This window comes from Eucyclogobius newberryi, unplaced genomic scaffold, assembly GCF_026437365.1.
Source record: "Eucyclogobius newberryi isolate DKJ021-1_F unplaced genomic scaffold, fEucNew1.0.hap1 SCAF_2, whole genome shotgun sequence".
In the NCBI taxonomy this organism is placed as follows: Eukaryota; Metazoa; Chordata; class Actinopteri; order Gobiiformes; family Gobiidae; genus Eucyclogobius; species Eucyclogobius newberryi.
Genome location: NW_027315834.1, coordinates 45522798 through 45647370, shown reverse-complemented (window position 1 = coordinate 45647370; position 124573 = coordinate 45522798). Strand labels below are relative to the sequence as shown.

Here is a 124573-nt window from a genome sequence, read left to right as displayed (position 1 = left end):
AACTACAGAGAACTACAGAGAACAACAGAGAACTACAGAGAACTACAGAGAACAACAGAGAACTACAGAGGACTACAGAGAACTACAGAGAACTACAGAGAACTACAGAGAACAACAGAGAACTACAGAGAACTACAGAGAACTACAGAGAACTACAGAGAACTACAGAGAACAACAGAGAACTACAGAGAACTACAGAGAACTACAGAGAACAACAGAGAACTACAGAGAACTACAGAGAACAACAGAGAACTACAGAGAACTACAGAGAACTACAGAGAACTACAGAGAACAACAGAGAACTACAGAGAACTACAGAGAACAACAGAGAACTACAGAGAACTACAGAGAACAACAGAGAACTACAGAGAACTACAGAGAACTACAGAGAACAACAGAGAACTACAGAGAACTACAGAGAACTACAGAGAACAACAGAGAACTACAGAGAACTACAGAGAACAACAGAGAACTACAGAGAACTACAGAGAACTACAGAGAACTACAGAGAACAACAGAGAACTACAGAGAACTACAGAGAACTACAGAGAACAACAGAGAACTACAGAGAACTACAGAGAACTACAGAGAACAACAGAGAACTACAGAGAACTACAGAGAACTACAGAGAACAACAGAGAACTACAGAGAACTACAGAGAACTACAGAGAACAGAGAACTACAGAGGACTACAGAGAACTACAGAGAACTACAGAGAACTACAGAGAACTACAGAGACCTACAGAGAACTACAGAGAACAACAGAGAACTACAGAGAACTACAGAGAACTACAGAGAACAACAGAGAACTACAGAGAACTACAGAGAACTACAGAGAACTACAGAGAACAACAGAGAACTACAGAGAACAACAGAGAACTACAGAGAACAACAGAGAACTACAGAGAACTACAGAGAACTACAGAGAACAACAGAGAACTACAGAGAACTACAGAGAACTACAGAGAACTACAGAGAACAACAGAGAACTACAGAGAACTACAGAGAACTACAGAGAACTACAGAGAACAACAGAGAACTACAGAGAACTACAGAGAACTACAGAGAACTACAGAGAACAACAGAGAACTACAGAGAACAACAGAGAACTACAGAGAACTACAGAGAACAACAGAGAACTACAGAGAACTACAGAGAACAACAGAGAACTACAGAGAACTACAGAGAACAACAGAGAACTACAGAGAACAACAGAGAACTACAGAGAACAACAGAGAACTACAGAGAACTACAGAGAACTACAGAGAACTACAGAGAACAACAGAGAACTACAGAGAACTACAGAGAACAACAGAGAACTACAGAGAACTACAGAGAACAACAGAGAACTACAGAGAACTACAGAGAACTACAGAGAACAACAGAGAACTACAGAGAACAACAGAGAACTACAGAGAACTACAGAGAACTACAGAGAACAACAGAGAACTACAGAGAACTACAGAGAACAACAGAGAACTACAGAGAACTACAGAGAACTACAGAGAACTACAGAGAACAACAGAGAACTACAGAGAACAACAGAGAACTACAGAGAACTACAGAGAACAACAGAGAACTACAGAGAACTACAGAGAACAACAGAGAACTACAGAGAACTACAGAGAACAACAGAGAACTACAGAGAACAACAGAGAACTACAGAGAACTACAGAGAACAACAGAGAACTACAGAGAACTACAGAGAACTACAGAGAACTACAGAGAACAACAGAGAACTACAGAGAACAACAGAGAACTACAGAGAACTACAGAGAACAACAGAGAACTACAGAGAACTACAGAGAACAACAGAGAACTACAGAGAACTACAGAGAACTACAGAGAACAACAGAGAACTACAGAGAACAACAGAGAACTACAGAGAACTACAGAGAACAACAGAGAACTACAGAGAACTACAGAGAACAACAGAGAACTACAGAGAACTACAGAGAACTACAGAGAACTACAGAGAACAACAGAGAACTACAGAGAACTACAGAGAACTACAGAGAACTACAGAGAACAACAGAGAACTACAGAGAACTACAGAGAACTACAGAGAACTACAGAGAACAACAGAGAACTACAGAGAACTACAGAGAACAACAGAGAACTACAGAGAACAACAGAGAACTACAGATAACTACAGAGAACAACAGAGAACTACAGAGAACTACAGAGAACTACAGAGAACTACAGAGAACAACAGAGAACTACAGAGAACTACAGAGAACAACAGAGAACTACAGAGAACAACAGAGAACTACAGAGAACAACAGAGAACTACAGAGAACTACAGAGAACTACAGAGAACAACAGAGAACTACAGAGAACTACAGAGAACTACAGAGAACAACAGAGAACTACAGAGAACTACAGAGAACTACAGAGAACAACAGAGAACAACAGAGAACTACAGAGAACAACAGAGAACTACAGATAACTACAGAGAACAACAGAGAACTACAGAGAACTACAGAGAACTACAGAGAACTACAGAGAACTACAGAGAACAGAGAACTACACAGACGTGGAAATGTTAGTAAGTACATTTAAAAGGTTTTTTAAATCTTGAGAAGTTTATTTTGTTATAAAGTGAAATACAATATTTTTCAGTTCCAAATACCCATAACTACATGTTTATCTCTGTAGATCTGAAGTTGCGATGCCTCACAAACATGGTAGGCTATATGAAGCTATTTATTTCTTACATTTTTAATAGTTTTATGTTTTACGTTATGTTCGGCCCGCGACCCAGCCTGAGCGTCGAAATTCGGCCCGCGGCCCAAAATGAGTTTGACACCCCTGATCTAGAACGATCATGTCCAGCGTCTCCATCGGTTATCGACTCATTTGCATATTCCACATTCATATTTATCTGTTTAATTATTTGGTCAATAAATCTTCATGAACAACATTAGGTAAAGTATTCATTTCCAGACAAGGGGTCAATGTCACAGTCACTCACAAACCTTCAGATTAACGAGCAAAATTATTTTGAAATGAATGAACACATTTAGATTTTTGATTATAGAATTGTTAAATGCCTAATACAGGCTGGTGCCCCCATAACTCTAATAAACTCTCACAAATATAACCACACTCATGCAGCGTGTCATGTTTGAAATCTTAAACAATTCTTTAATCAATATCAACTTTGAACGTCGCCCTCTCCCATAAGTGGAGGACATGAAGAACACTACAGTACTTGTACTAATACTACAGTACTTGTACTAATATTACAGTACTTGTACTAATACTACTACTGTACACCTGCCTGTGCCGTAGAGTCAGAGATGGAAACAAACACCGATGTATAATTCCATTCGAGTATCTTTAAACTTCAAGATACTAGAATGGTTGTCTGCAAGTTAAAATATCAAGTCAGACAACAAAAGACCAAGGAGCTCGTCCTCGTCCTCGTCCTCATCCTCATCCTCGTCCTCGTCAAGGTCGAGTCGGCCCAAACACGTCGGTGCTTTTATTATCAAACAGCCAAGATGGAATAAAGGCGTTTGAACTTTTCTAACACTGACTCAGGGCCTTAGTTTGTTTGGTTTTGCCCTGCAGACGTCCTCGCATCTGCAAACACTGGACCATGTCGAATGTGATCATATTTGTCTCTCTTACTACAACATCACGCTTTGGCCAGGCTGTTTCTGCCACTAATTGTCAACTTAAAGGACAATTAACAGCACAAGACTATATAGTAAGACCAACAGGTTAATTGATTGACATATAACTTTCCTTTCAATCCAGGGTTGAAAGGCTGAAATAAAGAGACAACAAAAATAAATGAGATATGACATGACTATAAGACATAAGACATTTCAGTCCGCGATATAATGTAGATGAATCCACTTCTGTTCCCGTTTCTATTGTGAATACTATGATGAAACTCTGACCAAAAATACAACTTCTTGTTTTAAATTGTGTATATTTTCATCAATAACAGAAGGTTAGACATAATCCCACACACAACACGACATAATGCATGATTTCCCTTCAGGCGTCTGTCCTTTTTCACACAGACACTTGACTCTAATGCCGGCATCAGCATTCAGCGCATACGGCGCTCCACATCGCTCCCCACATGTTTCACCATCTTAACAAGAGCGTCACAGCTTCATGTACATCCCAGTCTTTGTCAACCCTGCATTCTAAAGGCTGGTGCTTCTCCATACATGGTGCTGCTCCATACATGGTGCTGCTCCATACATGGTGCTACTCCATACATGGTACTACTCCATACATGGTACTACTCCATACATGGTACTGCTCCATACATGGTACTACTCCATACATGGTACTACTCCATACATGGTACTACTCCATACATGGTACTACTCCATACATGGTACTACTCCATACATGGTGCTACTCCATACATGGTACTACTCCATACATGGTGCTGCTCCATACATGGTACTACTCCATACATGGTACTACTCCATACATGGTGCTACTCCATACATGGTACTGCTCCATACATGGTACTGCTCCATACATGGTACTACTCCATACGTGGTACTGCTCCATACATGGTACTACTCCATACATGGTGCTACTCCATACATGGTACTACTCCATACATGGTGCTGCTCCATACATGGTACTACTCCATACATGGTACTACTCCATACATGGTACTACTCCATACATGGTGCTACTCCATACATGGTACTACTCCATACATGGTGCTGCTCCATACATGGTACTACTCCATACATGGTGCTACTCCATACATGGTACTACTCCATACATGGTGCTGCTCCATACATGGTACTACTCCATACATGGTACTACTCCATACATGGTACTGCTCCATACATGGTGCTGCTCCATACATGGTACTACTCCATACATGGTACTACTCCATACATGGTACTACTCCATACATGGTACTGCTCCATACATGGTACTGCTCCATACATGGTACTACTCCATACATGGTGCTGCTCCATACATGGTACTACTCCATACATGGTACTACTCCATACATGGTACTACTCCATACATGGTACTACTCCATACATGGTACTGCTCCATACATGGTACTACTCCATACATGGTACTACTCCATACATGGTACTACTCCATACATGGTACTACTCCATACATGGTACTGCTCCATACATGGTACTGCTCCATACATGGTACTACTCCATACATGGTGCTGCTCCATACATGGTACTACTCCATACATGGTACTACTCCATACATGGTACTACTCCATACATGGTACTACTCCATACATGGTACTGCTCCATACATGGTACTACTCCATACATGGTACTACTCCATACATGGTGCTACTCCATACATGGTACTGCTCCATACATGGTACTACTCCATACATGGTACTACTCCATACGTGGTACTGCTCCATACATGGTACTACTCCATACATGGTGCTACTCCATACATGGTACTACTCCATACATGGTACTACTCCATACGTGGTACTACTCCATACATGGTGCTGCTCCATACATGGTACTACTCCATACATGGTACTACTCCATACATGGTACTGCTCCATACATGGTACTACTCCATACATGGTACTACTCCATACATGGTACTACTCCATACATGGTGCTACTCCATACATGGTGCTACTCCATACATGGTACTACTCCATACATGGTACTAATCCATACATGGTACTACTCCATACATGGTACTACTCCATACATGGTACTGCTCCATACATGGTACTGCTCCATATATGGTGCTACTCCATACATGGTACTACTCCATACATGGTACTACTCCATACATGGTACTACTCCATACATGGTACTGCTCCATACATGGTACTACTCCATACATGGTGCTACTCCATACATGGTACTACTCCATACATGGTACTACTCCATACATGGTACTACTCCATACATGGTACTACTCCATACATGGTACTGCTCCATACATGGTGCTGCTCCATACATGGTACTGCTCCATACATGGTACTACTCCATACATGGTACTACTCCATACATGGTGCTACTCCATACATGGTGCTACTCCATACATGGTACTACTCCATACATGGTACTACTCCATACATGGTACTGCTCCATACATGGTACTAATCCATACATGGTACTAATCCATACATGGTACTACTCCATACATGGTACTGCTCCATACATGGTACTACTCCATACATGGTACTGCTCCATACATGGTACTACTCCATACATGGTACTACTCCATACATGGTACACATGGTACTGCTCCATACATGGTACTACTCCATACATGGTACTACTCCATACATGGTACTGCTCCATACATGGTACTACTCCATACATGGTACTGCTTCATACATGGTACTGCTCCATATATGGTGCTGCTCCATACATGGTACTGCTCCATACATGGTGCTACTGCATACATGGTACTACTCCATACATGGTACTGCTCCATACATGGTACTGCTCCATACATGGTGCTGCTCCATACATGGTACTGCCCCATACATGGTACTACTCCATACATGGTACTACTCCATACATGGTACTGCTCCATACATGGTACTACTCCATACATGGTACTGCTCCATACATGGTACTACTCCATACATGGTACTACTCCATACATGGTACTGCTCCATACATGGTACTACTCCATACATGGTACTACTCCATACATGGTGCTACTGCATACATGGTACTACTCCATACATGGTACTGCTCCATACATGGTACTGCTCCATACATGGTGCTACTCCATACATGGTACTGCTCCATACATGGTACTACACCATACATGGTGCTACTCCATACATGGTACTACACCATACATGGTACTGCTCCATACATGGTACTACTCCATACATGGTACCACTCCATACATGGTACTGCTCCATACATGGTACTACACCATACATGGTGCTACTCCATACATGGTACTACACCATACATGGTGCTACTCCATACATGGTACTGCTCCATACATGGTACTACTCCATACATGGTACTACTCCATACATGGTACTGCTCCATACATGGTACTACTCCATACATGGTACTACTCCATACATGGTGCTACTGCATACATGGTACTACTCCATACATGGTACTGCTCCATACATGGTACTACACCATACATGGTGCTACTCCATACATGGTGCTACTCCATACATGGTACTACACCATACATGGTGCTGCTCCAATGCATTTTCAAGTAGCATTAGCCACAACACTGAGAATGTGAAAATCGGTTTTATCGATGGAAAACCACTCGACCACGTGACATCAGAGCCTTGTTTGAAAACATGTCCACGTGTAGCACCGTTTTACATCGTTTATGTTTATGATAAGGCCTGTCACAATATTTACTACGTTGACTTACGGTTTAATAAATGAGATGGCACAATACTTTTTGGAGGGCAAAAATTATCACATCCTCTGTCTTTGTTTTGTGGAACTTTATGTTGCTCTACAAATGTTATTGGGGTTCTGTGTTGGATAAGTCAGGTACATAATATATATAAATATATATTATTTATCTATATAGATATACGTGGTTTGAACTTGCCATTAAAAAAATGCACCATGTTTTTTCCCTCCAGTTCGATTGCTTAGAAAAAATAATAATACTTTCTTAAATCCTGGTGCTGTTGGTGCAGAACGCTCAGCTGTTACCTCTGTGTATTTATTGACTCATTGAAAAGATTAATTTAAAGCCAAGAAAAAACTCCCGTCTGCTCGAGACGCCGAACGCTGTGTGTGAAACTTCATTAAAATATAAAATATGGTTACCATGGTCGCTTGAGCCCTTTTTTTTTAGTGATCATAGTATTGCAATATTGCAGTTACTGCAACGGCCCTAGAGTCTCTCGTTAAAAATCTTGGGCTACTTGAATTATTTCCCCAACAATTTTTTGTTTTTATCATTTGATCTGAAGAAGGGAATTACAAGGCCACACAACTTATTTGCTCAAATAACATACACAATGTTTATTTATTTGAGTGTTGTGTGGTGATAACAGTACAGTACTGATTCAGCACCATAGACAGCTCCCTGTATACAGCACTATTAAATCAAGAATAGTTTATGTTTTAAAATACGCAAATGCTTCAGTTTATAGAAAATCATGGAGACATATCTTAGACTTTAAACCCAACGTTATTTTACAAATTCATTTATTTAGTTTCCTGAAGCTAAATGTAAGTGTATTGTTGACATGCATGTGAGCTCATCATCATCAGGTGTGTTTTGAGTGTTCCTGTATTGTCCTGCTAATGTCCTGTTTTCACCTACCCCTTATCCCCGCCCACAGCCCTGCTCTTGGTTGTGGTTGTTGGGGAATGAAGAGGAAGTCACAGGACCTGTTTCTATTACTAAGACAATTTAGATCAATAACATCTAAAACGATCTGCTTATGTAATAGTTCAATACCAAGTACTTTAAAAAAGGCTTTGGAGAGCAAGGAACAACCGGCTGTAAGATTTAAATAAGTACTTCCTCCTTTCAGGGTTTGAACATGGTGTAATGTAGCTTTAGGTTTGAGTGCTGTTGAAATATTACAAGTACAAGTACAAAGTGCAGCTCTCCTTTTACCAATTCTGAACAACAATCTCTCTTTTCTCCTGAAAATAAGCATCTGACCTCGACCTGCAGAACTCTGCAGCGAGGATCTTGACCCGCACAAACAGAAGAGCCACATTTCATTCTCAAAGCCCTTCACTGGCCCCGCTCTCCTCACTGGCCCCGCTCTCCTCACTGGCCCCGCTCTCCTCACTGGCCCCGCTCTCCTCACTGGCCCCGCTCTCCTCACTGGCCCCGCTCTCCTCACTGGCCCCGCTCTCCTACGGATGCAATTTAACATTTCAGAAAAACTGTCAGTGAGGTCCCTTTGTACATCAGGACCTCACACCGTACACTCGCCCTCGCTCACTGAGGTCTTTGGATCAGGACCTCACGCCGTACACTCGCCCTCGCTCACTGAGGTCTTTGGATCAGGACCTCACGCCGTACACTCGCCCTCGCTCACTGAGGTCTTTGGATCAGGACCTCACGTCGTACACTCGCCCTCGCTCACTGAGGTCTTTGGATCAGGACCTCACGCCGTACACTCGCCCTCGCTCACTGAGGTCTTTGGATCAGGACCTCACGCCGTACACTCGCCCTCGCTCACTGAGGTCTTTGGATCAGGACCTCACGCCGTACACTCGCCCTCGCTCACTGAGGTCTTTGGATCAGGACCTCACGCCGTACACTCGCCCTCGCTCACTGAGGTCTTTGGATCAGGACCTCACACCGTACACTCGCCCTCGCTCGCTGAGGTCTTTGGATCGGTGTTTTAAATACAATTGCATTTGAAACTGATTTGACTGTTTATTGTTGTCTGTTTATTGCTCGCTGTAAGTTTTGTGTTTTATTATTTCATTCTGTGTTTTTTTGTAAAGCACTTTGTGACTTCTGTCTGTGAAAAAGGTGCTTTACAAATAACTTTTACTTACTTTTGACTTATTCTAGGGTTATTGTGAACTCCCCTCTTTAAAGACGACGTTACGCAGCACTGTTATGAGCCGACTCGATCCTTGAAGACGCAAAATCGAGCAACAAGTGTTCTCCAGATGCAGCTCAGTGGGTTCATATTTGACTTTCCCTTGTGGTTTTTAACAATTAAGTGCAGGAAAATAATAGCCTGAACTCGTAACCTTGTCCACACATGATTTACCTACAATGACAACGACTCGACATTAAGTTTAGCTTTGAACAGACTTAATTATAATGAGCCAGCCCATTAATCAGCACGCAGACTGACAATAAGTAAACGTGTTGCTTTTGTAATCAGCAACACTATTTGTATCAGTTGATTTAACATGACGACGGCTTCTAAAACAGAGCGTTTCTACATGTGCAAACACTGCGTCTTTAGACAGTATTAATCACAATAAATGGCAGAGAAAAAACACCAGACGGACGTGGCTGATCCAACTCATTTGACATTTTACATGCGAGATGGATTTTTTATTCAACTCTAACTATAATAATATTTTGAATAAGAGAAAATGGGTACTATATAGTGATTTAAACATTCTTGTTGTGAAGTCCTGTCACTGCTGTTGAACTATGACAGAGAAACATGTATATTATGTGTCTTTAATGGATTAGTCTAGGTTTAAGAAAGAATAGAGACGAATAAAGAATATAAGTAGATCATAATTATACATTTTGTTCATTGTAAACCGGAGTATTGATCTCAAACAGCTCAGAAATAAAACAGGTCCATTGACTTCCTGTTTAAAACTGCAAAACTGATAAGCCCCGCCTCTTCCGGGTGTTACTGGGGGTAGACATTTAGTGACACTTATTGTAAAAACAGCAAAAACAGCAGAAATATATAACATTTCAAATAATCACAGAAGTACAGGGATGTTGGCGGGGATAGGGGGTAGGTCCTGAGGACCTGTGGACCCAGATGCCCCTCCCCTGGTGAAGTGGTCCCTGCCCTGTGTGGACGGTCCCTCATCTGCCTGAAGAGTGGCTCCAGTTCGCCTCAGTCGGTCCCTCTTCTGCCTGAAGAGTGGGTCCAGCTCGCCTCCGACGGTCCCTCATCTGCCTGAAGAGTGGGTCCAGCTCGCCTCCGACGGTCCCTCTTCTGCCTGAAGAGTGGGTCCAGCTCGACTCAGACGGTCCCTCTTCTGCCTGAAGAGTGGGTCCAGCTCGACTCAGACGGTCCCTCATCTGCCTGAAGAGTGGGTCCAGCTCGACTCAGACGGTCCCTCTTCTGCCTGAAGAGTGGGTCCAGCTCGACTCAGACGGTCCCTCTTCTGCCTGAAGAGTGGGTCCAGCTCGACTCAGACGGTCCCTCTTCTGCCTGAAGAGTGGGTCCAGCTCCAGTCTCCCTCGTGTCCGTCTGTCCGTCTGTGAGAGTCGGATCTCTCCTTCACTGGAACTCCTCCAGGTTTCTACGCTTTTTTCCCAAAGAGGTTTTTTTTGTAGTTTTTCCTGGCCGAGAAGGAGAGTCTAAGGACAGAGGACCCTGGGACATCGTCCCTCGCCACCACAGACATTGTCTGACTCCATCGCCACCACAGACATTGTTGATTCATTTCTCCCTGTGGCCCTCAGAGGCAACTGTTGTTGTGATTTTGGGCCTTACAAAAATAAATTGATTTGATTTGATTTGAGGTGAAAACACAAATTCCCTTCGCACTTGAGCCTCCAGAACAAAACAGGATTAGTCAAACATGTCACTCAAACATGTCACTCAAAATAAGACTTTCGGTTAAAAGCTGAATAAAGCTGATTTGGTCCAACATGTGTTCCTATCGAGATTCTTAAACGTCACGATACGCATCGTACAAGTGACGCGCAATCCATCCGCGCATCACATGACCACCTCCCCTCACGCACGTGAAACGCTCAACACGGCTTTGTCCTCACGTCAGAAAAACAAGAGCCAGAAACTCACACACACGCCTTCAACTCGGCTACGAATTATTATTAACAAGAACAGTAATTAAAAGGCTAAATTATTATTAAATCGCAGTTTATTTCTGTCACCAAAGACAAAATAATCCGAGCAAAGACAGAATAATGACACGAACATTTTTATTATTTTACGAATCGTGACAGAGGGTCCTGAATGGTGAGACTTCTGAATCGCAATATGTGTCCTTTAAACAAACGTGAAATATCACTTTATTCCCTTATTTTTTCCAATACAACGGGGACTTTCTCCAAACTAGAAGCCTGAAGTCGCGGGGCCTCTTCACGTCTTTTATCCTCGAGTTTGAAATCGCAGTACGACAGACGACACGAGCCGGAGCGACGTAAACACGCGGCATCTCAAAAAGAGCGCGTACAAAGTGTCCGGTTTGGCCTTTCCCGGTCTTGACAAACAGCCCCGACGACCTTTAGCCGAGGTCAGCGCCGGACCGGGCGACGAGCGACTTTCCACCAAAAGAAGCAGAAACGTTAATGTGCAGGTGACAGCGGCGCGCGGAGTAATTGCGCGCGGACAGAAAATGTATTTGGCTTTAATTGCGTTGCCCTTTTATAATCAGGGCGTCTGAGTAATGAAGATGGCCGTGTGCGGGGGGGGGGGACGCACCGGCAAACGGGGGATAAATACATCATAAAAACGCTGTAAAAGCAAATCACCTGACGCGAGATGAAGGAAGCAGCTTCCTCCTGCATCGTAGTGTAAAAAAAAACGTAAAATCATGTCAAATCTGCCTTTTTACATATTGATGTTATGTCAGTCCAACAAAAAATGTAGTAAAACGTGTCTTTAAACGTGTCACTTTGTGTTTAATTGTCAGACAAATGTGGAATGTCTGTAAAAATGCATCGGAAAAGTGCAGAAATATCACCTTATACATTTCATTTTAAGCTTACAACAAGGTTTCATTTAGAATCAGATCTTTTTGTAGCATTTTTACTCCAAACAATACACTTAATAGTCAAATTTGATATATTTTCAAAGCTAAACAGTCACAATAATATATGCATTTCGATATATTGCCCATATCGTTGTAATTGTTATAATTTCTTGCAATTTATCATCATTTTTTTATTTAATACAGGCCTAAACTTTTAATTGAAAGAAATGGCTTTCAATGTTAATTCCATGAACAAAAACAAATAGTGAAATGTGGACTTGACAAAAGACTTTTAAAAAAAACACAGTTTTATCACTGAGACAATTCAATCGCCCTTTGATAAGAACGTTATTAATATTTGGAATTACGCCTCGTGTCTGCACAAACATCGTCACGGCAACGAGAACAGCACGGATTTACCTCCAAATGACAACGTCACCCAAACCCGAACCGATGAACGTATCTGAGAAACAAAAACATCAGCGTTTCATCAAAGAAAGAAGAGATATCACGTGCATCACCTGTTGCTTGTTCTGCTCATTAAATGCTTATTAATGAATCAGAATTTTCTCAATGAATTTCAATAGAGGCTAAACACAACAGACTGGGCACAAAAGCTGCACAATGTTCCTCCGGTCGTTACAAACACGGAAATATTAAAAGGTAAAAATATAAAATAAGCCAATAATTAAATGTGATTTTTGGTGTGTGTTTAAATCTGTTGCTTTTGGAATACAACGTTCAAATAATAATAATAATTCCTCTTTCATTTGCGTCTTTGCCACGTCGCATCGTTTCCCCGTGTCCAAAGCTGCGCCGCTGAGAACAGATGAATCACGTCAGATGCAATCGTTTACGTGACATTTCTGAAATCTGATCACTCCAGAATGTCGGTGCGCACGTGACACTGAGAAACTGGAACGCCGCCCAGACACAGGGAGAATGTGCAAACCCGTCCCCGGACACAGGGAGAACGTGCAAACCCGTCCCCGGACACAGGGAGAACGTGCAAACCCGTCCCCGGACACAGGGAGAACGTGCAAACTCGTCCCCGGACACAGGGAGAACGTGCAAACCCGTCCCCGGACACAGGGAGAACGTGCAAACCCGTCCCCGGACACAGGGAGAACGTGCAAACCCGTCCCCGGACACAGGGAGAACGTGCAAACTCGTCCCCGGACACAGGGAGAACGTGCAAACCCGTCCCCGGACACAGGGAGAACGTGCAAACTCGTCCCCGGACACAGGGAGAACGTGCAAACTCGTCCCCGGACACAGGGAGAACGTGCAAACCCGTCCCCGGACACAGGGAGAACGTGCAAACTCGTCCCCGGACACAGGGAGAACGTGCAAACTCGTCCCCGGACACAGGGAGAACATGCAAACTCGTGAGTTACTTGTGTTTACTGAATAAACCTGTCCTTTGTGATGATATGATGAGCTTGTATTTAAAGTGATGACAAGATAAATTACTCTTTTTCTCTCAAACACACAGTTAACACCTTTACGCACCGACCAAAACAAAAGAGCCACTCGGATTCAGCTCGGCAAACACAGTAAGTCCTGTCCTCCTGCTGGAGAACTGCTGCAGGTGACGATCTTTCAGCTGCGATGTGGTATTTAAACCCGACTGATGCAGCGAGCGGCGTTCTGAAACAACCATGTGGAAAGACGAATCCCGTGGTCATGGAGACATCTAATCTACTGCAGATCTGAACCTGAGCGTTGGGGACGAGCTGGAGACCGGAAGCTCCTGGAAGTCTGCGTTTTCTGAAATGCGTTGTACCTTTGGTGAGTCTATTAAAGAGCATGTTTCCGCGGCGATGAAGTCCCGGTAAGACTGAAGCGCGTTGGCGTTTCTTAAGATTTTGGCCACGCATGAATAAAGGCTTTTAATATTTTTTTTCTATATCCCTCGAGTGCCTCAGCGTTTACTTCTTCTGCTTTAATGAGCTGAAGACGGCTTTGTTCAGCGGTCACACTTTCCCATTATCAATACAAGATCTTATTTCAAAAAGAATGCGACACTGGATCAAATAAACCTTTTAATATCGCATAAGCTTATTGAAACTATACCACAGCGAATGTGCTGTACTCAAACCTAAAGGTGCTTCAATGAAACGTTAGAGCGTGTTTTCTTTGGTCAGGCAAAGAGTATCTAAGATGTAACTCTCTTTCTAAGGTTTATTTTGTGTTAAAGTTTATACAGTTGCTTCCTGTCGACACGAGGCGCAGATGTGACAAACCGAGGAGGAGACATTCATCACATTTATTAATGCCTCCAGAGCATTGAACACATTTAGAAACGGCATCAATTTGTTGTACTTTCATCTGAAGCGAGCGTTCTACTGAGAAAGTGACTCACCGAGAGCCTCTTTTGGTTTTCGTTTAATCGTACACTCAGTACATAAAGTACATAAAGTCCATATAGTACAAATAGTACACACAAGTCTCCCATGGAGCTCTGCCCTGTGCTCCAGCTCCAGTTCAGACTTGTTTCCTGCTGTAACTCTTTTCCCCCATTCAAAAGATAGAACTCTGTGGACATGGACTCAACACAATAACATAACACAACCTATAGATTTGATGCTTTACATTTCATCTCACTGCATCGTATCCAACAGCATCTAATGGCTCCATAACAATGAGAGCCAGATGACGACGGCTGCCACACACTTCCACGGAACAGACGCAGCGCAACAAGCCGGGAAATGATAATGAAGCTAATGAAGCTAATTGCTAATATCCTGCGAAAGGCAAAGAGAGAGAGAGAGAAACACACTGACCACATCCATCAGCGGCTCGTGGGCTTCACAACCGCTCACAGGCGCGACCTTTGACCTTTATGCCAAGCAGAAGAAAATGTTCAGTGAAAATCAATTAGCCATCATCGCCACGTTAGCCTCGTTTACGCGACTGGGACTTGTACGAAAAGAGACAAATGTAACTCAAATCAATGAAAGGCTTTAGAGATCAAACAAATAATGTCTTGATTCAATTATTATTAAAGCATTTAGGCCTTATTGGTGCAAACGTTCGTACGATTAATACCTTAAACAGACTTTTGGTCAGTTTTCTCTGTGTAGTTTCTTGCCCTGACTCTTTTAGCCGTCAGTCTGGTTCACATCACCATTTAAGTTTAAAAAGATCTGTTTCTGACCTCAAAAGAAGCCAAACCACAGATCGTAGTATTTTAAAACCCTAAATAGACTTGACATGTCCATGATCCAGTCATCATTGTCAAATTGGGACCTTGACCTTCTTCACTGGACAATGGATCGCTCCTGGACGAAAGAGCGATTACACCAAGAGATAAAGAAACACGAATGAAGCTGACGGGAGTTTTATCCGTCACCAAACGCAGGACGCAGCCATTTTCCATTTTATAACTTCCAGTTTCCAAGGAAGAACATATTTTTCAGTTTTGGTGAAGTTTTCAATCAAACGACCTGGTTGGACATGAGCTGCAGATATGACAGGTAGAGGTACTTCCACAACTGTTACCTAGCAACCGTGATGTAAACACGGACCAAAATGCATGAAAATTACACAATAGTTATGATTTGACTGATTTAAAAACTGTCAGAAAATGTTATCTGTCGTCTGTAAATTGTCCCAGTGTTTCCAGATGGAACGTCGCTTATTGATGACATCAGTAGAGGGTTTTAGCAGATGTTCTTATGTTTATGTTTATGGGTTTTAGAATTAATTCCAAGAGTGTGACACTGCAACCAAACTGTAAACACGGGCCAAAATCCATATATAACAAAAAGTTATGATTTGACAAATAATTACGATCACTGATTACACGTATCTTTGTTTTGTTACATTATTTTTACATTAAACTGTCAGAAGAAGTGTGTCCGTCACTATCAAATTGTCCCTTATTGATGACATCACAGAGGCATCTCAGCTGGACTTCCTGGACTTTTTTGACGGTATAGCATAAAATACATACTTTGAAGACGTACACCTACAGAAGACGTACAACTACAGAAGACGTACAACTACAGAAGACGTACAGCTACAGAAGACGTACGACTACAGAAGACGTACGACTACAGAAGACGTACTACTACAGAAGACGTACGACTACAGAAGACGTACAACTACAGAAGACGTACAACTACAGAAGACGTACAGCTACAGAAGACGTACGACTACAGAAGACGTACGACTACAGAAGACGTACGACTACAGAAGACGTACGACTACAGAAGACGTACAACTACAGAAGACGTACAACTACAGAAGACGTACGACTACAGAAGACGTACAACTACAGAAGACGTACGACTACAGAAGACGTACAACTACAGAAGACGTACGACTACAGAAGACGTACAACTGCAGTAGGTGGCGGTAAATGCACCTTTTCAGTTGGCTGCCACCCGCCATTAAAAGTAACACAACCATCCCATCATCATCATCATCATCATCAACAACAACAACAACAACAACTTTTATTTGTCAGTTTTTCTTCACAAACTGCCACTTGACTGATGTAAAATTATGATAGATATTCACCACAGGCACTATCCTCCACAATGAAGTTAAAAAGCAGTAATTTGCCTCTTTAAAGCACTTCACATTAAACTACATTTTGTGTCAGATTCCGCCTAAACTACCAAGAGAACCATGTTTGAACTTGGCTTTTTCTCCACAAGAATAACACTCGCGTCTCACCTAACCCGACTCCGACCACGAGCCTGCCCGCCAGTAGCACCTCCTTCCCGGGCGCGGTGCTGAGGACGACCCCGCCGACCGCGAAGCAGGCGCTGGCCACCAGGATGCACACGCGGCGCCCGAAGAGCCCGTTGAGGAAGCCGCCCAGCAGCGCGGAGAGGGCGGCGGCGGCGACCGTGCTGGAGATCAGCACCTCCTGCCACAGCGCGCTCAGGGCCAGCTCCCGCTTGAGCAGCAGCATGGCCCCGGAGATCACCCCGGTGTCGTACCCGAACAGGAACCCCCCCAGCGCGGAGAAGGCGGCCAGCACGTACACGAAGCCCGGCGTCACGTCCTGGGTGAACTGTTTGCGCGCGGCTCGCTCCAGGTCCCCGGTGCTGGAGGCGGCGGTGGAGGATGCTGATGCTGAGGATGCTCCCGGGGCTGCGCTGCCTCCTCCTCCGCCGCCGCCGCCGCCGCCGGTGATGCTCGCGGCGGACGGAGCCTTGATGAGACTCCGCTCGCCGCCGTCGCTCGCTTTCCTCCAGCGCTCGCCCATCACGCCGCTCATGCTCCGCAGGTTGTAGTCATGGTCGCTCTGCTTGCGCGACATGTGGATGAGGCGGAGGATGAGAGAGTGCGGGAGTTTGACGGCTCAAACTAAAACAGTCCAAATAATCCCCCCCTCGCTTTGGGTGGTCTCCGCTGTCAGAATGTGGACAACTGTTTGTGTTTGTTGTTGTTGTTGTTGTTGTTGTTGTTGTTGTTGTTTTGGAGCCTGAGACGTCCGCCGTCTGGGGATAAAGTTGTTTTGCAGTTGCTTGTTTTGCTTCTCCGAGTCGCATCCACGAGGTCTGGATGCGGAGTGTGCGGGGAATGTGCGGGAGAGGCGGGGTGTAGTGGAGAGCGTCACCGGCCGCGACGTCACCGTGACGCGAGGAGAGGGTCAGGAGCACGGAGAGGGTCAGAAGAAGCAAGGAGAGGGTCAGAAAGGAGAGAGTCAGAAGTAGTGGTGCAGACATGCAGGGTCTGTGGTGGCTGTGGTGATGGTGGTGACCAGTGCCACACGTGACGCAGTGGTAGGGCATCAGGGGCACCAGGGGCATCAGGGGCACCACCAGCCTGACCAGGCAGTTTGGACCGACAAACTAGGCTTTTTGTGCAGCAGCTGCTGCTTTTACAGTTAAACGTGGAGCATAAAGAGCAGACCGACTTTGTCTTTAGATGTTTATCATTTAAACTGCAGTGACGTCACGTCTCGCTCCACAGTTTGAGACGCTCACAGACAGATCCACTGCACAAGCCAAATTTTCAACTGACTCAGACAGGTCAGGGCCACAGCTGGAGCGGTTTAGACTCCACATTCATATTCACAAGGAGCAAAATGGACTTTAGATGATGAAAAATGCAATATTCAATTAGAATCAGTGAAAAAGAAGAATGAAACAGGTGATCGCGTGTTCAACTTCTTACACTCGTCGAAATCATGTTTTCTTAAATGCATCAGAAAGCCTTTGCAGCCTGTAGTGTTTATTGAGCCTTGATCTGTTGAAGAAGAGCAGGAGAAGGGCTCCGGGTGATGTCAGAAAAGGGGCGGAGCAAGGACATTTAGGGATTTTATTACCTCTAAAATCCACCATAAAGTGTCCCATGTCTAATAATAAGGAGGGTGCAGTTGTTGCACATCATCAGCACAGGACAGAAGCAGGAGTGTCATTGTGTTCCCTCTGAGGGGCTCTGGGGATGCATCCTTCTCCTCTGGCCCCATTAAAAGGCCCCCAGTCTGTGCAGATTCCCCCTCCCCAAACCCTTCCTCCTTATTTGAACTATAGCAGTTCATAGATTTTTTCATTTGTGATGCTATTTTATCATAGAAATCGACTTGTACAACAAAAGGCAAAGCCTGACCTCATAATGCAGAGGTAAAAGATCTGGGACCCCCATGGAGGTCCCGACGCCCAGGCTGTGAACCACTTGACTCAATAGTATCTCACGACTGAAATAATCTGTCAGTAATATTCCTCTGAGTTCAGACACTTGTAGTTGTCACACCCTCCTCATTATTAGACATATTATGAACACGCTAAAGTGGCACTTTGTGTATCTGTAAATTATACATAACAGACACAGAGGAAGTAATAACATCTCCATGGACACAACAGGTGGTGGACCCCCCCTCCAGGTGGAGGTGGTGGACTCCCCCTCCAGGTGGTGGTGGTGGACTCCCCTCCAGGTGGTGGTGGACCCCCCTCTAGGTGGTGGTGGACCCCCCCTCCAGGTGGTGGTGGACTCCCCCTCCAGGTGGTGGTGGTGGACTCCCCCTCCAGGTGGTGGTGGTGGTGGACCCCCCTCCAGGTGGTGGTGGTGGTGGACCCCCCTCTAAGTGGTGGTGGACCCCCCCTCCAGGTGGTGGTGGACTCCCCCTCCAGGTGGTGGTGGTGGACCCCCCTCCAGATGGTGGCGGTGGACCCCCCTCCAGGTGGTGGTGGACTCCCCCTCCAGGTGGTGGTGGTGGACCCCCCTCCAGATGGTGGCGGTGGACCCCCCTCCAGGTGGTGGTGGACCCCCCCTCCCTCCACCTGACATCTCTCTTCTCCTTCACTGACCTGGTTCTCTCAGTATTGATTTAACTATGATCTGTTCTGCTGCGGCTGCTCTTGTGCTGCATTCTACATGAATAATGCGCTTATAAAGGTTTATTGTGGGAAAAGAATCAATATTTGGACAATAGAGCCTCCAAAACAATGTTATGATGGCCCCTGATTGTATCAATGACACCGCAGCATGTGCGGGGGGCGGGGGGCCTCCAGGGTCACACTCAGGATGCTCTGGGGTCCACTGGGGGGTATTTGGGTGCACTGGGGTGCACTGGGGTCCACTGGGGTCCACGAGGGTCCACGGGGTGCACTGGGGTCCACGGGGGTGCACTGGGGTCCACGGGGGTCCACAGGGATCCACTGGGGTCCACGGGGATCCACTGGGGTCCACGGGGATCCACTGGGGTCCACTGGGGTCCAAGGGGGTCCACGGGGATCCACTGGGGTCCACTGGGGTCCACGAGGGTCCACGGGGGTCCACTGGGGTCCACTGGGGTCCTCAGCCTGAACATGGAGGATGGAGAGTCAACTAAAAACTACAAATGTTTGTGTCACATACAGATACAGGACTTTACTTTTATATTGTGACGTGAATAATCACAATCACCAAATCACCTCAAAACAGATCATATTAGAGCTGTTTCTAATATTGTCTTTTTAAATAAGGAAACAACCCGACTGTTTCAGGTTGTATTTTGTAGAAAAAACGAGAGCTGTGTTTTCCCAAATATGACAGATTCGCATTTATCTTTATTATGATTTTATTCATTATTATGTCTGTATTTTGTATTAGACTTTCTCACATTTTCAACACTTAACGCTTTTATGATATGAAATTTCCCCATGTGGGACAATAAAGGATTATCTTATCTTCTCTTTATCAGGACTAAATAAATAATCAATGCCAAAGGTAAAACCAGCCGGACACACACTCTTTGAGCGCCACCTACTGTCAGGATGTAGGTGACACTGGTGGATTTTAATCCAGTCTTATTCGTGGTTTTAAGACTTTGGACAAATTAGAAGCGTTGCTATGGCAATCGACAAAACAAGATGAAAGGAGAGGGAAAAGACTTAAAGAGAAGGAAAAGAAGAGGAAATGAATGATGTATCTTTCCATTTTGAATATGAATTTTGCTGAAATGTAAAAGTGAATCAATGGAAAACTGAATAAAAACTGTTATTAATTCAGTTTCAAATATTCTTTCTTTTGTCATTCATTCGATCAATCGACATCATTCAGATTCATCAAGTATAATATTCCGTTTGAGTTTCTAATGACACAGATCAGCCCATAAAAAGAAACAGATTAAGAATGTTGTTTATATAAAATGCTTATTCTTAATTCGCTTTTTTGATGCTTTTTTAATGCGTTTTAGAGTATTTATTGTTCAGGTGACAATTAACAATGATCAGATTAGTCTTGATTATTCCAATTAATCATTGCAGAAGTATCACATATTTCTAATGTCACTGACCACTGACCACTGACCACACTGACCACACTGACCACTGACCACAGACCACACTGACCATACTGACCACACTGACCACACTGACCATACTGACCACACTGACCACACTGACCATACTGACCACACTGACCACACTGACCACACTGACCACACTGACCATACTGACCATACTGACCATACTGACCACACTGACCATACTGACCACTCCAAACATGATGAGGAATCCCTTTCTGCATGATCTAAATGAATATATGCAGAAATTCATCAGAAGTGTCTTGAAACGAGCCTGTCATTAGTGAAACGAGCCTGTCATAGTGAAACGAACCTGTCACTAGTGAAACGAGCCTGTCATTAGTGAAACGAGCTGAAACGAACCTGTCATTAGTGAAACGAGCCTGTCATAGTGAAACGAACCTGTCACTAGTGAAACGAGCCTGTCATTAGTGAAACGAGCTAAAACGAGCCTGTCATTAGTGAAACGAGCCTGTCAATAGTGAAACGAGCCTGTCATTAGTGAAACGAGCCTGTCAATAGTGAAACGAGCCTGTCAATAGTGAAACGAGCCTGTCACTAGTGAAACGAGCCTGTCAATAGTGAAACGAGCCTGTCATAGTGAAACGAGCCTGTCACTAGTGAAACGAGCCTGTCAATAGTGAAATGAGCCTGTCAATAGTGAAACGAGCCTGTCATTAGTGAAACGAGCCTGTCATAGTGAAACGAGCCTGTCATAGTGAAACGAGCCTGTCATTAGTGAAACGAACCTGTCATAGTGAAACGAGCCTGTCATTAGTGAAACGAGCCTGTCATAGTGAAACGAGCCTGTCATAGTGAAACGAGCCTGTCATTAGTGAAACGAACCTGTCACTAGTGAAACGAGCCTGTCATAGTGAAACGAGCCTGTCATTAGTGAAACGAGCCTGTCATAGTGAAACGAGCCTGTCATTAGTGAAACGAGCCTGTCATTAGTGAAACGAGCCTGTCATAGTGAAACGAACCTGTCACTAGTGAAACGAGCCTGTCATTAGTGAAACGAGCCTGTCAATAGTGAAACGAGCCTGTCATTAGTGAAACGAGCCTGTCAATAGTGAAACGAGCCTGTCACTAGTGAAACGAGCCTGTCATTAGTGAAACGAGCCTGTCAATAGTGAAACGAGCCTGTCATTAGTGAAACGAGCCTGTCAATAGTGAAACGAGCCTGTCATTAGTGAAACGAGCCTGTCAATAGTGAAACGAGCCTGTCAATAGTGAAACGAGCCTGTCACTAGTGAAACGAGCCTGTCAATAGTGAAACGAGCCTGTCATAGTGAAACGAGCCTGTCACTAGTGAAACGAGCCTGTCAATAGTGAAATGAGGCTGTCAATAGTGAAACGAGCCTGTCATTAGTGAAACGAGCCTGTCATAGTGAAACGAGCCTGTCATTAGTGAAACGAGCCTGTCACTATTTAAACGAGCCTGTCAATAGTGAAATGAGGCTGTCAATAGTGAAACGAGCCTGTCATAGTGAAACGAGCCTGTCATAGTGAAACGAGCCTGTCATTAGTGAAACGAGCCTGTCATAGTGAAACGAGCCTGTCAATAGTGAAACGAGCCTGTCACTAGTGAAACGAACCTGTCACTAGTGAAACGAGCCTGTCATTAGTGAAACGAGCCTGTCAATAGTGAAACGAGCCTGTCATTAGTGAAACGAGCCTGTCAATAGTGAAACGAGCCTGTCACTAGTGAAACGAGCCTGTCATTAGTGAAACGAGCCTGTCAATAGTGAAACGAGCCTGTCATTAGTGAAACGAGCCTGTCATAGTGAAACGAGCCTGTCATTAGTGAAACGAGCCTGTCAATAGTGAAACGAGCCTGTCACTAGTGAAACGAGCCTGTCATAGTGAAACGAGCCTGTCATTAGTGAAACGAACCTGTCATAGTGAAACGAGCCTGTCATTAGTGAAACGAGCCTGTCATAGTGAAACGAGCCTGTCAATAGTGAAACGAGCCTGTCACTAGTGAAACGAACCTGTCACTAGTGAAACGAACCTGTCACTAGTGAAACGAGCCTGTCATTAGTGAAACGAGCCTGTCAATAGTGAAACGAGCCTGTCACTAGTGAAACGAGCCTGTCATTAGTGAAACGAGCCTGTCAATAGTGAAACGAGCCTGTCATTAGTGAAACGAGCCTGTCAATAGTGAAACGAGCCTGTCATTAGTGAAACGAGCCTGTCAATAGTGAAACGAGCCTGTCAATAGTGAAACGAGCCTGTCACTAGTGAAACGAGCCTGTCAATAGTGAAACGAGCCTGTCATAGTGAAACGAGCCTGTCACTAGTGAAACGAGCCTGTCAATAGTGAAACGAGCCTGTCAATAGTGAAACGAACCTGTCATAGTGAAACGAGCCTGTCATTAGTGAAACGAGCCTGTCATAGTGAAACGAGCCTGTCATAGTGAAACGAGCCTGTCATAGTGAAACGAGCCTGTCATTAGTGAAACGAACCTGTCATAGTGAAACGAGCCTGTCATTAGTGAAACGAGCCTGTCATAGTGAAACGAGCCTGTCATAGTGAAACGAGCCTGTCATAGTGAAACGAGCCTGTCATTAGTGAAACGAACCTGTCATAGTGAAACGAGCCTGTCATTAGTGAAACGAGCCTGTCATAGTGAAACGAGCCTGTCAATAGTGAAACGAGCCTGTCACTAGTGAAACGAACCTGTCACTAGTGAAACGAGCCTGTCATTAGTGAAACGAGCCTGTCAATAGTGAAACGAGCCTGTCATTAGTGAAACGAGCCTGTCAATAGTGAAACGAGCCTGTCATTAGTGAAACGAGCCTGTCAATAGTGAAACGAGCCTGTCATTAGTGAAACGAGCCTGTCAATAGTGAAACGAGCCTGTCAATAGTGAAACGAGCCTGTCACTAGTGAAACGAGCCTGTCAATAGTGAAACGAGCCTGTCATAGTGAAACGAGCCTGTCACTAGTGAAACGAGCCTGTCAATAGTGAAATGAGCCTGTCAATAGTGAAACGAGCCTGTCATTAGTGAAACGAGCCTGTCATAGTGAAACGAGCCTGTCATAGTGAAACGAGCCTGTCATAGTGAAACGAGCCTGTCATTAGTGAAACGAACCTGTCATAGTGAAACGAGCCTGTCATTAGTGAAACGAGCCTGTCATAGTGAAACGAGCCTGTCAATAGTGAAACGAGCCTGTCACTAGTGAAACGAGCCTGTCATTAGTGAAACGAGCCTGTCATTAGTGAAACGAGCCTGTCAATAGTGAAACGAGCCTGTCATTAGTGAAACGAGCCTGTCAATAGTGAAACGAGCCGGTCACTAGTGAAACGAGCCTGTCAATAGTGAAACGAGCCTGTCATTAGTGAAACGAACCTGTCACTAGTGAAACGAGCCTGTCATAGTGAAACGAGCCTGTCATTAGTGAAACGAGCCTGTCATAGTGAAACGAGCCTGTCATTAGTGAAACGAGCCTGTCATTAGTGAAACGAGCCTGTCATAGTGAAACGAACCTGTCACTAGTGAAACGAGCCTGTCATTAGTGAAACGAGCCTGTCAATAGTGAAACGAGCCTGTCATTAGTGAAACGAGCCTGTCAATAGTGAAACGAGCCTGTCACTAGTGAAACGAGCCTGTCATTAGTGAAACGAGCCTGTCAATAGTGAAACGAGCCTGTCATTAGTGAAACGAGCCTGTCAATAGTGAAACGAGCCTGTCATTAGTGAAACGAGCCTGTCAATAGTGAAACGAGCCTGTCAATAGTGAAACGAGCCTGTCACTAGTGAAACGAGCCTGTCAATAGTGAAACGAGCCTGTCATAGTGAAACGAGCCTGTCACTAGTGAAACGAGCCTGTCAATAGTGAAATGAGGCTGTCAATAGTGAAACGAGCCTGTCATTAGTGAAACGAGCCTGTCACTATTTAAACGAGCCTGTCAATAGTGAAATGAGGCTGTCAATAGTGAAACGAGCCTGTCATAGTGAAACGAGCCTGTCATAGTGAAACGAGCCTGTCATTAGTGAAACGAGCCTGTCATAGTGAAACGAGCCTGTCAATAGTGAAACGAGCCTGTCACTAGTGAAACGAACCTGTCACTAGTGAAACGAGCCTGTCATTAGTGAAACGAGCCTGTCAATAGTGAAACGAGCCTGTCATTAGTGAAACGAGCCTGTCAATAGTGAAACGAGCCTGTCACTAGTGAAACGAGCCTGTCATTAGTGAAACGAGCCTGTCAATAGTGAAACGAGCCTGTCATTAGTGAAACGAGCCTGTCATAGTGAAACGAGCCTGTCATTAGTGAAACGAGCCTGTCAATAGTGAAACGAGCCTGTCACTAGTGAAACGAGCCTGTCATAGTGAAACGAGCCTGTCATTAGTGAAACGAACCTGTCATAGTGAAACGAGCCTGTCATTAGTGAAACGAGCCTGTCATAGTGAAACGAGCCTGTCAATAGTGAAACGAGCCTGTCACTAGTGAAACGAACCTGTCACTAGTGAAACGAGCCTGTCATTAGTGAAACGAGCCTGTCAATAGTGAAACGAGCCTGTCATTAGTGAAACGAGCCTGTCAATAGTGAAACGAGCCTGTCATTAGTGAAACGAGCCTGTCAATAGTGAAACGAGCCTGTCATTAGTGAAACGAGCCTGTCAATAGTGAAACGAGCCTGTCAATAGTGAAACGAGCCTGTCAATAGTGAAACGAGCCTGTCACTAGTGAAACGAGCCTGTCAATAGTGAAACGAGCCTGTCATAGTGAAACGAGCCTGTCACTAGTGAAACGAGCCTGTCAATAGTGAAATGAGCCTGTCAATAGTGAAACGAGCCTGTCATTAGTGAAACGAGCCTGTCATAGTGAAACGAGCCTGTCATAGTGAAACGAGCCTGTCATAGTGAAACGAGCCTGTCATTAGTGAAACGAGCCTGTCATTAGTGAAACGAGCCTGTCAATAGTGAAACGAGCCTGTCATTAGTGAAACGAGCCTGTCAATAGTGAAACGAGCCTGTCAATAGTGAAACGAGCCTGTCACTAGTGAAACGAGCCTGTCAATAGTGAAACGAGCCTGTCATAGTGAAACGAGCCTGTCACTAGTGAAACGAGCCTGTCAATAGTGAAATGAGCCTGTCAATAGTGAAACGAGCCTGTCATTAGTGAAACGAGCCTGTCATAGTGAAACGAGCCTGTCATAGTGAAACGAGCCTGTCATAGTGAAACGAGCCTGTCATTAGTGAAACGAACCTGTCATAGTGAAACGAGCCTGTCATTAGTGAAACGAGCCTGTCATAGTGAAACGAGCCTGTCAATAGTGAAACGAGCCTGTCACTAGTGAAACGAGCCTGTCATTAGTGAAACGAGCCTGTCATTAGTGAAACGAGCCTGTCAATAGTGAAACGAGCCTGTCATTAGTGAAACGAGCCTGTCAATAGTGAAACGAGCCGGTCACTAGTGAAACGAGCCTGTCAATAGTGAAACGAGCCTGTCATTAGTGAAACGAACCTGTCACTAGTGAAACGAGCCTGTCATAGTGAAACGAGCCTGTCATTAGTGAAACGAGCCTGTCATAGTGAAACGAGCCTGTCATTAGTGAAACGAGCCTGTCATTAGTGAAACGAGCCTGTCATAGTGAAACGAACCTGTCACTAGTGAAACGAGCCTGTCATTAGTGAAACGAGCCTGTCAATAGTGAAACGAGCCTGTCATTAGTGAAACGAGCCTGTCAATAGTGAAACGAGCCTGTCACTAGTGAAACGAGCCTGTCATTAGTGAAACGAGCCTGTCAATAGTGAAACGAGCCTGTCATTAGTGAAACGAGCCTGTCAATAGTGAAACGAGCCTGTCATTAGTGAAACGAGCCTGTCAATAGTGAAACGAGCCTGTCAATAGTGAAACGAGCCTGTCACTAGTGAAACGAGCCTGTCAATAGTGAAACGAGCCTGTCATAGTGAAACGAGCCTGTCACTAGTGAAACGAGCCTGTCAATAGTGAAACGAGCCTGTCAATAGTGAAACGAACCTGTCATAGTGAAACGAGCCTGTCATTAGTGAAACGAGCCTGTCATAGTGAAACGAGCCTGTCATAGTGAAACGAGCCTGTCATTAGTGAAACGAACCTGTCATAGTGAAACGAGCCTGTCATTAGTGAAACGAGCCTGTCATAGTGAAACGAGCCTGTCAATAGTGAAACGAGCCTGTCACTAGTGAAACGAACCTGTCACTAGTGAAACGAGCCTGTCATTAGTGAAACGAGCCTGTCAATAGTGAAACGAGCCTGTCATTAGTGAAACGAGCCTGTCAATAGTGAAACGAGCCTGTCATTAGTGAAACGAGCCTGTCAATAGTGAAACGAGCCTGTCATTAGTGAAACGAGCCTGTCAATAGTGAAACGAGCCTGTCAATAGTGAAACGAGCCTGTCACTAGTGAAACGAGCCTGTCAATAGTGAAACGAGCCTGTCATAGTGAAACGAGCCTGTCACTAGTGAAACGAGCCTGTCAATAGTGAAATGAGCCTGTCAATAGTGAAACGAGCCTGTCATTAGTGAAACGAGCCTGTCATAGTGAAACGAGCCTGTCATAGTGAAACGAGCCTGTCATAGTGAAACGAGCCTGTCATTAGTGAAACGAACCTGTCATAGTGAAACGAGCCTGTCATTAGTGAAACGAGCCTGTCATAGTGAAACGAGCCTGTCAATAGTGAAACGAGCCTGTCATTAGTGAAACGAGCCTGTCATAGTGAAACGAGCCTGTCATTAGTGAAACGAGCCTGTCATAGTGAAACGAACCTGTCACTAGTGAAACGAGCCTGTCATTAGTGAAACGAGCCTGTCAATAGTGAAACGAGCCTGTCATTAGTGAAACGAGCCTGTCAATAGTGAAACGAGCCTGTCACTAGTGAAACGAGCCTGTCATTAGTGAAACGAGCCTGTCAATAGTGAAACGAGCCTGTCATTAGTGAAACGAGCCTGTCAATAGTGAAACGAGCCTGTCATTAGTGAAACGAGCCTGTCAATAGTGAAACGTGCCTGTCAATAGTGAAACGAGCCTGTCACTAGTGAAACGAGCCTGTCAATAGTGAAACGAGCCTGTCATAGTGAAACGAGCCTGTCACTAGTGAAACGAGCCTGTCAATAGTGAAATGAGGCTGTCAATAGTGAAACGAGCCTGTCATTAGTGAAACGAGCCTGTCATAGTGAAACGAGCCTGTCATTAGTGAAACGAGCCTGTCACTATTTAAACGAGCCTGTCAATAGTGAAATGAGGCTGTCAATAGTGAAACGAGCCTGTCATAGTGAAACGAGCCTGTCATAGTGAAACGAGCCTGTCATTAGTGAAACGAGCCTGTCATAGTGAAACGAGCCTGTCAATAGTGAAACGAGCCTGTCACTAGTGAAACGAACCTGTCACTAGTGAAACGAGCCTGTCATTAGTGAAACGAGCCTGTCAATAGTGAAACGAGCCTGTCATTAGTGAGACGAGCCTGTCAATAGTGAAACGAGCCTGTCACTAGTGAAACGAGCCTTTCATTAGTGAAACGAGCCTGTCAATAGTGAAACGAGCCTGTCATTAGTGAAACGAGCCTGTCATAGTGAAACGAGCCTGTCATTAGTGAAACGAGCCTGTCAATAGTGAAACGAGCCTGTCACTAGTGAAACGAGCCTGTCATTAGTGAAACGAGCCTGTCATTAGTGAAACGAGCCTGTCATTAGTGAAACGAGCCTGTCAATAGTGAAACGAGCCTGTCACTAGTGAAACGAGCTTGTCAATAGTGAAACGAGCCTGTCATAGTGAAACGAACCTGTCACTAGTGAAACGAGCCTGTCATTAGTGAAACGAGCCTGTCATAGTGAAACGAGCCTGTCATTAGTGAAACGAGCCTGTCACTAGTGAAACGAGCCTGTCATTAGTGAAACGAACCTGTCACTAGTGAAACGAGCCTGTCATAGTGAAACGAGCCTGTCATTAGTGAAACGAGCCTGTCATAGTGAAACGAGCCTGTCATTAGTGAAACGAGCCTATCATTAGTGAAACGAGCCTGTCATTAGTTGGTTAAACGAGCCTGTCATTAGGCGCTGGTACAGCTGGCAGCCCGGTGTAAACGCTCTCTCTTCTTTCTCACACTTATTGTGCTTTATCTCCTATATTTTGTAAATATAGTTAGTATATTTTTTCTATTTTACTGTACGATAGGGACACGCGCTGGAATAGTTTTTTAATTCAACTGTTTTTGACTTTTTTCGGCTGGATTTGAGCGTTTTTCGTTGCGTTCGTCGTGTTGTTGTGACGTGAGCTAGCTCCGAGCTAGCCCACCAGCCCCCCCCCGCGCCCTCCGGCCGCGCTAAAGTACGGCGTGTCGTCGGTACACGTTTATATACACGTTTATATGAAAGAGGAACTTCACGAACGATCGGGACACGCACTGGAATCGCTTTAAATTAACGTGTTTTGACTTTATTCGGCTGGATTGAGTGTTTTCGTCGTGTCGTTGCGATGTGTCTTGGCTCCGCCCCCCGGCTCTGGCCCCGCCCCCCGGCTCCGGCCCCGCCCGGCGCCGTACCGCGTTTCCACAAAGGAGGAACTCATGAAACTGCGGAGAACAGTCGTCTTACCCGGAGATCGTCACGTTATCCCGTCGCAATACTGACCTAACCTAATACTGATGTGCAATTCTGTCATATGTGCAATTACTGTGAAATTCATGTGCAATCTATGTGCTGTCGTGACACATATTCATGTGCAATTACTGTCGGGATCACATGCAATGGTATTTATTTATTTATTTGTCTATGGGAGTTTTTATTTATTTATAGGAGATCTTCTACTGAAAGTGTTTTTCAGACTTCCTATAAGTGATCTGTTCTTCTGTATCTACCTCTGTATCTACCTGCGTTGCACCAATGAAATTTCCCCATGTGGGACAATAAAGGAATATCTTATCTTATCTTATTAGTGAAACGAGCCTGTCACTAGTGAAACGAGCCTGTCATTAGTGAAACGAGCCTGTCACTAGTGAAACGAGCCTGTCATTAGTGAAACGAGCCTGTCACTAGTGAAACGAGCCTGTCAATAGTGAAACGAGCCTGTCATTAGTGAAACGAACCTGTCACTAGTGAAACGAGCCTGTCATAGTGAAACGAGCCTGTCATTAGTGAAACGAGCCTGTCATAGTGAAACGAGCCTGTCATTAGTGAAACGAGCCTGTCATAGTGAAACGAGCCTGTCATTAGTGAAACGAGCCTGTCATAGTGAAACGAGCCTGTCATTAGTGAAACGAGCCTGTCATAGTGAAACGAGCCTGTCAATAGTGAAACGAGCCTGTCATAGTGAAACGAGCCTGTCATTAGTGAAACGAGCCTGTCATAGTGAAACGAGCCTGTCATTAGTGAAACGAGCCTGTCACTAGTGAAACGAGCCTGTCAATAGTGAAACGAACCTGTCATTAGTGAAACGAGCCTGTCATTAGTGAAACGAACCTGTCATTGGTGAAACGAGCCTGTCATTAGTGAAACGAACCTGTCATTAGTGAAACGAACCTGTCACTAGTGAAACGAGCCTGTCATAGTGAAACGAGCCTGTCATTAGTGAAACGAACCTGGCATTGGTGAAACGAGCCTGTCATTAGTGAAACGAGCCTGTCATTAGTGAAACGAACCTGTCATTGGTGCGTTGGAGGCTCAAAAGCTTAAATGGAGTGGAAAATAACCTCAGATTCATCACCTTTTGTATCAGGAGATTTCTTGGAGGTCAAAGTTGAAAAAATAGCCAGCTACATCCTGGTTCTTGAACTCAGAGTGTTTATCTTGCCGCGCTCCTTCCTGGTGCGTTAACCCGGGATCATTGTCTAGTTTACGATTGTTTGCCGTGATCGCTCATTGTTCACGACGGACGGTTTAATGTTTCACCTGGTGTTTTTTATCTGAGCAGCTTTAGAACCATTTGCCCTGGTTTAGATCGGGGTTTATTTTCTATATAGATTTGTCTAAAACACCATCGGCTTCCAAAAACTGCGTTTCTGTGTCACATTTGGGGAGTATTTTAATAGTTATTGTATTTACTTAATAAAATCTCCAATTAAATAATATAAAAAAAAAAAACATTTTTTACTGCATCAGAGCATTTTTATTATTATTATTTTTTAAATAAAAGATGACGGATCAATAGATGTTTAAAAAAATAAGAATATTGCATTAAAGGATACGGATTATGTATTTATTTAATCAAATTTACTACAGAAAAATACAGAAAAATACAAAAAAAAACAATTTCTACTGCGTCTGAGCATTTTTAATCTTTTTTAATTAAAGATGGAGGATTAAAGAAAAGAGTATCGCTTTAAAGGAAACAGATTAATTATGAATAGTTATTGTATTTATTTAATCAAATTTAATATTAAATAATTCTAAAAATGAACCACAATATTGATCTAAAACATAAAAGGGAACATATTTTTTCAAATTAATATTATTTTCAGTGCGTGAGACGGATTAATTCACATACTCCACATAAAGCAAAGCGGTTATTACATTTCGGTTGATAATTACGCTGCGTTCATACGACCCTTAAGAAACGTGCGGTCAGTAAAAGAACTCCGCCCGTCTCCGCCCGACCTCTTTGACCAGGTTCACTGCCAGTCCTCCGTGGTTCAGAGCAAAAGATACAAAATGAGCCAACACTGTTTTTTAATTAATTTCAGAAGTGAATGTTTAATCTTTGCTGTACTTTCCCTTCTCTCAGTTCCTGCTGGATTCCCTGAGCGACCGGTTCGGGGCATCGGTGGAGGCTATATAAGAAAGGTGGTGGTGTTCACTCCTCCATCTCTCTGCTCTGACCACAGATCAACATGAGCTGCAGATGGGGGCTGGGCGTGAGCCTTTTTATCATTTTAGGTATTTAAAAAAACAGCCACGTGTTTGATGTTTCGTTCTAAAATCGAGGTGCATCTGTAACATTTTCTTTTTCTCTCTTAACAGTCGTGAAGACGGATGGACTGACTCCTACAGAGAGCCACACGTGTAAGTTTGAACGTCCTAACTAATTATGTTGTTCTCTTCATGATTATTGAATCCTAATTTTACATCTACTATTTCAAACGGCTGAAGCATTTAATCGTGTTCATCACAGCACATTGATTATTGAACAGATTGTTAACTATAAGTACTTGAGTAACTGTAATCTGGAGTATACGAGTGGTCCAAAACATACCACGTGACTCAGAGCGGGAATGAAATCAAAATGACGCAGGAAATAAGTGTTTAAGATGCATTCAACCTTATTTATCCCTCTATTTGGTCCTAAATTGAGCCCGTTTTAGTTCTTTTCTAGTTAAGATTTAGTCCAAGTGTGAACGCACCTTTAGTATTTGATGGAAAAAACATATTCTGCTCCTCAAACATTATAAACTGGGTCACATTTAGTTAACATTGCATTTTATGATCCAAGATTTATTTGAGTCATCTAAAACTAATCAACTTATTAATCAATTGTCCCATTGTAAATCAATCAATCAATCAATCCAAGCCCCACTATTTTATATTGAATTTCTCTGTATCATGACATCACATTATATATTGTTTGCTAAAATAGCCTTTTGTGTTTACTGAGTCTTTTGTACATTACAAAGCCATTTGTATACTGAAAATATTAGAAAAATGTGGATTATTTGACATTTTCTTCATTTATTAGTTTTTCATGCTCCTGGACATTAAAAAAACACACACAAAAAGACAACTATAACCTACTTATTTCCAAATCCTTTTATAGTCGTTCCACCTGGACCTTTTTACTTAAAGTCCCTACATTTAATTCATGCTTTAGCTTTGATAAAGGACTTAAACCCCGCACACGCTCAGTCTGCTCTCTGTCTAAACCCCGCACACGCTCAGTCTGCTCTCTGTCTAAACCCCGCACACGCTCAGTCTGCTCTCTGTCAGTCCAGTCCTCCAGCAGCAGTTTTACTTCTATATTTAACAAAGAACATCCGGTTTGAATTGTGGTGTTCCTTTCTGACCAGTGCAGACACGTGTTCGTCCTCCTGAGGGTTCAGAAAGGGTTTTGGGGCTCATTTCAGGAGAAGAAACTCATAGAAACCACAGAATCATGTTCTTTTTACAAAACAATCTAATGTGAAGCTTTCCTGAAAGCTCTTCATCTTGAATAAAACCCATCGGAAGCAAATACCATGTGGAAAATGACATTCTAACGTATAAAAACGAGGTGTGTGATTCTGGAGTTTGACAGGTGGGTTTGTGCTCAGACTCCTGCAGGACCTTCGGCAGCGGCGCGGTGCGGCCCTTCAACGGGACGCTCTTCCACGTCCGCTCCGACTGCAGCGTCACCCTCACCCGGTTCACCCACAACAGAGTGGAGTGCGCCGTCACCACGCGGCGGGGGCCCAACGGGCTCCTGGCACGCGTCGAAATCACCATCAACAAGATCCGGACCGTTCTGCACGACGGGAAAGTCCAGGTGGAGGCGACAGAGAGGTGAGGCTCGCGCGAGTCTGCGGTATTGAATGTGAGCTCCACGTTCTGTCGCATCGGGTGAAAAAAGCTGATATCAATGTGGGAGGAGGGATTTTTTAAAATGCAGCGCGGAAAAGTATTCCTCCCCTTTTCCCTGAGCGCAGCTGAGAGATTGAACCTTGACCTCATGATTTAATAGAGTCCTGTGAAGACCGTGTTGAGGAGCAAACAGCATCATGAGCTCCAAGGAACACATCAGAGGGATAAAGTTTAAGGCAGGGTTATTTATTTGTATCTTTATTATTTTCCCCCTCCATCCCTTGTTGGGAAATGGAAGGTTTTGTCTATGGGAGTTTTGTTTATAGGAGATCTTCTATTAAGAGTGTTTTTCAATCTTCCTATAAGTGATCTGTTCTTTTCCTCTGTATCTACCTGCGTTGCAACAATGAAATTTCCCCATGTGTGGACAATACAGGATTATTTTATGTTATCTTAGTAAACGATCTCCCAAGCTTTGAACATCTCACGGAGCAGTGTTCGATCCATCATCCTGAAATGAAAGAGTATGACCCAACTACAAACCTTCAGAGACGTCCACCAAAACCGTGATGAATTCTCAGTAGAAATGGATTCAAAAACTCCCTGAACGATATAGATTGATTATAGACAACAGAAAATAGTTTTCAAATCAAAAGAAAATTACTTCATCCGCGCTCTGGCCGCGATGCGAGAGGCGTGGCCGCGATGCGAGAGGCGTGACCGCGATGCGAGAGGCGTGACCGCGATGAGAGAGGCGTGGCTGCGATGCGAGAGGCGTGGCCATGACGCGAGAGGCGTGGCCGCGACGCGAGAGGCGTGACCGCGACGCGAGAGGCGTGACCGCGACGCGAGAGGCGTGGCCGCGACGCGAGGGGCGTGGCCGCGACGCGAGGGGCGTGGCCGCAACGCGAGAGGCGTGGCCGCAGCGCAGTCTGTGAAGGAGCTTTTCAGTGTCACACATTTCTCCCTCTGAACAGTTTAAGTGGGATTAATTCAGTTTATTTATTTAAAGACGTCACGTTTTTTATTGCTTTAAAATCTGTGTTTATATGTTTTATGTTTTTGAATTAAGTTGGTTTTATATAACGAGATATCACACAACTATTGTCAATGGAGCTTTAAAAATCATCCCCTTTAAAATCTTCCAAAGAACAGGAACTCTGAATTATAGTAGTCCACTCTGCCCAGTCCACTCTGCTCAGTCCACTCTGCTCAGTCCACTCTGCTCAGTCCACTCTGCTCAGTCCACTCTGCTCAGTCCACTCTGCTCAGGCCACTCTGCTCAGTCCACTCTGCCCAGTCCACTCTGCTCAGTCCACTCTGCTCAGTCCACTCTGCTCAGTCCACTCTGCCCAGTCCACTCTGCTCAGTCCACTCTGCTCAGTCCACTCTGCTCAGTCCACTCTGCTCAGTCCACTCTGCCCAGTCCACTCTGCTCAGTCCACTCTGCTCAGTCCACTCTGCCCAGTCCACTCTGCCCAGTCCACTCTGCTCAGTCCACTCTGCTCAGTCCACTCTGCTCAGTCCACTCTGCCCAGTCCACTCTGCTCAGTCCACTCTGCCCTGTCCACTCTGCCCTGTCCACTCTGCCCTGTCCACTCTGCCCTGTCCACTCTGCTCAGTCCACTCTGCCCTGTCCACTCTGCCCAGTCCACTCTGCCCTGTCCACTCTGCCCTGTCCAATCTGCCCTGTCCACTCTGCCCAGTCCAATCTGCCCCGTCCACTCTGCCCCGTCCACTCTGCTCAGTCCACTCTGCCCTGTCCACTCTGCTCAGTCCACTCTGCCCAGTCCACTCTGCTCAGTCCACTCTGCTCAGTCCACTCTGCTCAGTCCACTCTGCCCAGTCCACTCTGCTCAGTCCACTCTGCTCAGTCCACTCTGCTCAGGCCACTCTGCTCAGTCCACTCTGCCCAGTCCACTCTGCTCAGTCCACTCTGCTCAGTCCACTCTGCTCAGTCCACTCTGCCCAGTCCACTCTGCTCAGTCCACTCTGCTCAGTCCACTCTGCTCAGTCCACTCTGCTCAGTCCACTCTGCCCAGTCCACTCTGCTCAGTCCACTCTGCTCAGTCCACTCTGCTCAGTCCACTCTGCCCAGTCCACTCTGCCCTGTCCACTCTGCCCAGTCCACTCTGCCCTGTCCACTCTGCCCTGTCCAATCTGCCCTGTCCACTCTGCCCAGTCCAATCTGCCCCGTCCACTCTGCCCTGTCCACTCTGCTCAGTCCACTCTGCCCTGTCCACTCTGCTCAGTCCACTCTGCCCAGTCCACTCTGCTCAGTCCACTCTGCTCAGTCCACTCTGCTCAGTCCACTCTGCCCAGTCCACTCTGCTCAGTCCACTCTGCTCAGTCCACTCTGCTCAGTCCACTCTGCCCAGTCCACTCTGCTCAGTCCACTCTGCCCTGTCCACTCTGCCCCGTCCACTCTGCCCTGTCCACTCTGCTCAGTCCACTCTGCCCTGTCCACTCTGCTCAGTCCACTCTGCCCAGTCCACTCTGCTCAGTCCACTCTGCTCAGTCCACTCTGCTCAGTCCACTCTGCCCAGTCCACTCTGCTCAGTCCACTCTGCTCAGTCCACTCTGCTCAGTCCACTCTGCCCAGTCCACTCTGCTCAGTCCACTCTGCCCTGTCCACTCTGCCCTGTCCACTCTGCCCTGTCCACTCTGCCCTGTCCACTCTGCTCAGTCCACTCTGCCCTGTCCACTCTGCTCAGTCCACTCTGCCCTGTCCACTCTGCTCAGTCCACTCTGCCCTGTCCACTCTGCCTAAGAATAAACAGCATGTCTCTTTGAATTGCCTTTTACACGTTGCTTTTCTGTTTGTTTGCCAGTGTCCAGTTGCCCTATGACCACACATACCAGCACATCTTCCCCTACGGCGTCTACACCAAACTGAGGAGCTCCGTGCTCCCCCTGTCTGTCGTCTGGCACACTGCACCAGGAGGAATCGACACTTTATGGGTGAGACAAACATCCAGACCATGATTGAGGCTCACGTCGCTTTATACATTGTAATTGTGTTTATCTGGACTCAGTTTTGGAAAAAAACAAGAAGTTTCCACTCTCATCCAAGAGTCATTGTCAATCCGCAAATTTAGACCGGGAACTCAGGTATTTATTCGATTCTGTGGTGAGCCCCGCCCACTGGGTCCTCCTGAAGTAGAAGAAAAAGTTGTTTGTTACAACAGAAACTTACCCTCTTTTTTTTCTATCAATCTAGCCACTTGTCTACCATCAGTCCTTTAATGGGCCATTAGTCTCCCTTTTGTGTCCCTGGCTCATTCTCTTTCTCTTCCTTGAGGACCTGATTAACAATGATTCTTGGATGAGAGTCGAAACGTCGAAACGAGTCCAGATGAAACAACTGAACCTTTTTCTACAATGGAACACTCCTGGACAAATGAGAGATTACTCCCACATTGTATTGTGTTTGTCTGGTTCAGATCGAGATGGAGCTCCAGCTGAGCACGGCGATGGAGGGACTGTGTGGGAATCACCTCCAACGCGTCACATGTGAGACATTTAGGACTTTATTTATTACTGCAACATTGAAATTACATCCTGTGTTTTTGATCCCCGCAGTGGAAAACAGAGAGGAGCTGATATCAGGAAGTGTCCTGCCTGAAGATAACTGTAACATATGGGATCCAATCTTTACTATTAACCCTGTAGGTTATCGTTTTGTTTTTATTTTATTTATTATCCGGTCAAATGTAGTGGTCATGTCGTAGTCCGGATCAAAGATTGACAGATGGTTCATCAACTAAAGCAACTGGATAGATTTCTTACTATTTTCTTTTTTGTTTGATCAAAAAACTGGACTAGAACTCAAACATTTTGGTAACAGTCCATGTTTAGTCCTGACTCTGGCACCAGCAGGAGGCCGGTCCATGTTTAGTCCTGACTCTGGCACCAGCAGGAGGCCGGTCCATGTTTAGTCCTGACTCTGGCACCAGCAGGAGGCCAGTCCATGTTTAGTCCTGACTCTGGCACCAGCAGGAGGCCGGTCCATGTTTAGTCCTGACTCTGGCACCAGCAGGAGGCCGGTCCATGTTTAGTCCTGACTCTGGCACCAGCAGGAGGCCGGCCCATATTTTGTCCTGACTCTGGCACCAGCAGGAGGCCGGTCCATGTTTAGTCCTGACTCTGGGCACCAGCAGGAGGCCGGTCCATGTTTAGTCTTGACTCTTGCACCAGCAGGAGGCCGGTCCATGTTTAGTCCTGACTCTTGCACCAGCAGGAGGCCGGTCCATGTTTAGTCCTGACTCTGGCACCAGCAGGAGGCCAGTCCATGTTTAGTCCTGACTCTGGCACCAGCAGGAGGCCGGTCCATGTTTAGTCCTGACTCTGGCACCAGCAGGAGGCCGGTCCATGTTTAGTCCTGACTCTGGGCACCAGCAGGAGGCCGGTCCATGTTTAGTCTTGACTCTGGCACCAGCAGGAGGCCGGTCCATGTTTAGTCCTGACTCTGGCACCAGCAGGAGGCCGGTCCATGTTTAGTCCTGACTCTGGCACCAGCAGGAGGCCGGTCCATGTTTAGTCCTGACTCTGGCACCAGCAGGAGGCCGGCCCATGTTTTGTCCTGACTCTGGCACCAGCAGGAGGCCGGTCCATGTTTAGTCCTGACTCTGGCACCAGCAGGAGGTCGGTCCATGTTTAGTCCTGACTCTGGCACCAGCAGGAGGCCGGTCCATGTTTAGTCCTGACTCTGGCACCAGCAGGAGGCCGGTCCATGTTTAGTCCTGACTCTGGCACCAGCAGGAGGCCGGTCCATGTTTAGTCCTGACTCTGGGCACCAGCAGGAGGCCGGTCCATGTTTAGTCCTGACTCTGGCACCAGCAGGAGGCCGGTCCATGTTTAGTCCTGACTCTGGCACCAGCAGGAGGCCGGTCCGTGTTTAGTCCTGACTCTGGCACCAGCAGGAGGTCGGTCCATGTTTAGTCCTGACTCTGGCACCAGCAGGAGGCCGGTCCATGTTTAGTCCTGACTCTGGCACCAGCAGGAGGCCGGTCCATGTTTAGTCTTGACTCTGGCACCAGCAGGAGGCCGGTCCATGTTTAGTCCTGACTCTGGCACCAGCAGGAGGTCGGTCCATGTTTAGTCCTGACTCTGGCACCAGCAGGAGGCCGGTCCATGTTTAGTCCTGACTCTGGCACCAGCAGGAGGCCGGTCCATGTTTAGTCCTGACTCTGGCACCAGCAGGAGGCCGGTCCATGTTTAGTCCTGACTCTGGCACCAGCAGGAGGCCAGTCCATGTTTAGTCCTGACTCTGGCACCAGCAGGAGGCCGGTCCATGTTTAGTCCTGACTCTGGCACCAGCAGGAGGCCGGTCCATGTTTAGTCCTGATTCTGGCACCAGCAGGAGGCCGGCCCATATTTTGTCCTGACTCTGGCACCAGCAGGAGGCCGGTCCATGTTTAGTCCTGACTCTGGGCACCAGCAGGAGGCCGGTCCATGTTTAGTCTTGACTCTTGCACCAGCAGGAGGCCGGTCCATGTTTAGTCCTGACTCTTGCACCAGCAGGAGGCCGGTCCATGTTTAGTCCTGACTCTGGCACCAGCAGGAGGCCAGTCCATGTTTAGTCCTGACTCTGGCACCAGCAGGAGGCCGGTCCATGTTTAGTCCTGACTCTGGCACCAGCAGGAGGCCGGTCCATGTTTAGTCCTGACTCTGGGCACCAGCAGGAGGCCGGTCCATGTTTAGTCTTGACTCTGGCACCAGCAGGAGGCCGGTCCATGTTTAGTCCTGACTCTGGCACCAGCAGGAGGCCGGTCCATGTTTAGTCCTGACTCTGGCACCAGCAGGAGGCCGGTCCATGTTTAGTCCTGACTCTGGCACCAGCAGGAGGCCGGCCCATGTTTTGTCCTGACTCTGGCACCAGCAGGAGGCCGGTCCATGTTTAGTCCTGACTCTGGCACCAGCAGGAGGTCGGTCCATGTTTAGTCCTGACTCTGGCACCAGCAGGAGGCCGGTCCATGTTTAGTCCTGACTCTGGCACCAGCAGGAGGCCGGTCCATGTTTAGTCCTGACTCTGGCACCAGCAGGAGGCCGGTCCATGTTTAGTCCTGACTCTGGGCACCAGCAGGAGGCCGGTCCATGTTTAGTCCTGACTCTGGCACCAGCAGGAGGCCGGTCCATGTTTAGTCCTGACTCTGGCACCAGCAGGAGGCCGGTCCGTGTTTAGTCCTGACTCTGGCACCAGCAGGAGGTCGGTCCATGTTTAGTCCTGACTCTGGCACCAGCAGGAGGCCGGTCCATGTTTAGTCCTGACTCTGGCACCAGCAGGAGGCCGGTCCATGTTTAGTCTTGACTCTGGCACCAGCAGGAGGCCGGTCCATGTTTAGTCCTGACTCTGGCACCAGCAGGAGGTCGGTCCATGTTTAGTCCTGACTCTGGCACCAGCAGGAGGCCGGTCCATGTTTAGTCCTGACTCTGGCACCAGCAGGAGGCCGGTCCATGTTTAGTCCTGACTCTGGGCACCAGCAGGAGGCCGGTCCATGTTTAGTCTTGACTCTGGCACCAGCAGGTGGCCGGTCCATGTTTAGTCCTGACTCTGGCACCAGCAGGAGGCCGGTCCATGTTTAGTCCTGACTCTGGCACCAGCAGGAGGCCGGTCCATGTTTAGTCATGACTCTGGCACCAGCAGGAGGCCGGTCCATGTTTAGTCCTGACTCTGGGCACCAGCAGGAGGCCGGTCCATGTTTAGTCCTGACTCTGGCACCAGCAGGAGGCCGGTCCATGTTTAGTCCTGACTCTGGCACCAGCAGGAGGCCGGCCCATGTTTAGTCCTGACTCTGGCACCAGCAGGAGGCCGGTCCATGTTTAGTCCTGACTCTGGCACCAGCAGGAGGCCGGCCCATGTTTAGTCCTGACTCTGGCACCAGCAGGAGGTCGGTCCCTGAGGTCCTCAGAGTCAGAGATGGTTCATATGGGACTAACATGTCCGAGATGTACTTTGGTGCTAGGCCATTGAGAGACTTGTACACAAGCAAATGTGAAACAAAAATACATAAACCCTCAGCTTCTAGTGATTATAATACTTTTACTTGTACTTTTGTGCTTTGTTACTTTGCACCACTGGTAACTTGGTAACTGGTAAAGACACGCCTGGTCTCAAAGCAGAACCGCTCCGCTGGATTTCATGCCTCACTTGTATAACGGCTCCAGGGCTTTGTATAATGTGTAATGTGTAATGAGAGAGATGATTTACAGACATGGTCCGTTTTTTGTTTCAAAAAAACCTAATGGAAAATAAGTGCATCCACTGATAATATCAGTGTGAAACAATGAATGTCTTTAATTCACCCAGAGGTTCAGACAAAGTCCTTGTTTTTACTGTTTTTTTACTCTGATGATGTCACACTTTACAGACCCGTTAATGAACTGATAAAAATGTAAATATACATTTTCTAACAGGGATGCAGACACTTTTTTTCCTACACTCTGGACTGTCTGACGGACTCGACCTTAGATTACATCAGGCTGTGTGAAGAGAACATCCACACCTTTGAGCAGAGTCGGGACGTCGGGTGCTCCTTCTTCAAAGAGGTGGTGCGACAATGTGGCAACCACAGCTACGTCTGGAGTGCCTGGAGGGACATAACCCACTGCGGTCAGTTTTACTCAAGAAACAGTTCTAAATGAAAGGAGACGTATTGTGCAAGGACGTAGTGTTGAGCCTTAACATAAGTAGATCATTATTTTACGTTCAGCTCCTTGTTAAGACACGGTATTGATCAAAAAACTGCTTGATAACAGAAACATGTTTGATTTCCTGTTCAAAACTGCAGAACTGTAAGCCCCGCCCCCTCTTCATAGGGACATTTCACAGATTGTCATTTACGCGTTTTATTTTTGAAAAGTGGTTGCCTGTTTTATAACTCCACATGTGGAGTTTTATCTTTATTTTATTTTTTTATCTAAGTTGTTTTCTTATTTATTTTTATAATTAATACAATTATTTTTAATTTAAGTTTTGTTTTTGTTTTGTTTTTAGATTTTTTTCTTCATTTTTTTAATTAAAGTTTTTTTTTTTTCCCATGGTTTCTTTTCTTTTTTTTCTTTATCAACATACAAACAAACACAATGAAAAACTAGAACAAGACCAGAGAGAGAGAAACGACAGTAGACATCCAGCAAATAATAAAGAAAAAAAAGAAAATAAGAGAAAATTAAGGCACAAAACCCCCAAAAAACGTCCCATTTTGTCCCAACTCTGTCAAATTTGTCAGATAAGCCCCGCCCCCTCTTCATAGGAACATTTCACGGATTGTCATGGACGTGTTTTATTTTGAAAAGTGGCTGCGTGACATTTTATAACTCCACGTGTCACTTGGAGTCTTATTTTTCTTTTTTGTCCTTATTTTATTTTTATTTTTTTAATTTGTATTTATATATTTAACAACACATAAACAAACACAATGAAAAACAAGACTAGAGAGAGCGAAACGACGAGTAAAAAACAGTAGACATCCAGCAAATAATAAAGAAAAATAAAAAAAATAAAATGAAAATCAAAGTCACACAAAACGCCCCAAAAAACGTCAAATACAGGGATGTGGGCGGGGATAGGGGATAGGTGAAAACAAGACCGGATTAACTCAAACACGATGGAATCAATTAAAAATGAAACTAGCGATGAGGAAACACAGTTGTGACAAGGTTAAAGTAGATTTTTCAGAATACGTTTGAACAAATGTGCGTCGATTTTTTTTCTTAGATGCGCCCGAATGTCCCGGGGATCTGTCCTACGTGGAGGAGGGCCACGCCTTTTTGCCCAGCTGTTCGAATCCAAACGCCGACAGCTCTGAGCTCACCAGCGCCTGCGTCTGCCCCAGTGGTGAGGACGCGCCAGCACATTACAAATGCAAATGTGTGAAAAATCTAAATATGTGATGTAATGTTGTCCAGGAATAAAATACATAATATAAAAAAGTTACAATATACATACAAGTCCATAATATAATGAAGAAATTAAGAGAAACAGTTTAATTTTCTATGTTCAGGAAAAGCCTCAACTTAAGATGTCTGAAATTTCTGAAAGAAGATAAACACAACAATTTCTGATCAAATTAAATAATATTAGACAATAATTTTATATATATAAAAAAATTGAATATTAGACAGTAAATGTATATAAAAAAATAAAGTTTTGTTATCCAAGACGTCTGGATATATTTTAAAAACAAATAGAAGAACTAGAATTAAATCAAATCCAAGCAGAAATAGAGAATTGCACAAAAACTATCTTAAAAGTCTGTTTATCTGGAGGGAAATGAGGAGCAAATGTTAAATATTGTTGGTGCATATGTTTAGTCAAAAGGCTTTTTAATTTTCTGAAATCGTAAATAGATTTTTGTGTTTGGGAATAATTAACATACATTTTGCTACTCTTTTTGACCCAAATACTGCCGTTTTCACTGGTAAAAAAGCACAATTTTCTCCAACTGAGCGCTTGTTTTTGATCATCTTTTTAAAAATGGACAAACATGTCCTCACGCAGCACACCCGCGTTTTATTATCGTTTTATTATCGTTATAAAAAGTCAGTTTGTGAGTTTAGAGCTTCCACAGCTTAAATCTGACAGCTCTGAATGAATTTACCGTGTTTTTATCGCATATTTTTTGCATTGACAGTAAAATGAGCGTAGATTCTACATCACATAACTATCTCAAACATAGATAATAACAATAATGAACAGACTTAGAGGCATTAAGTAGAGCAGCAAAACACAACCGTTGCGACATGAGGTCTGAATCCCAAAACAAAATGGCCGCCTACTCCCTGAGCCTGCAGTGGCCTCTTGTGGCCTCTAGTGGCCTCTAGTGGCCTCTAGTGGCCGGCGGTAAACTCTGCAAAACTCAACCCGCATCGAACTCTAGGTCTGGTGCTCGACGACGTCCAGGAGGGAACCCGCTGTGTGGGCGTGTCCAGCTGTCGCTGCGCGTTTGGGGACAGCCTTTACGAGCCCGGACACATGCGCGGCAGCAGAAGAGAAACATGGTAACAAATATACAGTACATACCGTATTTTCCGGACTATAAGTCAATTTCCATAGTTTTGGCCGGAGCGACTTGACGTGATATTATTTGTTATTTTCACACTGGCAACCACAAGAGGGCGCTCTAGGCTCTAAGTGACGCAGAAGAAGAATCTGCACTTCCTCTTCCTCTGGAGTTTGTGGAGTTGTTTAGAAGTGACACAGAGGAAGAAGAATTCAATGGATTTAGTGATTTGGGGTAAAACTGATGCTTTGGTAAACTTGTTAGCATGTTCTTTATGCTATAGTTATCTGAATAACTGTTCATATGTTACGTTAACATACCAGACACTTACCACAGTTCTGTCTGTGCCTCATGTAGCTGAAGGTGTTAGCGTTAGCATACGTACACCTATTCACCATGTTCTCTCATCTGTTATTATTTTAAAATGCATTTCAAGATGAAATGTCTGTTCTTGGTCTTGGATTTTGTCAAATAAATTTCCCCCAAAAATGCGACTTATACTCCAGTGCGACTTATATATGTTTTTTTCTTCTCTGTTATGCATTTTTTGGCTGGTGCGACTTATACTCTGGAAAATACGGTATATACCAAAGATTTCAGAGTTGATTTGAAGTTAAAAAAAGGCTATTATTTCGTACAGTTTGTGCGCGGATGGAGCGTGGAAATGCACGCCGCGTCCGCTGCCGCCTCGCTGTGACATACAAGGACAGTTCGTCACGACGTTTGACGGGAAGCGCTACGCGGTCGGCAACGGCTGTACATTTGTGGCGGCGCAGGTAAACGTTTGTCAAATGTTATACTCTGTGCGCATAAACCTAACTATTGTCCCGTTCAGGATGTTTCATACTGGAAAATACTGATGGAGAACGGAGATGGGAAGTCTGCCATTAAGTCTGTGCATCTCGAGATTCTGAAGGTACGGCAGGTCATCTCTGTGTCGAGACCCTTTCAAATGTGCTAAATTACAGGATGGAGGAAATATGCTACATTTTAAGTCTATATAACAATTAAAAAAGCGGAAGTGGAATTTCCAGGGAATATACGGTATATTTATAGTTTTATAGTTTGGTTTCCCATTACAAAGGATATAAAAAAACACTACTCTTTAACCTGAAAAATGTATTATTATAGTAAAGTTTGTAATATATCTGCAGATAAAAAGGAAAACGTATTATGGAGTCAGAAATTCTGGAAGTACTGTATTTGTCCAGTAAAAAAATGGCTTTTGGCTTCATCTAAAATATTTGTCACAATCTCCTTTTCCATAAATGGGATTGTAAATTTCAACTGTAAATGTCTTTAAATCAGGCTCTGATGTCATTCACATGTATTTAAAAGGTTTTCATGCCGAAACCTCTTTGATTTGTCATATTTGGTGATTATTTTGAGGTTTAAATCACATTATGTTCTACTTTAATTTTGCCTCCGTTCCAGAATTTAGAATGTACTTTTTACGCTTTTAAAGGGCCTATACAGCATGAATTATGGATTAGATGATGCACCTCCACGTTTAAATGAACTGAGTGTTGTTTACAGGACAAATACTCATTCGCAGACAACACGGTCACGTTTGGGGACAAGGCGATCTCTGACTTCCACGAGTCCGGTGAGGGACATGTCCTGTATTTATCTGTCCATCTGTGGGACTATTGTGATGATAACCCAGCGTATTTCATGATCAAATTTCGCCTTAGTTCATCACATTTCTTCTGTTTTGTGGATTCAACACCTGTAACCGCGCCCCTACGAATACCTGTATTTAACGTCATCTTCATTTCAGAGCACGCCTTGGTTTTCTGGCAATCTTCAATGTTCGTCGACATCTACACAACGTTCGGACTCCAACTGCAAATCCAGATGTCTCCAGAAATCCAGCTCTACATCGTCCCTCCCTCAAACTCCACGCTCTCCGGTGAGTCCGCTCTAAAAGGATCAAAACATGTACCGTATTTTCCAGACTAGAAGTGGCACCTTTTTTCATAGTTTTGTCCGGGGTGCGATTTATATGTGATATTATTCATTATTTTCACACTGGCGACCACAAGAGGGCGCTCTAGGCTCTAAGCGACGCAGAAGAAGAATCTGCACTTCCTCTTCCTCTGGAGTTTGTGGAGTTGTTTAGAAGTGACACAGAGGAAGAAGAATTCAATGGATTTAGTGATTTGGGGTAAAACTGATGCTTTGGTAAACTTGTTAGCATGTTCTTTATGCTATAGTTATCTGAATAACTGTTCATATGTTACATTAACATACCAGTCTTTTAGAGTCTTTTGGAGTGACAGGGCCACTCCTGAAGACCTTCTACGACTCTGTGGTGGCATCAGCCCTCCTGTACGGTGTGGTCTGCTGGAGCAGCAGCATCACAGAGAGGGAGAGGAAGAAGCTGGACAGAGTCATCAAGAAGTCCAGCTCCGTCCTGGGCTGCGCTCTGGACTCGGTGCAGGAGGTGGGGGACAGAAGGGTCCTGGCTAGATTCACATCTATGCTGGACCATGAGTGTCGCCCCCTGCAGGACACTCTCTCCGCTCTGGAGAGCAGCTTCAGTGAGAGACTGATCCACCCTCGATGTGTGAAGGAAAGGTTCCGTAGGTCTTTCCTTCCTGCTGCTGTCAGACTTTATAACAAAAACTGTTAGTCCTGAACACTCGCAATACTGACCTAACCTAATACTGATGTGCAATTCTGTCATATGTGCAATTGCTGTTGGAATTCATGTGCAATTCATGTGCAATTACTGTGAAATTCATGTGCAATCCATGTGCCGTCGTGACACATATTCATGTGCAATTACTGTCGTGATCACATGCAATGGTATTTATTTATTTATTTATTTGTCTATGGGAGTTTTTATTTATTTATAGGAGATCTTCTACTGAAAGTGTTTTTCAGACTTCCTATAAGTGATCTGTTCTTCTGTATCTACCTCTGTATCTACCTGCGTTGCACCAATGAAATTTCCCCATGTGGGACAATAAAGGAATATCTTATCTTATCTTATCAGACAACTTACCACAGTTCTGTCTGTGCCTCATGTAGCTGAAGGTGTTAGCATTAGCATACGTCATGTAGCTGAAGGTGTTAGCGTTAGCATACGTCATGTAGCTGAAGGTGTTAGCGTTAGCATACGTCATGTAGCTGAAGGTGTTAGCGTTAGCATACGTACACCTATTCACCAGGTTCTCTCATCTGTTATTATTTTAAACTGCATTTCAAGATGAAATGTCTGTTCTTGGTCTTTGATTTGATCAAATAAATGTCCCCAAATGCAGCTTATACTCCAGTGCAACTTATTCATATTTTTGTCTTCTCTCTTATGCATTTTTTGGCTGGTGCAACTTATAGTTCGGATAATACGGTATTCTGAAATATGCTCAGTCGTCCGGGTTCCATTGCTCAACAACACTGTGTGAATATATATACGTTTGCTTCTCCAAATAGCTTTTCAAATCCGACAAGGTTGTGGCGAGTCGCTGCATTATTACCGTATTTTCTGGACTATAAGTCGCTCCGGAGTATAAGTCGCACCAGCCAAAAAATGCACAATAGAGAAGAAAAAAACATATATAAGTCGCGCTGGAGTATAAGTCGCCCAAACTATAAATAAAGGTGCGACTTATAGTCCGGAAAATACGGTATAAGGCAGTGACAGAAGTGGACAGAATTCACACACATTTTCCCTCCGAAATACACAATCATTTACACGTCCGACGTGTGTTTTTCCAGGTCTGTGTGGGAACAACAACGGAGACACCACGGACGACTTCAGGACGAACAGTGGCATCGTGGAAAGCTCTCCTCGACAGTTCGCTCAGTCCTGGAGCGTCGGACCCTGTCTCCACGTGAAGCCCCCTCCTCCGTGTATAAGAAGTCATTATGGTGCGTTTGGAAAATATCTTAACTGCAGTTTTTCCGACTAGCGCTAATATGTACGTTTAAGCATGAACGCTGAGATATAAAGCGCTAAACTAATACAAGGATCCTTTGCATTTCGGATCGTTTTTAGTGGTCTAAGCTAACGTGTTTTTGTCTCTCACTCAAAGTACTCTCCAACTTGGGTGTGAGCCAAATACAAATTCATACTTTAGTAGTATTTTGTCTTGTTTCAATGACACTGATGTCCAAAATACTCAATTCACCTTAGGAAACGGCAGTCTGAGTAGCAGCGTTTACACATAATCAGACTATCATTGTGTCTGTTACTTAAATGTGACTGTCCGAATAACCGTATGGAATAATCTTACAACCTTAAAATGTAACTCATGTTTTTGGTTCATAAACAGAATCATATGCCGAGGAGAGATGCTCTGTGTTGACTGATCCGACCGGAGTATTTGCTGCATGTCACAGCCACGTCGCAACTGACCATTATCTCTCGGTGAGAAGAGGATTCCTATGAACTCATGAAATCTCGCTTTATACAACTGTTTTTTGTTGGTGGGTTGGTGATGAATGCTGGTCCTGGTCTACGTCCTGGTTCAGCCCTGGTCGAGTCCACCATTTGTTCCAGAGTTTAGTCCCGATTGTGATGCGTGTGATCGCTGAATGGTGAATTAATGGAAAACAAATATGCAAAATTGACTTTTTCAAGCTTTTTCTATGTATGTTTATACTATAACATTGTTCCTTCGTCAAAAACATACCAGGAGTTTATTTTCGCTTCATTCACGACTGTTCGATGAATCCTGTCCTTCTGAGCCTCAAAAAACACTCCAGATGTCCAGATGTGTGATTTCATAGGTCGAGCTCTGAGATCTTCTGCGCTGTTTTTAATTCCACAAATCACCCGCAGACTCGTTCTGAGCATTTCGGCCGTCTACGTCAGCCTGTTAGCACAAGCTAGCATGTAGTTCTCTCTGCAGCTAGTAGATGGAGCTCTAACTAAATTCCTGATCTGGGAAACTGATATGACGTAATCTGTGTTTTCGTCTTTTCAACTTGCAAAACACGAGACGCCAAATCAGAACTCAAGCGCCCGTTTAAAAGGCCGATAAAAATATAAATCATAAGTGTGATTTCATGGATGAATAAAGTGGGTCATGTTTTGTCTCCTGCTCTCAGGCGTGTGTCCAGAGCACGTGCAGCTGCAGCTCTCACCTGCACCAGTGTCTGTGCCTGGCTCTGTCCAATTACGCCAAAGCCTGTGTGGGTTTGGGAGTGCAGGTGGGAGACTGGAGGAAGGCCACGAACTGCAGTGAGTGTGACCTCTTTTTACGCGCAAGACGGTCCATCTCTGAACACAAATGTGAATGTACAACCTGTCGCCCATTTATAACGCCATCATGAGGCCCAAACCAAAACAAAGGAAACAATAGCAGTCATTAGGGGCTCAATATGGCTCAAGATGACAGTTCATATCTCGGGTAGTTCAATAGTCCCAACAGCTTATGCTCCTTACTGTAAACTAGTTTGTGTTTGAGTGCAGTTAGCTCCGCCCCTCAGGCAGATATAAGGCAGTTACTCAGCAGTTCTCTGTTTGAGGAGCTATAGAAGTATCACAAAGTCTACGCTCTTAAAAAAACTATCCAACATCCATTCCAACGCTTTTCATGGCTAAACAGTCATAAGCGTGATTTATTTGATTATAATTCCCATGTAAATATCTGCATATTGGTTCCATACAACATTGTACTTATTTATGAATTGGATCTAGTTTTTGTCACTCTCATAAAGTTTGTCTAGTCTTTATTTGGTCACTAACACGACGTCTAACCGATGACAGTTTAAAGTCGAACCATTTCATATTCTTGCCTCAGAAATGCCTGGACAGTTGTATTAAAAGTGTAGCTAATTTTGTAGAGACATTTGGACATACTGTGGAATATTATATTATATTTCAATTGAACATTCACAGTAACGACACAGGTTTTTGTACACGTATTTCAGTGCAATAAAAACTCTATTCTCATCTGCGTTTTGAAGTGGACTGTTCTCTAATGTCATGTTGTCGTGTTGCAGCCGTGCAGTGCCCGGGGAACCTGGAGTTTTCCTACAACGTGGTGGCCTGTAACAGCACGTGTCGCTCTCTGTCTGGACCGGACCTGTGCTGTCTGCTGCGGGACGTCCCAGTGGAGGGCTGTGGCTGTCCTGAAGGAACACACCTGACCAAGGAGCTCAGCTGCCGCCCCAAAGCTCAGTGCGAGTGTCACTATAACGGCGGCACCACAGCGCCAGGGCCAGCAGTCATCGATGGCCGACAATGGTGAGCTGAACACGGTTTAAAAAGTGACATTAAAAAAAAGAATAAAAGACAATTTAAAAAATAAAAAAATGAATAAATAAATTGAAGATTTCGAAAATTTTAGTCACGTGTCAATGAGAGTAAAAATTTTAATTTAAATTTAATTTAAAAAATGTAATGAATTAAAGTGAATTAAAGATTTCACAATTTTTTGTCATGTGTCAATGATAGCAAAATAAAATAAAAAAGAAATTAAATGAATTCAGGTGAATTCAAGATTTGTGTCATGTGTCAATGATAGCAAATATTTCTTCTTATAATAATTGTAAGAAAAGTCACTGTAGACGAGTCCTTATCAGTTACATTTAGACTTAGGAGGAATTGATGATAATAACACGTGTTGAGACGGGCTTTAGCAGAAAAGGGATGGAATGTTTTTATTTTATAAAGGGAAAGTGTACAAAAAACATTGACCAAACGGGAAAGATGCATTGTACCAGGTTATTTACTTCCATTTCAGGTTCCTGTAGCAATCAATGCAATATTGGATTTGTTACGTTAGACATTCTGCAGCAGTCTATCGTTTTGTAGTCACCAATGTGGTTCGGGGGAAAAAATACAGACAACCGTCGTCTCTTTGGTCTGAGGGAAAAAACAACACTACTGACCATTTATTGCGCATGCTCATTACAACACAACAACACATTCACTGATCACGCAGGTAACACATGGCTTTGCTCCATCTGCAAGTATGCTCAACACTCCCACTCAAAGACATGTGTATAGTTCTCATATAGTAAACAAAAATATATAACCCCAAAATAAAACACTTGGCATACTGGCAAAGTTCTAAACATTTCAAAACAACTTTAAAATAAAACATTTGGTATATTAGCAATGTTCAACATTACTTCCCAAACAAATATCCCTTAAAACTTTCAAACTTAGCTTTTGTCAAAGGCTTGGTAAGGACATCAGCTACCATGTTTGCAGTAGGGCAATATTCTATACATATTTTACCTTCTGCGTGTGCAGACCGTACAAAATGGTACTTTATGTCTATATGTTTGCTTCTCTGTCTGCAAACTGGGTTCTTTGATAAAGCTATCGCCCCCTGGTTGTCCTCAAATATCTTGACTGGTGTATGCTGGTTACAAATATCTATTCCTCCAAGTAGTTGTACAAGATACATACTTTCTTGAGTAGTGGCTGCTAGCGCCATATACTCAGCTTCGCATGTGGATAATGCCACCGTTTGCTGTTTTCTGCTCTTCCATGATATAACTGGACCATTCTCAGTTAAGCTGAAACAGTATCCAGTTGTGCTCCTCCTGTCATCCATATCGGCTGCCCAATCAGCATCACTGTATCCCTCCAGCTGTAATGGGCTTTCCTCACATTTCTGGTAGTGTAGTTCTTGATCCATAGTACCCTTTAAGTAGCTCAGTATGTGTTTCGCTGTAGCCCAATGCTGTTGCTTTGGTTCTGCTAGGTATTGAGATAGTTTACTAACAGCCCAGCTCAGGTCAGGTCTTGTACATGTCATAATGTATATCAAGCTACCTACTATCTCTCTGTATCCTGTTGAATCAATAACTTCACCCTCACTGTCAAAGTTTAACTTTTGCTCACATGGGGTGGATCTCGGTTTGCATTCGGACATTCCAAATTTCGCTAATATCTTCTCTATGTGTCTCTTTTGGGTCATTTTGATTTCTCCATCACTCTGTCTGAAATCTATACCCAGGAAGTATTTAAGTGGACCCATATCCTTCATCTTAAATCTTCTCTTCAACATTTCCTTCACATCACTGAGTAAGGTGTTGTTACTCGCTGCTATGATTAAATCATCCACCCATACTAACAAAATCACTTTCTCATTCTCAGATTTTCTGCTGTAGACACAATGATCAGCATCATTTTGTACAAAACCGTTCTCTGTAAGGTGATCATGTAGTAACATATTCCAGTTACGCCCGGACTGTTTTAAACCATACAATGACTTGTTGAGTTTACACACTAAGTGTTCCCCTTTCTTTGATTTGATTTCAAAACCTTCCGGCTGTTCCATATATACCTCACAGTCCATTGGAGCATGGAGGTAAGCAGTCTTCACATCCATTTGGTGTAAAATAAGATCCTCCTGTACAGCCACCTGCATTAATGCTCGTACAGAGGTCATGTTGGCTGTTGGTGAAAAAGTCTCTTTATAGTCAATTCCTTCCACTTGACCATAGCCCTTTGCAACATATCTGGCTTTACAAGTCTCAGATCCATCTGGGCTCTCTTTCACTGCATATACCCAGCGACCTCCCACTGCTTGCTTGCCTCTTGGCAGTGGGGTCAGAGTGAAAGTTTCATTCTCTGTCAAAGAGTTCATCTCCTCTTTCATCGCATCAGCCCACATTTTTGACTTTTTAGAGTCCATTGCCTCTCTAAGTGTTTTAGGAACATCATAAGCTACTCTGTAGAAATAATCTACATTCTCACTTTCGTCATTGTTACACTCAACTTTACACTGGTACTCCTTAAAGTATTCTGGAGCCTTTCTCTGTCTTGTAGGGTATCTCCTTTCTCCCTCTTCTTTCTGAGTACTATCTGTCTGGGTCGGACCTGTCTCAGCAGCCTCTTCAACAATGGACTCTTTACTCTCTTCAGGCTGTCTCTGTCTCTGACCCTGGTTGACTCTCTTCTGAGGTGTATTTACATAACTCTCAATGTCTTCCCCCATGTCACAATCTGTCTGGGTCTGGTTATCTGTGCCACCTTTGGTGATACATTTTACCAGCCTATGTTTTAGGACTTTTCCTGTCTCAGGATAATACACATTATATGCTGGACTATATTTGTCATAGCCTACAAGGATCCCCTTGTTGCATCTAGAGTCTAGCTTTTTCTTATCCTGCTTGTAAACATAGCATTCAGAGCCAAATATCTGCATGTTGGATAGGTTAGGTGTTTTTCCTGTAAAAACACGGTAAGGTGTCTGCTCTAGCCGCTTACTGTAGCACCTGTTGCGGATTTGGGCTGCTGTTTGTACAGCATATGTCCATAATTGCTTTGGGAGGTTACTCTCCAATAGCATGCATCGTGACATCTCAAATAAGGTTCTCCACCCTCTTTCGGCAGTCCCATTCTGATGAGGTGAGTAGGGTGCACTCTTCTCGTGCCTTATCCCGTTACTCCTAAGTAGACATTGAAACTCTTGTCCGGTAAACTCTGTGCCGTTATCTGACCTTATGCACTTTACCTTTCCATATGGGGCTACATCCGCTATGAATTTTTCTGTAGCTTTTGTCGTGTCACTTTTTGTTTTAATGAAGTATGGAAATATCATCCCACTGCAATCATCAGTAAATGCTATTGCATATCTGTACCCATCTTTATCTGCTGGTTCTATAGGACCGCATAGGTCTGTGTGTACAAGCTCTAACACAGCTGTGGCTTTAGAGTCTGCCTGTCGGTTTCTGCTTTGTGTGAATTTGCCCTGTGTGCATATTTCACATTTTTGGTTGGATTTGTCATGTTTCCCTTTTATAGACATTCCTTCAACCACCTTTTCTAATTTTGCAACATCATCAAAATTGCAATGACCAAGTATCCTATGCCACGTTTGAATGTCATGACACCCATATACTTCATCAACATTTTCATCTTCTACTGTGCTAAGGTAATACAGCCTACCATACACGTCCATTTTGAATTCGGTACCATCCTTGTGGACCAGGCAGTCATTACCGTCCTTAAAGTGGACCTCAGCTCCGTTGGCCGTCGCTGCTTTAACTGAAAAGATGTCCTGTGGAAACGATGGGATGTAGAGTGCCTGTTTGAGAATCGTTTTCACTCTTCGTCCCTCGCTGTCCAACAAGTAGATTTCAGCATCTCCCCTCATTTTCGCCATCCCGCTCACCTTGGATCCGTCGGCAAGCTCGATCATGTGGTCCTCAGGTCTGAAGCTCTTGTCAACTGTTTTGAACTTTGTGGCGTTGTTGATCATTGTGTGTTGTGGCGCCGCAGTCGACCATGAGACCTTTCTTGTTTCCTCTTTGTGTAGAGCAGTCACTCATCTTGAAGAAACAAAAAGATGTAGGCTCTGCCTCCGTCTCTCCATCAACTTTCTTCACATGGTCACGGCCTCGTCCTCGATATTGTCCCCTTCCGCGCTGTGTTGTGTCCCATTTTCGTTCCTCTTTTCTCAACTGGTATCCGTCCGGACATGTCCTGGCCATGTGTCCCTTTTTACCGCACGTGTAACATTCAACATCAGCCAGGACCATTTTCTTTCCTCTTCCTCTTCCTCGTGACCTTGTTGCCCAACTAGTCTTCATCACGTTGTCTTCATCAGCATTCACGTCACTCTTCCCATATTTTTCAGTACTCTCATAACTTCGCAGTTTCGTTTTAAACTCGCTGAACGTTACAGTGTCATTTGTCTGGGTGATGTGCACAACGAATGGCTTGTATGAATCAGGTAGCCCTTTAACTACCATCGCTATCTGAAGCCCATCACTAATGTGCTCTTCTGCTCTTCTCAATGATGTGAATATAGTCTCTGCTCGAATAATATAGTCAGTTACCGTTTCATTGCTGGTCTTATGAAGCGAGGAAAGTTCACAATATAAACTCACAACGCGAGGTTTGTCCTTTCCAGCGTAGTGTTCGCGGAGAATATTCAGCGCTTTTCTTCCGTCTCTTTTCGCGTCTCTCATTACCAATGACAAGCTCTTGTTGTCCAGACATTGCACTAGCTCTGCATATGCCTCGCCGTTCTTCGTCTCATCTTCCGCCCAAGCATCTTCGTCCTCCTCATCTATCTCCGGGTCTTCCGAGATAACTCCTCTGAGGCCGCGTAACTCCATATGCGCGAGGAACCTCGTTTCCCACAGCTCGTAACTTTTCTCTTCGCCGTCGAATAAAAGTCTGAACCACTTTTGGCCTACTTGACTGGGCCCATAACCTGTTACGTTAGACATTCTGCAGCAGTCTATCGTTTTGTAGTCACCAATGTGGTTCGGGGGAAAAAGTACAGACAACCGTCGTCTCTTTGGTCTGAGGGAAAAAACAACACTACTGACCATTTATTGCGCATGCTCATTACAACACAACAACACATTCACTGATCACGCAGGTAACACATGGCTTTGCTCCATCTGCAAGTATGCTCAACAGGATTTAACATGAAAACACAGGAACGTAAAGACAAATCTAATCATACAAAATGTCACCAAAAGACAAGCCAATACATTTGACTGAAAGTTAACATCATACTTTTGTTGCAGCATTTGTGAGGATGGAGAATTGAAGTGTTCAGACGACTGTGGTAAATAAACACTTCCTCATTTCTAATTGTATAAAAACCTTGACTTACAGCTATGCATTTTTATTGAATGAACCGTTGAAAGTATAATGTTATGTTTATTTGCAGTGAAACATCATACAAACTACATTACAAATAACTCATTTCAAAATAACTTTTCTCCAGGATGTACAAATGGGAAGGTTTGCGTCCACTGCTCAGATTATAACGTGGACACTCTTCACAAAACCTGTGGCAGTCTCAGCAAACCCTCAGTAAGTACACGGAGACTCCATTTATACAACTGTAACGTGATTTTAGATTTGTAAGTTTGCTGCATGTCTTAATTGCTCCTTACTTTGTACTAGAGTTGTCAAATATATATAAACATCAGATACTAAAACTAATATTGAAACTAGATACTGCAAGCATCAACACTGACATTTCTTCAACAGTTTTAGAATGTTCTTAATGTCAGAATAAGTTTGAGACCACATGGTAACATTAATCAAACTACTAGTCTGTTTTTAATTCTCTGTCACAGGTTCGTTTTAGCTTCCGTGAAAATTGATGGCTTAATTGAAGAATTGGTGTGGTGACTTTTATTTACAGCCAGTCCCAGAACCTGTGGTAGAATATTCACAGTGACAAACCAACAACTATCAAACAAAGTATATACAGGATCCAAAAACGTACTGCGGTGACAAAACCAGAGACAAAACCAGGGTCTCACAGCAGACATGCTCTCCTAGGCTCTCTTTCCCAACATCTTCTTCTTCGTTTTGTTTTATGGCAAATGGCACTCTACATTTACGCCACCCACTGTATTGGAATATGAACCAGAGGTTTCTCCTTCCCAACCCGGAAAAAAAATAAAATAAATAAAATAAAACACAATAACTAATTCTATTGATTGGGCTCTATTCTATTGACTCCTTCAAGAACCTAATTAAGGTATTTTGCTTAACCGTTGGACCTGTTACTGCGCGGTCAGGGCCAGACTGGACCAGACTGGACCAGACTGGACCAGACTGGACCAGACCGGACCAGCCCACACGCCCTTCTTGAGGACATACTCCACGTTATGCAACACAAATAAAGGTGAATTAAATGAAGAAACAATGCTCTCAGACTGCATCTAAATGTTTTATTTTATTCACTTACTTTATTTTTTTAATTTTGGGAACAAATTGAAAAACGGAAAATCAAACAATGTTATTGGATCAAACACTATCACTATGGACTGGCACCAGCCCACTCCAGCCTCTTTACGCCAGCGTTAACATTGGCATGGTAGCAAAATGGTAGTGGTCTGGCCCCCGCTCCCTGGAAAAGGTTCCCGTTAACGCTACCTCCAAAGGCATAATACGGCCCTAGATTCCCAGATTTAAGCTGAGTTCATTAAATTCGCACCGGACGCCCGAGATGGACGCCCAATGTGACGCAATGTGAACACAGCTCCTGCTCCGCTCATACAGGGACCGGACCCCATACTCCTGGAGCACCCCCCAAAGGACTCTTCCGAGGGGCACGGACAAAAGCCTTCTCCAGATCCACAAAGCACATGTGGATGGGAAAACTCCCATGAACTCTCGAGCACCCAATGGAGAGTAAAGAGCTGGTCCAGTGTTCTACGACCAGGACGAAAACCACTCTGCTCCTCCTGAATCCGAGGTTCGACTATCGGTCGGATTCTCCTCTCCAGTACCTGGAATAGACCTTACCGGGGATATGGGAGCTCTCCTGGAGGTGCGAGTTGAATACCCTTACTCCGCAAGACGTCTAACAGACCCTCACAATGCGCTTGGGTCTGCCAAGTCTGTCCGGCTTCCTCCTCCGCCAGCGGATCCAACTCACCACCAAGTGGTGATCGGTTGACAACTCTGCCCCTCTCTTCACCCGAGTGTCCAAGACACGCGGCCGGAGGTCAGATGGCACGACAACAAAGTCGATCATTGACCTCCGGCCTAGGGTGTCCTGGTGCCATGTGCACTGATGAACACCCTTGTGCTTGAACATGGTGTTCGTTATGGACAAACCGTGGCTAGCACAGAAGTCCAATAACTGAACACCACTCGGGTTCAGATCGGGGAAGCCGTTCTTCCTGATCACCCCTCTCCAGGTGTCACTGTCATTGCCCACGTGGGCATTGAAGTCCCCCAGTAGAACAATGGAGTCCCAGTCGATGCACTGTCCAGTACCCCTCCCAAGGACTCCAAGAAGGCTGGGTACTCTGCACTGCTGTTCGGCCCGTAGGCCGACACAACAGTGAGAGACCTGTCCCCAACCCGTAGGTGGGGACACTGGGGTGAACTCCAACACGTGGCGGTTGAGCTGTGGGGCTATAAGCCCACACCAGCCCCGCCTCTCCCCGTGGGCAACACCAGAGAACTGTCCAGTCCCTCTCGAGGAGATGGGTTCCAGATCTGTGTGTGGTGGTGAGGCCGACTATATCTAGTATTCACGACATTATTGTAGTGAAGTGTGTTCTTTGTTAGTTCTATTAAACACAGTTTTAGACATTATGACACACATTAATATCATAAATAGATTACCAGGTAAGTTTATAAATCATTTATCAGAGGATAGGAAGAATTTTAATTCAAACAAAACACTTTTGTGTTCAGTATTTTGTTCAGACTAGATGAAAACAATATAGAATTACAAGTACAGATTCCGCAAACTGCCTTTTATTGTATTACCAAGAGATGTATTGTTTTTTCTGGTCACCCAATCAACATCTTCAGATTCTCATAGACAATTTTTCAAAAACAACATTTATTCATAGTTTCTTGTTTTCAGCAGGATAAATTCAGTACAAATCACAATTTCTTTTCTGTACTTCAAAAAACAGATCGAAACCAGAAAGGACTAAATCAGGTCTAAACTAGACCTAAACCAGATCTAAAGTACACCCAAACAGCCCTAAACCAAGTCTAAACAAGGTCTAAACATCAGATTCTTCTCTTTCTTCAGTTCTGCTTGGTTCTGCTCATTTCCTTCCTGCCGTTTCTTGCCTTCTTCATAGACATCATATTTAGGGCCTTCCATCTTTTCAAGCTTCAGGTAGTAATCAAAAACTTGTTCCAGTTTCTCCGTGTTCTACTCCTCTCTTAGAACCAGTTCTCCATCAACTTGGTGCTCTGTTTCAGATGTTGCATATTGAAGCAAAGCCTCTCTATGTATGCTTTGGATTCCTGTCTCTTCTTCATCAGCACCACATTTTCTGTCTGTTCTATGAACAGGCGCCGAGGCCCCTGTAAATCTTTCTCTGACTTTTCTTTCTTCTTCTTAAAACCCTCTTCACCCGTCTGCAGTGCAGCGTGAAGTGACGCCACCTGTTTAGTGAGTTGATCGACCAGCTCCGCGTTGTTCTCCTTTCTCGTCAGCTTCTCCATCAACTCTTTATTATTAAGACGCTCTAGTTCCAGATTTGGCAAATCGAACCGAACTTTCTTTGTGACTTCTTTTACATATTCGTCTGTTTTCTGTCTCTCTTCCTTCATCGCCTCAATTTCTTTCTGTTCTTTGAGCAAGAGCTGAGTGTTCTTCTCATAGCTGTCCTTTAACTCCTGGAAATCTCTTTGTATCATTTCTTTCTCCTTCTTAAAACCCTCTTCAGCCGTCTGCAGAGCAGCTTGAAGTGACGCCGCCACCTGTTTAGTCATTTGATCGACCAGCTCCGTGTTCTCCTCCTTTCTCTTCAGCTTCTCCATCAACTCTTTATTATTAAGACGCTCTAGTTCCAGACTTTGCAAATTGAACTCAAGATTCTTTGTGATTGCCTTTACATATTTGTCTGTTTTCTGTCTCTCTTCCTCCAGCGCCTCATTTTCTTTCTGTTCTTCGAGCAAGCGCTGAGTGTTCTTCTCATAGCTGTCCTTTAACTCCTGGAAATGTCTTTGTGTCACTTCTTTCTCCTTCTTTAAACCCTCTTCAGCCGTCTGCAGTGCAGCTTGAAGTGATGCCACCTGTTTAGTGAGTTGATCGACCAGCTCTGTGTCCTCCTCCTTTCTCTTCAGCGCCTCCATCAACTCTTTATTATTAAGACGCTCTAGTTCCAGACTTTGCAAATTGAACTCAAGATTCTTTGTGATTTCCTTTACATATTCGTCTGTTTTCTGTCTCTCTTCCTTCAGCGCCTCATTTTCTCTCTGTTCTTCGAGCAAGCGCTGAGTGTTCTTCTCATAGCTGTCCTTTAACTCCTGGAAATGTCTTTGTGTCACTTCTTTCTCCTTCTTTAAACCCTCTTCAGCCGTCTGCAGAGCAGCTTGAAGTGATGCCACCTGTTTAGTGAGTTGATCAACCAGCTCTGTGTCCTCCTTTCTATTCAGCTTCTCCATCAACTCTTTATTATTAGGGTGCTCTAGTTCCAGATTTGGAAAATTTAAATCAAGATTATTTGTGATTTCCTTTTCATTTTCTTTTGTTTTCTGTCTCTCTTCCTTCAGCGCCTCATTTTTACGCAGTTCTTCGAGCAAGCGCTGAGTGTTATGCTCATACATATGCTTTAACTCCTGGAAATCTCTCTGCATCACTTCATTCTCATTCTTAAAACCCTCTTCAGCTGCCTGCAGAGCAGCTTGAAGTGATGCCACCTGTTTAGTGAGTTGATCAACCCGCGCTGTGTTCTCCTCCTCTCTTACCTCCTTCTCCATCAACTCAAAGTGCTCTGTCTCCAGAAGATCCATGTTCAAGTGAAGATTCTGTATGTATGCGTTTGTTTCCTTTCTTTCGTCCTTCAACACCTCATTTTCTCTCTGTTCTTCGAGCAAGCGCTGAGTGTTATGCTCATGGATGTCCTTTAAAAAGATATCTCCCTGCAGTGCAGCTTGAAATTACATCTATCACTTCCTCTTCTTTGTTTATTTATGGCGGTTTCTTTCTTCTTCTTCTTTTTCTTCTTCTTCTTTGGTGTTTTATGGCAGTTGGTATCCAAGTGTTACATTGTTGTTGTTGTTGTTGTTGTTTTATGGCGGTTGGCATCCGAGTGTTGCATTACCGCCAGACTTTATTCCTCAGACGTTACATTGCCGTGGACTGCAGTTAGACCTTAGACTTGTTGTTGTTGTTGTTGTTTTATGGCGGTTGGCATCCGAGTGTTGCATTACCGCCAGACTTTATTCCTCAGACGTTTCGTAGTCCTCAGACTCTGTCGTAGTCCGTAAAAGTACTCCTCCCATCGCTTTGGCGTTACAAAGCCCATGAGGTCATGATGTGTTTTTGTGACTAGAATAGTTGTTGTGTCAGAGACCAACCGGCTTTATTCCAGGGAGACTCTTCTTCACCTTCCTCGCCCTCTTTGACGTTCGGTGCTTTGGAAGTACAAAGCCCATGAGGTCATGGGACGTCTTTGTCGTTTTATCCTTTAGAAGTCCTTCTTCCATCACTTTGGCGTTTCTAGGCCCATGAAGTCCAAGCGCGTTAGAACATCCTCTTGCTCCTCATCCTCGGCTCAGTCTCCAACACCCCCCACCTCTATAAACGTTTACCCAGCCCTGTGCTACATAAGTAAGCAACCACAGCCTGACACAAACCCTGTGACTGGATCGCCAGAACGTTCCGCAGATTGAACTCCCGCCCATTATTCCGAAACCACAAGGCCAACCCGGCCCTTTCCCTATCATAAGCCTCACAGCAAATCAGCACATGCTCGACAGTCTCTGGCACCCGACAGTGACCACACAGACCGGTCGGATGTTTGCCTATCCTACTCAGTGACCAATTGAGTCCAGTATGGCCAATCCTCATGCGGGCGAAGGCCCTTTCCTCCCACGCGTTCCTGCCCATAGACCCGCAAGGACCCACACTACCCTGTATGTGATAGAGATGCCGTCCAGTAACACAGTGGCTCCAAAATTCCTGCCAAAGGCCGACCACATGACTCTTGATAACAGGCTTGATTTCAGATTTGCTTAACTCAACCGCCACATCAATTGATGGCCGCCGAAGGGAACGTTTAGCCAGTGCATCAGCCATTTCGTTACCATCCACCCCCACATGCGCAGGGACCCAAATGAAGGAAACCCTCACATCCTTCCTGGACAGGGAGAGCATCAGACAGAAGATGCCATTCAACACATCCTGTCTGCAATCCGATTTCCCAGATTTAATGCTTTGCAATGCAGAAAGGCTGTCAGAGGCCACCACAATGCCGCAACACTGCAAAGCAGATTCCGCCCATTCCAACGCCAACCGTATCGCTATAAGTTCCGACGTGAAAACAGAAAGGCGATCTGTCAACCTCTTCTTGACCGCTAGCCCCAGGTCAGGCACAAAATAAGCGGCGCCAGTACGCCCACTCTCAGGATCCCTAGACCCGTCGGTATAAATAAACACATCACCTGAGTGCTTATCGATGAGCGCTTGAACGGCAAACTGCGGTGCCCTCCCAGCGACTCCTCTAAGCTTGCCATGCAAGCTAACATCAACAGGAGCCGGGACAAACTTCCACGGAGCTATAGCAGACAAAGCCACCGACGGGCTCACACGCAGATCACCAACCCCCGCAAGCCGCGCCTTCGCATTTCCTACCTGGCTGAAAATCATACCGCCAGCCTCACTCTGCCCCCCATCAACCCTGAGAAAGTCCCTCACCGGGTGAGAGCTCGTATGACCTTGCACATTCACCCAGTAAGCCAACAGAAGTTCTAGCCTCCGGAGCCGTAACGGCAATTCCCCCAACTCAACCTGCAGCGCCGAGACAGGGGAGGTCCTAAAAGCCCTACAGCAGATGCGCAAGGCCTGGGCTTGCTCCACATCAAGCTTCTTTAAGTTAGTCTCAGCCGCAGACATGTAGGCTATACAGCCATAATCAATAGCCGCCCTCATGACGGCCCGATAAATACCCAGGAGCGACCTTCTGCTGGCCCCCCAGTCCTGGCCGGATAGACAACGAAGCAAGTTATTCACCCTTTTGCATTTACCACTGACCTCATCAATGTGCCGACGCCAACTAAGCCTCTCGTCAAAGGTGACCCCCAAGAACCTCACCTCCCTGACCTGTTCGAGCACCTGCCCATGCAGTCGAAGGGAGACGTCCCTATGTCCATTGAAGAAACAGATCACTTGAGACTTCCGTACGGACAGTTTAAACCCCCACTTCAGGGTCCACTGCTCCACCTGCTGTATTGCCCTTTGCAGTTTCGCCTCGTAAAACCGGAGATTCCTCCCTCTCACCCATAGAGCGCCATCGTCAGCATAAAGGCTCCTCCCAACAGACCCATCCACGTCGTCAAAGATGTCCTTAATCATAACATTGAACAAGATAGGGCTACACACACTCCCCTGCGGGATCCCATTCTCCACCCCATAGACCCCAGAGTAAGCAGCGCCCACTCTGGTTTGGATACGCCGGCCAGACAGAAAGCTCCGGACCCAGTTAAACAGTTTACCCTTCACACCACACTTCCGCAGCTTAATGAGGAGCCCATCCTTCCAAACCATATCGTACGCCTTCTCCACATCAAAGAGCACCGCAATAACCTTTTCTTTCTGAGCCCTGGCCAGCTGGATATCAGATTCCAAACACAACACGGAATCCATGGTGTTCCTGCCCCTACGGAAACCACTCTGGTGCGCGGGAAGCAAACCCTGACTCTCCAAGAAGTAATCCAACCGCTCGGTAACCATGCGCTCCATCGTTTTCCCGAGCTGCGACGTCAAGGCAATCGGCCTATAACTTGAAGGGTCAGACGCTGGCCTACCCGGCTTCAGAACCGGCACCACCGTAGACTGTTTCCACGCAGATGGAACACAACCTGAATCCCAAACACGGTTGAAAAGACCCAGGACTAGCCCAAGCGTGTCATCAGTCAAATGAGAGAGCATGTCATAGCACACCTCATCTTTACCCGGGGCTGTCTGTTTCGCCTTAGAAAGTGCTCTCCTTAGCTCAAACAAACTAAACGGAAGGTCAAGGTCATCTTGAGTCGAAGGCTGGTGCCCAATCAGCTCAGAATTCTGGGCCAAAGTACTCTCCCTGTAGTGCCTTTCCGCAGGTGAGAGATTGTCAGAGCTGTGCACCGACACAAAGGTGCTGGCCAACAGTTCAGCTTTGTCAACGTCGCTGACTGCTTCAACACCATTCAGTATTAGGACCGGGGTCCCACGACGGCGCTCAACCCCATGCATCCGCTTAATCATCCCCCAAACATCCCCGAGACGCGTTTCTCTCCCAATTTTGGAACAATACCGCCTCCAATAGGCACTCTTGGCCGTTCTCACAGTTTTCCGCACAACAGCGCGGGCCCTCTTGTAGTCAATGAGGGCACCCTCAGTGTGGGCAACCCTTAGCCGGCGAAACGCCGCATTTCTCGCCCTAACAGCATGACCACATGCTTCAGTCCACCACGGCACCCGCTTCCTATGTCCACTACCACCACTCTTAGGAATCGTGCCTACCGCTGACTGCGTGATGAGCGAGACAATTGCACTATTGAGATCATCCACCTGAGTCAATCCTCCTTCCTGCAGAACCCTAGAACCATCATCAGCTTTCCTCAGGAAAGCCCCCCAGTTCGCCCTTGCCAACTGCCACCTCTGGATCCTCGTCCCCCTGACCACACAGCTCCCAAAGCCAATCACGGTGCGGACTAGATAGTGATCGCTACCAAAAGAAAGATTACCAAGAACCTCCCAACTACAAACACCAGCTAACTCCTTGGACACAAGTGTAAGATCTATTGCACTTTCCGCACCGGTCCCCATATCATAGCGGGTCCCACCCCCATCATTCAGACAAACCAACTCCCTTTGATTGATAAAACCCTCTACCACCTGCCCATACCTATCGGTACCACTACCGCCCCACAAAGCGCTATGCGCATTAAAATCCCCACACCACACGGCCTTCCCCCGAACATCCTTACCGATACTATGTAAGGACTCTAGCGTTAACTCACCACACGGATTATAAAGGTTAACCACAGTAACAGCTTCACCACCCAGCCAGACCCTCACCGCCAGGGCCTCCGGCGCTTTACTCACACTGACAACAACGTAATTTAGGTCATCTCGGACAAACACAGCCACACCTCCGCCTCTACCCTGCTCCCTATCATTCCTAACACACACATACCCTTGTATCCCAAAACCCCACCTAGGTCGTAACCAAGTCTCCTGCACGCACATAACGTGAGGCTTGTTCAACAAGGTAGAGACAAAATGCTTAAATTCCTGGCCATTAGCACGAAGACTACGCGCATTCCATTGCAAGACAACCACCGCCATTATGAGCCCCCGGAACCTGACGGCGCATCGGGAGCCCCCCCACTCCCACTGCCAGAATGGGGCAGGGCGCCCTCCCGCAGCGCATCCTCTATCTCCGTCCACTCGGGGCCCCCAGCTCCAAAGTACTTCCCTGCAGCCTTAGCGATGATCTTAGTCTTTTCGGATCTCTTCTTGGTTTGCCCAGTACAGTTAATCACTTCCACTATAAAGAGGAAGAAATCTTTCCTCTTCACAACCAGTACATCCTCCGCACCCACAGGGCCTCTGCCCGTGGAAGCCACACTCACGGGCATCCCAGTGGGGACCTCCCCCTGGCTGCGGGCAACGCTGCCCCCTCCCCTGTCGCCTAGGACACCAGCAGCACTGGCAGCCCCCACTGCATCCACCGTCACCTGACTACCAGACACCTTCTTGACCGCATCCGCGTAGGATATGCCTTGAGAGGCTCTAACTTTTTGCACCTCCGCAGCCCTCTTGCTGAACACGCATCCCCCGTAGGCAGAGCTATGCTCTCCCCCACAGTTACAGCACTTGAGTTTTGCTCCGTCGTCACACTTCCCATACTCGTGGTCTCCTGCACATTTACCACACTTCTGCTTCCCTCTACAGACCGCTGCAATATGCCCAAAGCGCTGGCACTTGAAGCAACGCAGGGGCGGCAGAACATATGGGCGTACGCCATAGCGCATGTACCCAACGCACACCACACGAGGCAGGATCCCACCTTCAAATCTAATCATTATCGACAGGCTGTCACACCTTACCCCATCCCGGGTCATCTTCAACCGCCTAGCATCCACCACCTTAGCTCCAGTCAAATTCTCCTTTATGTCATCCACAGATGTCGTCGTAGGGACGCCTACTATAACTCCCCTGACCTTAGACTTCATTCTCATATCTATATATAAAGATACGTCTTCAAAGTATACAGAGAGAAAGAATCGTCTTCTTCCACCAACGTTCAGCCATCGTAAAATGCACCTTTGTAGTCTGAAGAATAAAGTCTGAAGAATAAAGTCGGAAGAATAAAGTCGGAAGAATAAAGTCGGAAGAATAAAGTCAGAAGAACAAAGTCTGAAGAATAAAGTCGGAAGAATAAAGTCGGAAGAATTCGTGGGCTTGGAACTCATGTGCTTCTGAAGAATCAAGTGGAGTCTGAAGTAGAAGGTCTGCAGAAGAGTCAGCTCTGGCATAAAGTCTAAAGAATTAAGTCTGGTGGTAATGTAACACTTGGATACCAGCCGCCATAAAACACCAAAGAAGAAGTTGGTTGCTAGCCGCCATTAAAAGCAACAACAACAATTTCCCGTAGTTCTTTATTATAGAGACTTCTGCCATCGCACAGCCTCTAGTCTATTTATTTCATAACATATAAAATACATTATCAGTGACATACAGTTCTATAAAGAATGCATGAAAAGGAGCAAAAAGAAGTGCAATCAACATTATCGACCCCCAACAACTAATAGTGATATTTTAATCATAATCATCAAATAACAATCCAAACACAGAGAGAGAAGAGTCTTGTAGGATCTATTTCACACCATATGGACCGGACGAGGACAATTATGTAGAGTGTGGATGTAAGAACGTAATACAAACATAAATTGGCATTGTAGGTGTTTGAATCTTTATGCATATGTACAGTGAATTGTAAAATGAGGTTCTGTTTCATAAGTGAGAAGTCATTTGTCATTAACTCTGTGGTGGCACTACTTTTCTGGGCTTCTTGGTTTGCCACAAGTGACCATGGATAGTCACAGCGTCCACACTGGCCGACAGGGTTTTAGCTGGTATCTGACTGAACTGTTTCTTGTATGAGTTGTATTTGAAGAGGCCGTGAATCATCTTGCGCGTGACACTTTTAGGACCTGTTCCTGCCAGCTTGTTCATCTCCTCCGTCTCAGGGCAGTAAGTGTAAAGAGAGCGGAACTGGCATCCAGCATCTCGAAAAAGGACCAAGAAGTTGTTGGATGCCGATTTCTCCATTTCCTTTAAGATCTTCTTCTTCTGGGCCTCATTGGCTTTTCCTGCCAAGCAGCAATGGGCCAAGGCGTTTTGGATGTTTTGCTTGTTAGATTTTGCACTGGGTTCCTTGTACAACCTTGGACCTGTGCACTCTGTGTTGGATGTGACAGAGGAAGTGGTGGATGCGTTTTCCCAGTCCCTCTCTCCATTTCTACTGCTGGAGCGACTTGGAGACAAGAAGCCATCACCAGCATCTGGCCTTGGAACTCTCTTTTCACTGTCACTATCCAACTGATTGAGTGAAGCCAATGCCTCCAGTTGTATCTTTCTCTGCTGTCTTTCTTTTTCTACCTTCATCCTTTTATCCAGTAGAGCTGCTCTCTTCTGGGCCATGTTCTTCTCAGCTTTCCCATCCTCCTTAAAGAAAAAGCCCAGACTTGTCTTCTGATCCGCGTCCACGCTGTCCCCGATTCCAAGCTGAAGATCTAAGGCCTCTTCTAGAGCCAGATCCTCTAGTGATTTAACTATGGAAAGAGGCACCTCAATTAAGTTGCTCTTTCCTTGCGCTGAGGCATCCAGCTCTGGGTCTAATTTTGCAAGTGACATAGTGAAACCTTCGATAACCGGATGGGATAGAACACTGCTCGAAGTGTGTTTAATTGTTTCATGCATTAAATCTAGCTCTCTAATGTTCATTTTGTTGGGGGACGTGGGAAGCGACTTGGCTGCACTTCTACCACTATGCACCTTTCCGCAAGTAAGAAGAGACTCCATTTCTTTAGTTTTCTCCGTTGTCTTTGCATTGGCAGACAATGGCTTCTCTTCCATGTACACAAAGGAACTAGCTGAGGGCAGGCAAGGAGAAATGTGCCGTAGCTTGGGGTTGGTGTCTACAGACTGTGGGGCAGTTAGGACACGGTTGTCCGGGGCCAGCTTGAGTTCGTTGGGCCGAGCCGTGCATGGATTTTTGGAGTAGAATGAGGTAGATTTGCGCTTGATGCTGGTGGGCGATCGGTGAGGTATGACCCAGGCCTGCTGCTGCCCTAGCATGGCCATGATTATCTCCTGCTGTTGAGACAGTCGCTGCACCTCAGACTGGAGGAAAGCCAATGAATGGCTGAGTTTTTCAATAGAGCGAGTGTATTCTGAAACGTCTATTTCCGTGATCTGAGGATGGCTTTGTACTCCTTCCTCTCCAGCGCCGGGCGACTTGGTCCAACACGAGATTTGCTCTACCTCATCAGACGTATCTGTTTTACTTCTACCAAGTTTGAAAGTGGGACTTGCAGTCTTTCTTGATTCCTCTTCAAAGCTAGCAGCACCATCTCCTTTACTCTTCATGACATTGAGGAGAGCCGAGTGACCAATCTTTTGGCAATGTCTCGTGAAAGCAGCTTCTTCTTTCTTCTTTTGAGCTTCAATGGCTTTGCGTTTGTCCTCTAGACGGATCCTCAGCTGGACCATCTCAGTGGCCATAACCTGAGCGGGGTCATTGGGTGGAAGCTGAACTGGGGAGGGTGATGTCTTTGCCATGGGAGAAGGAGTGGTTTGTTGTTGGACAGGGTTGTGCTCAAGAGTTGGTGCCCAGGAGACAGATAATGGCAACCAAAATGTTGAGCCCTCTGGAGAGGTTTTTATAGAGCTGATACTTCCCCGTCCTGAATCTGGTGGAGCTGGAGTGACCTTTTTCATCTTCTGCTCTACCAAACTAATCATCTTCCTCCCTGAGGGACACTTACTCTGATTGCTTGGACTAGGGCTAGGAGTGTCCATGTCAAGGTCCATTTTCATAGAGCAGTCTTTCAAAGAGGAGTCCTCATCCAACATATTGTCTCTGTGATTATGAATGCCAGTGCCAACCTCTGCAGTGTCGGTGTTTTTGGAATCTGACTTTGAAACCGGTTCCAAGCTTCCAACCACAGTTCTATGATCCTGACTGTGCAAAAAGAATCCTCTGTTGATCCCTTCCACCGGGGGTTTGTTAGGGATTACTTGCAGGGCATCCTCCATTGACGGGGTTTTTCCCTTCGCACTGTCGTGTCCATCTGGAAAGGCTGGTCTGCCCGGCTCCCTAGAAAGATTGTCAGGACAACACTCCTCCTCCTCGATGTCAATACTCTGCCTGTTCACTGGCTGGAATGTCAGGTTACGTTTCCTCCCCCGAGGAAGGCTGTGGACTTTAAAACCAGAGCCATCATCGGTGCTGACAGACAAGCCTTGTGTTACGAGGTGAGGAGCAGGAGCGGAGTCTTCTTTGTCCAATGGGATGTAGTAAGACACTCCATAAGGCCCTGACTGTTTCTCTTTGGGCCAAGTGCCGAGGTTCCCATCAACAAAAGACATTGAAATAAACCTCTTGATCTCTCCTGAGTTTCGTGGTTGAGGTCGGAGTGGTAAATCTGGCCTTTCTGAACTAGGAGGTCTTTCCATGAAGCTCCTCTTGGTTGCCATAGATAAAGGAATTACTGGCACATCTTTTAACAATGAAGATGGCACTGTGCCATCGTGTTCCAGAGTCCTTGGCTGCACAGAAGATGGCTTAACAAATTCAAACCACCAAAATAGCTCTGCCATGAACACCAGGTAGTTGTTTTTGATGGTGGAGGAGGCATACAGCATGTCTTCGAGGCTGAAGTGGCAGTAGCTGTTTAAGTTGTTTTTGCAAAAGTCCCGGATTAGCTGCAAGTTGTAGATCTTATCGGCGAGCGCCATGTTCTCCTTTAGACGGATATCATTCAGAGGCAGCAGCTGAGGGCAGTAGAAGTGCAGCAGAGCGGCCAGAGCTGAGCCATCAGCGCTGTCCTCGAGCAGATTGTCCACTGGAGGGATCCAGGGAATGGGCTGTGAGTGGCTCTGATCTTTTCTGCAGCGAGCCCGAGGAGCTCCAACTGGATCTGTGTTTTGTGTCTCACTCATTTTCTGCTCCTGGATCAAAATGTCTTTTAGATACTCATTTACCTTGTTGATCCAGGTTTTAACTGTGTCCTCAGTGTCGTATGGCATTTCCTCCTCAGAGTCAGGTTGGGAATACTGACAGATGCAGGACATGACATTATCCACACTCACAGTCTCTTCTATGTAAGCCATCATCAGCGTGTCAATCATGGCCAGATGAGCACTCATCTGCAGAGGCCTCGTCCTCAGGTCCTGCGCTGAGACCAGTCTCTCCTGGTCTATGACATAGAGTCCACGTTGGACCAGAGCCTGGATAACAGCCTTGTGTCCCAGCAGAGGCTTTGAAGTATCACCCTTGAGGATAAGGCTTCCTGCTCGGCAGTACAGGTCAGCTGACAGGAGCAGGCTGGCCAACAGAGGCTTCAGATGCTCCTGCTCGTACTGGACTGTGTAGAACGGCTCCTGGAGGTCTGCAGGGATGCTGTCTGTCTCAAATGCTTTGGAGACCAGCCATGAGAGGTTGCAACAGATTTTGGCCCTGGAGAAGTCATAGTGTTCAAAAGGTTTTAGTGCAGGAGCAACAAAAGGCTTCTTGACATCCCTGACGTCCTGAACTTCACCCATTTCTACTTGGCTCTTCTTAAAACCTGCAAAGCAAACGCCGACACATCCCACCTATTTGTCCAATGCAACAAATTGTTGTTACAGATAATAGACTGCTTGGATTCTCTGTCTATGGACTTTTAAGGCATTTGATGAGTTATTAAATCCAGGTTGCCTATGATGGCTCTTCTTTCAAGTTATCTTCTTCTTTGGTGTTTTATACCGGTTCAAGTTATACAATTTAGTGTTTTTTCATTCGTTCTCCGTCTTCACCCATGGATATTGCTTGCGTCTGACCAGATTGAGGCTTTCATCAAGTTACAGTGAAAAAATATCTTAATTTGTACAGCAAACAAAAAATATTCCCATTAATGTTGTTTGGCTTGGTTCAGGCGCTTACCCCTCTCATCTCCATGAAATAACGCCAGCGTGCCGTGCATGTTACGGGCTCTTCTCAGGTAAAATTGCAACAAGTGGAACCTCACATTTCTATACAGTAGGTCAAAGATGGGACAATTATTGAGTTGAATAATGTTAATAAGTCTGTCATCAATTATTTATTTTTAATTTCCGATTTTGAATTCTATTTTTTGTTTATCATTGAACAATATAAAATCTGATTTATTAATGTTGAGAATAAATCAATTTAAGACAAACCACTGTTTAACTTTTTGTAAATATTTTTTTATATAAAATAAATAGTTGATATCATACCTCTCAGAATATGTGCCATTTATTCGCACATATTGCTTTCTGTTTTCTAAATAGCTTGCAATCCAATGGTGTTCTTTTTTTTTCTTTTTCTTTTTGGTTATTCAGCACAATTTACAGGTTGCATATTCTGTCCAGTTTTCGTCATTCGAGGTTCTTTTTGTAGATATTTTTGTCTCAAGAGTGGCATTACTTTTGGTATTCCTCGGTCTTATAGTTTTTTCGGGATTTGTTTTTGTTGTTGTTGTCTCTGTCTTTTTGTTGTTTTCTTGACTCTCTTGTTTTCTTGACTTTATTCCTTACACTTTATTGTTGTTGTTGTTGTTGTTGTTGTTGTTGTTTTATGGCGGTTGGCATCCAAGTGTTGCATTACCGCCAGACTTTATTCTTCAGACTTTGTCCCTTACACTTTATTGTTGTTGTTGTTGTTGTTGTTGTTGTTGTTGTTGTTGTTGTTGTTGTTGTTTTATGGCGGTTGGCATCCAAGTGTTGCATTACCGCCAGACTTTATTCCTCAGACTTTGTTGTTGTTGTTGTTTTATGGCGGTTGACATCCGAGTGTTGCATTACCGCCAGACTTTATTCCTTAGACTTTGTCGTAGTCCTAAAAGTTCTTCTTCTTACACTTTATTCCAGCTGGCCTTCCTATATCTTAGAGTCTCGGAATGTTGGTGTTTTTTGTGACATCTTCGTCATGGCAACTGTACAGAATATCTTCTTCTTTAGCCTTTTATGGCAGTTGGTATCCAAGTGTTACATTACCGCCACCTACCTAAAGACAAATATAGCGTAAAACACATACTTTGAAGAAGTACAACTACAGTAGGTAAATGCACTTTTTAAGTTGGCTGCCAACCGCCATTAAAAGTAACACAACAACAACAACAACAACAACATCAGCAACATCAACATAAACAACAACAACAAAGGCTTGTTGCCATTGCACAGCATCTATTTCACCTCATTCCGGACGTCCATCTGAGCGTTGCTATTTGACGTAAACCTTCTGGCTTTAGTAAACAAAGGGCTGCCGACCTCGAGAGAAAATAAGTTCTACACAGACTAAAAAGCTGTTTTCGGGCCGTCCAGGGAATCGGTGCATTTTTGATTGTTGGTCATATGAACATTGGACATTTTACACAAATTAAACTACTATACAAGTGCATGTATATCTACAGACACGGCGGTCTCTTGGCCAGACCAACATCACATGATTCCTCTGGGTGGAGTCTGCATGTCTTCCCTTTGTTGTTGTTGTTGCAGTCAACTGAAAAGATGCATTTACCGCCACCTATTGTAGTTGTACGTCTTCAAAGTATGTGTTTTATGCTATACCGTTAAAAAAAACAAGAAAAAGAAAGAGAGACAGAAAAAGAAAGAGAAATAGAGAGAAAGAGAGAGCCCTCCCCGTGTTACCGTGGGTTCTCTCCAGGTTCTCTGACTTCCTCCCACCGTCCAAAGACATGCATGTGCAAAATTGGCCACTGTATATTTCCCCTAATGAACGCATGTGAGCGTGAATGTGAATGAGTGTGTGCCTATGTCTCTGTTGTTGTTCCGAAATATATCCAAGTAAGCCTGTTTTACCCCTCACTTCTGCGGCCGAAGCTTGAAGTCAGTGTCGTTTAGTGGCCTCTACAGGCCGCTGAGCAGTACTGCAGGAAGCTTGGTTCTTCTTCTCCCACCACTTTTCATTTGGCGGCCGTGTTCAGAGGCCCGTTCAGTTCAGATAGTTTTTTTTTCACTTTTGTGTGCAAATGTTATCCAAAAAATATTGATGAACACCCCATGTCTGCTTGCCCATCCATAAAAATTAAAAATTAAGGAGAAGAAAAAAAAAAGTCTTTGTAATATACACACTGAGTTTGAGAGTTGAGTTTAGTCATATCACCATGACAATATGTACGGATGTAATTTGCCTTATAATTACACTTAGGCCTAATGAAATAAGAAAAATGTGATTGTGATGTGAATAATTGATGATCAGTGATATGTTTGAACGCTTGTCACTTTATTTCCCAGGCTCCTTCTTGTGAAAGTGGCTGTTACTGTCCGTTCCACCAGTTTGAGGATCACTATGGACACTGTGTACCTTTGGACAACTGCACCTGCTCCTACAGTGGAAAGGTTTACAGTGCAGGGGAGAGCGTCATGAGCAGCTGTAAAACATGGTACAACTCTGTATTTATAGCGTCACGGTAGAAAAAGACGGCTGAAACACGTCTTAGTTGTGCACAGTAAGGAGAAGCTGTTATTTTAAACCGTACAACTGAAGGTGTTCTTGGCCATATATTCATCTAGCACTTATAGAGCTCGGGATTGTGTCATCGCACCTCATAGAGTTTTCAAATAGCCTAAAAATGTTACAAACCAGTAGAGGGATGTAAATTTTATTCCGTTGATCAATAATTATGGACATTCAGGTCTTTTTAGTTCAAACGATGGTCCAAAAATCGACCTAAATATAAAGTACTTTTTTTTATCTGGCTTTGTCATATTTAACTTCATTTTGTCTTTCAGAAAGTTCCATGTATTTCTTTTGTTTGTTTTTGGCCCGTATGAAGCTGGTCACAAACCTGAGAAACAGTAACATGTTAGACAGCGAGAATGAAAGAATATGAAAGATTTCACGGTCATAGTCACAGTCTCAACAATCATGAATGAGGCAGAGCAAAATAATATGTCTGTTTGCCGTAACCCGACCGAGTCGTCAAAATTATAGCCGACTGAAAAAAAAAATCAGCATTTTGTCAAAATTATGCCAAATTCTTTTATTTTTCTTATATTTTCGCCGACTCACCGACCGTTTTTTCAAAAAAGCGCAGTGTTGAATAATTTTGTGTCACTGGAACTCGCTAAAAATATTACGAAGCCGAAAAAGAAAATGAAACTTAACACAAGCGGAGAACGTTCAACTCATTGTCTGTTGAAGCCTGACCCCTGGCGGTCACTGCGTGTCACTGGCAGAATAGAAAAAACGGGATTTGACAGTGGCTGAAATATGCAGAATTTGTCATATATGATGACCAAGACGTCGACGATTCTACGACATGAAAATGGCCAAAAAATAAAATAATTTGTCCTGTACAAAAATTGTTTATTGGGTGGACTTATTCATTTTTTTGTTTTGTACATTTATGGTAGCATCTCTTTTGATAAATGATAATATTAACTTAATTTCATAGGTAAATTATCATTAAATTCTATATACAAATTTGGAATTTGTTATGCTTTTAAGTAAAAAAAAAAAAAGAATCTACCTTCCTACCTACCCACTTGAAAAAAATTGGTAGGGTTACACCAAACATACAATTAATTTTGGATCTTTTTTTTGCCTTCAAAGTTAAAAAAAAAAGAAAAAAAAGAATTTACCTACCTACCAACCCACTTGAAAAATGGTGGGTCAGGTTACAGCAAACAGACAATTTATTTGGGGCAGCCTAATCGTTACATTTTTTCACAATTTTCTCATAATAATCTCAACGTGTAAATTTTATATCGTGACATCCCTAAGAATCCCTAATAGAGATTTAAAGATGGTAAAAACATGGTAAAAACATAATATTTAATTTAATGGAGCGCAATTCCGAAAAATAACATAATTTCCTCTCTAAACAATAAAATATCTCGACCTATTATGTGTAAAAAATGCTAACCCTCTTCTTTAAATTCAAACCAGCGCCATTTAAGAAATTACACTTAAAATCACAGACAATTTTTGTGAAATTCTCGCTTTGTTTCCATCTGTTCAGAATTCAACCTTCTTTTTGCCAAATGTTGACTGAGGGATTACACCGGCATCGAGCTACGTCCTATATGATTATTGTAAAGGGAAAAGATAAATACAAGACAATTTCAGATGAGGATGGGAGCGCATAGATCGCTTTGGTCAATTCGGGTTCACAAAGTTATAAAAGACGCACACATTTATGCCAGTTTGTCAGGGTTGATGTGAATCGGTCCAGTAATTAGACATATTAACCATAAACCAGGACGAACAAATTTGCAGTCGAAATATCATGTGAGCCCGACCTATGATGTGTAATTAAAGCAGAAATGTATGTGTTTTTCCAGCGTCTGCTCTCGTGGCCAATGGCAGTGCACAGAGGAACCGTGTCCGGGTAAATGTCAAGTGTTTGGGAACGGGCACTATCAAACGTTTGACTCCAAATGGTATCGCTTTGATGGTCCGTGTCAGTACATATTTGTCAGGGTAAGAACATCATACAAATAAAGCCTTTTGTTTTGTATTTAGCCAATATTGAGATCTGATATTTGTCTTGCTGCTGTGGCTAATACCAATATTTAGATTTTAAAATGTATTGAAAATGAATGCATCTGGGTAAACAAAAAAAATCTTTTTTAGCCTAGTTTCTCTTCTATTTCTGTTTTTCTCATTTTATTGTTCAAAAAGATAAATCTGATGCACTGAGGACAAACTGATGATGACACATGGGAAACATATTTGTACGAAATATTGTCTTTTTCATGGGGGAAACCCTTTCCAATGTTGGGATGATGTATCACCGCTTCCACAGCTGCCTTAGGTCAGACTGACAGAGGCCTGGCTGGCAGTCTGAGCCGTCTGACCCCTGTGAGGTCCAAGAATGGGAGGAAGTGTACATTAGTTTAAGGATATGATTGATTGACCTGATGTAGTCTTGGTTTTGTCCTGTTCTAGTCCAGAATCATTCTCTAGTTCAGGTTTTCTTCTGGGTTGAAGTGCATGCAATAGTTTGTTTCTAATTTTGACTTTTTTGGTCAAAATCATTTTAACACCTGTTGTAAAAATGTACGTTTTTTTTTAAAAATGTCAAGAGTTCTAGTGTGTGTTGTCATGACTTGTTTAGGTGAACTGCAATTTAGTCAAATGAGTTCCAAACCTTTCATAGACACTTTTAAATCCCAGTGCAGTCCCAGTTTTGACGTATGCACCCTCATAAGGAATGATACTAATATTACTAAATGGTAAAACAATGTAATGACGTAAATACTGTTATATTTTAGGATAACTGTGGCTTGAGAAGAGGGACCTTTTCTGTGCGGGTTGAAAGCGTGCCCTGTTGTGACGAGGCCCTCACTTGTTCTCGGTCAATTGTACTGGATGTCAGGGTAAGTACTTTACAACTACTTCTTCATTGTATAATTAGTCGTCCATGAAGGATTTTCTTTCCTCCTGAAGGACCATTTCACCGTCACCCTGAGCGACGCGACGGTGACCGAGCATGTCCACAGGGCCCGGGCATGGGACAGTCCTATGTACACAGTTCATACAGTGGGACTTTACATCATTATAACAGTTCCAAGTAAAGGCATCACTCTCATCTGGGACAAACACACCTGGGTTACCATGGAGCTGGAGCCACACTGGAGGGTGAGGATAGTCCATTTACACAGCATTTATATTCTCTACTTTACAACCACCGAGTCGTTGTAAAAGTCAGTTTAAGGATTCCTCTTTAAGCTGCTTTTGATCACGTTATTATGTGCGTTTCATTCATGCATGTTTGAGGAATTAACATATTAACATTTAATGTTTAACATAACATATTTTTTCTTTTTTAACAAAGATTGCCTCTTTAACTCCTCTTTCAAACCATCTTTTCTCTTGCTCAGAATCTTCACCTCACTGTCTTCGATAGAGTGGTTAGAGGCTTTAAGATGCAGATGCACGGCGCTCTGTGGTCCTGAACTCGAGTGTCTTTTGTGCTGATAAAGTCTCTTGTGAACAGCCACTTTGCAATCTTTGTTAAAAAGAAAAAACATCCTTAAATAGAAACGGGGGGTTAAGATTCAACCTTCCGGTTGATTATAATAGAATTTTGAATCCCTGGAGAGGTAGACGCCCAGGGCATTCAGATGCTAATCAGTTACACAGGGAGGTGAGAGAGTGAGCCAGGTACAATAGGAGGAAGATGGCCGATTAAAGGACTGATAGTAAACAAAGAGACTAGTTTGATAGAAAACAAAGAGGTTTAGTTTCTGTTGAAACCAATAACACCATTTCATCAGGAGGTCCCGCCCGGTGGGCAGGGCCTACCCAGAGTAGGATAAATATCTGAGTTCCCAGTCTTGATTCGCAGATTGAGAATGACTCTTGGACGAGTGTCGAAACGTATTGCTTTTCAAAATAACAGAGTCCAGATGATACAACTGAATCTTTTTCTACAATTCCCATGAATCATTGCAGTCCTAGTTTAAATGCAACATAATTATAAAGCATATTATCTTGCACATGCTCTACTAATGTTTATTATACCATAGAATAAAGTGTGTGGTCTCTGTGGGAATTTTGACTCCAATGAGATGAACGATCTTCAAATTAAAGATTCATCAGGTAAATTACAACCTCACTTTACATTACCTTGCATCGTTTTGAGAAACTGTCTTTGTTTTAGTGGTGTCGAGTCCAGTAGTATTCGGGAACAGCTGGAAGAGCTCGTCCCCGCCCTGCTCTGACGTGACCACAGAAATATTTCCCTGTGAGAGACACTCGTACTGTGCGGCCTGGGCCCAAAGACGCTGTCGGATCATCACAGAAGACACGTTCAAGGACTGCCACCTCAAAGTACATAGCTCAATTTATACCATTTAAAAAAGATTTAGGATGCAAATATGAGGCTGTCAGTAGTGAGACATAGTGTATTCCACAGTGAGACTTTGCTATGAAAGAGATCCAGATAAAGCGTAATATGTCTGAACCTTCTTGCCTCAGGTGGACCCGGAGCCATACTACCAAGCCTGTGTCCAGGAGTCGTGCTCCTGTGAGTTTGAAGGGCGGTACTTGGGCTTCTGCACGGCTGTATCTGCTTATGCCGATGCCTGCAGTGGACGTGAGGTCTGCGTGGACTGGAGAACTGCTGATCTGTGCCGTGAGCATGATTATTATAATGCTTTTGGACTTATATGGAGCACTTTTCAGGAAGTTGGTGGATCAATTCCACACCTTGAGGTTGTGTGGACCTCACTCTCCTCCCTGTAGTGTGTTTTTGTGAGTGCAAATATGGCACAGCAGATGAAAATCAGCTCATAGCTACAATTTTCATCTACTGTCCCAACAAAATACATAAAAACAAAATAATCTTAAAATGATAGACTCTTTCAACGTCATACACCCTTGTCCAGGCGATTCACTTCCTCAAGGTAATCTGAGTAGTGTGCGTGGTCCAGAGAGAGCCCTGTTTGTTCCACAACCATCTTGATGTTTCAGTTGCTTTTTGTTGTGTTTGTCGCATTACTCCCAACATTCTGTCTGCAAATCCTCTGCACTCGATCAGTGCGGCTGCAGCGCAATTTCCAGCCCCGGTTTCTCCACCAGCTCCATTTACTTTATCCCTTGGTAAGACCGGTTTGAGGAAGAGGGTATTCCACTCCAGACTGGCTTCAGCTAGGCCTTTGCTGATGCCAAGCCTTTGCTGATGCCAGGCCTTTGCTGATGCCAAGCCTTTGCTGATGCCAAGCCTTTGCTGATGCCAGGCCTTTGCTGATGCCAAGCCTTTGCTGATGCCAAGCCTTTGTTGATGCCGGGCCTTTGCTGATGCCAAGCCTTTGCTGATGCCAAGCCTTTGCTGATGCCGGGCCTTTGCTGATGCCGGGCCTTTGCTGATGCCGGGCCTTTGCTGATGCCGGGCCTTTGCTGATGCCGGGTCTTTGCTGATGCCGGGCCTTTGCTAATGCCAGGCCTTTGCTGAAGCCAAGCCTTTGCTGTTTCCAGGCCTTTGTTGATGCCAGGCCTTTGCTGATGCCAGGCCTTTGCTGATGCCAGGCCTTTGCTGATGCCAGGCCTTTGCTGAAGCCAAGCCTTTGCTGTTGCCAGGCCTTTGTTGATGCCGGGCCTTTGCTGATGCCCGGCCTTTGCTGATGCCACCCCTTTGCTGATGCCACCCCTTTGCTGATGCCCTTGCTTTCTCTCTCTTCTGAATGATTAAAACCCCTCCAAATTGTGCCTGTAACAGGAAATCCACTAAAAGCACCCATATTTGTATGTTTTGGAGACAGGTTTGAGGCTCATTTGAGTACCTGACAGTAGACAGTAGAAATATTGCATGGGATTGTTTGGTTTGGCTTTCTGGTAGTTGTACTTTTGGTAAATATAGAACATTATCTAACTGTGTTTTTATTTCTCTTTCACTTTAGCGGTCTACTGTGACTACTACAATGAGCACGATCAGTGTGTGTGGCATTATGAGGCGTGTGGTCAGCTGCTCACCTGTGGCCAAGAAAAACACTTCACACATAAACTTGAAGGTACAAAGTCTTGAAATATGTAACCGTGGTTCCATAAATCCCCTGCATTTATGTGTCATTTATGAATAACGTTTTGAATAATAATACACTGGCCTCTGTAAAATCATTCCAAGGTTGTTATCCCAGATGCCCAGAAGAGCAGCCGTATTATGACCGACACACTGGGAAATGCACTGATGTGAACAACTGCACATGTTTTTCCAACGGCGTTGTCATGGAGCCGAGGGCAAAGGTTTTAATCGATTCAAACGAGTGGTAAGTTATGTGAACCATCAGAAATTTTAAGGCTTTAATTGCTAAAGTTTTTATATTTTGCAGCGTCTGTCAAAATGGAACTATTAAGTGCCGTAAGTACATTTTATTTTATTTTATTTTATGGGCCAGATACAGTTTATTTGAAAGATTCCCAGCCCAATTTGCCAAATGCCTTACCTGCTCTTCCCATGTCACACAATATTGTTAGAGACAATAAATCCTAAATAATGATTATGTTGCCCTATATTCAAAACAACTTAAATATTCATTCACATTATTGAAAACGGGATGCCCTCAGACTGAAGAAGGAGGCCTATCAGGCCACTCTGGCTTGTAGGTCTCCGGAGGTCATCGACGGGTATCGGCAGGCCAAGCGAGCCGCGGCTCGTGCTGTCGCAGAGGCAAAAACCCGGGCCTGGGAGGAGTTCGGGGAGGCCATGGAGGAGGACTATCGGTCGGCACCAAAGAAATTCTGGCAAACCGTCCGGCGCCTCAGGAGGGGGAAGCAGTGTCTCACCAACACCGTTTACGGTGCGGGTGGAGGCCTGCTGACCTCGACTGGGGATGTCGTCGGACGGTGGAAGGAATACTTTGAGGATCTCCTTAATCCCTCAGTCACGTCTTCCGAAGAGGAAGTAGAGACCGGGGACTCGGAGGCTGGCTCATCCATCACCCAAGCTGAAGTCACTGAGGTTGTTCGCAAACTCCTCGGTGGCAGGGCTCCGGGGGTGGATGAGATCCGCCCTGAGTACCTAAAGTATCTGGATGTTGTAGGACTGTCTTGGTTGACACGTCTCTGCAACATCGCGTGGCGTTCGGGGACCGTGCCTCTGGACTGGCAGACCGGGGTGGTGGTCCCTCTGTTCAAGAAGGGGGACCGGAGGGTGTGTTCCAACTACAGAGGGATCACACTCCTCAGCCTCCCGGGTAAGGTCTATTCCAAGGTACTGGAGAGGAGAATCCGACCGATAGTCGAACCTCGGATTCAGGAGGAGCAGAGTGGTTTTCGTCCCGGTCGTGGAACACTGGACCAGCTCTATACCCTCCATCGGGTGCTCGAGGGTTCATGGGAGTTTGCCCAACCGGTCCACATGTGCTTTGTGGATCTGGAATAGGCTTTCGACCGTGTCCCTCGGGGTGTCCTTTGGGGGGTGCTCCGGGAGTACGGGGTCCGGGGCCCTTTGCTCAGGGCTGTCCGGTCCCTGTATGACCGGAGCAGGAGCTGTGTTCGCATTGCCGGCAGTAAGTCAGACCTGTTCCCAGTGCATGTTGGACTCCGCCAGGGCTGCCCTTTGTCACCGGTTCTGTTCATAATTTTTATGGACAGAATTTCTAGGCGCAGTCGGGGGTCGGAGGGTGTCCGGTTTGGGGACCACAGGATCTCATCTCTGCTGTTTGCAGACGATGTTGTCCTGATGGCTCCATCAAACCCGGACCTGCAACATGCACTGGGACGGTTTGCAGCTGAGTGTGAAGCGGCTGGGATGAGAATCAGCACCTCCAAATCCGAGGCCATGGTTCTCGACCGGAAAAAGGTGGCTTGCCCTCTCCAGGTGGGTGGGGTGTCCTTGCCCCAAGTGGAGGAGTTCAAGTATCTTGGGGTCTTGTTCACGAGTGAGGGAAGGATGGAGCGTGAGATTGACAGGCGGATCGGTGCAGCGGCTGCAGTGATGCAGTCGCTGCATCGGACCGTTGTGGTGAAGAGGGAGCTGAGCCGAAGGGCAAAGCTCTCTATTTACCGGTCGGTCTACGTTCCTACCCTCACCTATGGTCATGAGCTTTGGGTAGTGACCGAAAGAACAAGATCGCGGATACAAGCGGTCGAAATGAGTTTCCTCCGCCGTGTGGCTGGGCGCTCCCTTAGAGATAGGGTGAGGAGCTCGGCCACACGGGGGGAGCTTGGAGTAGAGCCGCTGCTCCTCCACGTCGAGAGGAGCCAGCTGAGGTGGCTCGGGCATCTGTTCCGGATGCCTCCTGGGCGCCTCCCTCGGGAGGTGTTTCAGGCATGTCCCACCGGGAAGAGGCCCCGGGGAAGACCCAGGACACGCTGGAGAGACTATGTCTCTCGGCTGGCCTGGGAACGCCTCGGGATCCCCCCGGAGGAGTAGGAGGAAGTGTCTGGGGAGAAGGAAGTCTGGGAGTCCCTGCTCAGACTGCTGCCCCCGCGACCCGGCCCCGGATAAAGCGGCAGAAGATGGATGGATGGATGGATTATTGAAAACGTGTATATGTAGTATGTATGAAATGTAACAAACAAATACTTTATTAACAATGATTCTGGCTTAGTAACTACTTCATTAATACTTGAGTTTGTACTTTACTCGTAAGCCAACCATTTATGAACAAACTGTTAAACTGAAAGAAATCAAAACAGAAATTTAACTTAATTTACTTCTTTTTACAAACATATTCTATTGTTTACCAACAGCTCCTCCTCCACCTCCCACCACGACACCAACTACATCTACTTCAACTACTTCAACTACAACTACTTCAACTACAGTTGCTACTTCAACTACTACACCAACTGAACCACCCACTACTGCAACTACAACTACTACTTCAACAACTGAACCACCCACTACTGCAACTACAACTACTACTTCAACAACTGAACCACCCACTACTTCAACTACAACTACTACTTCACCAACTGAACCACCCACTACTTCAACTACTACTTCAACAACTGAACCACCCACTACTTCAACTACAACTACTACTTCAACAACTGAACAACCCACTACTTCAACTACAACTACTACTTCAACAACTGAACCACCCACTACTTCAACTACAACTACTACTTCAACAACTGAATCACCCACTACTGCAACTACAACTACTACTTCACCAACTGAACCACCCACTACTTCAACTACTACTTCAACAACTGAACCACCCACTACTTCAACTACAACTACTACTTCAACAACTGAACAACCCACTACTTCAACTACAACTACTACTTCAACAACTGAACCACCCACTACTTCAACTACAACTACTACTTCAACAACTGAATCACCCACTACTGCAACTACAACTACTACTACACCAACTGAACCGCCCACTACTTCAACTACATCTACTACTACACCAACTGAACCACCCACTACTTCAACTACAACTACTACTTCAACAACTGAACCGCCCACTACTTCAACTACAACTACTACTTCAACAACTGAACCACCCACTACTTCAACTACAACTACTACTTCAACAACTGAACCACCCACTACTTCAACTACAACTACTACTTCAACAACTGAACCGCCCACTACTTCAACTACAACTACTACTTCAACAACTGAACCGCCCACTACTTCAACTACAACTACTACTTCAACAACTGAACCACCCACTACTTCAACTACAACTACTACTTCAACAACTGAACCACCCACTACTTCAACTACAACTTCAACAACTGAACCACCCACTACTTCAACTACAACTACTACTTCAACAACTGAACCGCCCACTACTGCGACTACAACTACAGCTCTTCCTCCCACAACACGTAAGCTAATTGTTTTGTCTTTTTCATCAGTGAGAGGTTAGCTCAGTGTTAGTGCAGTGTTAGCTCAGTGGTAGCTCAGTGTTAGCACAGTGTTAGCTCAGTGTTAGCTCAGTGTTAGCTCAGTACTAGTTCTGTGTTAGCTCAGTGTTAGCTCAGTGTTAGCCCTGTGTTAGCTCAGTGTTAGCTCAGTGTTAGTGTCACTTCTTCCTGTCCAATTCTGTATCTAAGGGGTATTTTCCAAGTCGTACAATAATAAATACTGCAGTATAACTCAGTGGACAGTTGTGGGTGGATGTCTCTGACGGCAGGTTGAGGAAGTAATTCTATATTATTTAAAGACTAGTCTTTACCTAAGGGTTTTATTAATGTTTATTTATAAAGCAAAGTAATAGTAAAGTAAGCCTAGCAGCGCGCCGCGGTGCACAGAGCCTATGGAGTATCGCTCTGAATACTTCTCGGCTTCAGTAATACATCTATAGAGTAGTTTCCTCACTACATTGGAGAGAACACACTACATTGCTCTGTTTTTGTGTAGTGTTTCGCGTTGTGTAGTGTTTTCTGTCCAAATAATGCAGTGAGGAAAGTTGAGGGGCCCCTAACAGAAGAATATTGGTTTCAGGTGAAACTCACAGTTGGGCAGATGGGCGGGGCTTACGCAGAGTAGGATACACCTCTGCAAAGGTTTCAAAATGAGGCCCTCTAGTGGGAAAAGAGAGCCCTGGTCTATGTGGAGCTGACTGAACTCTCTTCATGTGTCTTTAGCACCGTGTGAGTGTGTGAACCGGAGGAAGAAGCAGAAATGGCCGTGTGGAGCGTCCTGGACAGAGGACTGTGATACTGTGACTTGTACAAACGGAGTCCTGCAGCACTCTCCTGTGCCGTGTCCAGAATATGCCCCGCCCCAGTGCCCCAGAGGTTTGGCCGTGAATGTGTTCGATGGATGCTGCGAACGGCCCTCGTGTGACTGTAAGTTTACCCAGAACGTGCGAAGTAAAGCACCACCTTTGAGATCATGATTCTTTTTTAAATTGCCACCGATCAAAACTCCTGTACTTTTGTTTTCTAATGACAGATATTGGTTATTTTCAGATTCTAGACTGTGATGATGTCATACTCTCAGATGGGGGGCTAGGGCCAGATTCTCCTGTGGATTACATTGAACTTTGACATGAAATATCTAAAATATACATTCAAACAAAATTGAATGTACTTTTTTTTTTTTCAGCGACTCATCATTTTAGCAGCTAAACACAACAGCGTGGAGTTTTGACACGGTGTTTCCCTCACCCAGGTCCTCTAACGATGCACAGTGGCAGAGTGGTTAGCTAGTGAGGGACAACAAAGTGTGTTTTACTTTGTCACGTCGCTTATAGTGTAAGAGTTAGATGTGTGCAAAACAGGCTGTATGAGCATCTAAAGTACAGTACGCAGATGATCTCGTGCTGTTCTCCAGGATCTGCTCCGTGTACAATGTGGATTTGAGTATAAAGTTTGGTGCCTGTACAATGGAAGTGAAAAAGACACTACTACTGCATACTGTACTGCGTAATAAACTGCACATCTGTGGTCAAACTACCACAGAGCGAGCGCACGTGAGGCAGCATCGTGAAGGGTTTTACTGGAAAGGCAGAAGGGAAAGTGCAAGTTTGTGTCAGTATCGAGGCGTTAAAGGCAATTTTGTATGGATTAGAAATACAGATTCATATGTGGACTTAACGACCGTGAGAAAGTTATTATCATGAACCTGACAAAAACTCTATTTGTTGTTTGTTTGTCTTGTAACTTTGAGCAACACGTTTGTAAAAAAGGTTTTGCCGATGATGTTAAAGAAGATGGTATCCATGAATAAAGAATGGATTTTACAGTTATCGTATTTTCTGGAACAAGTCGCTGCATAATAGAGAAGAAAAAAACATATATAAGTCGCACTGGAGTATAAGTCGCATTTTTGGGGGAAATTTATTGATGAAATCCAAGACCAAGAACAGACATTTCATCTTGAAATGCAGTTTAAAATAATAACAGATGAGAGAACATGGTGAATAGGTGTACGTATGCTAACGCTAACACCTTCAGCTACATGAGGCACAGACAGAACTGTGGTAAGTGTCTGGTATGTTAACGTAACATATGAACAGTTATTCAGATAACTATAGCATAAAGAACATGCTAACAAGTTTAGCAAAGCATCAGTTTTACCCCAAATCACTAAATCCATTGACTTCTTCTTCCTCTGTGTCACTTCTAAACAACTCCACAAACTCCAGAGGAAGAGGAAGTGCTGATTCTTCTTCTGCGTCGCTTAGAGCCTAGAACCTCTTGAACCATCGATTGTATTTTCTGTATTTGTCGTTCCCAGGTCGCTGTGAGCTCTTCGGAGACCCCCACTACATCTCGTTTCAAGGCGTGACGTTTGACTTCTTTGACGACTGCACGTACGTCCTGGTGGAAGAGCAGTCGCCTCAGTACGACTTGACCATCGCCGTGGACAACTTCTTCTGCATCCAAGGCCTGGACGGCTCCTGTGTGAAAGGCGTGATCGTGAAGTATAAAGGAAACACTGCCACGCTCGCCATCGAGGGACTCACAGTTCAGGTCGGACTTGTTTATGTGATGACAGTTGTACTATAAGGTACTGGACTACGGGTATTTACACAGTACCTCGTTTCCTGTTCTTAGGCCGCAGTTATTTTATTACTTGGTTTACGGATTTTTAAATGAAATATATTGAACAGGTGGACGAAATATAAATATAATTTCAGTTTCAAAAGATTTTTTCTTCCGGGTTTACCCAAAACGGACCACGGAAGGAGAGGGGGGGGCGTCTTCACACGCTCTCCCGGGGCCGGGCACAGGGATGTTGCTCTGTCACAGACACAGAAAAAATTGCTTCACGCGCTCTTATCTTTTGACTTAATACTGCTTTTTTTTATTTCATTTAATGCTATTTTGCGTTGTCGGCGGTACTTTATAAAAAAAAAATTATAACAATTTATTTTAATTATATTGTAGAAATCAATCATCTAAGTGCGGCGGATCCGTAAACCAAGTCATAGAATAGCCACGGCCTTAGTGTGTTATCAAAAAGGACAAAACTTAATCATATTGTTCAAACATTCCATTAAATACGAATAGAAAAAACTGCTAACTGCTAATAACAAATCAATGAACAAAAATAAACCGATCATTAACATAAACTAGCCCTAACACAAACCCGACCCGTAACCTAATCCTAACCCTGATAAATGATTATTAAATGATTAATACATTGTTATAAACACTTTGTATGTCTTATTCTAAACTGATACAGAACGTTCTTTTCCGTTCCCTCTTCTAGGCGTCTTTGAACAACGTGCCCATTAATGTCCCGCTTGAAGTGTTTGGGATGCGCTTTGAGACGACGGGACAGGTGACGACCCTGGTCCTGCCCGAGATCCGCTCCTACGTGAGCCTCACCCCCTTCTTCTCTCTGGTGGTCAGTCTGGCCATGGAGAAGTTTGACCAGAACACGCAGGGACAATGTGGTCAGTTCTACCTGGTTATTGAAGCGTTTGTCCTTCCACTTACATCGATTATTATAAATCAAATGTTGCTCCTGCGATAGTCATTACCTGGACTACTATACTTTGTACTGTGAAGTAACGTTTCTCTACCACCTGAAACACACGCATTACTTTAGTCCCTGTGGTTGTTATGAGTGACCGCCGCCCCTCTGTACAGGTGTGTGTGGAGGCGGGTCCTGTGTTCGGAGGGGAGGACACGTTGAAGATGACAGTTGCTGTGCAATAACTGCTTATGATTGGCTTCATGACGACCCCCAAAAACCAAAGTGTGCATCTGCCACAAACCACGTGCCCCACAACTGCTCTTCTCCTCCTCCACCTCCTCCACCTCTGTGTCCACACCCGCTCTGTGAGCTGCTGCGACGACCGTGAGTTCAACACTCTGTTACTGTTACACCCTCTGCATATGATTCGTCTGGTGGGACTCGGGGGTCCGGTGCTGGGCTTTACTTTTGTCATCCTTTTAAGCCTCTTTTGTCCTATTTTATTTATTTATTTTTACTTTTGTTGCCACAATTCACCACACACAAATGAACCGGGCTTTCACACACTAAACTTTACATCATTACAATGTTGACTGTGCCATTTCAGAAAGTCTGTGATTGGACCCCACTTTTTGTTCAGATGTTGTCATTTTTAGCTGTAATTTCATTGTATAAACATGGTCTGGTTTATAATATCTATTAATTATCATTTAGAACTTAAGTCTTGATTTAGTCTTGGTAGGAACCTGGTTTAGATTAGGTGGTACTTGGAAATTTGTCGCAGTAAAAGCATTCATAGTAGTAAAAGTGTTACTGTCACACTGTGGGATACTTCTGGTACAAGCACAAGTCAAATACACAAATACAATTGTACCATATATTCTCAATAATAATGCATTTTCCTGCTTTTTCACTTCAGATGCTCAGAACAATTCTCCTGAAATATCTGCTGATGTAAAACTATATTATTTCCTTGAACCACCAAAACAAAACTAATGCAGGAACAAAACACAGATTCAATACTTTCCAGTACCTGCCTAGAAAGAAAAGATTTAAACTTCTTACACCAACCAAACTAAGCATTAATTAAAAAAGAACACCACTGTAAATATACATCATGTGTACAAATATTATAGATCTGTGATGAGATGTTTGTCTTGTGCAGGCTTTTTGCAGCGTGTCGTGAACATGTGGATCTGCTGCAGATATTTGAGAACTGTGAGCTGGACGCGTGCGGCCGCTCAGATCCGTGTTCCACTCTGGAGAAAGCTGCTGACCAGTGCAAACGAGCTGGCGTCTGTGTCGAGTGGAAAGAGCACGCCAATGGAAGCTGTGGTAAACATCTACTGTTCACATTGATCTACTGACTATGTGCTGTAGTTGAAAATATGCATGTGTTTCAGTCTCGCCCTGTTCAGAAGGACTAGTTTACAAAGAATGTAGCCCTAAAATGGATGATTTCTGCCTTGAAGGGTGAGTAACTGTTGCAGTAAAATGTAACACACATTTTAGTTTTGAATCAGTGGTGGAGAGTTACATTCAAAACCTTCACACTCCATATTTACACTTCTTCTGGAGCAATACATTTTACAGTGTAACAATACTCTTTGGTTATCAGTTTATAAGTGACAAAAACTTGATGTTGACAATATTAAATGTATCATTTTGTGGTCAATCTTTAATATGTTGTGCATTATTTGATGCTTTGTCCATCCAGAGACCATTGTTTTCAAGTTATAAATAAGATCTTGATAATTGCTCTCTCATAATTAGTTTAATTATTTAGTCTCTCCACGTACCTTTTTACTCTTACACTCTCACTTCTTGGACAACTTTGTATTTCTACATCAATCAATCAAAACTAAGATTTAGTAAGATTTTTAATTTAATTAATCTACTCATTATGATTGGAAAACACTGTGTCTGTGTCTGGCTGTGGTCGTATCCGTGGAAATAATCTGTTTTTATTGAGTTCATCTGGAGAGACTTGATATTTTTACATGGGACAGAAATATGAAGAGCCTGAACATGTTTAAGACGAACAAGAAGGAAAACGCAGCAGAGAACCAGGTTAGCTCCTCACCCGTGCCAGCCCTGGTGCGCCCTCATGTGGACAGCGCCGCAACTGCACCAGCCGCTGCGCGCCTAGGCCACGGGTCAAGCTCCGATGCTGCTCTGACCTTACCACACCTCTCCAGTGAAGACCCGGAGCGGGATGGACCCGGAGCGGGATGGACCCTGAGCGGAGCAAGATGGACCTGGAGCGGGATGGACCTGGAGCGGGATGGACCTGGAGCGGGATGGACCCTGAGCGGAGCAAGATGGACCTGGAGCGGGATGGACCTGGAGCGGGATGGACCCTGAGCGGAGCAAGATGGACCTGGAGCGGGATGGACCTGGAGCGGGATGGACCCTGAGCGGAGCAATATGGACCCGGAGCGGGATGGACCCGGAGCGGGATGGACCCTGAGCGGAGCAAGATGGACCTGGAGCGGGATGGACCCGGAGCGGGATGGACCCTGAGCGGAGCAAGATGGACCTGGAGCGGGATGGACCTGGAGCGGGATGGACCCTGAGCGGAGCAATATGGACCTGGAGCGGGATGGACCCAGAGGACCCTGACAAGATTACAAAGACAGTGGACGCAAAGACATTTCCCAATGTGGGCTCCAATTTTAGTTTGTAAAAGCCCAGATGAACATCATTTTTCCCGGAGGGTCTTTTTTCCCTCTGCTCTTTTTTTTTTTTGGCATGAGCTCTTTTCATTTGCATTGTGTTTGTTCTATTGTGTGCGTTTGTTGTAGTTCCTATGTTTGTGTGTCGTGTTGGATCAGCTGTGACACAAAAGCAGATTTACAGTAATTATGGTTAGTACAAATCTGAATTACGAATAGCACATTTTAATGTCAGGGTTGATCGTGTTTCTTATGTTGATGGATGTCTATTTGTAATTTTAGTTTTTATTCTTAATTTCACTCTCTTGTTCCATGTCTTTTATGAGTTTTATGTTTTCATCTTTTTTTCCTTTCCAGAGTCAGACACAAAATCAAACCTGTGAAAGACACAATCGCAGGCTGTTTTTGTCCAGACAACCAAACTAGAACAAGCAGTGACTCAAACATGTGTGTGGACAACTGCAAATGTGAGCCTCTTCTACATATTCACTTCATCTACAGTCAATTGTGATGATTTATTTTTGACATATTTTGGGGGAAATTGCTTATTTTTCATAGTTAAAGCTGCTTTGTATTAAATCAATTATTCCACTTCAACTTTTTTGAATATGTCAACGAGCAATATTTTCATACATATTTCTCTTTAGTTTGCCTCGGACCTGTGGGGGAACCGAAAATAGTACGATTTCATTTTCACTAATTACAGTAACTCATTCTTTTTTCCTCACAAACACTAGAATGACTTTTCTTTCCATTCTTTTGCAGCGCGGTGAAACATGGCTGTCCAATTGTTACAACTGCTCGTGTGACTATGACGACGACCTCCTCCGCTTCCACAACGACACAGTGAGAAAGACTCATTTTGTTCAGATTCATTTGTGAAACAGAAGAGGAGAAAATGAAACAAACACAAAATATATATTAACGCATTCACTAGCACCAGCCACAATGCAAGGTGTTTATTGGCAGAGAAACATGAACGACACAAATGTACAGAGGTTGATGCCGTTTTGGGGCCTCTTGCGGGAGGGAGGGGCACGAAGTCATGAACACCGGTGTGTGTGATCTGGATGATTAATTAGTGTAGCCGCAGGAAGGGGCGTGGTCCTGCCTGTCACCGTGGAGATGCCATTTATTTTGCTGGCATGCTCAACAGTTACAGTGCATGTTTTGAGCAATAAAAGATTGGATATTTAAAGAAAACTACCGTAGTATACTGCATTGCATCATCTACACGACATGTTTGTTTTCATCATAACTTAGTTTAGTGGGATAGAACCTCTGGTAAATATCATAATTTTACATTACAAGATCTGCACGTAACTGACACCATTTTCAGTTCAAACATTCATTTAATAGAATAAAGTCGTGATCAGGATTTATCATTTGTCATAATCATAACTATTGTGTATTTTATATGGATTTTTACACAATGTGGAGTTACCTTTTGGCTGGTTCAAGATAAACTGTTTTCTTGTCGTTGGTTTTTGGGGGTTTTCGGCCCGTACGACAGACAGGGCGGATCAGCGTAAAATGGGGACGAGGGCGAAGGGAGGACACGCAGCAAACTGTCATATTATGCTCTTTAGGCTTTACAATGCAGCTCAGTCTAGGGAACGGTGAGTATCCGAGTACTTACTGGGCTTAGATACGTGACATTCCAGAAACACAAGGTCACAACAATTGAAATTAAAGCCGAGAACATATAACGGATGCGTTCTTTCACCTCTCCGCGGAGCTGACCTGTAACTTGGCGCCGCCTGCTTTTCCTCTAAATGTCGGTTTTGTATCCTCTCCATTTTAGGAGCTCGAGGACCAGCCGGTGAAAGTGAAATGCGTTGAAATGACCCCTCCACCACTTCCTACATGTGGGCCAACCCAAGTCTTAGAGAGGCGGTGCTGCGAGCGGCACGTGTGTGGTAAGACATTCAGCAAATCCAACACAACTCATACGAGCAACGAATGATCATCTTTTCTTTTAACATCTCTTTTAGTGAATAAGACGTGCAGCTACAGAGGAAACAATTATAAAGTAGGTATCCAGTGATTACATGCAGTACCGTATTTTCTGGAGTATAAGTCGCCAAGAACAGAATAACAGATTGTAGAACATGGTGAATAGGTGTACGTATGCTAACGCTAACACCTTCAGCTACATGACGTATGCTAACGCTAACACCTTCAGCTACATGAGGCACAGACAGAACTGTGGTAAGTGTCTGGTATGTTAACGTAACATATGAACAGTTATTCAGATAACTATAGCATAAAGAACATGCTAACAAGTTTAGCAAAGCATCAGTTTTACCCCAAATCACTAAATCCACTGAATTCTTCTTCCTCTGTATCACTTCTAAACAACTCCACAAACTCCAGAGGAAGAGGAAGTGCAGATTCTTCTTCTGCGTCGCTTAGAGCCTAGAGCGCCCTCTTGTGGTTGTCAGTGTGAAAATAACGAATAAGTCGACCTAAGTCGCTCCCCGGTCAAAACTATGAAACAAGGTGTGACTTATAGTCCGGAAAATACGGTAAATAAGGGCTTTGGTGTTAGGTGTGGTAAGATAGAGTGTTTATTTTGTGTTTGTAGGTTGGAGACGAGTGGAGAGATGATGAAAAGCCGTGCACGTCCTTCAGCTGCAGCACTGAAGGCCTTCGAAATGAAATTAAAGTGTGTTCGGCTCAACACTGTCCCGAGGTACTGTATCTGCCACTAATATAAAGCAGAAAAACACCTATTTCACCAGTATCCAGGTTTTCAAGTCAGATTTATAATTTCAAATGTGAATATTTCTTCTTTTATTCATGTTTTGAAGGCAAAACAGAAATAAAAATGGAACAGAATATCAATGACGGTAACAAAGAAGATGAGGAGGTTGAAAACAATGTAGTCATAAAAGGAATCGCTATAATACAAATAGGTTTTTTCAATTATGATTTAAAAACGGCCACAGAATTGACTGTTCTAAGCTCCTCGGACAAAGAGTTCCACGTTGGGGGCTTTAATACAGAGAGGGATGTACGGGGTGAGCATGTCCAGCATAGAGACCGTTGAGGGCTTTAAAAGTACGTACAATTTTAGAATAAATTCTAAAAGTAACAGGTAAGAAGCTCGGGGAGGCGAACTGAGGCAGGAGTTCAAGCTGAAGACGATTTACAGAGTTGAGCGCTTTGCAGACCTAATCTTAACCCGATTGTGTAAAAATATTGTGTCAAACAAACATTTTCTGATTAAAACTAAGTGTTTCAGAGTTGCTATAGCGATGAACAAGTCGAAACACAATAGTTCATAGCCGTTTCTCAATATGTGTCCGTGTTCGTTCAGACCAAGACCTTCTTTTTAAACGGTTAAAGGTCGTCGTCAGAAGAAGCTCAAACCCTTAAATAGATGTGTGGAACTGTTACATTACAAACCATCAAGAAAGATGACAAACTTACATTAAACAATAGAAATGTAGATTAAATATGTGATTTTTCCTCTCTTTTCAGGAGGATAAGATCTGGGATGATGAACACTGCTGTTTCACATGTAGAGGTGGGTTGTACTTTGTGGTGGAAAATTCCAGATTTTGTGCTTTATTTGATGGTCTGTTCTTCAAATTAATAGGAAAGAAATAGTATTAATCGTATTTTATGCTCAATACAATCACACTAACTACTAATAACTCTAACTGTAACTCCTTCTGTTCCCATGTTGTGAGTGTATAGAACTTGCACTTTCAGAGAGTGTCCACCTGGGGGCAGTACAGACAGTTCTTGGTACATGTTTGACAGGCGGTGTTTTTTACAGGTGACCACGGCTGTGCTCCTGTGATGACCGCTCTGAATGTGTCGGTGGGACAGTGCCTCTCGGAGCTGGAGGTCCCAGTGTGCGAGGGCCTCTGCGACCACAGGTCAGAGGAACACACCGAACACCACATGATTCTGAAAACACTCATGAGCAATGTGGGCTTTTTTGATCGAGAGGTCTTGTTTTGTTGAATGACAATTATTAAAAGTCTGTTGTTGGGAAATGTATAATAGTATTAATTTGATTTGCCCCAAATAAGACAAAATAACAATTAATTGAAAAAACCTGATTGAACGATACAAGGTAAAACAATCTTGATATATAGGCGCAGGTGAGGGAGGGGCAGGTGAGGGAGGGGCAAGTAAGGGAGGGGCAGGTGAGGGAGGGGCTTGTGTGTGAGAGCAGGCACAAGTGAGGGAGGGGCTTGTGTGTGGGCGCAGGTGAGGGAGGGGCATGTGTGTGAGAGCAGGCGCAGGTGAGGGAGGGGCTTGTGTGTGGGCGCAGGTGAGGGAGGGGCTTGTGTGTGAGAGCAGGCGCAGGTGAGGGAGGGGCAGGTGTGTGAGAGCAGGCGCAGGTGAGGGAGGGACTTGTGTTTGAGAGCAGGCGCAGGTGAGGGAGGGGCAGGCGCAGGTGAGGGAGGGGCAGGTGTGTGAGAGCAGGCGCAGGTGAGGGAGGGACTTGTGTTTGAGAGCAGGCGCAGGTGAGGGAGGGGCAGGCGCAGGTGAGGGAGGGGCTTGTGTTTGAGAGCAGGCGCAGGTGAGGGAGGGGCAGGTGTGTGAGAGCAGACACAGGTGAGGGAGGGGCAGGTGTTTGGGAGCAGGCGCAGGTGAGGGAGGGGCAGGTGTTTGAGAGCAGGCGCAGGTGAGGGAGGGGCATGTGTGTGAGAGCAGGCGCAGGTGAGGGAGGGGCAGGCGCAGGTGAGGGAGGGGCTTGTGTTTGAGAGCAGGCGCAGGTGAGGGAGGGGCAGGTGTGTGAGAGCAGACACAGGTGAGGGAGGGGCAGGTGTTTGGGAGCAGGCGCAGGTGAGGGAGGGGCAGGTGTGTGAGAGCAGACACAGGTGAGGGAGGGGCAGGTGTTTGGGAGCAGGCGCAGGTGAGGGAGGGGCAGGTGTTTGGGAGCAGGCGCAGGTGAGGGAGGGGCAGGTGTTTGAGAGCAGGCACAGGTGAGGGAGGGGCAGGCGCAGGTGAGGGAGGGGCAGGTGTTTGAGAGCAGGCGCAGGTGAGGGAGGGGCTTGTGTGTGAGAGCAGGCGCAGGTGAGGGAGGGGCAGGTGTGTGAGAGCAGACACAGGTGAGGGAGGGGCAGGTGTTTGAGAGCAGGTGCAGGTGAGGGAGGGGCAGGTGTGTGAGAGCAGACACAGGTGAGGGAGGGGCAGGTGTTTGGGAGCAGGCGCAGGTGAGGGAGGGGCAGGCGCAGGTGAGGGAGGGGCAGGTGTTTGCGAGCAGGCGCAGGTGAGGGAGGGGCTTGTGTGTGAGAGCAGGCACAGGCGGGGGAGGGGCTGATTGCAGTCATGAGCTCTCAGACTTAAGGGGCCTTCACACCGCGGCGGCCGAAGCGTCCAAACGTCTTCAAACGTACAGGCGTCTAACTTCTGCGTCGGGCGTGAATTTGATGCCGCGGTGTGAACGAGGCTTGAGGTGCAGAGGAACCTTCTCACACGGACTCATTCTGGAGACACTTGTCGACCAACCAAATATGTCCCACATAAAAAGACTTCTTTTGCCCCTGGTGTATCACCTTCTGTTAGTCTGTGGAGTGGTAATAGTAAATGATTCAATAAAAAGCTAAGATAACTAATGGCTAAGATAAGATAAGATAATCCTTTATTGTCCACACATGGGGAAATTTCATTGTTGCAACGCAGATAGATACAGAGGTAGATACAGAGGAAAAGAACAGATAACTTATAGGAAGTTTGAAATCAGTAACACTGTCTGACCATGCACTTCCTTTCAGAGGCTGGTTGTTACATTTGTATTAGTTTGTCCAGGACCTAGTGTCCAGGGGCCCAGTGTCCAGGGGCCCAGTGTCCAGGGGCCCATAGCGGTGTGCACAGTGCCGATGTGAGGCCGTGTTTCTCTGTTGTAGACTGGAGCTGGCTGAAGTGCTGCAGGGGAAGCAGAGCTGTCGCTTTTGTGCCGTGAGGAGCTGGGAGTCCAGAACAGTGACCCTCCCGTGCTCTGACCACACCAACCAAACCGTCACGTACCCACACGTCACCGGCTGTGAGTGCAAAGCCTGCGCTGTACTGGACGTCCTGCCATGACCGGAAGGAACCTCGCAAACACCAACTAATGTGTGGAAATTCACCATGTTATCTTGTCTAATCTAAATGTCTTTAAAAACCTATCTCTCTTATATTTCAGTGCATTTAAGACTCATGGTAACACACAAAAGTGTCCTCTGCAACACAAAGTGATGTAACCAAATATGCCTAGTTTATGAATATTATAGCTGCAAACCTTTAATTAGATGTGTACCTCCTCCTCTTCTTTAAAACTGCTTTAAAAGAAAATGTTTCCACTTGTCAGTACTTTGAAGCACAAATAAAGCATTTTAATGTTTTCAGTATTCTTTTCCTGCCTTTTTTTATAATTAGGACGTTGTTTTGATTTACATTTTTGTAACAGAATTTACAATACACTTTATAAATCTTTACTTTACACAACCTTTTCTTCAGATCAAATGTTCAAATAATCTAAAGCCTAAAGTGAGGAACTATGTCTAAACCATGTTTAATCTCATCATAAATGACTAAAGGAACTATAAGTCTCCTGAGTTCTTTCTGTTTTAGAAATGGAACTAAAGTCTCAGTGTTTAACCTGGACAGATCCTTCTTTGTGGACACGTCATGATGTTCAGTTCATTCTGATGCAGGAGTCCAGACTCACTGAGAGAGGACACAGAGAGAGGAGACAGAGAGAGGAGAGAGGACACAGAGAGAGGAGACAGAGAGGAGTGAGGACACAGAGAGAGGACACAGAGAGAGGAGAGAGGACACAGAGAGAGGAGAGAGAGACGACACAGAGAGAGGAGAGAGAGAGAAAACACAGAGAGAGGAGTGAGGACACAGAGAGAGGACACAGAGAGAAAACACAGAGAGGAGTGAGGACACAGAGAGAGGACACAGAGAGTGCACATGCTGGACTATAGGAAGTGTCCATTCAGATCAGAGAGAGGACACAGAGAGAGGACACACTTTCAGCCTTGAAACTGGCAACCCTAAGCCGTCATCATTAAAAGCTCTGTTTGATGTGAGCACAGAGAGGTCGTGTTTGTCACATTTTAACCTCTCATCACTGAGCGCATTCGCAGGCGTTTAGTGCCTCAAATCTCAAACCCACGTGCAGCGCTCCGGACATGTTACCCTCTGTTTTTATGTCATTACGACACCTGAGAAGACTTAATCACATTTGAATCTCGTCAATTGCCGCTAAAGTCCTTTTGTTCTCATGAGCACAGCCGTTAGCAGCAGCGTCACAGAGACATCAGGAGAAAGCCATTGTTGGCCACTATCAATGGGACAGGAAGACTTTGATCAGTGCGAGGAAACACCCTCCGTTATAAAAAGCCGTTTGACACGAGAGGGAGGAAAACAGTCCCCTCTTTGAAAACAGGTCCGAAACAACAGCACCCGAGCGTCCCACTGTCCAGAGTTTGTTTGTGGTGCGTTCAAACGGGCTGCTGGGGCGGCCTAAGATGTCCGCCGCGGAGGATACGCCGGACCGCCAACTCCGTCGACCCTTCTGAACCTTTATATATCGTCTGCCTTTGCGTAATGCTGGACCCGGGTCACGTGTTCGGGGGTGACTCGGAGAGGGATGTCCACTCCTGTTCGGCCCTGACACAATCAACAAACTCCTCATGTGGGAGAAAGGGAGACAGACTCTGAGTTACTTATTACAGCTTACAGTTTGTTTGTGATAAGATCTACGCTCTGAGCCCAAAGTCCTGGTGTTCAGAGGGAGCTTCAGCCATCAGCGCCTCCAGGACCCGCGGCTGCTTCTCAGGTGAGGATCCTTTCAATCCTTTCAAAAAAAATCTACAATTCTTGTAAAAAATTTAATCATGCGTCATTTTCGGTGAGTTGAAATGTAAATAAATCATGCTTACAATCAGTACACGATTATAAAGTTTGGTGTGTTTAGTTGCTACTTTAAGGGCTGAAGAATTGAAAATTGTATTTGCTATATTTTATTTACGATATAATAAGATAAGTCTTTATTTGTCCACACAATGGGGAAATTTCAGTGTTGCAACACAAGTAGATACAAGAGTAAAAGAACAAATAACTTAGAGAAAACTTAAAAAAAACACTCCTAATAGAAAAACTCTTATAAAAATTCTTATAAAAAACCTCTTATATTAATATTAATAAAAAGTTTTTAAAAAATAATGATAGTAACAAAAGTAATAATACCACAATTAATACAATATTATGCCTGTTAACGTTGAAATTGGTCAAATCGAGCACCCACTTAAAATTTCCTTTTTAACCTTAATATATATTTTTTTTTTTCTAGATTTCTTCTATGACGTGATTTAAACAGCTTTAAAGTTCACTATATTCATGCTGTTCTGAGAGATCTTAACTCTAATTATTATTATTTGTTTGATATATTAGATTTAACATTTTTTAATAAGTCTTTATATTTCCGCTTGAAAATATTCTGTTGTATTATTTTTATTGTAGTTGTATCTGTTGTATTCTGTTCTTTGATTCTCATTGGATACATGTATTTTCACAGCAAATACAGTTTCTTTCCAGTGACAGAAACACAATCAAATCATTTGTCATTAACGCAGCTCAAATTGAGGGAAAACACTGCGATCAGACGGTGATACTTTTCTCCCCCCGTCAATGGCAGGTCCTCTTTCGTGCTCCTCTCCTCTCGTCTTTTGACCCGCCGGCATCATGAGCGTGGCGTCCAGAACTCCACGTGAGGGCTGCTGTTCCAAACTCAAGGTCAGAATATAATAATAATATCAACCTTTGTCACACATAGAGCCACTCGGTCAACAGCAATGACAGAGCAGTTTGATTCCTCGAAAATAAGTGCATCCAAGACGCTCTCGGACAGTCAGTCCTCTTCCATCAGGGGTGTCCAAACTTTTATCACCGAGGGCCGCATTTTGAAACTTATGCAGGGCTGAGGGCCAGAAAAAACAGGATTGAATCTGTTGAATACGTTTGACATGTTTCCATGAGCCTCCACACCTTTAATAATACTTAGAACATGAATATTAGGTTGGTATAACATCAAAATGCTTTAATTTTACTACTACTTTTTACTGTTTGGACCAACTTAGCAGGAAGCCGGAGGGCCAACAAAAATTGGACAGAGGCCCTCTTTTGGCCCCCGGGCCTTAGTTTGGACATACCTGTTTTACATGAAGTACAAGCTTTATTTTCAATTACAAATACAGCCCATCTAAAAGTCACTTTTTTAGAGACTCAACGTGACTTTATTGTCAGTTTCTCTGTATTGAATACGCAAACTTTAATGTCAATCAAAACACTACGCCAAAAACAAATGATTAAAAAGCAAGAGAGCTTACAAATACACTTTTAAGTGATCGAAAACATGATATTTAGAAGATCTAGAAATGTGTATGTGTCATGAAGGTTAAAGTTTGATTGTATTTACAGTATATTAAAAGGTCTGGCAGTCTCACTGGTGGAATCACTCAATCATAAAAATCATAAAGTCATAAAATGGTTTACAGGATGTGACCATGAATGACTACAAACAGTAGTTAATAGAGTGCACATTTTATTTCACCGGCTAATGTCTGAGTCCTTCTTCATGTCGAGAACGATCGCTTGTTATCTGAATAACATATTATGTAACGAGCGTGCGGGATGAAAGATCGTGGGAGATAAGGTGGTTCAAGGTTTCTCTTTGACCCATTATTTGCAAAGGTTAATGGGACTTTTAACAAAAACAACATGCAGACATTCACAGTCTATTCCCAGAAACTATTCCCAGATTGCATTAACGCTCGTCCAATGTCTGGAAACAAATTAAATGTACCAAAAAAAAATGAAATTATCTCGTTCTGGCAACCTCCTTTGACCTTTGGAAACACTGATCTATTAAAATGGCGAATAAAGGGCCTCAAATAAAGATCGATCAAGAATTCTGGAGAAAAATAATACCCCTCTTTTTACCGCTATAAAAAAGCTCTTGAAAAATGGACCCTTATCCTATGTCAGAGGTTTGAAGCAATAAAAATGAATGTTTTGCCCAGATTTGTCTATCTATTCCAGATTATCCCAATTTCCATCCAATTTTCCTCGAATCAAAAAACGTACAAAGACTTTCTACCAGATGGTAAAAGAAAGCTTTGATACATTGTTGAAAAAGATTCAGTTGTCGTCATCTGGACTCTTTTTTTTCATACATTGAAAGAATCTTTTGACTTGGAAAAACAGGACTTTTATAGGTGTTTATAAATAAGGAGTTATTATTAAATGACCATAAACTAAGCAATAACCATGATAGTCCTTTGACTGAAAAATAAATGGGGAAAAAGAAAGTAACTTTTTTTGACAGATGAAGAGTGGGAAAGTATATGTACATGTCAGTGGAGAACCCCAAAACCACATGTTTGACTGACACTAGGGCTGAGTGATGTCATCTTAAATGTCATATATAATAGTGTTTTGAAGCTAGTCATCCAGACAATAATCACCATAGCACTGCATTCAAGTTTGACACTTTCGCATTGTGATAACACTGATTGAATATTGTCCATTTCCTCTTGCAGCTCTTCCTCGCTTCTATGGCTTTTGTTTATTTTTCCAAAGCTTTTTGTGGCGCTTACATGAAGAGCTCCATCACTCAGATCGAGAGGCGCTTTGACATCCCCAGCTCCCTCATCGGGGCCATTGACGGCAGCTTTGAAATGGGTAAATATCATGGACCATCTGAAGGTCTGGGCTTCGCTTGGTCCATCAATCAGTTGATTGTGTCTTACTCGATCTGGAATGATATTAAAATTGGGAGTTTATTCTGCTCTTTTTCACGTGGAAGTAGTCGACTAGTCAGCATTGTTTTTCTATTGTACATTGAGACTTTTAAAGCACATTATCAACCATATGAATGTTTAAATATGGTGACTTCTTCTCGGTGGCTTTTAGATAAAATTCCATTGTTTTTGTCATAAAAAAGGACTTTTCATGTGTGTTTTATAGTCTTTATAGTCCAGAAAACCATTATAAAAACACCATTACCAGGTTACGGTTAAGTTCTGTAAATCCTGTGAAATTGTGGTCTGGTGAGTGCAGTTTTGGTCAGATATTTGGTCAGAACATAGAGATACTTCATAGTTTTGAGACCTTTTGCCAGCACCACATCTTGGGCCCTTTTTAATCGTCTTATCAATGCACGGGGCCAGAATGGACTGGAGCCCGTACATCTTTCACTCTCACTCAGTCCACTCGTAACAACAAGAGTAACGTGTTTGTTACCTTTTCTCCCCAGGGAACCTTCTGGTCATTGCGTTCGTGAGCTACTTTGGTGCCAAGCTCCACCGCCCCAGGCTGATCGGGGCCGGATGTCTCATCATGGCGCTGGGGGCCTATCTCACCGCTCTGCCGCACTTCTTCCAAGGGCCGTGAGTACAAACATATTTAAGTAGACGTGTTTAATACATCAGGTTAACGTTTACAGTGATCTCTCACAATTAAGCTTATTGATAGGCCAGAGGTAAAATGATCTAAATATGGAGTTGGTTCCTCATGGAAAACTACACAACCCACGGTATTTATTTGTTCTGGTCACAATGGCCACGTTTCGACTGGCCCTGGCCCTTGCCCCCCAGAAGGCTTTTGTTATTGGTGGGATGTGTCTCCATGCTCAGGGCGTGGCTCTCAGGGCGTGGCTCTCAGGCCTCTGCAACCCGAGCATCTGAGGTCAACCAAATGTTTACTTCATAAAACAGGAAAACCGTAACGTTTAATAGCTTTGTTGCGCTAGCTTTGTTTGGCTAAATCTGCTAGTTCAAGAGATAGTTACCATCACTTAAATTAAATATGGCAGTTATGGTTAAGAAATGATTATCCTCTGTGTAAGTCTGCTTTTTGCCCTCTTTGAGTCTGCATTTTGTCCAATCGTCTCGCATTTGGAAGCGTGTCCCCCGGGGTCTGCTTTGGGACGCTAAACAGAATGAAACTGCTCATTCAAGACACTGAAACACGTTGGAGCGGTTCGGATCCGTCAACATGTCCTCAAAGTTACCTCATCAACCATAAATATACAAAGTTACATGTTTGAATTCACACGTTTTCATACAGTATTTAATTGAACTCATGCACAGTGTTTGGTGGATAATACCTTCTAGCGTGTAATCGTGCAGTGCCTCATTCGCAGTCTAGATACACGATTCTTAGCCCAGTACCTTCTTATTGTCACTGTTACAACAGCCTCACTACAATATAATCAAATGAATCTGTTTCAGGTATAAATATGAGACCAGCATGTCTCACAGATTGTCAGCCAACAGCACAGAGACCATGCTGCCCTGTCTGTCCAATCACAGTCTGGAGAAGGAGGAGACGCCCAGTCTGCAGGCAAAGACCGGTGAGCTTTACATCCATAAATATACATTCATATTGCTCTACGTTTGCATCATCATCCATCGTTCCCCCCTCAGCCTGTGAACACTCCAGCGGCTCTCCCATGTGGATTTATGTATTCCTGGGAAATATGCTGCGTGGCATCGGAGAGACTCCCATCATGCCTTTGGGCGTGTCCTACATCGATGACTTCTCGAGAGAGGAAAACACTCCTTTCTATTTGGGTTGGTATTGCTCAACTTATTCTACACCCACTTTTTTAAACGGCATGCTTTGATTTTGATTTGATTTTTTATTTTTATTTTGTATTTTTTTTTTAATTATTATATTTTCTTATTATTATTTTTTAATGTATTTATATTTCAATTATTATATTTTTATTTTTTTCAGCCTGCATCCAAACAGTGGGCATTTTGGGGCCCATGTTTGGCTTCATGCTCGGCTCGTACTTGGCTAAAATCTACGTGGACATCGGATTTGTGGATTTAGGTATGAAGTTTCTTATTTTTTTGTCCCGGTAAATGGCGTCTTGTATTAAGTGGGTTCATGTTCGAAGATGTGTTGTGTCGCGACCACATTTACTCCTCCAAACAGCTGAAAGAAACATTACATTTATTCAGAAATGTTGACCCAATATTATGCAATGTTGTGGAGCAGTGGCACAGATTAAAAATCAGTTCAAGTGTAGAACTCTCAGCAGATACAGTAGCTGAATGTCTTGGTTTGACATGAACATACTTTGCATCTGTTGTAATAACTAGACATCAAAAATGTTTTCAGTACCTTTTTTGGTACAATTAGCTTCACTGTTTTCACTACTGTCTGATGCCTCGCTTTAACTTAAATGCACTTAAATACACTTGAATACACTTGAATATACCAAAATACACTTAAATACACTTAAATGCACGTAAATACACTTAAATACACTTGAATACACTTGAATACACTTAAATACACTTGAATACACTTAAATACACTTAAATGCACGTAAATACACTTAAATACACTTGAATACACTTGAATACACTTAAATACACGTAAATGCACTTAAATGCACTTAAATACACATGTCCCCACTGGGCTGCCATAGATGTTCACATGATTTCATCTGTTCTCTAATTCTTTTGGCAGACAAACAATGGATTTAAGGCTCATTATTGACAAAGTAGAAGACAAGATACAAAACCCAAACTAAAGTGCACTTTGTCCAAACATCAGAACCTAGTGAACAATCGAGTCAATCTTAAACAATTCAAGGTTGCGTCCGCGTCATGTCACAACATTCCACAATCTTATAGTTTCAAAGTCGAAGAGTTGAAGCAGGTGAGAATTCTATGGTGGAATTCACAGTTTGAGTGTCAGATTACACGTTTGTTGACCTGGTTTATGGCTCATATCTCTGTTTAATTACTGGGTCAATCCACATAATCAACATTTCTATTTTGGATATTTCTTTCCTAACATCGCTCTTGTTTATTGCACTGTAACTTGTACCAAAGAAAGACTAAGCTGTGTCTAAATGTGCCATCAATTTAAAACTAGAATTGGCTCTTTATTTAAATGTTGTCAGAACAAACTGGCCGCGGTTATTTTATTACTTGGTTTACGGATCCGCCGCACTTAGATGATTGATTTCTACAATATAAATAAAATACATTATTATATATTAAAAAAAATTATAAAATACTGCCGACAACGTAAAAATAGCATTAAATGAAATATAAAAAGCGGTATTAAGTCAAAAGATAAGAGTGCATGAAGCAATTTTTCGCCAAAATCCTGCAGGAGTCTGTGCGCGGCCCCGGGAGAGCGTGTGCGCCCGTTTCCCTGTCTGCTGCGCGCCTTTATATCGCAAATACACATTTTAAACCTGTTTACCACAATTTCCCCAGTGCGTTTTGCCGTGATTAAGACTGCACACTTAGAAGCGTCAGTTCTACCAATGCAAAACCCGCTAAATCTACTGTTACACTCACCTGCGCCCCGCGTCTCCCCTCCCCCCCTCCTCCCGTGGTGCCTTTTGGGTAAACCCGGAAGAAAACATCTTTTGAAATGGATATAATATTTATATTTCGTCCGCCTGTTCAATATATTTCATTTAAAAATCCGTAAACCACGTACTAAAATAACTGCGGCCCAAGCAGGTGTCGTACTCGATCATGTGATGAGTTCCATGTTGTTCCCAGACTCTGTGACGATCAGCCACAAGGACTCTCGCTGGGTCGGGGCCTGGTGGCTGGGCTTCATCATCACTGGGACCGTGGTGCTGATGTCTAGTGTTCCCTTCTGGTTCCTGCCCAAGTCTTTGCCAAAGCAGGGCGCAAAGAAGACTCCGCCCGAAACCAAGGAAACGGAGATGACGTTTGTGGCCGAGCAAGAGAGCTTCCTCCCGGCCGAGATGCCAGAGGAGGAGAAACCGGTTTCATTTAAGGAGCTGGCCAAAGGTGAGGAGGGAGTTTGCATGTTCTGCCTGTGTCTCCGCCTTTTTAAAAACACGTCTTCTAATCATTGACGTATCCGGGTCCCACTTCCTAAATTCCAGACTTGGAAAAGCCAGCTCAGAATTAGGCAGCAACTCAAAGGTGACATAAGCTTATCTAATCTAATGTTTACAACAGTTCATCAAACACCTTGGCCCATCGTTTACCTGTGTGTAAGTGATTGTTGTATAATGTGACCGTGTCAAAAGGTAAGAACACACCTGACCCTAGCGACCAATAAAAAGTGAGTGAGATTTTGAAACTGAGCCAGAGCGGGCTGATCATTTACTAATATATCAAAACATTGATTGATTGCGCTCGAGCGACTGAACGCTCACGTGTAACTCAGCATCAGTGTGAGTCTGAGCCCCTCTACAGTCTGAGCCCCTCTACAGTCTGAGCCCCTCTACAGTCTGAGCCCCTCTACAGTCTGAGCCCCTCTCTACAGTCTGAGCCCCTCTCTACAGTCTGAGCCCCTCTACAGTCTGAGCCCCTCTACAGTCTGAGCCCCTCTACAGTCTGAGCCCCTCTACAGTCTGAGCCCCTCTACAGTCTGAGCCCCTCTCTACAGTCTGAGCCCCTCTCTACAGTCTGAGCCCCTCTACAGTCTGAGCCCCTCTACAGTCTGAGCCCCTCTCTACAGTCTGAGCCCCTCTCTACAGTCTGAGCCCCTCTACAGTCTGAGCCCCTCTCTACAGTCTGAGCCCCTCTCTACAGTCTGAGCCCCTCTCTACAGTCTGAGCCCCTCTACAGTCTGAGCCCCTCTCTACAGTCTGAGCCCCTCTACAGTCTGAGCCCCTCTCTACAGTCTGAGCCCCTCTACAGTCTGAGCCCCTCTACAGTCTGAGCCCCTCTCTACAGTCTGAGCCCCTCTCTACAGTCTGAGCCCCTCTCTACAGTCTGAGCCCCTCTACAGTCTGAGCCCCTCTCTACAGTCTGAGCCCCTCTCTACAGTCTGAGCCCCTCTACAGTCTGAGCCCCTCTCTACAGTCTGAGCCCCTCTACAGTCTGAGCCCCTCTCTACAGTCTGAGCCCCTCTACAGTCTGAGCCCCTCTACAGTCTGAGCCCCTCTCTACAGTCTGAGCCCCTCTCTACAGTCTGAGCCCCTCTACAGTCTGAGCCCCTCTACAGTCTGAGCCCCTCTACAGTCTGAGCCCCTCTACAGTCTGAGCCCCTCTACAGTCTGAGCCCCTCTACAGTCTGAGCCCCTCTCTACAGTCTGAGCCTCTCTGCGGTCGGAGCCCCTCTCTGCGGTCACATGTGGGCCCTGCACCGGAGCCGTGGAGTCTGAGGGTGAGAGTCCACTGACCCTGACAGAGTGACGACTGTCTGGGACGTGCACAGTTGTGTTCACACAGTTCTCATCCCACATTTGTCTGTTTCCTTATGGTTCTCATCTCTTATAATGCACAGGCAATATCATATCATTCAGTCTCATTTCCCCTCACATAAAGCTGCTTATACAATGGAGTATATAATGTACTATGTAACTTTATGTTGTCATCAAACTGGTCTTTCCTCGAGCCCTAATTCATTTCTCTGCTTTAGAGTGACTCGTTTCCTCTCTTTTCCAGACTTCGTCCCGTCTCTGAAGAGGCTGTTCAACAACAGCATCTTCTCTCTGCTGGTGCTCACATACCTCGTGGTCGTGAACGGGTTCATGGGCATGATCACCTTCAAGCCCAAGTTCTTGGAGCAAATCTTCGGCCAATCAGCTTCCAAGGCCATTTTCCTCATAGGTACAATGCAGCGATGACTTCCTGTTTTCCCTCGTGTAACGCCGCAGCGGCCGAAACAATGTTGTTATTACAGGGAAGTGTGATCGCTGCAGATGAAGGTCCATCCAGAGCACACTGTGGAACGCTTTCTGCCAAACTCCAACAATAATACAATACTACAATAATCCGACAATAGCTCATTAAATTGCACTTTTTTAGATGCAGTGCAGCGCTCAGATGGACTGCTTTATGAAACTGAAACGTGTTTGCGAGTTCTGCCGACAGGACGCGACAAACTCTGCAAACATAAATATGGGACAGAGCCGGCCATAAAAAGTGAATAGCTGGAATTTCGCAGGAAGCGTTCCACTGTGTGCTGTGGGTGGACCTTTATCTGCATGATCACATGACACGATCACACGACACGATCACACGACACGATCACACGACACGATCACACGACACGATCACACGACACGATCACACGACACGATCACACGACACGATCACACGACACGATCACACGACACGATCACACGACACGAACACGATCACACGACATGTCACTGAATATTGGCTGTATTATTTCTTTGAATTTTCAGAGAGATTTTTGGGATATTGTCCTTTTCGTTATAACTTTATTCTGTGGCTGGATGATCTTTATGAATAAACTGAAAGATAATTAGGACATGATCTGACATTATAGGGTTTTGAGAGAAGACAATCAGGTCACGAGTCTCTATTCCATAAGACAAGATCCAGAGTGTGCTTAGGTCACTGTTGTTGTGATTTGGGGCGTTAGAAAAATACATTAAATTGAATTGAAACTGACCATCGTTTCATTTGGAACGCCGGGTCTGCGTGGTATCGTCTGCAAATATTCAAACTGAAAATCGATGTGGCGTCTTTTCAGTTTTTGTCGAAGGATCGTTCCATCAAACTTGTCATTTTGTGGCTTAAAGTCCAGTTATAACCAAGATATTAACCACAAACCGTCGCAAAACATCTGCTTTTTGACACTTAAAAGGCAAATTTGGCAATAGGACGCTTACTAGTTTATACCGTTGTGATGTCACGTGAACCTATTTAACTGCTGTTTGATAGAAATGTGTCTTGTCCCCGTGGTGTAGGCATCTTGAACTTGCCGGCCGTGGCTCTGGGCTTCATCACGGGAGGTTTCGTGATGAAGCGTTTCAAGCTGAGTGTGATCGGAGCAGCCCGAGTGTCCTTCTCCGCCTCGCTCATCTCCTTCAGTCTGCTCGCCGTTCAGATCTTCCTTCACTGCGACAACGCCGAGGTCGCCGGACTCACCGTCACGTACGAGGGGTGAGCGCACGTTCCACACGCACCGGCGGCTTGTACTTGCACAACACCGTGACTTACCGCAGGTGTTTCACTTACCGAACCGACAGGTGAATATGGGCCGGTGGGTTCACACTGGTGGGACCACTTTATCCAACTGACCCACATAAGCAAAGAGAAAGTTTCAGCGGCCAAGTTAGAAATCTGGGGCTGATAATGGACTCAGACTTCTGGACCGGCCTCCTGCTAGTGTCCAGAGTCAAGACTAAACATGGACCGGCCTCCTGCTGGTGCCAGAGTCAGGACTAAACATGGACCGGCCTCCTGCTGGTGCCAGAGTCAGGACTAAACATGGAGCGGCCTCCTGCTGGTGCCAGAGTCAGGACTAAACATGGACCGGCCTCCTGCTGGTGCCAGAGTCAGGACTAAACATGGAGCGGCCTCCTGCTGGTGCCAGAGTCAGGACTAAACATGGACCGGCCTCCTGCTGGTGCCAGAGTCAGGACTAAACATGGACCGGCCTCCTGCTGGTGCCAGAGTCAGGACTAAACATGGACCGGCCTCCTGCTGGTGTCCAGAGTAAGAACTAAACAACGAGGAAATGTGATTGACGTGTTTGAAACGACTGTTGCTGTTTCTGCTTTTTACCTATTAAAACTCGTTATAGCGTGACACCTGCACATTTACGGTTGTTGTCTTCCGCAGGGTGTCTCAGGTGTGTGTTATAGCGTGACACCTGCACATTTACGCTTGTTGTCTTCCGCAGCGTGTCTCAGGTGTGCGTTATAGCGTGACACCTGCACATTTACGGTTGTTGTCTTCCGCAGGGTGTCTCAGGTGTGCGTTATAGCGTGACACCTGCACATTTACGGTTGTTGTCTTCCGCAGGGTGTCTCAGGTGTGCGTTATAGCGTGACACCTGCACATTTACGGTTGTTGTCTTCCGCAGGGTGTCTCAGGTGTGCGTTATAGCGTGACACCTGCACATTTACGCTTAATGTCTTCCTTAGCGTGTCTCAGGTGTGCGTTATAGCGTGACACCTGCACATTTATGGTTGTTGTCTTCCGCAGGGTGTCTCAGGTGTCCGGCAGCCAGCAGACGTTACTGTCCCAGTGTAACACGGGCTGCTCGTGCTCCCTGAAGCACTGGGACCCCGTCTGCGCCTACAACGGGATGACCTACGCCTCTCCGTGTCTGGCCGGCTGCCAAATGTCCACTGGAGCTGGAAAACAGATGGTGAGTTCACGCTCAGAAAACAATGCACGTCTACCGTAAAGTCTGTGTCATCGACTTTCTCTGGAATCCAACAGCAGTTATTGCGGCGTGTTAAGAGTCGTGACTCAGTTAAGTTCTTTTGCACAACTGCTTCAACGCAACCAAAATGTGTCACTTTTTATTGGTGTTCTTGATCACATTTAGTTTTTAAGACAATAATTCAAGGACAATGACATAATGAGAACAATCTAAACAACTTGCAATCTAAAAAAACACTGCATATGTGCAAAGACGCAGTGAAGCGATGTCTTAATACTGTCTTCTCTCTTCTTTAAAAAAGTTATTCACTTTTAGTTATTTATTCTGAACTTTTTGTTCTTTTTGATTTTGTTTCACGTGAATATGACAAATAATGAAATACATTAACCCTAAACCACGTCAAATCAAATGAGGTAAATCGCACACTAGAGCGATGGTGGCTTTCAGAACGGTATTGCCATAGCGATTCATAATTTAAAACAAAATACTTTTTGAATGAGGAAACGTTCTTAATGTTGCACAGAACAAGATGAAACTCATGAACACTTTCAAACATCATGTTCTGACTGCAGAAATACTTATATACTGATGAATTACAAATATGAAAAAGTCCCATTATCCATGTCTACATTCAACCATCTAATCATGAAAACCATGTTTTCAATGTAAGTAATACACTTGTATATTATATATATATATATATATATATATATATATATATATATATATTATATACTCTATATTCATATGTGCATAAAGTATTGACCAGTGCAGTGTTTTTAGAGTCAATATTCATTTTCATAAAAGACAAAAAATATCCTGACGGAGAACGGTAGAGTTCCTGCATGACCACCGTAGTCTCCCTCCGCTTTCTCTGCACCACCATCACCCAGGACCTCAAGTGGGGGCCCACCATCACCCAGGACCTCAAATGGGAGCCCACCATCACCCAGGACCTCAAGTGGGGGCCCACCATCACCCAGGACCTCAAATGGGAGCCCACCATCACCCAGGACCTCAAGTGGGAGCCCACCATCACCCAGGACCTCAAGTGGGAGCCCACCATCACCCAGGACCTCAAGTGGGGGCCCACCATCACCCAGGACCTCAAATGGGAGCCCACCATCACCCAGGACCTCAAGTGGGAGCCCACCATCACCCAGGACCTCAAGTGGGAGCCCACCATCACCCAGGACCTCAAGTGGGAGCCACCATCACCCAGGACCTCAAGTGGGAGCCCACCATCACCCAGGACCTCAAGTGGGGGCCCACCATCACCCAGGACCTCAAGTGGGGGCCCACCATCACCCAGGACCTCAAGTGGGAGCCACCATCATCTCCCTCATCAAGAAGGCCCAGCAGAGGCTGTACTTCCTGCAGCAGCTGAGGAAGCCAAGCTGACAGTGGAGATGATGGTGCAGTTCTACACGGCCATCATTGAGTCCATCCTCACCTTCTCCATCACCTCCTCCATCACCTTCTCCATCACCTCCTCCATCACCTCCTCCATCACCTTCTCCATCACCTCCTCCATCACCTCCTCCATCACCGTGTGGTACGCTGGAGCCACAGCCAGGGACAAACAGAGACTACAGCGCCCTCTGCTGAGAAGGTGACCGGCTGCAGACTTCCCTCTCTGCGGCACCTGTACGTCTGCGGCACCTGTACGTCTGCGGCACCTGTACGTCTGCACCTGTACGTCTGCGGCACCTGTACGTCTGCACCTGTACGTCTGCACCTGTACGTCTGCACCTGTACGTCTGCACCTGTACGTCTGTGGCACTTGTACGTCTGCGGCACCTGTACGTCTGCACCTGTACGTCTGCGGCACCTGTACGTCTGCACCTGTACGTCTGCGGCACCTGTACGTCTGCACCTGTACGTCTGCACCTGTACGTCTGCGGCACTTGTACGTCTGCGGCACCTGTACGTCTGCACCTGTACGTCTGCGGCACCTGTACGTCTGCACCTGTACGTCTGCACCTGTACGTCTGCACCTGTACGTCTGCACCTGTACGTCTGCGGCACCTGTACGTCTGCGGCACCTGTACGTCTGCGGCACCTGTACGTCTGCGGCACCTGTACGTCTGCGGCACCTGTACGTCTGCGGCACCTGTACGTCTGCGGCACCTGTACGTCTGCGGCACCTGTACGTCTGCGGCACCTGTACGTCTGCGGCACCTGTACGTCTGCGGCACCTGTACGTCTGCGGCACCTGTACGTCTGCGGCACCTGTACGTCTGCAGGACTCTGGGACGACTGAACAGTTTCTTTCCCTCGGCCGTTGGACTCATGGACACTTTAAAACACCTGCCACTTTAACTTAACATCATTCAAACTCAGAACCATTCGTTGCACTGCACATTTTGCATGTGCTTGCAACTGTGAATTGTGTATATTCAGACCAAATCTATTTGATTTTATTTGTAAATTGTAAATGTTTATGCGTGCACTTTTTGATACGTTTTGCTAATATTATTATTCATAGTTGTATGTTACACCTTAATGCAAAAGCAAGTTAAAATCTTTCTGATTCTGATGATAAGAAATACAAATATACCATTAGATGTAAATGTCAATTATTTTCTGGCACTATTATTCAGTTTGGCCAGAATTTTGCTCTTCCTACAAGATGGCCGCCACAGTTGTCACGGCAACAACATGGACGGCGCCTCTCGCTTTATTAAAACCACACGGGTCGAAACAATGACAGTTGAAAGGCACGTTTGACCCCAGTCATCCGCCCTGTCCCCCCTGCTCTGCGTCGCACTCTGGGGGAGTCATGGCGACCATGGGGCCCCGTGAGTCACAGCCTGTGGGGCCCCGTGAGTCACAGCCTGTGGGGCCCCGTGAGGCACAGCCTGTGGGGCCCCGTGAGTCACAGCCTGTGCCTCCTCAGGTGTTCCACAACTGCATGTGTGTGGAGGACATGATGACGCCGGGGATGAACCACTCTGCCGTCCTGGGACAGTGCCCGAGGAAGAGCAACTGCGAGCGGGCGTTTAAGATCTACATGGCGCTGTCGGTGCTGGGCTCCTTCATCTCGGCTGTGGGCGGGACCCCGGGATACATCGTACTACTCAGGTCAGAGGCAAAGTACACCGTGTAGTATTTGTACTCAGTTCTTTTAAAGGACACGTATTGCGCAAAATTGATTGTTATAACGTTGTTCCCTCATCAAGGCTAAAGCAGGAGTTGTATTTAGCTTCATTCACGTGCGTTTGATGAATTCTAAGTAAAGTGCTCTTCTATTGAGCCTCAGAAAACACTCCGTCTCAACATAAAGTGTCTTATAAAGAGTTCTACAACATGAGATGCCAAAGTAAAGAGTGGTGGGAGCATGTTTAAAGGACATAGCAATATATATAATGCAGAATATTTGTCCTCTCACATAAAAGTTCAGTCAAGTGAAAGTTTTTCTTTTGTCTTTGTTCAATTAAAACATGTTTGGATTAGATTTAAAAGTCACATGGTCAGCGCTCAAAGGATTTCAGAGTTTTGGTTAAGAGTGCAGTATTTTATTTACAATATTTGCACATTTATTGCAGCAAATCAAGTCAATATAAATATATAATATATTTTATATAATATAAAAATATAAATAGAATATAAATAATATACGCACTATATATATATATATATATATATATATATATATATATATATATATATATATACAAAGAGTGCAATCACAAAAAGCATTTATCATAATTTTATACACTTTTTACACAATATTCAGTTCCTTTTCTGACTTTTGTAAATATTGTACATATGCATAGACATTTTTTTTTTTTAGTCTAATGATTTTAGTTGATGTAACCAAGGCAACACTGACACTGATATATATTTTAGTTGTTGAATTGAAAATCTTCTTTTGCCCAGTAATGATGATTTTTAACATTAACTTCCCTTTGATGATAAACACATTTATTTGTGTAATAAAATAAAACATAAAACATACTATGATTATTTACATTAATATATATATATATATATATATATATATATATATATATATATATATATATATATATATATATATGTGTGTGTGTGTGTGTGTTTAATGACAGATCGATACCAAGCGATCTAAAGTCTCTGGCGTTGGGGATGCAGACGCTCATAGTGAGAACACTGGGTAAGGCTTTTGTTTTAAATGAACAGTCTGAGGTTTTGTAAATGTTATAAAATAAACTTTAAACCCGTTTGTCCAGGTGGAATCCCTCCTCCCATTTACTTCGGGGCGCTGATTGACCAGACGTGTTTGAAGTGGGGCACAAAGCAGTGCGGGGGCCGAGGGGCCTGCAGACTTTATAACGCCAACGCTTTCAGGTAAATCCAATAAAACCTCTGAATAACTTACAGGGAAATAAAAGGAGGTGACACAGAGGGCAGAGGTCACACAGAGGGCAGAGGTCACACAGAGGGCAGAGGTCACACAGAGGGCAGAGGTCACACAGAGGGCAGAGGTCACACATAGGGCAGCTCATCTCCACAAACTGAACGTGATGATTTCAGACGGAGCGATTAGGTCCAAATGTTAATCTTCTTCTGTTTCTTAGGATAATGTCACCTCTTTTTGACATAATAACACTCACTAACTTTGTGCCAGTCTTTGTTCCATGTGGATGGAGCTCATCACATGGTTCTGGAAGTAAATTCAAATGTTTTCCAAAAAGTATATTAAAAGATTTCTCAGGGTTAAACTGCTGTATGGAAACTAATGACCACAACACCTATTATGTTATATGAAATATGGAACTTTTACAGACGTTCATGCATTGCGCAAAAAATGTGTTTTTTGGACTGAAGGACATGAACTATTTACTGTCGTGTCGTAAAACAAAACAAAAAAGACTAAAATTTGTGAGAAATGTACTTCTGGAACCACCAGTAATTATTGAGATATTAACCATAAACCAGGTCAAAACTACTTTTTGACTGGTAAAAAGTCAATAATAAAGTCAAAGTATGTGCTGTTTACAATGGTTTTATGTGACATGAACACATAGTTTTGCTCTGAAAATGGTGTAAGAGCCTGTAAATATTATAGTTATTATAGTATGATATGTTCTATGTGCTGATTTGAACAAATTACGATTTAACAATATTTCTACATAATAGAAAAACTAATATCCACAAATGTAATAAACCCACAAATGTAATAACAAAAAACAATAAACCCACTTTTTTAATACTGACATCATCCAAAACACATCTATTAATTGGAGTAAACACAAATAATTACTAAATGTATTGATTTACACTTTCTCACATGGAGAAGAAATCCCCACAAATGTAAGAATTATTAGACACAGTTTAGTCATTACGTTTGCGCACGACCGTTTCCATGCCGACGCTGTGTTTGCAGGCTGACCTTCCTCGGGCTGGTCACCGGGCTGTACAGCCTGGGCAACATGCTGTGGGGCGTCCTGTACTGCTGCATCGTGCGGCGGCAGAGGAAGCTGTCCCTGCGGCAACAAGCCAAGGAGAACGGCCTGGACGGAGCCAACGGGGCGACGCCCGCGGGACACGCCCAGATCACCCTCGCCCAGAGCAAAGAGACGGACAAAGAGAGCACTATTTAAAACGTGAAATCTGCTGCTTTTTCAAACTGGACCGGACGTGGCGATGGTACAGTGACAGCGCCCCCTGGTGTCCCACGTGTACCTCTGTCACCAAAGTCTCACGTTTCATCGATTGCAGTGTTTTTATGTCAAAGGTCAAAGCGGTTATTCTCAACATAATTCAGCGATATTGTACACGTCGACGCCAAACAGTTTACAACATTGTTATAATCATGTATGCATGCGTTCGCACATCCGGGAACGTGTACAGTAGCAACCCGAGTCCGCCATTTTGAAAGGGGCACAACAGCACGTCTACTACACACGATATCCAGGAAATATGAGGCCAAAATGCCAAAAACCTGCTCAATCTGTCAGGTCATCACTCTGTTGTCGGACGGAGGAATGAGAGCTTTGTCGTGCGCCTTAGTTTGCCGTTATCGTCTAAAGAATCACAGTATTCGTAGCTCATTATGTCGTAGAAAAGGACGCAGTCGTGGTGGTTTATATATATATCGCGTGCCCCTTTCAAAATGGCCGCTATGGGGGGGAAGTCCCGGATGTACGACGTCACCGCGAACGCATGTGTCGTTCATTATCCCAGAGCAAAGGTGAATTTTAATAACGTCAAAAAACAATCTTTTAGCAAATGATTTTACACACAAACGAAGAAACTCTTCTTTGATCAAAATCCACTTCCGATTGGATAATGACACGTGTTGTGAGCCAGATTGAATTCACAGTGTTTTAGTGGAAAAGTTGCGACGTTAACCACTCTGCCAGCGTGTATCCTGGCCAGAGTCGCTGTCGTGGAGTGTTTAGCGCGAGGCGTGTTCCGTGTCGGCGTGCGGGATCGTGCGGGATCGTGCGGGATCGCAAGCCGAGCGCTGCACAGCACGAGCAGGTGATTATGTTAGACTTTATCTCAGTGTTAGACTCATGAGCAAATGTCCCACTTACAGAACTAGAACGTGTAATAATTCATCTTTATTGTGGCTGACCCACATCAGGCCAATGACACGTGAATAGCGATGTCTGCGGTGTGTTTGCTGGTGACTGACGTTACATACAACCCAAAGGTCACGGACGTTTGTTTGAACAGTACAAAGTAAATGTTTGTGGCTTAGTCTACAAGGTCCAATAAGAGACTTTTCCTGTGACCGAAATTCTTCTGATCCAAATAGTTTGTAATGTTAGTTTTTATAAATTTTTACACATGTGTATGCTCCTGAAGTTTATTAAAAACAAATTGAAATGTTCCGTTGTGTTGTGGTTTTAACACGACTTCATTCAGTTCACTTTTCAAACTATTTTTTTAGGTTAAGATAACGTATTAAATGTGTTTTTAATAGTACTTTGAGTGGTATTTGTGTGTGTACATTTTATTTAAGTACAATATTGGTGCAGTAGTTTGAGTACTTGTGGACCTACATTAGTCATGTAACTGTACTTTTACTTTAGATCAATGATAACGAGTATATATTCACATCAGCTAATGCAGTACTCACAGTCACCACCAGAGGGCAATGATTCCATCTACATGACCTCAGGTTGTGCCCACCCTGTCTAAACGTGCCCACCCTGTCTAAACGTGCCCACCCTGTCTAAATGTGCCCACCCTGTCTAAACGTGCCCACCCTGTCTAAACGTGCCCACCCTGTCTATATGTGCCCACCCTGTCTAAACGTGCCCACCCTGTCTAAATGTGCCCACCCTGTCTATACGTGCCCACCCTGTCTAAACGTGCCCACCCTGTCTAAACGTGCCCACCCTGTCTATATGTGCCCACCCTGTCTAAACGTGCCCACCCTGTCTAAACGTGCCCAACCTGTCTATATGTGCCCACCCTGTCTATATGTGCCCACCCTGTCTAAACGTGCCCACCCTGTCTAAACGTGCCCAACCTGTCTATATGTGCCCACCCTGTCTATATGTGCCCACCCTGTCTAAACGTGCCCACCCTGTCTAAACGTGCCCACCCTGTCTAAACGTGCCCACCCTGTCTAAACGTGCCCACCCTGTCTATATGTGCCCACCCTGTCTAAACGTGCCCACCCTGTCTAAACGTGCCCACCCTGTCTATACGTGCCCACCCTGTCTAAACGTGCCCACCCTGTCTAAATGTGCCCACCCTGTCTATATGTACCCACCCTGTCTAAACGTGCCCACCCTGTCTAAATGTGCCCACCCTGTCTAAACGTGCCCACCCTGTCTAAACGTGCCCACCCTGTCTAAACGTGCCCACCCTTCTAAATGTGCCCATCCTGTCTAAACGTGCCCGCCCTGTCTAAACGTGCCCACCCTGTCTAAATGTGCCCACCCTGTCTAAACGTGCCCACCCTGTCTAAACGTGCCCACCTGAACAGTATATTTCTAGTACCTTCCACTCACTTTCTCCTGATAATATGAATCAAAGGAGAGCGTATTTTCAAAAATTACCATTCAGCTTCTCCTTTTGTTCATATTATCCAGAGAAAATGTGCACAATTATATATATTCCTTGCTTTAGGCCTAAATGTAGCTGCACCGGCCCCTGCAAAGCCATAGGGGGCGCTGAGGCTCAATGTTCAGTCTCATGCTCAGAAATGTTCTACAAATACAGAGGCTCTAGTTTCATGTTTTTATGTCGTAAAGTTACAACAGTGCTCAAAGTAGACGTGATGAGAGCCTTTTGTGACTTCTGATTGGTCGTGCTCACCGAGGTCACCACATCTCAGCTGGAGGACGGGTCATCAGTGGCAGAATCTGATGTTTAAAGTGCCTATGACAAGTTTTTACGATGTTCTAATTTTTACTTTATTTGGTGTATTTGTACTTGTTGTACATATAAAATATAGTTTCACACCAATCGAGCAGGTATTTGTGGAGAAAATGTGGGAAAATCTATAGAAAATGACAGGAAGTGACATCACACTCATTCCAGACATGCAAAATGTACACAAACATTAATTCAACAAAATAAAGTCGCTCTCATATAATTTTATTTGTCAAATTAAAAAAATGTGACATCGGATGAGTTGTGGCCCAGTGTTTGCTGGGTAATTTCCTAGTGTGATGTCATCAATTACAAACAGGAAGTGAAATTACAAACCTAAAAAAGTACACATTTTGATAACTTTTAGCAAAATTCTATATATATTTATCTTAACTGCATTGTAGTTCAATGAGTCATACAACCTGTAGGGGGCGCTTCAAGATCTCTGGAACTATTAGTTTGAGACAGTTTTACATCAAGTTCTACGCTTCCGTCAGCAAATAAGCCAAAGTGAAATCATGTTTTCACAAAAGCTGAAAGGCGCGATTGACGTCTTATAACGTTTTAGAGCCAATCCCAAACAATTGGTCAACGTTTGTGAAGTTATATTTTGGACATTTCTTTCAAAAACAATCAATCTAATCCTCAAATTCTAGAACGTGAACGTAACTTATTATCAAATGGTAGAATTGGCTTTTGATTATAGTGCAACATAAAACAAGTTAAATAAAGAGGACATACAGATGAATACAGATACAATAAAACCTTCAATAAGATACAAAAAATAAAATGTAAAACATACGTAAAAACACACCGAATAAAATTAAACAAAGCATCTGCGACATTGGTCATTTTTAACCAGTACTTTGAATTCATAAAAAGGCATAAAATCATGAAAATTAATAAAGTTTCTCTGACTGAATTAATTACTAATCCCAATGAGAGATTTCTGTATCCTTCTCCTTTAATGGACCTTAAAGCGCCCCCTAGAGGTCGGCCGAGTCACTGAAATAAATAAAATGCACTTCAGATAAAAATGTTTAGAATTTAGCTAAAAATTATTTAAAATATTTTATCACAGAATAGCACATTTTTAGGTTTATAATTTCACTTCCTGTTTGTAATTGATGACATCACAACTAGGAAATTACCCAGCAACCACTGGGGCCAAAACTCATCTAATTGTAATTTTTTTTTTTTTTTACAAATAAGAATAAATGAAAGCGACTTTATTTTGTTGAATTAATGTTTAGCGAGTCAAAACCGTCTAGTCTCCTCCTTGAACCGACACCTTAACGTGGAGGAGGGGTTTGAGCGCCCGAATGATCCCAGGAGCTATGTTGTCGGGGGCTTTAAGCCCCTGGCAGGGTGTCCCAAGGCAAACAGGTCGTAGGTGACGGGTCAGACAAAGAGCGGTTCAGAAGCCTCTTATGACAAGCACAAGATCAAGGCCAGTTATGTCGCCCGGATCGGCGTCACCAGGACCACATCCTGGAGTCAGGCCTGGGATGGGTGCTCGACGATGAGCGCCTGGTGGCCGGGTCTTTCCCCACGGGGCCCGGCCTGGCACAGCCCAAACGAACGACGCAGGGTCGCCCTCCCGTGGGCAGGGCGTGCAGTGTGATACGGGCGACAGTCGACGACCAGATCTCCAGACACAGAGACTAACTCTGGGGACATGGAATGTCACCTCGCTGGGAGGAAAGAGTCTGAGCTTGTGCGGGAGATTGAGCGATACCGACCAGATATAGTCGGCCTCACCTCCACGCACAGTTTGGGCTCTGGAACCCATCTCCTCGAGAGGGGCTGGACGCTCCACTTCTCTGGTGTTGCCCGCGGGGAGAGGCGGCGGGCTGGTGTGGGCTTGCCCCTCAGCTCAGCCGCCACGTGTTGGAGTTTACCCCAGTGAACGAGAGGGTCGCGTCCCTCCGCCTTCGGGTGGGGGACAGGTCTCTCACTGTTGTGGCGGCCTACGGGCCGAACAGCAGTGCAGAGTACCCGGCCTTCTTGGAGTCCTTGGGAGGGGTACTGGACAGTGCACCGACCGGGGACTCCGTTGTTCTACTGAGGGACTTCAATGCCCACGTGGGCAATGACAGTGACACCTGGAGAGGGGTGATCGGGAAGAACGGCTTCCCCGATCTGAACCCGAGCGGTGTTCAGTTATTGGACTTCTGTGCTAGCCACGGATTGTCCATAACGAACACCATGTTCAAGCACAAGGGTGTCCATCAGTGCACGTGGCACCAGGACACCCTAGGCCGGAGGTCAATGATCGACTTTGTTGTCGTGTCATCAGACCTCCGGCCGCGTGTCTTGGACACTCGGGTGAAGAGAGGGGCAGAGTTGTCAACCGATCACCACCTGGTGGATGGGTTAGGGGTCAAAAATACCCGAGTTGTGGCAGAAAGAATAAAGTCTTAAGAATAAAGTCTAAAGAATAAAGTCTAAAGAATAAAGTCTAAAGAATAAAGTCTAAAGAATAAAACCTAAAGAATAAAGTCTAAACTAGTCGGCACTGTTGCGATGGGCGTTCTCGCAACCTCCCTTTTATTGGAGTTCAGGCTGAGCCGATCGTGTCTATGTGTGACATTCATCAATGTTCAGGGGGTCAAGAGTTGTGGCAAAATGACGCAAGAAGAAGAAGAAGAATTATAAGAAACATGGCAAGAACAAAGACTCGTCGCATTCCATTCAGTGTTCATCCACATAAAACAGACATGACATGACAGTGTCTCTTTTCTGCTTGCCCGAAACAAAAAGTGACGGATTCTAAAATGAAAAAAGACGTGGCAAGAGTTCAAAAACAGTGAAGTGCCTGTAAACTAAAATGAAGGTATTTAATTTGTATTTGAAATCTTAAAAATTTACATTTAACACATTTAAACGCCCGCTTCTGCCTCCGTCGACCCGCAGCCGCTCTGACAACACCTGCCATTGTACCTTTGTGAGAAACTATGCAGTAAAGGAGGCTAATCTGATCGCCCTCCCCCTGGCCCCCCGTGCCCGCCAGTCTCCGTCCCCCCTCCCTCCTCCTGGACGGGACAATCTGTGTGTGCGGAATAGAAATGTCCAAGGTCTTTTGTCCTGCTAAAATCTGGCCCGGGACAGCGGAATTCAAGCTCGGGGCCGAGTTTTGACACCAAAGACATGGCGACCTGAACGAGGAATAGCAGAGAAAATTTGGAAGATCTGCAAAGAAGTGGTAGGTACAGCATTTAAGAGCGTTCAGGAGCGTTTAAGAGCGTTCAGGAGCACTCAGGAGCGCTCAGGAGCATTCAAGAGCGTTCAGGAGCGTTCAGTAGCATTGAGGAGCGTTCAGGAGCGTTCAGGAGCGTTCAGGAGCGTTCAGTAGCATTGAGGAGCGTTCAGGAGCGTTCAGGAGCGTTCAGGAGCGTTCAGGAGCGTTCAGTAGCATTGAGGAGCGTTCAGGAGCGTTCAGGAGCGTTCAGAAGCGTTCTGGAGCTGACAGATGTCTTCATGTGCCGGTGGATGGAATGCTCAGTGTCCCTGATGTTGATGAGACGATGAGAAGAGGCACGAAGCATTTGTTTTTTGTTTTTTTGAGCCGAGTTGGAGCCAGGGGCAATAGCGAGGTAGAAAAACGCTTTTTTTAACTTTGTGTCAACTTTTCAACAGCACGAATTAGAGGCCGAAATGAATACTTTGTCCTGAGAGTTACTCTGGACGGACGGTAAAGACCAGGGAAACCAGAGACAGTAAGTGCAACGTTAAGGTTTAACCACAATTTCCCCATTTCATTTGAAAGAATTTGTCAAATCAAGAAAAGTAAAAACTTGATTTTAATTGTACTGTAAAGAAATGGAATAAGCTGTTCTTTTACACTTTCTTATAACTTAACACTTTAAAACGCAAAGTAATGCTTCAAAATATGATATTGACTATAGGTTTTATTTATAAAATCTGATAAATCAATGGAAAATATGCCTAAAGTGTCATATCGTTTTTGAATTTCTGAATTGAATTGTTTGTTATGGATAATTATACATGTTTAAATATATGTTTTAATGATGCAGGTAAAATAATACAAGAACATTATTGAAACACACAAAAACGTGCACATTTGCCAAGCCGTAAATGTCTCCTTTTCCCCTGGTTCAGGTGAAGAGTTAAACAAACGCCGGGGTCATGGAGGAATCGGCCGTGGACAGAGGCCGGACCACCGGTCAGTCGGCCCCGTGTCCCCCGAACGACAGCGCCAGAAAACAAACCTGCCTCTCCACGCTCAAAGTAAGACAGCCTTTCCGTTCATCCTGTTTTGTTTCTATTTAATCTGCATGTTGTATTAAAGGTGCACTGTGTCTCTTTTCTAATGGAGGTGTTCGGCATTAAAGGGGAGGTATGGCGCTTCTCTTCAGGCGCGCGCTGTTGAACTACAACATGAGTAAAGCGTTATTTTACATGTTGTTTTGTTGCGATGTTGCAATATTGATCCGAAACAGCTCAGTCATAGAAACGGATCCACTGATTTCCTGTTCAAATCTGCAGAACTGATAAGCCCCGCCTCTTCATGGTGGCATTTCACCGTAACAAGCTGCAGATTCTAATGTGATTGTTTTTATAAGGGAAAAGTGGCTATTATTAGCCTCCTTTACTCCTCCTTTACTCCTTTACTGCACAAAGACTATTCTAGTCTTTGTGACTAGAATAGTTGTTAAGATGTCCCATGACCTCATGGGCTTTGTACTTCCCAAAGCACCGAACGTCAAAGAGGGAGAGGAAGATGAAGAAGAGTCTCCCTGGAATAAAGCTGGTTGGTCTCTGAAACAACAACTATTCTAGTCACAAAGACATATCATGACCTCATGGGCTTTGTAACACCAAAGCAATGGAAGGAGTACTTTTACGGACTACGACAGAGTCTGAGGACTACGAAAAGTCTGAGGAATAAAGTCTGGCGGTAATGCAACACTCGGATGCCAACCGCCATAAAACAACAACAACAACAACAACAGTTGTTGTTTCAGAGACCAACCGGCTTTATTCCAGGGAGACTCTTCTTCATCTTCCTCTCCCTCTCTGACGTTCGGTGCTTTGGAAGTACAAAGCCCATGAGGTCATGGGACGTCTTTGTCGTTTTATCCTTTAGAAGTCCTTCTTCCATCACTTTGGCGGTATGTGGCAATATAAAGGGCATGTTCCATCAGATCTGGCTCCTATCTGGTAACCCTATGGAGCAGTGGCCTACCTGAGAACAACTACGGCGGATGGCGGTTCGCACCTGGCTTTCCTGATGGCTCGTCCACGGGTGGTCCCTAAACGTGTGACTTCAATGCCTAGGCTCGAGCTGTGCGGCGCCCTCGTCGGGGCCCGCCTCTCCAGCCTCTTGGAAGACGAGCTCACCCTGGGTATCACGCGGACGGTGCTGTGGTCCGATTCTACAACCGTACTCACCTGGCTGACGTCTGAGTCCTGTCACCTTAAAGTCTACGTCGGCACCCGCATAGCCGAGATTCAGGAGCTGACCCAAGCCAAGGTCTGGCGCTATGTGGACTCAGCGCAGAACCCAGCTGATGATATAACCAGGGGAAAGACGCTGATGGATCTGGCAAGGCCCAACCGATGGAGTCAAGGCCCGAGACCTTGCTCCTGCTCCGAGACCCCGACCAGTGGCCACCGGACGCTGGCGGTGCCCCGGATTTCCCTCCAGACCTTTTGGAACTGCGTAAGGAAGGAAACGAGGAAAGCTCGCCGGTCACTTCTGGGCACGTTTCATCCGACTGTACCTCCCGGGTCTGCAGACCCGGTCGGACGATGTCACGGAAGGCTCCATGGCTATGATCATGGACCCTCAGCTTCCTCATGCCTCCTGGCTGGTTGAGCGCATCGCCAAGGTCCACCCTAGCCCCGACGGGCACATCCGGTCAGCAGACGTCAAGGTGAAAGACCGGACCTTCACGCGGCCGGTCGCGAGATTGGTTCTGCTACCAGCCCTCCAGGATGAAGAGGAAGTGCCGACGGCCTGAGGAGTTGTTGTTGTTGTTGTTGTTGTTTTATGGCGGTTGGCATCCGAGTGTTGCATTACCGCCAGACTTTATTCCTCAGACGTTTCGTAGTTGTTGTTGTTGTTGTTGTTGTTTTATGGCGGTTGGCATCCAATTGTTGCATTACCGCCAGACTTTATTCCTCAGACTTTTCGAAGTTGTTGTTGTTGTTGTTGTTGTTGTTGTTGTTTTATGGCGGTTGGCATCCAAGTGTTGCATTACCGCCAGACTGAAGTCCTCAGACTCTGTCGTAGTCCGTAAAAGTACTCCTTCCATTGCTTTGGTGTTACAAAGCCCATGAGGTCATGATATGACTTTGTGACTAGAATAGTTGTTGTTGTGTTGTTGTTGTTGTTGTTGTTGTTTTATGGCGGTTGGCATCCGAGTGTTGCATTACCGCCAGACTTTATTCCTCAGACGTTTCGTAGTCCTCAGACTCTGTCGTAGTCCGTAAAAGTACTCCTCCCATTGCTTTGGCGTTACAAAGCCCATGAGGTCATGATGTGTTTTTGTGACTAGAATAGTTGTTGTGTCAGAGACCAACCGGCTTTATTCCAGGGAGACTCTTCTTCACCTTCCTCGCCCTCTTTGACGTTCGGTGCTTTGGAAGTACAAAGCCCATGAGATCATGGGACGTCTTTGTTGTTTTACAAAGCCCATGAGGTCATGGGACGTCTTTGTCGTTTTATCCTTTAGAAGTCCTTCTTCCATCACTTTGGCGTTTCTAGGCCCATGAAGTCCAAGCGCGTTAGAACATCCTCTTGCTCCTCATCCTCGGCTCAGTCTCCAACACCCCCCACCTCTATAAACGTTTACCCAGCCCTGTGCTACATAAGTAAGCAACCACAGCCTGACACAAACCCTGTGACTGGATCGCCAGAACGTTCCGCAGATTGAACTCCCGCCCATTACTCCGAAACCACAAGGCCAACCCGGCCCTTTCTCTATCATAAGCCTCACAGCAAATCAGCACATGCTCGACAGTCTCTGGTACCCGACAGCGACCACACAGACCGGTCGGATGCTTGCCTATCCTACTCAATGACCAATTGAGTCCAGCATGGCCAATCCTCATGCGGGCGAAGGACCTTTCCTCCCACGCGTTCCTGCCCATAGACCCGCAAGGACCCACACTACCCTGTATGTGATAGAGATGCCGTCCAGTAACACAGTGGCTCCAAAATTCCTGCCAAAGGCCGACCACATGACTCTTGATAACGGGCCTGACTTCAGATTTGCTTAACTCAACCGCCACATCAATTGATGGCCGCTTAAGGGAACGCTTAGCCAGTGCATCAGCCATTTCGTCACCATCCACCCCCACATGCGCAGGGACCCAAATGAAGGAAACCCTCACATCCTTCCTGGACAGGGAGAGCAGCAGACAGAATATGCCATTCAACACATCCTGTCTGCAATCCGATTTCCCAGATTTAATGCTTTGCAATGCAGAAAGGCTGTCAGAGGCCACCACAATGCCGCAACACTGCAAAGCAGATTCCGCCCATTCCAATGCCAACCGTATCGCTATGAGTTCCGACGTGAAAACAGAAAGGCGATCTGTCAACCTCCTCTTGACCGCCAGCCCCAGGTCAGGCACAAAATAAGTGGCGCCAGTACGCCCACTCTCAGGATCCCTAGACCCGTCGGTATAAATAAACACATCACCTGAGTGCTTATCAATGATCGCTTGAACGGCAAACTGCGGTGCCCTCCCAGCGACTCCTCTAAGCTTGCTATGCAAGCTAACATCAACAGGAGCCGGGACAAACTTCCACGGAGCTATAGCAGACAAAGCCACCGACGGGCTCACACGCAGATCACCAACCCCCGCAAGCCGCGCCTTCGCATTTCCTACCTGGCTAAAAACCATACCGCCAGCCTCACTCTGCCCCCCATCAACCCTGAGAAAGTCCCTCACCGGGTGAGAGCTCGTATGACCTTGCACATTCACCCAGTAAGCCAACAGAAGTTCTAGCCTCCGGAGCCGTAACGGCAATTCCCCCAACTCAACCTGCAGCGCCGAGACAGGGGAGGTCCTAAAAGCCCTACAGCAGATGCGCAAGGCCTGGGCTTGCTCCACATCAAGCTTCTTTAAGTTAGTCTCAGCCGCAGACATGTAGGCTATACAGCCATAATCAATAGCCGCCCTCATGACGGCCCGATAAATACCCAGGAGCGACCTTCTGCTGGCCCCCCAGTCCTGGCCGGATAGACAACGAAGCAAGTTATTCACCCTTTTGCATTTACCACTGACCTCATCAATGTGCCGACGCCAACTAAGCCTCTCGTCAAAGGTGACCCCCAAGAACCTCACCTCCCTGACCTGTTCGAGCACCTGCCCATGCAGTCGAAGGGAGACGTCCCTATGCCCATTGAAGAAACAGATCACTTTAGACTTCCGTACGG

At 44.8% G+C, this 124573-nt stretch overlaps 4 protein-coding genes, 1 long non-coding RNA gene and 1 pseudogene across 5 annotated transcripts in view; 3 read left to right on the top strand and 3 right to left on the bottom strand.

Moving 5' to 3' along the window:
• LOC140366980 (proton myo-inositol cotransporter-like) overlaps positions 1-17648 on the bottom strand; it is a 188125-nt gene extending 170477 nt beyond the window's left edge. The window contains exon 1 of the mRNA XM_072453247.1: positions 17043-17648. Within this exon, the coding sequence (XP_072309348.1) occupies positions 17043-17634 (592 nt within the window). The 5' untranslated portion in view covers positions 17635-17648. The remainder of the gene's footprint in view (positions 1-17042) is intronic.
• A 14271-nt stretch (positions 17649-31919) lies between these two features.
• LOC140367179 (mucin-19) lies at positions 31920-81498 on the top strand. The gene is made up of 30 exons (XM_072453533.1): positions 31920-31965; positions 32050-32091; positions 33333-33561; positions 36411-36540; positions 37023-37092; positions 37162-37247; positions 40996-41191; positions 42299-42418; positions 43461-43581; positions 44224-44359; positions 44419-44499; positions 45120-45189; positions 45364-45495; positions 47307-47459; positions 47864-47958; positions 48642-48774; positions 49539-49782; positions 55041-55081; positions 55244-55332; positions 69082-69099; positions 72488-72636; positions 74540-74678; positions 75473-75577; positions 75648-75839; positions 76730-76802; positions 76864-77033; positions 77181-77337; positions 78602-78712; positions 78826-78967; positions 81396-81498. The coding sequence occupies exons 1-30, from the start codon at positions 31920-31922 to the stop codon at positions 81496-81498; spliced, it is 3573 nt and encodes a 1190-aa protein (XP_072309634.1).
• Positions 58111-59795, bottom strand: LOC140366981 (uncharacterized). The gene has a single exon (XM_072453248.1). It carries the CDS (start codon positions 59746-59748, stop codon positions 58171-58173), a length of 1578 nt encoding a protein of 525 aa, XP_072309349.1. The 5' UTR covers positions 59749-59795; the 3' UTR covers positions 58111-58170.
• LOC140368253 (calmodulin-regulated spectrin-associated protein 2 pseudogene) lies at positions 65984-68968 on the bottom strand (annotated as a pseudogene).
• Positions 81499-87301: 5803 nt separating the features above from the next.
• LOC140366982 (uncharacterized) lies at positions 87302-89182 on the top strand. Its single transcript, XR_011928095.1, has 3 exons — positions 87302-87375; positions 87444-87513; positions 89073-89182. It is a non-coding gene; the product is annotated as an uncharacterized lncRNA (long non-coding RNA).
• Positions 89183-97358: 8176 nt separating this feature from the next.
• LOC140366979 (solute carrier organic anion transporter family member 1C1-like) lies at positions 97359-113440 on the top strand. The gene is made up of 14 exons (XM_072453246.1): positions 97359-97466; positions 99272-99413; positions 99988-100120; positions 100964-101085; positions 101159-101305; positions 101472-101570; positions 103271-103528; positions 105140-105304; positions 106414-106609; positions 107657-107822; positions 110740-110924; positions 111911-111975; positions 112052-112169; positions 113209-113440. Exons 1-14 carry the CDS (start codon positions 97416-97418, stop codon positions 113423-113425), a joined length of 2064 nt encoding a protein of 687 aa, XP_072309347.1. The 5' UTR covers positions 97359-97415; the 3' UTR covers positions 113426-113440.
• Positions 113441-124573: the final 11133 nt, after the last annotated feature.

Coding starts and splice junctions, on each gene's coding strand:
- LOC140366981 (XM_072453248.1), bottom strand. CDS start 59,748: ATGGATCTTCTGGAGACAGAGCACTTTGAGTTGATGGAGAAGGAGGTA.
- LOC140366979 (XM_072453246.1), top strand. CDS start 97,416: ATGAGCGTGGCGTCCAGAACTCCACGTGAGGGCTGCTGTTCCAAACTC. Junction 99,414..99,987: donor TGACGGCAGCTTTGAAATGG/GTAAATATCATG, acceptor TTTTCTCCCCAG/GGAACCTTCTGGTCATTGCG. Junction 100,121..100,963: donor CCGCACTTCTTCCAAGGGCC/GTGAGTACAAAC, acceptor AATCTGTTTCAG/GTATAAATATGAGACCAGCA.
- LOC140367179 (XM_072453533.1), top strand. CDS start 31,920: ATGAGCTGCAGATGGGGGCTGGGCGTGAGCCTTTTTATCATTTTAG. Junction 44,360..44,418: donor GTACATTTGTGGCGGCGCAG/GTAAACGTTTGT, acceptor TGTCCCGTTCAG/GATGTTTCATACTGGAAAAT. Junction 49,783..55,040: donor GTCATCGATGGCCGACAATG/GTGAGCTGAACA, acceptor CTTTTGTTGCAG/CATTTGTGAGGATGGAGAAT.